At 39.4% G+C, this 144,179-nt stretch overlaps 5 protein-coding genes and 1 long non-coding RNA gene across 10 annotated transcripts in view; 3 read left to right on the forward strand and 3 right to left on the reverse strand.

Moving 5' to 3' along the window:
- Positions 1-6,321: 6,321 nt before the first annotated feature.
- On the forward strand, positions 6,322-34,378 carry gpm6aa (glycoprotein M6Aa). Its single transcript, XM_047353617.1, has 7 exons — positions 6,322-6,650; positions 21,566-21,758; positions 21,921-22,077; positions 27,133-27,286; positions 27,689-27,765; positions 29,773-29,838; positions 32,451-34,378. The coding sequence occupies exons 1-7, from the start codon at positions 6,614-6,616 to the stop codon at positions 32,601-32,603; spliced, it is 837 nt and encodes a 278-aa protein (XP_047209573.1). The 5' UTR covers positions 6,322-6,613; the 3' UTR covers positions 32,604-34,378.
- Positions 34,379-34,515: 137 nt separating this feature from the next.
- Positions 34,516-43,970, forward strand: lrit3a (info leucine-rich repeat, immunoglobulin-like and transmembrane domains 3a). Of its 2 annotated transcripts, XM_047353616.1 has the most exons (5): positions 36,557-36,681; positions 38,164-38,261; positions 38,429-38,895; positions 42,018-42,323; positions 42,479-43,970. In XM_047353616.1, the coding sequence occupies exons 3-5, from the start codon at positions 38,454-38,456 to the stop codon at positions 43,498-43,500; spliced, it is 1,770 nt and encodes a 589-aa protein (XP_047209572.1). In that variant the 5' UTR covers positions 36,557-36,681; positions 38,164-38,261; positions 38,429-38,453; the 3' UTR covers positions 43,501-43,970. The 2 variants fall into 2 exon arrangements, with proteins under 2 accessions (XP_047209571.1, XP_047209572.1); XM_047353615.1 differs by lacking the exon at positions 38,164-38,261 and having other exon boundaries at positions 34,516-36,681.
- A 3,045-nt stretch (positions 43,971-47,015) lies between these two features.
- On the forward strand, positions 47,016-74,648 carry egf (epidermal growth factor). The gene is made up of 23 exons (XM_047353982.1): positions 47,016-47,422; positions 49,962-50,161; positions 51,219-51,400; positions 52,028-52,255; positions 52,404-52,606; positions 52,698-52,811; positions 53,827-53,949; positions 60,097-60,219; positions 62,488-62,613; positions 62,775-62,911; positions 63,146-63,294; positions 63,545-63,649; positions 64,022-64,245; positions 65,502-65,669; positions 65,916-66,065; positions 66,163-66,276; positions 66,410-66,526; positions 67,120-67,242; positions 67,447-67,612; positions 69,688-69,852; positions 71,076-71,178; positions 72,139-72,229; positions 72,544-74,648. The coding sequence occupies exons 1-23, from the start codon at positions 47,296-47,298 to the stop codon at positions 72,753-72,755; spliced, it is 3,450 nt and encodes a 1,149-aa protein (XP_047209938.1). The 5' UTR covers positions 47,016-47,295; the 3' UTR covers positions 72,756-74,648.
- A 5,382-nt stretch (positions 74,649-80,030) lies between these two features.
- elovl6 (ELOVL fatty acid elongase 6) lies at positions 80,031-108,705 on the reverse strand. The gene is made up of 4 exons (XM_047354530.1): positions 108,416-108,705; positions 85,490-85,621; positions 83,930-84,081; positions 80,031-81,708 (listed from the first exon to the last, which is right to left on the reverse strand). The coding sequence occupies exons 1-4, from the start codon at positions 108,496-108,498 to the stop codon at positions 81,266-81,268; spliced, it is 810 nt and encodes a 269-aa protein (XP_047210486.1). The 5' UTR covers positions 108,499-108,705; the 3' UTR covers positions 80,031-81,265.
- Positions 108,706-128,020: 19,315 nt separating this feature from the next.
- Positions 128,021-134,036, reverse strand: LOC124860043. Its single transcript, XR_007036263.1, has 3 exons — positions 133,964-134,036; positions 129,426-129,500; positions 128,021-128,071 (listed from the first exon to the last, which is right to left on the reverse strand). It is a non-coding gene; the product is annotated as an uncharacterized LOC124860043 (long non-coding RNA).
- A 1,223-nt stretch (positions 134,037-135,259) lies between these two features.
- Positions 135,260-144,179, reverse strand: part of pitx2 (paired-like homeodomain 2) — an 11,385-nt gene continuing 2,465 nt past the window's right edge. For 3 of the 4 annotated variants that reach the window (XM_047352653.1, XM_047352654.1, XM_047352652.1), the window contains exons 2-4: positions 142,460-142,528; positions 137,564-137,763; positions 135,260-136,818 (exon numbers count right to left, since the gene is read on the reverse strand). In XM_047352653.1, coding sequence (XP_047208609.1) covers positions 136,261-136,818; positions 137,564-137,763; positions 142,460-142,505 — 804 coding nt within the window. In that variant the 5' untranslated portion in view covers positions 142,506-142,528 and the 3' untranslated portion in view covers positions 135,260-136,260. Of the gene's footprint in view, positions 136,819-137,563; positions 137,764-138,142; positions 138,662-142,459; positions 142,529-144,179 lie in introns of those variants that run through there. The other variant, XM_047352651.1, reaches the window with a different exon arrangement.

A 144,179-nucleotide genomic window follows, 5' to 3' on the forward strand; every position in this document is an offset into this window, starting at 1 on the left:
GCAAGTCAGGTTGGATATTTTCTGTCCAGAGTCAATATCGCATCAGTCTATTTCTATTAATTCACACTAAAAACATGCTTTAGATTCTGGTGAATGTTAAAACACAAAAAAAAAACCTTCTCCCCCTTGACCTAAGGTGGTCTGCACACGTAGCATTCGAAAGAACGCCCAGCAGAGACTGAACTTCCTACACCAACTCAGTAGGTAGAATCTTCCACAGGAGCTGCTGGTCATCTTCTACACTGCCATAAGTCAGGATCATCAGGGCTGATCTTCCCTCCATGCAGGCCTCGTACAGATCTAGGGTCAGGAAAGAGGCAGCTAACATCTCTGCAGACCCCACACATCCTGGCCACAGGTCGACGCTACAGAGTTCTATTTGCAAAAATCAGCTACCATAGAGACAATTTCTTCCCCCAGGCTGTGTCTCTGATAAACACAATGAACACCTCACAGCCTGATGACATATGTTTGCATATTTCCTTTTATAATAAAATGGTTGTACATACACATATATGTATGTATTGCACTTTTTATCTCTTATTTTATTTTCTCTCGTTTATTATTAATATTTGTGTTGTTTGTGCACACAAACCTGGTCAATGAAGCTGGCTCTGATTCTGAGCTTGTGTACCTTGCCTGCATGTTTCTAGTGATACAGCTGTTCTGAGATCTGAAGATCTGAATGCATATATAGTCCTGACCCAGATGTACATATATTATACATACAAGCATTTATTGTAATATTCTGACTTTAACAATGTGTTTCAGACACATCCACTGCACATAGAACTAGAAGAACACAAAACCTTACTGCTTTGCTGCTGGATAATTGATCTAAATCCCAGGCTTCAAGTCTTCTTCTAACAAGATCTTTTCATAAAACCATGTTCCTATTTACAGTTAAAAAAGAAACTTTGGGAAAAGCACAGTTTTTGAGTTTGGAAAACTAAAGGCAACATTTTAAATGTAACTGCATTTTGAAATTTAACTGACCTAACAATCTATCCATCCATCATTTCCTCCATAGTGAATTTGGGTTCTCCTTCCACACTGAAACACCTCAACTGACCCAGAGTTCCACCCAGAACTCTGACAGAACTCTGCATCTGTCTCTAAAGCTGAGTCTGACCACTTTTCATATTTCATAACTTTTATTGTAATCTGTGGATCTAGGCACATGGTTGTTTAATTTTTGGTTTTGCTTGAATTTCATCAGGAATTTAACGAGGCAGATAGTATATACTGGGTCACCTGCCTCAGTATCTTATGCAAATTAGTTGTTAATATGAGCAATTTTATTATTCTTGTTGATTTTAAGTGCAGCTAAGTATTCCCTCCCTGTTAAAACATATGTTTCTTATTTTTAAATGTAACACAATCCACCACTGTCACCATCTCACAGTTTGAAACATTTTTTTTTGCATGTTTTACTCAAGATCTGTTTTTTTTTTACTATTTCTGGATAACATTTGCATCACAATCAAATGTTTAGCAGAAACTCAGAGGAAAAAAGTATCAACACTGTGTCCATTACTTCATACAAACTTTATATCTTATCTGCACATGCTTTACCTGCATCACCTCATGTTAACGCTGTTGAAAGTAATTTCTCAAAACTTTATTCCCACAAACTGGACCTTCTTGTTGACTGTGCAGCCAACCTCTTTACATTTAGCTCTTGTGCTTATTTAGTTGTTTAAAAAAAAGTGTTGACTCAGCAGAAACACTCTGTGGTACAAATCACAATTGCACAACAGAACAAACATCTAAAAGACTGAGAAAGAAAAGACATTGCAATAAATCCAAATAATGCTACTCACTTGGAAAGACAGTTATATAACACCCTACCAACCATTAGAAACACAAACTGTTGCCAGTGTTTTCTACCCTGCTTTAAGGTTCTCTAAATGCTAATGTCAATGATAAAAATTGCGTTCTTTCAGTTCTAATAATTTCATAAGCTTTTAAACACACAACATTGTAACAAATACAACATATTTCTTTTGCAATTCCACATTTTACACAAATGGTGAAAAGCCTAATTTGACTATCAGTGCCTGTGTTTTTTTGACATTGATTAGTTTTCATAAGGATTCTACATCATCAACATGTTTGAACTGCATTATTATTCAATTACAGGTGTCTAACACTTCACTACTACATTTGACACCAACAACAAGAACATCTTGTAGCATTCAGGAACACACAATCTGACCTTTGACCCCTAAAAAGTGCTTTTTTCCAAGGCTTAACATTTCCTTGACGGAGCTCTTAGATTAGCCAAAACAACTTCCTGTCCCAATCCAATGGCTTCCCGAATCTTTTTTAGTCCTTGAATGTTTTTATTTCCCCTGACGTTTTATGATCAGAAATCTTTGCTAAATATATCTGGATAGCTGTCAAGGTATCTCCTGAATAATCTTATGTTTGCTCATTTAGAAATTCAAAAAAAGAGCAGAAAATAATTTAGAATTATTTAGTTTCAAATGATGTGTCTGTTTTATCTTCTTTGTTTTAGTTTTGTATTTTTACTTAAATAAATTAATGACAAATATACATTACTGTGATTTATAATAAAACAAATCTTTTACTTTACGTAATTAATTTAGTTGGTGAATAATTCTTGATTTTGAAACAAATCTTAACTTCGTTCTCATAAAATATTCAGACATATAAAAAAAATGCCCTTTTTTATGTCATCTTTAGTTGTACAAATTCCAGAGTTGAATTTCCAGGGGTTCTAGGTAATGGCCAATTATGTTCTACGCCTGCTTCTTTAAGGCCAATTGAATTAGATTTCTGCTGATTAAACCCAACTCTACTTACATTAAAGGTAAAAACAATATTGTTATTAAAATAATCAGCTTTTAAGGACCTGGACGCCTTCCTCGGGAGGTGTTCCAGGCACGTCCCACTGGGAGGAGGCCCAGGGGACGGCCCAGGGGAAGCTGGAGGGACTATGTCTCTCGGCTGGCCTGGAAACGCCTTGGGCTCCACCCGGAGGAGCTGGAGGAGGTGTCTGGGGAGAGGGACGTCTGGGTGTCTCTGCCGAGTCTGCTGCCCCTGCGACCCGGTCCCGGATAAGCGGAAGATGACGAGTACGAGTATGAGCTTTTAAGGATTAGGTGAAATGGGACCCTGAGAGGTATTTACCAGGAGTTTGTATCTTACTAGCAGAGGACTGAAGTTAAGAAGGGCTGTAATGTTCTTGTAGTAGAATGGGTAACTGTCTGTAAGACTGAGGACCCTGAATGGTTTGAGTTTATAAAAAAAAATATCATATGTTGTCCACTGCTCTTCCAGCCATGGTCCAGGACGGAAAGCAGACATCTTTCTCCCCTGCAACACTTTTCGGTACGCCCTCCAGCATGTTCTGGAACTCCTCTGGGGTCCCCTTCCCAATGGGATTTGTCAGGAAAACTTCCAGTCAGAGGCCACCAAAAGGTATCCTAATCAGATATCTAAAGGACCTCAACTGATTCCTTTCAATGCTGAGGAGCTCCACTCTGAGATCACCTTGAGATCCTGTCCATTAACTCCAATCCAGGATCGGAAACAAGAGGCAGCCCCAGTGGTATTTATCCTTGCAATTGCAACAAGTTGGGCTTTGTACCAAGAATCTTGACATGACTCTGGGTATACAAATGGTAAATGGACTGAACTTCTTTACTGCATTTCCAGTCATACCGACCACTCAAAGCGCTTTACACGTAAGCAACGTCAGGTCATTGGTCTGTGGAACAAAATACATGGGCTAGCGTTAGCTGGGTATTTATATTTAAGATGACCCTCCATTTTGGGTCAAGTATAACTTGTTAACTGCCTCATTGCTGGTATTAGATGTTTTTCATTGTTTTACTAACCTAATTCTGACTGTAGTGAGGTGCTGGGCTGAGTGTTGGAGTGGGAGAAAGAGGCTGCGAAGGCAGGCTGGTGTAACACCACCGAACCTGTCAAAGACGGTGCACTCTGTTACTGCTAGACCATGGATCTGAAAGTGTTTTTTCATGTAGGCTGTGCACCCTCCTTTGTATGATATAATCTTATTGCAAGTGTTGCATTGAGCTGACTGGTCATTTCTTTTAAACCACAGTTTCGGTCGCTGCCACACACATCCTGCAGATTCTTCTTCATTGGTGTTTGGCAGCATCTTCATCCAGTTGGTAGACAAGGTATCGAAACTGAAATTGAAATAAAAAAACCTGAACGGTTCTGGGAGAATTGGAATGTTAGTCCTGGTTTCAGTCAATTCTCAACCCTAATGTGAGCTAACAGTTTCTTCTTTCAACTACTCAGAAGAGGTTGCTTCTCACAGTGTCAGACTCCTCCAGAGGCGTTTTAATAAATTCCAAGTTAAATGCATTGCACAGTTGGCCTATTATAGAAATACAAGGTTGTGCATTTAACAGACGACAACAAAGGCTATACAAAGGAAGAAAAGCAAGGAAAGAGCTCTTTCCAAATGTTTCTACCCCATGGTTATGTTTGCAAATAGTTAGTTGTATGATCTAGTTGTTTTCTTAATACATCTGACCAAAAGTACTAAAACTGTGCTTAAATAATGTCACATAATTAAATAAGGTATGTTTCTGTCTCAAAGGACTTACAGGTGGTTTCTCTTGTAGTCATTTAAGGCATGACAAATGTCTGAAAAGGCTACTAATTACTTTAAAAGCCAAATAAAAATACTCTGATGAAAGACAAATGATGTAGAAATCCCTAATTCTTGTGACACATGCACACATGTATATTATGCTCCAGCAAGCTCAGATTATGGTTTATTACAACATATCTTACTAATACTGATAACACACAACTTTCTGTCATTCTATTACAGTGACTGAATCTCTGTTTCCATGATATCATTCAGTGGATGGCTCGGAGTATCCTTGAACCTCAGGAAGAAAAAACTGTTTTTGGTCCAAAAAATTTAAAGCCACACTGAACCACAATGGATGCAAGTGCAAGTGGTGAGAGGGTTTAGAGCTGCACAATAAATAGATGCAATATTTGGTAGGATACTACATTTCAGGTTTCAGGCATTCAGGCTCTGCATATCGACAGTGCAGTTGATCAGTAGAATAGACTCTAACTAAATTAAAACAACCAAGTAAATTATGAGTAAATCAACCTACACCTATCTACAACACATTGCCACAATGAGGGACTTTCTCTCAAATTAGAACACTGGAAAAGTAGATCATGCTTTCACTTTGTAGGTATGTCAGATTACTGTAATAGTGCCTATGCAAATCTGTAAAAATACAAGGCAAAAGCAGGCAGCTGCAGCTCATCCAAAATGCTGCTGCATGAGTCCTGACCAACAACAGGAAAATGAAGATCACACCAGTCATTAAATCATTGCACTGACTCCCTCTTTGTATAAGTTTAGACTTTTAAAGTCTGCTTATTGGTCTATAAAGCAGTAAATGTTATTGCGTCTGAATGCATTTTGGGGTTTGTTTTTAACCATTAATCATGCAGACCTCTCAGGTCATTGGATCACTGTGGAAACCTGAGATATGCAGCTGTGTTGGCTCCGTTGAATCAGGACTGAAAACATTACTGTAAACTACAGCTTTAACATAGAAGTCAGATTAGATTAAAATTATTATTATCGGTTTATTGTTATCTGGTTTTTGCTATTTGCCTGTTGTAAAGTTGTGTATTACTGTTGTGTTCTCTTTATGTGGGGCTAACATTTTACTATGATTAAGGTTATTGTTGTAAATGTTTTTTTTTTTGTTTTTTTTACCTCTGTTTCTTTTTCTATTCCTGTAAACAACTTGGAATTACCTTGTGAATAAATGCTGCTATACAAACAAAGTATAATTGTCTCATTTTCAAATCACTAACTGTGTAAATAAAGTATGCCTCTTTGAATATGAACGATATAACACACAGTACACCTACTTGGTGATTGTGTAATTGAATCAGTATGACTAACGAGATTAGAAAAATCCTATTTGGAAATCAGATGCCCCCTCCCTGGTTTAGGGTGGGAATGAGTTCATGCAGTAGAGCTACAGTTTCTGTGAGGGCGGAGATGGTTGATAATGGGTGTAACCATTCTGTCTGGAAGTAAGGGGTGTTTAAAACAAGTGATGTTCAAACAAACTCAACATGACTGTGTACATGACACAGGCTGAGGGTCTCAACTGACCCCAGTCTAAACCTTCGGCATGGTTCAATGTTTTAATTCCACATTTTCCTGAAACGTGTCTGTTTTTCAGAAATAGGCTTTTGTTACACATTGTCTTTGCTGCCTCCATAAAGACCACCCTCTGCTCAGTGCAAGCCCCTTCCTCCTCCTCCTCCTTCTCCTTCTCTCCCTCCAGCAGGGACCAAAGAGATTTTCAGCTCTTGCCACAGCAGCTCACAATGGACAGCGCCACAAAGAGTCTGTGATTCCTTTGCATCTCCCAGACACTTGACAGAAACCACAGCTGACAGCCAATCTCAGCGTTCACTAGAGTCACCGAGACAGTGGGAAAGTGCTGCAAGAAAAGGAAAGAGGAAGTCTCCTTTGGATTATTTCTAATATATTTAAGATTTTCAGCCTTTAATCCAAGCAGGCTTTTTCTGTAGTGTCTAAAACAGAATCAGAACCATGGAAGAAGACTTGGATGAGGGGCAGACACAAAAAGGTATGCATCCTTTGCATATTTGGTTTGTTGTTTTAAATAAATGCAATAATTGTTTTGCCGGTGGGTCAGCTGTGTCTCCACAGACATTAGTTGTGCAATTGTGAAGAGGCGGGCAGCTGTTTGAGGTAAAGTCTATGTTTAGCACCAGCTATTCACTGAAAGGTGCAGGTCTGTGTGAGCTGCTTGGGTAGTCTGAGGGGTGTGAATGGCTCCAGCCATGGCTGGTCTGTCTTTGTGTGCTCCATGAGGATTTTATGCTTGTCGTGACGGCTCAGAGAGAGACATGCAGAGACGAGAACCAAAACGAGCTTCTGCTCTTATGATCTATCAGCTGCAAGGTTCTGTTCTTTGTGTCCAAATAATGGGTCTTGCAGCAATGCTCTGCATCACTCACTGTGGATTTCATGGAGGAGCTTGCTCTTTCATTTAGTTAAAATAGGAGCAGTGTTGGCTTTACATGAAAGTGGAATTGCTATTTATACCTCACACCCCCCACCGCTTGTTCCTGCATGAATGATTTAGTATATTGTCAGAACACTTTAAGGCAGGGAAGGGAGAAGATGATTTATTTGTTTGTGGGGTGGAACATCTTAAATTATATCGGTATTATAAAAGAAATCTTGAGAAGTCTCATGAACAACAGGCAGCAGTATGCTGCTGTCAAGTCAAAAGCATCTTTCTTTCTGCTTTCCCTCTTCTCGTGAAATTTGCTTCATGGAACATGCATGGCTTCATATGTTTGTGTTTTTCTCCCCTCCTCTCCCTCCCCCCTGCATCTTAACATTCACTCGCACACGAGCTGCAGCAGCTGCCATTGGACCTGTAGTTATATCTGCTTTCTATCTGCTTTCACTCCTGCTGATTACAGTTCAGTAATGCAGAAATAGTTCACTGTAAGAATGAGAGAGGTGGGCAAACCTAAAGGGTTGGCATACTCAAACCAACATACAGCAAATAGAAGGATAACATATGTGTGTGTATGTGGGTGTGTGAACACACTAACAACACAAATGATGAACATATAACAGAGAGAAACACAGGCCTGAGAAATTATTGGACACATAACTGGCAAAAACATTGAGACAGAGGAATTCTTGAGTGTTTTTGTGCAGGGAGTAAAGACTGGGTGTGGACTTAGCATCTATCACCCAAACACAAAAATAAAGTGAGTGGATTATGTGGCAGAGTTCATGTTGCATTTCTTTACCTTTATGTTCTGTGCATTCATGGCTGGCACAAGTAAAGCCTCATTGTGTGCATCTATACTTTATAAACTAAAAAAGAAAAAGCTAAAAATGTCTTTTAAGACCTGGTCACTAAGGTAGTAAAAGAAAATTAAACTGTTACAGTTCTGTTCTTCCCAGGATGGTATTTAAACCTTTTGATATTTATTTATTTGTGTAGAAGTCTCACTGAAATTAAAATGTATTTTTTAATAAAGACCTGTTCACTAAGGTGGTAAAATAAAGACAAACAAATAAACAACCTGTTGGATGACACCATGACCCAAATGAACCCAAATAGTAAAACAAACATATAAATGATTAGATTTCTTCCAATGATGTTTATTTTCTTTTTTAACCATTTTAAAGGCTTTGTTGTGGTTCACAGCAAAGATCTGTTTCTTCAGCTACATCAGGCCGACTTCTTTGATTTACAATGTGTGGAACCAGTAATAACAAAACAAAGTGACACATAATCAATAGTTAAGAACTGTTCAATAATTATTTACATGCTATAAATCACCAGATAATTTAGATTAAAGTTAGGTCGAGCAAAGTTTAATGAAAAAGGTATTTAAAAGCCAAAGCTTTTAAGATGCTGTTGTCACATTAACTACGATAATGACTTAAAGCAGATGCAGACTCCAAACATAAACCAAATCTCTAAGCATCTGCTTTATAAAGCATTACTTTGTACTGTAAAACAGATATCAGATAGACAGACTTTGTCTTCATGGTGCATAATATGAAAGGAGTGACTGAACAGAACCTCTGGTTGTTGAAGATGCCACATGATTAGAATGAGTTCACAGAAGAGACCAGATAAAGACTGAAGCCGTCCTCTCAGATTTTCTTCCTCCCCACTTTAATCTTACACCCATCTTTCTGTAAAATCCTCTAATCCACAGTTAGAATCATTGCTCACTTTCAGGCATAAGCCACGTTCAAGCATATGTTGCTGAGATAAAGGCCCAATACAAGCTAGGCTCACATGGTCCCGAGTTGTCACACAAGATTTTTAACTACAAGAGAAACTCTGTTTCTAAAACAAAATTAAAATTTGCTTGCTGCTCCCATTTTTGATGAGTTGCAGCTGTCACTGAACACACTAATACCCTTCTGTCTTCCTGTTCTGAGGCTGCAGATCTTAAATTATGAGTCAGATAAACCAGGTGGGCTCTGCTTACTTCAGCTGCTGGCCAAATGTACGAGTGCACTCCACACAGAAACGTGACCAGGAAAAACAGCGATCAAACCAACACCCTATGGCTGAAGCACACATTTTCCTCTAATTTGAATATGAGAAGATGATTAGTTTTCCAAGGAACCCCTTAAACTGAGCGCACGAGGAGTAAAACTGTCAGTCTTGGAAATATTTCACACTCTGTGTGCTGATTGCTGCTCAATGGAAAAACAGAGAAAAGCCCACCTGTTAGCTCTGCCTGAGCCAAGAATCTGCTCCACAAGGTGCAGCTTGTCCTTCTGCTTGATAGGTTTGATGAGGCTTCTCACTTGGCAAGCAGATGGATATTGACCACCTCATTGATATTTTTATAAGTCTAAATTATTAACTTTCTGTCAGACATCATTACAAATCCAACTAACACAACATGTCACTTTGGTCTAGAGTTTAATTTAAATTTTTTGTGAATTTGAAGAATGTTGCATATTTGCATATATACAATAAATGTTAACTTTGCATCAGACTCAAGGGATTCTGATGTGGAGGCTGTTTTCTATAGATGCTGTGGTCAGAAGGCTGGTTTTCCAACACAACAGCAATCAGGGAATAAAGGGATAAGTAATGAAACCTTGTGCTGCATCCATGGATATATTCCTCTATTATAACCAAGGGGTTTTATTGCTGTTCTTAATTACAGGTCTTTTTAATTAAATGAGCTTCAAACTTTCTGTGAGTTAAATGAGCAATGATCAGGATTACAGTTCATTATCCAGATCTGAATATGTATAGCGGGGTGTTGCAACTTCATTCATGTTTAGTACCTTACTTGATAACCTGCTGTATCAAATTCTCTACATGCCTTTTACCCTCTGGTGGAGGATCTAAGTGCTACAGGTCCTAGTTGCCTGTTCGATTTAAGACTATGCATGCACTTACACATGCAATGTTTCCTTTACTGTATTTTTTCATATGTAATTTGTACTTCAAATATAAAAAGCAAAACTGCAGTTCATCTTTAAATTTACTTAGGCTTGAATATTCTAGAAGAACTATGTAATATATGTATGGCTATTTTAGTTTCTTCATATAAAATTTATCAATGTATCACTGTAACCATAATGAGTTTTAGTAAGGCGTCTTGCCAAACTCATCTAATATAGTTTGATTTTTTATGTATTTTTCATATCAGGCTTTAGAGGGTTAAACTGATGTCAAACAGAACAAATTTTAATACCCACAAACTTTGCTGTAAAGGATTCATCCTGATTTGTGAGTTCTAAGCATTCTAGATGTTTGAATGGAACGGATCCCAGTTAGTTTAGATTTCAATGAGGTGGCGGCAGAGACCTTAACCAGACTTCACCGTTATCCCAGGATCTGTGGAACATACAAACTGTATAATAAAGCTTGATTACTGTACACATAATTTTAGGGTTAATGTTATACTGTCGAATGCTCAGAATATTATAAAGACTGTGTGGAACAGTGAGGAATGTAGCAGCTCTGATAGGTTTCAGTTTTGTTCAATAACAACCCATCTGTGCAAGTCAAACTGAGGTCAGGTTAGGAAACAGCAGCAGTATTTAGCAATTTCTGGCCATGGTAGAAAATGTCAATATTCTGTCCTTGTGTCCGCTAATCCCTCTGTCTCATTGTTTTGAGTCCTAACCTGTCCGATCATGAAGACGTAAAGAGAGTTCCTCCAATTGTTCCTTTGACATTTTTATGGGATTTTTAGCTGAAAATATCACAGCGATTTCTTGTTGTGCCAAAAGAACGGATTGTACTGTAAATTCATAACTCCTAATTTCTGCTTAATGCTGTCAATGAACATAAAGGTAATATGGCTTTAGTATTATAACCAGACACTAATATTCTTCAGTTTTAAACAAAGATGTTTAGGTCACTCATTTAAAACTCCCATAAAGATACACTTAAAGGCATTAAATAGCAAAAACAGGCTCTCTCATTGAAATACAGCATTCGTTTGTGTTTGCTTTTTATTATGTTAGCAAAAAAGATAGTAAAGCTCATTTCATGCAAGAAAAGGAGAATGAGTTGAGACATTGTACTTCACAAACAAAAAAATGCAACTGCAAATCTTTATTTTTGGGTTTTTGACACTTGGCCCTTAGTCCCTGGAGTGAACTGAAACAAAAGAACATCCGAGCTTATCAGGCACGCAGTCTCACTCAAACTCCTGCATCTCTGAGAAGAAAAAGAAAGCAAGGAAATCAGTGGCTGGGCCTTTGGACCTGGCCTGGCCTTGCCCCAGAGGGCTTGTGTGTGTAATGCGTCTCATTCACTATTGTCCCTCTGAATTTGTTGACATACAGTAAAGTGGGCCACGGCTCACTTTATTCTCAGATTTCGCGCTGGGGTTGACATGGCAACCATACTGGTTGATTAAACATGCGCAGAGGAGATGGGGGAGCAGGAAAAAAACACTGCTTGCCACTACAGGAGAGGTGGTGTGTAACGGGATGGGGATGGGGGGGTGCATTAAAAGGAGTAAGCAAAGCAACGAGACAAGCATGTTATACCCTCATACTGACACAGACCCACCCCTCCCAACTCTCTCTTCCCTTTAACTCACTGCCTCCCTGCGCTCTCATGCACAACCCTTCTGATAATAAACACTAACAACTTCCAGAAGATCATGTCTGATTGGATGCATTCTGGTGCAAGCTAATCAAAATGAAACAAACACGATTAGATTTTCTCCTCCAATGAATTTTGTGCATTTTTTCCCTCTGTTATGGACATCGTTCCAGTATAACCAGATTTAGATTTTTAAACTGAAACATTTAGAATCAGCTTACTGAGATTTTACCGTCCAAAATTTTAACGTCTAATATCTAATGCTTATTTGAGAGGGGAATGGAAAAAATGTAAAGTTTCGGAAATGGCTATTTTTCTGTCAGCTCTCAGACCAGAAACGTCACAATAGAAGAGAACAGGGGTGTGTCTACTGCGGGTCAGACACGGCTATTTACTTTCTTACTGTACGTCTTGTGTTTCGGCTCGAGGAATCTGACGCCTCCATTTCCCTTTTGACTAGAGGGAAGTCGGTTTGTCCGCTGCAGCAGCAGCTCTATGTGCCTACAGGTCACTCAGATGTCAGGCGGTACTGAGCTCTGCCGGTACTGACTTTTGGATGCCCACTAATTCCACTCTTTGAATTTGGAAATGGATGTCAAACTTTAAAAAAAGAACCTGAAGGATGCTGAACAGTAGAAATTTTACAAAAATTAGATGAATGTAGCTTACGATAAAAACTAAAACGTTTATTGCAACCAATTCTGACAATGTGATCAGTTCTGGTTCTTACTCAACCTGGCTGGGTTTAGTTCTTTTATTGTGTTGAGTGTTAGTTGGTTCTGGAGCCTGCAGCTTCCCTAAGAGGAGACATCACGAGAGCCTCATCAACCAATCAGAACATGTTGTCGTTCAGTTGAATAAAAACTTAACCTAGAGACCAAGCTGACATCTTGACAGACATTCAGAAAGCATTTTTATTACACTTTGAGATAATAAAAACATTAATATTTAGAAGGTTTTGGGTTTCCATCTGTGTGGTACAGGTGGCTGCTTTGACTAGAGCTATGGCCCATCAGCGATATTTTCAAGGGACTTGGTGAAAAGCAGTTAAATGGGGTGAAATTGTACATCTCAGGTGTTTGGTCAAAAGAACATCTCACCCTGATCTATTATTAGGAAAGAGGTTCTCCTTTTTTACATTCTTTCAATGAGATAGAACGGAAATAAAAACATCTACACATTTTTCATCTTTTTATCTGCATGGTTTTGAAATTAAATATTGAATGGTGCTTTCCCTTTTCTTAGGGTGTATTCACATTTGCCACTTTTGGTCCACTTTAAATGGACCAGAGTTCATTTTCCCCCCTTGATCCGGACCTTTTGCGCAGGTGTGAATACACTCAAGCGAACCCTGGTCCGGACCAAACAACCAGACTGAGACCCACTTTTTGAGGTGGTCTCGATCCGCTTCCAAACGGACTCTGGTGCGGTTCGCTTATGGTCTGAATACAAACCAGTCCCGATCCGAACCAACTACAAAAAGCGTACGTCTCTTTGGACATAAAAAGCCACCGTAGCCGGTAGCAAAGGTGTGTGTTGTAAGGTAATCATACCTGATAAGCTGTGTGTTGCTTAGCAACGCTACTGGTTTGTTGTGGGACAAGGCACAGAACGTCGGCGTTCAGCACGCATTCTCCGACGGGGATCCAAAATTATAAATAGAAGGTCTCAAAGTCTGTGTTGAATGAGCTGCTCTTCAGCCTCACAATAATATTGCAGCTGTAATAACGACACAAATATGCAGAACAGAAGTGCTGCATGTCTGTTCTAGGATCAATGATCGTCACCCGCGTGGCTTGTTTACAAGTAATAGTTCACTTACAAAAAGTACAATGTGAAAACAAACCGCACCAAATGAAAAAAATAAAGTTTTGCTTTTGGTCCGGACCAAATAAGTGAACCAAAGGACTTTCCTGGTGTGAATACACCCAAAGTATTGTGCGAATGTAAGACTAAAGGTATTTACCCAAAATATGTTAAAATGTGAATAAGATGTCTTCAGTGTTTAGTCTCAAATCAAGACACCTTCATGAGGACTACTAAATCGAGGCACGTGACGTACGGCGGAGCCGGGGTCCCAACCTGGAGCCAGGCCTGGGGTCGGGACTTGTCGGAGAGCGCCTGGTGGTCGGGTTGCTCCTCGCAGGACCCAGCCGGGCCATACCCGAACGAGAAACGCGAGGCCATCCCCCAGTGGCCCCACCACCTGCAGGGGGACCGTGAGGGACTGGTGCAAAGAGGATTGGGCAGCGGATGAAGGTGGAGACCTCGGCGGCAGATCCCCTGGTGCTTCGGTTGGCTCTAGGGACGTAAAATGTCACCTCGCTGGGGGGGAAGGAGTCTGAGCTTGTGTGGGAGGTCGAGAGGTATCGACTAGAAATAGTCGGGCTCGTGTCCATGTACAGCATGGGCTCTGGAACCCATCTCCTCGAGAGGGGCTGGACTCTCTTCTACTCTGGAGTGGCCCACGGGGAGGGTGTGTTTCAACTACAGGGGATCACACTCCTCAGCCTCCCTGGTAAGGCCTACACCAGGGTATTGGAGAGGAGAGTCTGGCCGATAGTTGAACCTCGGTGGAGCAGTGTGGTTTTCGTCCCGGCCGTGGAACACTGGACCAGCTCTATACCCTCTACAGGGTACTCGAGGGTTCATGGGAGTTTGCCCAACCCGTCCACATGTGTTTTGTGGACCTGGAGAAAGCATTCGACTGTGTTCCAGGCACGTCCCACCGGGAGGATACCCAGGGGATGGCCAGGACACGCTGGAGGGACTATGTCTCTCGGCTGGCCTGGGAACACCTTGGGCTCCCCCCGGAGGAGCTGGAGGAGGTGTCTCGGGAGAGGGACTTCTGGGTGTCTCTGCTGAGTCTGCGGCCCCCGTGACCCGGTCCCGGATAAAGCGGAAGATGAGTACGAGTATGTTAGCAAACAAGATAGTGAAGCTCATTTCATGCAAGAAAAGGAGAATGAGTTGAGACATTGTACTTCACAAGCAAAAAAATGCAACTGCAAATCTTTATTGTTGAGTTTTTTGACACTTGGCCCTTAGTCCCTGGAGTGAACTGAAACAAAAAACATCCGAGCTTATCAGGCACGCAGTCTCACTCAAACCCCTGCATCTCTGAGAAGAAAAAGAAAGCAAGGAAATCGGTGGCTGGGCCTTTGGACCTGGCCTTGCCCCAGACGGCTCATTCACTATTGTCCCTCTGAATTTGTTGACATACGGTAAAGTGGGTCACGGCTCTGAAGTACTCGGTCTATTCTCAGATTTTGCGCTGGGGTTGACATGGCAACCATACTGGTTGATTAAACATGCGCAGAGAAGATGGGGGAGCAGGAAAAAAACACCGCTTGCCGCTACAGGAGAGGAGGTTTCGTCTCAAATCCACGATTAAGCAGCCTGGTCTCATGACACAGTAAAAGAATAATACCCTACTTCATGTGTTGCTTTTCACATGTCATCTCACATGCAGTCTGGATGAAGAACACCACACTGTGAACTTTAGCCCTGACCCTGATCATTCTTTGTGTCACTTGATGCTGCACAACTACATGCTAAACGCCTAAAATCTGCTTAAAACCATGACACACAAAAATGTGCCTGAACATTTCCAAAACGGCTTCAACAAATTATGGGAAGGCAACACAGATGTGCCTTCAGTCAGTTTAACGAATTTAACAAATGTGAAATGACATTAACATTACAACAGAAAATTACCTTGAACAATATTTTCATAGAAATAATCAGTCAGTCAGTTATTTTCTACTGCTTATTCGATTGTTGGACGCGGGGGAGCTGGTGCCCATCTCCAGCAGTCTATGGGCGAGAGGGGGGGTACACCCTGGACAGGTCCTGCTCCATCGCCAGTCCATCACAGAAATAATCAGTAAATGAAATAAAATGTAGCCGTCTGTGAATAAACTTTGAATGTTTTATTTATACTGTCGTGAATTTCCAGTTATATCTCATAAACACTACAACTAATTGATATACGTAAATTCACTTATGATAAAAAACATAAATGAAAGTGAACATTCAATTAGAAACACATGAATGTGGTTAATAATTAGCAGAACTATTGTAAAAATTTATTTGCTATCCTCAATTTGAACAAACACATTTAAATGCACTGGTACCAGAAAGGAGCTGTAAATCCTTCATTGAGGAAGCGCACCATTCTCCTGAGCCATCTTCCCTCTGATAGACATTATTTAGCACTAAGTATATTTAAGCATGTAAAAGTTGACTGGGTCACTGAGGATCTGAGTGTGTGTGTTTCTTTTGCCTGCTGGATATGACACTGACAGATGGAGCAGAGATGGGAGGTGCGAGGGGCCAAGGGAGGGGGTCATGCTTTCTCTTTGTATTAGAGAGACATCTTCTGCTGATTGGACCATGGTGTTAGGGATCAGATTAGCTTCACTTTTTACACCCTTTTGTTTTTAGAGGCATTATTGTGTGAACATGCAATATATAAATCCCACAGTGATGTAAAACCCTGTCAGTCTTTGTTTAAAACATTTAAATTGATCAAATGCTTTTTGTTTTGCTCAGTGAAATGCATTTAAATGTATCCTATTACTGTCCAAGTTGTAGTGCAGGGTAGATGTAATCTGCAAAATCAATTTCAATCTTAATCTAAGTGTATGAGTACAGAAATGCAAACAGCCCAGAAAAAAAAATTAATGCCACCATGCAAGAACAAATCCTTAGCTTAAAGCTCACAGAAAAAGGTAAAAAAAAAAACAAAAAAAACTGTTATTACAGCTTTTTAGACTGTAACACTCTTGACCCCTAATATAGCATGGGATATTTGAGTTTTACCTTAGCTTGCATGCTGTTGTATTGTGCCATTCCTAAATAATGGATCAAGCAGCCAGCTCACCAAGCACCACTTGCCATCCTTCAACAGTCTGAGACTTGGGTCAGTTAAGCTTAATAAAATGTTATGCATAATTTATTCACTTCAACATATATGTTTTTATTGGGATATCAAATGATCATTCTGTCTTCAGTATTTAGTGAGACTGAGGTGTTTCCCTTCCACAAAATTAAGAGCAGACAATCAATAAAATATCACTCATGTTACATCCACTCACTAATGCACACATCAAACTCGTCCAACCCAGTAAGTCTACTATACTGTTTCCATAGAAACATTTCCTCCCAGTAATGCAGAACAGGGAATTTTTATTATAGTCTAATGAGCAAAATAAGACTTCTGTTTTTCCTCAGTATGAATAATTGATAATTTATTTGATTTTGCTACAAATGTAAATGATCTACATTGAACCAGAAGGAGAGAAAGATTTTGACTTGGTGTAAGATGTGTGCAGGAATGTAAATAATGCAAAAGTAATAAACTTCAGTTGAGGCCGAGGCATAAATCTTTCATACAGCCACTCTTTCCCCATCATGTTAAAATCATCTCCGCATGGCTGCAGCAGCACACTTCACTGGTATGTCTTTAAAGTGCATAAAGGCAAGCAGTCTTAGTTTGTTTAATTGATGTTTACCTAAAAGACAAAAATAACAGCTATTATTTAACGAGATGAAAACCAAAGGTCTAAAATAACCACAAAACTAAAAGAAAATATTACCAGAAAACATATTTTTGCTCCATCTGTAAGGCATGTATAATTAATGGTCTGCTTTGGTGAACACCTTTTATGACTGGACAGCAGATGTGACATGGCCTCCTCTATCACGCTCATCTTGTGGGCAAACACCACTGAGTCAATAAATCCTGTCAATGCCTCCAGAAATGATAAGGAAACTCCAGATAATGAGTCTGAGCAAAGAATATTGGCAAACTTGCTATCTGTCCTAGAGGATATTCAAACAAAATACATAATGCCATTGACAGGAACCAGAGATTAAAAACAGATTCATGATTTTAAGGGCATACCAGCCAACACAAAACTTGAAAATAGTTGATAATATAACTGGAAACTGATAAATAATGTAGTTCCAGTCATATGTAGCAATCTCCCTGACTGTAGGTCTATTAACAGGACAAGGAATCAGTCAGCAACTAAAGCAGCACCCTTTATAACTCTCCATCCATCCATCCATCCATCCATCCCTCCATCCATCATCTTATTTGAAATTTTGTTATGAGGTAAAAAGTCCAAGAGGGAATGCCTCTCTTACTGCAACATTCTCCAGCTCATTCTGGAGGATCCCAAGCTGTTTCATAACTTACAGGGATATAAAGCTCCGCAAGTGGGTTCTGTGTCAGGATTAGGGTTTGCTCCCAGTTGCCTCCAAAACCTCCAAAAGCATCCAGAAGAAATCCTGATCAGGATAGAAGGAGGAAGCACATTTCAGCTACCTTTACCTTTACCTGAGATCACTTTCTTTCAGTCATGATCCATATCTCTTGACTGTAGGTGAGGGCTGGAAAGTAGAGGGACCAGTAATATGAGAGCTTTGGATTTTGGATCAGCTCTTTCTTTGCCGGAGCAGTGCCTACTTTACTCCAGTAACAGGTCCACTTTTTTTCTGTTGAGAAATCTGGCCCCAGACTTAAAAGAATCGACTGTCATCTCAGCTGTTTTACACTTAGCTGGGAACTGATCCAGTGCATGCTGAAGGCCATGGCTTGTAAAGGCCAATAGAACCACATCATCTGCAAAAAGCAAGATGATTCCCTGAGGTCCCAAAACCAGAAACCCTCCTCTCTACGTCTGTGCCTTAGGAGTCTGTCAATGAACACCACAAGCAGAATCAGTGACAAGAGGCAGCCCTGGCAGAAAAAAGCCAGACACAGCTCTTACTTGTGTTTACAAGGACCAGATAGTCCTTAGAAACAACACAGGCTCCCACACAAAATATCTCAAGGGACACAGTCATGAGTCCTCTTTAGATCTACACAACACATGTAGACCAGACAACCCTACTCTTTTCAACAGCCAGAAATGTCAAATGTCTATGCTGTGGTGTTGGGAGGTGTTTATTTTCCTCAACTAAAACATTTTGAGCAAACATTGAAGCATCAACTTTTAAGTAAAAGTCCTGCAGTTTTTCTGAATGATGTCCAAAACACCAAAAAACAAAAAAACAAACAAAATAAACAGCAGAAAAGTCAAGTGCAGCATGAAATCAGGCGGGACACAGTGGACTTTCTGGTATCAGATATATAGTAGTGAGGTGGTATTCCTATATCTACATCATGTTGGTGAAAACTGGCACAGGCTGATTCTGGAAGTGAAAACCTGCAAGGCATTGGGAAAAGCAAACATTCTTCGTACACCCAGATAACATGGTTAAAAATTAAAAAAAGAGTGGCTGAAAAAACATTCCACAGCACAGCGGTGGGTTACATCCATGAAGATACAGATAATCAAGGCTCTGAGAGGGTTGGAGATCTACCCGGCATCTGAATGCTCAGCACAGCCTGGCAGGCAGATCAGCTGCTCAGTATTCCACTCAGGTCTACAATGAGAATCAAAAGCAGAGAGTTGAAGAGGAGGGACATTATTCTTACTCTTAATTTGCAGCACAAGATGGTGCCCTACCTGTTAATATCTGGTGCTACAAACAACATGAATTTGTTCCTTTTAAATTTACAATAAATTTACAATAAAACAAGCTGACTCACACTGTCACAACAGATAAAGTAGTGTGAATGTATGTACATTTAACCATTGATCATTATGCTAATGAGCATGCAGCTGCATTTGTACATGTCACATACATGTACTGGTTTATTATGTTAATGGAGAATTACTAAATGATGTGTTTTTATTATAAAAAATATCTCTGTTGCTTCATTTGTTGCAGTGCCCTGCAAGGTTTCTGCTGCTGCACAAGAATTAGGCTTAGTTTCTGCAGTTGTCTGTCTGAAAAATGACTGAATCAGACACACAAGCACAGAAAGACAAGGTGATGACTCATAAATCTAATCAACTGCATACATCAGCATTTACAGACCCAGCTTCTTATGGAGCAAGCTGGACACTTCCATGCCAGAACTAGAGCCAAACTGGCACTGGTCAGTTCCCCCTTTAGGGATAAGCTTGGCTAAAGAAACAGGGTTATAGGTCACGATCTCTATGTAAATCTCAGTATGTGACTTCATGCAAAATAAAATGTCAGCATTGCCCACAGGGGTGAACAACTCACAGTACAAATATAGTGCTGGAATATTTAAGCTACAAATCTTACATTTTCATTCCACGTTTAAGGGTAAAACATATACCTAATTACCATATTATCTATATGCTCCACAAATCATGAAACAACACAAACCTCTGATTTCCAATTCCAGTGTGGTTAAAGGACTGATGTAAGTATTTATTTAAAAATGTTTTGTTTTGCATCAGCGCCAACATAGATCAGCTTGATTTGAAAATGTATAATCCAGGCTGGATTATGGATAATCAAGCACTTAGCTGATTCTTGAAATCAATTTTTTGGAATGGTGAACTTTTATTTTGTTTGTGGAGTTTTTGTCAATGCTTTATTTGATGTGTAAACTAGACCCAGTTCAACAACTACAGTTCTAAATGTAAAATACTGATCCACTAGGGTCTAAAAAACAAAAAACAAAAGCAGCAAAACTGCTCTTTTCTGATTACTGAATGACTGGGTATCCATCTGTGGTTTCTATCAGTCACTCAAATTCAAAAACGATTAATGAGTTGGAAAAAAATGTAAGCATTGATTAGGCAAATTAAAGATCAAACACATTATCTCACTTAGGGCTGCATGGTGGCTAAGTGGGTAGCACTGTTGCCTTGCAGCAAGAAGGTTCTGGGTTTGACTCCCAGCCGAGGGTCTTTCTGCATGAAGTTTGCATGTTCTCCCCGTGCATGTGTGGGTTCTCTCCAGGTACTCCAAAGACATGCCTGTTAGGTTAATTGGTCTCTCTAGATTGCCCTTAGGTGTGTACATGGTTGTTTGTGTGTGGCCCTGCGTTTGATTGGCAGCCTGTCCATGGTGTACCCTGTCTCTTGCCCATAGACTGCTGGAGATAGGCACCAGCTCCCCACCACCCACTATGGATGAAGTGTATTGAAAATGACTGACTAATAGAACTTAAGATTTTTATATTTTAGATAACGAAATAAGAAAGATTCAGTCACTCGGTTTATTCTTTCCATATTTTTCCAAAATTGAAAAGCGATTGAAAGATGTTAAATTTGATCTGTTGAATTTACTTGAGAATAATGTTGAGTAAATAACAAACTGGACATAAAATGAACATATAAGTCATGTTGTCATATGGACAATTAGCCTGATGTGGACTGATATGCTGTACAGAGAGATTTTAGCTAATCTAATTTTCATCTATTCTTTTTAGTGGACTTGAACCTAATCAGCACAATAGTTTAGATGACCAACAATCTAAAACTATACAGTTCAATAATTACACAGTGAGCGCAACAAGCTTAAAGTAATAGACATAGTAAAACTACACACATTTAAAAAAAGAAACATGAAAAAACTTTTTAGAACAAAATCTTGTCAAATGTAACCCACATTATGAAACAATGAGTTAATAGGTACAGGTTTGTCTTTCTACAAACCAACACTGAACTGTTAATGGAAACAGTTTATTTTCTGTAAGTTATTCTGGATTGAGTCAGTAATGCATTTCAAAGGAGAAAACTGTCATTCAGAAAGCAGACTGTCTAAAATTAGTTCTCCAATGTGGTATTTTAGAATTGTTCCAGGTTACCCTGAGAAAATTCAGTTTTTATAAACCATAGAGAACATTTTTCAAATTTACCTCGACTGGGTTACAGGAGCTTATTTGACCATGCATGCATAGCTGCCTTTCAATGGTCTTCTGACTGTAGATTCTCAAACAGTAAATGGAAATACAGTGTACAGCATCCTGATGGACTTTCCTCATTTGTGATAGTTAGTTAACCAACTCAGAAACCTCGCTGTGTTTGCAGGATGCCTGGAATGTTGCATCAAATGCCTGGGTGGCATCCCGTACCCATCCCTCGTAGCTACCATCCTGCTGTATGCGGGCGTGGCCCTGTTCTGCGGCTGTGGGCATGAAGCCTTGTCGGGCACCGTCACAATCCTCCAGAACTACTTTGAGGTGGTGAGGAGCCCTGTGGACGCACTGGATGTCTTCACCATGTGAGTGAGAAACAACACTGTTTGATTTATTATTGCTTTGCACAGTTTGCAGAGAGATTCACAGTAAAAACTGCTTTATGTCCAAAGTATGTGTAAGGAGCAAAAGTAACTGATCTATTGTCACATGTCCTCTTTGTGTGGTATTCTATATTTATTCTGTAGGATTGATATAATCAAATATGTGATCTACGGCATTGCTTCGGCTTTCTTCGTCTACGGCATCCTGCTGATGGTGGAGGGATTCTTCACCAGTGGAGCCATTAAAGATCTGTATGGAGACTTTAAGATCACCACCTGTGGGCGCTGTGTCAGCGCTTGGGTATGGCTGAAACTATTTGCCCACATTAACTGTAAAATGCAGCTCAGAGGTGTGTCACCTTACATTTACTTCTATGAAGGCAATTTCCATTGCTCCTTTTAGGATGCATGTAGTTTAAATGTCAGAATGAATCCAGCTTCTTCTGAAGGCCCAGAGGTTGGTTAGAGAACATTAGTGAACAAACAACATCATGATGATTAAGGAACACAGCTAACAGATTCTGCACAACCATTTTTAGGAACACAGGCTGGCATGACAACCACCTGGCACCAAAATGTAATAAATGCGTTTTACTCATTTTCATGCATTTTTTTTAACGTTGATTATCTTGGTTGTAATTTCTTCATACCATACCATCATGACTTAAAACACAAAAACTAAGAAATTATTTTAGCATACTGCTATCTAAAGGGATTAAAAAGTAAATAATGTGTTGGACCACTTGTTTGCTGAGTATTGGACTATCTGCACGTTGTTGGACGTCACTGTGCCTCTCCAATGGCATCGGCCATTTTGTATCAAGGACAGCCCGCTACTACATATCCCGTCAAGCACTGCGACAGATATGACGAGCGTCCCAAGTCTGATGTCACAAGACGCTATATAGGAAGGCCTCCGTTTTGAACACCCCGCCTTCTGCTGGAGACCGGACTAGCAACTGAAGCGCACCATTCAAGAGAAGAGTTCCTTGCGTAATTCATTGATTCTCTCTCGTTGGACAACGAACAATTCCTAACCGAGGTTTCTGGACTAGGAAGGCCAGAAATTTCACTTTGCCAATCGAAGACGTGAGCTTAACACGTAACTAAGAACACGGAGTTTCGAGGAGTCGAACCGCTACCGTGCTTCATCCCAAGTCGACTTTGATGGTCAAATCATATTTTCCCTTTTCGCTAAGAAAGCCAGAAGACGAAGACTGACCGTTTTTCCTGTGTCAGAGGTTGTAGTGCGATGAGAATCGCTAGCTAGAATCTAATGTGTTCTGAATGATATGTGCATGTAACCTTGCTTATTGAACTTTGATGTGCTGTGATGATGTCTGAAGCTGCTGCACTCCCAGTTCTGTGCGCGTTTTACCACCTGAGAGCAAGCGCAGGTGTGCAGTGAGACTGGACTGCTGAAATAACCTCATGGTGAAATTCCCCATTTTCTTTGTCTCCAATCACACTGCTGGCTAGCTGCTGCCAAAAGTTTTATAACGCTTTGTCTGCTCAGGAGTTGGGGGAGGTTTTATGAGTCAGAATAACTGAGTTACAGTTGGAGCTGCACCCCCCCACTCTCCACTCACCACCACACCCCTTCGTCATATTCTCATTCCTTCTTTTTGCCATAACTGCTGGTTGATTCAATTCACACCCACTGCTGTTAGCTTTATTTTTGCTTAGTTAGATGTGTTACCCTTGTTATGTAGAATTTTGCATGTTGAGTAGGTGAAGATTAATAAATATTCACATAGATAAAAAGAGAGCGTTTTGTGTTCATTGTGTGCAAAAGTGATTTGTTAGTCAAGATAATGTTAAAGGTTCCACACGTTTCGGCAGAAATGGTCGATTAAACAGTGACATCTCCGGCAATAGTTATTAATTATTACGGAGTATTTAACAGTTGTAATTGTCAAAGGCGTTGAGCCACAATTACAACACCAGAAACATCTCTGCTCTCGATTCATAAATGAGGATTTTGGTTAAGAAATTGATTTTGTCAGATTATGATTTTTAATTATAATTATTGATCAAGATTAATCAATCAATAATCATAACACACAACAGATGAAAAGCATAAAAACGATGCTGCAGCTTTCCTATTAAGATAATCTTAGAAATACGGTATAAAAGCTTTAAAAAATTATAATTAAACAAAGAAAATGAACCACAGTTGAAATAATGTTGACAACATCATCAAATAGATATTTGACCGACATAGCAAAGCGGATGGAGTAGTGCTGGTTCAAGGCATAAGCAAACTGAAGTGCCGCTTGAGCCTCTTATGGTCAACAGAGAGCACCAAAGGGTCTTGAATTATAAGCTAAATTAATAAATTTAACAAGATTTGAAAAGTATAAATTTTCTTCAAGTCCTTTAAAGTTTTTGTTGAAAAAAAAACTTTTTTAAAGTGAAAAACAATATTTCTGCAAGTGGCATTCAAGGATCTCCAGCATCTGAGAAGCATATGACCTTGTTATGCCTACAATTTTCTGAATGCCCATCAGTACAGTACAAACCAAATGTTTGGACACACCTTCTCATTCAAAGAGTTTTCTTTATTTTCATAACTATGAATATTGTAGCTTCACATTGAAGGCATCAAAACTATGAATTAACACATGTGGAATTATATACTGAACAAAAAAGTGTGAACTAACTGAAAATATGTCTTATATTCTAGGTTCTTCAAAGTAGCCACCTTTTGCTTTGATTACTGCTCCACACACTCTTGGCATTCTGTTGATGAGCTTCAAGAGGTAGTCACCTGAAATGGTTTTCCAACAGTCTTGAAGGAGTTCCCAGAGATGTTTAGCACTTGTTGGCCCTTTTGCCTTCACTCTGTGGTCCAGCTCACCCCAAACCATCTCAATTTGGTTCAGGTCCGGTGATTATGGAGGCCAGGTCATCTGGCGCAGCACCCCATCACTCTCCTTCTTGGTCAAATGGCCCTTACACAGCCTGGAGGTGTGTTTGGGGTCATTGTCCTGTTGAACAATAAATGATGGTCCAACTAAACGCAAACCGGATGGAATAGCATGCCGCTGCAAGATGCTGTGGTAGCCATGCTGGGTCAGTATGCCTTCAATTTTGAATAAATTCCCACCAGTGTCACCAGCAAAGCACCCCCACACCATCACACCTCCTCCTCCATGCTTTACGGTGGGAACCAGGCATGTAGAGTCCATCTGTTCATCTCTTCTGCGCCGCACAAAGACACGGTGGTTGGAACCAAAGATCTCAAACTTGGACTCATCAGACCAAAGCACTGGTCCACTGGTCTAATGTCCATTCCTTGTGTTCTTTAGCCCAAACAAGTATCTTCTGCTTGTTGCCTGTCCTCAGCAGTGGTTTCATAGCAGCTATTTTACCATGAAGGCCTGATTCACACAGTCTCCTCTTAACAATTGTTCTAGAGATGTGTCTGCTGCTAGAACTCTGTGTGGCATTGACTTGTTCTCTAATCTGAGCTGCTGTTAACCTGTGATTTCTGAGGCTGGTGACTCGGATGAACTTATCGTCCGCAGCAGAGGTGACTCTTGGTCTTCCTTTCCTGGGGCGGTCCTCATGTGAGCCAATTTCTTTGTAGCGCTTGATGGTTTTTGCGACTGCACTTGGGAACACTTTCAAAGTTTTCCCAATTGTTCGGACTGACTGACCTTCATTTCTTAAAGTAATGATGGCCACTCGTTTTTCTTTACTTAGCTGCTTTCTTATTGCCATAGTACAAATTCTAACAGTCTATTCAGTAGGACTATCAGCTGTGTACTGTATCCACCTACTGCACAACACAACTGATGGTCCCAACCCCATTTATAAGACTTTAAATCCCACTTATTAAACCTGACAGGGGACACCTGTGAAGTGAAAACCATTTCAGGTGACGACCTCTTGAAGCTCATCAACAGAATACCAAGAGTGTGCAGAGCAGTAATCAAAGCAAAAGGTGGCTACTTTGAAGAACCTAGAATATAAGACTTATTTTCAGTTGTTTCACACTTTTTTGTTCAGTATATAATTCCACATGTGTTAATTCATAGTTTTGATGCCTTCAGTGTGAAGCTACAATATTCATAGTCATGAAAATAATGAAAACTCTTTGAATGAGAAGGTGTGTCCAAACATTTGGTCTGTACTGTACATGCCAATTTTTTTTTTCATATTAACATTCTTTGTAAATTTAGAAAGCTTTAAAATAACCCACAATTATTTGTGCATTTTAGCATAGATTGGTTAAGTGCTCTTACATTAACCCATGTCTGCTTCTGATTGGTTCATCAGTCCCTCATGAAGACCCCCTCAGTGGAAGAGGAGCACTAATATTAGAGACTCAGAAGAAAGTTTATTAAGAAGGCTTGCCCAACCGGGTTAGAAAGGAGTGACCAATATTTCCTGAGACTACTTTTTGTTTGCATCATGACCTATGTTTTTGTCTTCTACTGTCTATTTGGGTCAAGTTGTGCAACACTTCAGTTCAGAACCTAAAGGAACTAGTACCCCCTGTTAGTGTTAGAGTGACCGGCAGAGCTGTAGGTTGAAGCAGAACCCATCTATCTCTCAAGCCAAGAAAGACAGAGGAGGGAACTGCATGAGAAGATACGCAAGTTGTTTTTGTGAAAGTAACACGACCAACATCTGACCCACTAAAGCATTACTTTTGGCTCTAATGTGGTGGTTCTGGTGCTGAAAGCTGATGGACCAAGGCTGGTTCTAAGTCCTGGTTTCACGTTTTTTACATCTACCCTTATATTAAAGTAGGTAGAACTCTGAATTACATCACTAAAACATCTTTCTTTAGGCTTCTGGGAAACTGATAAACTCCTCATGTGAATGACAACTGTTGACATCATACAAAGAAAAAACAGTCAGGGTGACAGTCATAACATAAAACTACCACTGTGCTTTAATAATTTTATATAGATTAGAATCAAATAAAATTAGACAGAATCAAACAAGTTTAAATAAAACCTAATTTATGTTCAGTTTTAAGTTCAACAAATCATCAACTATGATCAACTAGAATCAACTATGGAGAATTTAAAATAGGTGTTTGTGATGCTGTGACAATCTGTAATTGTGCCCTTAAATCCATCTGTGCTTTGGGCCCCATAAAACTTTGGGCCGGTTCCGATGAAAAGGACAGCAAAATGTATTTTTGTGGACAAATATGTCCTTCCCCATAGTCCCTGAAAAAATAATTAACTAGTTCAACTAAAGAAAACTTTCACATGAAATCCGCATGAAAATGAAAAGCAATATTAGTTTTCCTACATGAAAACTTCTGTAATTTTGACTGAAGCTTAACTTTTCTTTTTCAACACAGTTTGCCTGTTTTCTTGTGTTTACTTTTCAGTTCATCATGCTGACTTACATTTTTATGCTGGCCTGGCTCGGAGTGACAGCTTTCACTTCCATACCTGTCTTTATATATTTCAACATCTGGAATATTTGCCAAAATGCTACTGGACTGGAGGGGGCCTCGCTGTGCCTTGACCCTCGCCAATACGGTAACCCTCTTTTTTTTACACTTTCATTGTCTCTCAGATCTATTCATAACTTCTGAAGCTCAGATTGTACACCCAGAACTGCTGCTTCTCTAGATTTGCAAAATCTATAGCTAACTAGTGGCTGCACTTATAGATTAGGAAGTCTACACATGTAGTCCATTTGTTGTTCCGAGTAAAATTATGCATCTGATTGTGGCGTTAGTGCCATATCCTCCAGCCCATTAGCCACCAGCAGCCACTGACACAGCCTGTGTGTCAACAACAATTTGCCACCACAGAGACATTAAACCTTTATGTGCACAACAGAGCAGCTTTATGGAAGCTGTTGCTGCTTTTTGCAGATTGTTTCTGTGCTCTGATACAAAAAAGGCTCACCTGACATTAATCACCTGTTTATTTCAGGCATTGTCCCGCTTGCTGAAGCAAAAACCATGTGTGCTGGATCGGAGAAATTCTACAAAATGTGTGAATCTACTGAGGTATGTTTAAAGACAGAAACTGTTGTTTATTACAATCTTATAACACAAGCCAATAAATCCGGCATGCAGGGACAAACCTAGCCATAAATAACACACCCCATGCATGCTTGAATAATCCTGTTATTCATCTTCCCTGGTGAAGATGTTTCAAGAAAAGTTTGATTTTTAATTGTGTGATTGTAAATATTTTCTGCTACAAAATGTAGAAATGTGACTACAACATTTATTTCTAGTGATGACTTCAACTGTGATAGAAAACGTTTCCTGTAAAATGGATGAAAAACATTTTCTGACTGTTATATACACTACCTGTGCAAAACTGTGCAGAAATAGGTAAGAACGTGACGTTGGATATTTATTGCATGGATGCTTATGTTTTCAGCTGGCGGCACCACGCCTGTGGTGGAAATGTTATGACCTGGGGTTGCTGCTGTAAGTCAGGTCTTTGTTCAATGTAAAGGATTCAAAGAGTGGGATCTGCTTTCTACTAAATGAACAGAATGACCAGGTTACACCAGCAATGAATTTCTTTCTCCCTGGTGATATTCAAAGTCGACAATGCCGAGATTCATCAGGCTCAAATTGTGCCAGATTGGTTCAAGGAGCACGAGACTTCCTTTTCACAAATGATTGGCCACCAGAGTCCAGACCTTAACCGCAACAAGAATCTTTGGGATGTTCTAGACAAGCATTTGAACAAAAACTTCCATCATCTCTACAAGATGATGATGCAAAAAGCAGATGGAAATAAATGTTGTGATATTGGAGAAACTTCTGGAAACAATGTCACAGCGAAAGCTAGAGGCGGTTCAATGGAAAAGCAGAGTCTGTGATTTTTCTTTGGACAGGCAGTGTATTAATGTATGTTTCTGCTAAAGGACTGAAATGTTTAACAGTTCCTTGCAAAAGTATTCATACCTCTTTCACATTTTGCCACATTACAACAGAAAACCTCAATGTAAATTTATAATTAATACATTAGGACATTCATTCCAATGAGGCTCGTTTGTCAGATTAAAACTATCTTTTGAGAATAAACTTTAAGCAGGTATTAAACATATTTTTTATTAAATCCACATTTATGTATTGATATAATAATAATAATAAATATTCCAATCTTAAATGTTGTGTTTTCATTTCAGCAGATAATCTTCATAATTTACTGAAATAAAGGCTTGATTATGTATTGATATAATAATAATAATAAATATTCTAATCTTAAATGTTGTGTTTTCATTTCAGCAGATAATCTTCATAATTTCCTGAAATAAAGGCTTGAAAACATCAGTCTGTGTGGAAGTAATCCATATAAATTGGTCTCTCTAAATTGCCCTTAGGTGTGAATGAGTGTGTGCATGGTTTTTTGTCCTGTGTGTGTCTGCGTTGCCCTGCGATGGACTGGCGACCTGTCCAGGGTGAACCCCATATCCCACCCATAGACTGCTGGAGATAGGCACCAGCTCCCCACTGTGGAAGAAGCGGTATTGAAAATGACTGACTGACTATTTCAATAAGTGAACTGAGTTACTGAAATAAATTAAATGTTCAGTAATATTCAAATTTATTGAACGGGTTTGTATTTTAATGGGATTTTATGTTAAAGACTTACATAAATAGTGCATAATAGCAAATTGAGCAGACAGCATCATGATGAACAAGGACTACAGCGGACGGGTGAGGAATGAATTGTGGAGAAGTTTAAAGAAGGGTATTATACAAATCTAACAAGACATGGTCCACTGCAGAGACATAACCCTAAAGAGTTGCGCCTGTAAATGCATTATTTGGTCTTGGTCAATCAGTAAAATATATTGGAATTTATGTTGTAATGTAACCAAAAAAAGTTCAAGGGGTATGAATACTTGTACATGCAGGCAGTTAACCATACTGGTTCATGGAAAATTTCAGAATTTAGTTCCTGATTTCCCTCTAATTCCACATCTAAATTTGACTGTAAAACCACCCAGTATAAGATGATTGCATGGTACAATGTGTTTTTCCATACAGCTGGACATGACGTTCCACCTTTTCATCTGTGCCCTCGCTGGAGCAGGAGCTGCTGTTATTGCAATGGTGAGCCACCATCAGCACAATGAAATCATCATTCAAAATGTAACTCAAAATCTTGCAAATGTAGAACCCTAAAGACACCACAGAATACATCACTTCTGGCTTGAGCAGGATCTTATTTGCTTTAAAAAGAAGGAGCATTCCTTTGGCTAGTCGTAGGAAACTGAGGACAAAACGCTGGGAAACTAGTGGCATTTTGTTGTTTCTGCTTGGGATTTCCTGGGAGATAAAGGAGGTAGACAGAGGAAAGAAAGCATTTTGGTGCAGTGAAAGAGACGGGGATCGTCTCCCTCCCCCTTTTGGAGGCGACGGGCATGTCATGCTGTTGTCATGGAAACAGTAAGAAGAAAGGCTCAGAATGTTGGAAACATCATTCAGTAATTTGTGTGAAGCCATTTTCTGAGAGGGAGAAGGTAGTTGCTAGACAGAAATTGATGGCGTAAACTGTGTCTGGACTTATTGTTTCCTTTCCAAGAAGAAGCCACAACAAATCCTCCAACCAATCCTGGTAATGTTCTAAAAACCCACAAAAAGGGCCAAAAGTCTTTGACGGGAACACAGACAACACAGGAACTTAAAACCAAATAGTTTTCTGTGATTAAAGAGGTGAAGGTGCTGCATTGAAGAACTGAGATCCTTTGTAAAACAAGAAGCTGTCTTACAAGCTCAGGTATTAAAGCACAAAACATTCATTATCTTAGCTACCATGGTAACGCCATGGTTCAAAGCATCATGCTGCCACCTGGTGGACTACTAAATTAGTAATCCTAAACTTTACAATAAGACCAAGTGGCCACGTGGTGAATGTTTTCTAATACTTCAGAGGAATGATAAAATGAACTTATTCCTAACCTCTTCTGTCCGTGTGCTCCTGTCTCATCCCTCCGTCTTTTAGTTCTTCATGTTGACTGTTACTGCTTTCCCTTGTTGAACTGAAATACAACAAAACATGTTCTTGGCACTACTAAACAAAGAAGAAGTACTGAGATAACTATCTATCAGTACTACAAAAGGACACAATACAAGAGCCCTACACTAAAATGGGTTCCTTTGGATCTTCCAGATGTGTGATATTTGATTTATTTTGTCTTGAGCTCCGTCAGGAAGCTAATCCTCAGCTTCCTTAGTACTTTCAGCTACTACAGCGTCCTTAGTTCCCTCGGCATCCTCTACTCCACTGTCACTACAAATGTCCCAATGATTCATTTTTTGAGAGAAATCAAGGTCTGCTAACTCTCATCATCCTGACTTAGATGTTACCTCTAACAAACTGAACAAACTGACTTCTTGTTCATTTTCAGATCCAGTTAAATATTTTATTAGTTCTTTATAAAATTCAGAACCTTTACACAATCACTCTCTGGCTAGAGCTCTAACAACCACACTGTAGCTGCTGTTGAGCATTTCCAGATCAGGACTGAAAACCTAAGGACACAGGGCCTGTTTTGGTTGTGGCCCCCAATCTGTGAAATAGCTGCTCAAACTATGGATCATTTTAAATCCCAGCGTAAAACCCATATTATTTTATTTTGCTTTTGATCCCAGCTGAGCAGGACAATCTTGCTTTTCAATGGACTTCTTTAAATTATGTCGGTGATATTAGGGATGCATGATATATGGACATTAACATCAGTATTGGCTGATGTTAGTCAGTTTCTAGCATATCGCTATCGGCCTCATAAACAAAACTGGGCCAATATTAATAACCTATGTTAATTTCGAACTTGTTAACGTTTGTGTGTGTTTTTCGGGAGGGGAAGGGTAGGGGGTTGGCCATGTGGTATTTGTTTGGTCATGTGAGGTGATATTGATGCAGCGCAGGATTGTGGGGCGTTAAACTGAAGCAGAGAAGCAATGTAGAAATCATATAATGCAAGAAATATTGATAAATATCGGTTATTGTCTGTAACAGCAATATTAATGTCGGTTATCAATATTGGCCCAAATTTTCATATCGGTGCATCCCTAATTTTTATTTCTTTTTACCAATGTTTTATGGCATACTGCTATTAAAGCACTGTGGTCGCTAATCTTTAAATTTTTATTTTGATTAGTTGATTGATATGTCTGCCTGATAAAATAAATGATAGTTATTAAACACAAAATGAAACCAAACTGCAGAAAATAATGTTTTGTCTAGTACAAGTTATGTTGTAAGTTATAGTCAAATATCAAATATAAGACATTTACTGCAAAAATATTTACTGCTGTTAAAGTATTTTCTAAACAATTTAGTTACAAGAATGGTCAAAATTGCAGGTAAATATTTCCAGTGAAGCATAATGTCCACTTCAGTGGACCAAGGTTTATTTATATGAATATAAAATCTAAACCTTTTTAACAATTGTAATATAATTTTGTAGTCAACTGATGTTGCCTTGTGAGTCAGGGACTGAAAAGACATTCCAAATGTCTGCCCTTTGGATTTAGCTGATTTTTGTGAGCTTGCGCTGGCTTCCCAGAAGGTGGCGCTGTATAGAGTGATATGCCAGAGTTCAGTGAAGTTGTGAAGTGTAAATGTATCATCAGTACTCACACACATTCATGAAAATAGCTTTTACACAGCAGTGTTCAACTCCTGTTTTTTATGTTGCATTCCTCCATTTATCTCTCAGATCCACTACTTGATGGTTCTGTCTGCCAACTGGGCCTATGTGAAGGACGCCTGCCGCATGCAGAAATACGAGGACATCAAGTCCAAAGAGGAGCAGGAGCTTCACGACATCCACTCCACTCGCTCCAAGGAGCGTCTAAATGCGTACACATAAAGTCCAGTGCGAGGCCTGGCCCTGCCACTCCGGCCTCTGTCCCCCCTGTCTCTCCTCTTGCTTTCTATCTGTCTCTCTCTACCATCCCCTCCCGAGGGGGGGGCGGATGGCGCCTAGGGCCCTCGGCACTGCTGATGTAACTGGTGCGTCATGTGACAATGTGGTCTGGGGGGGGGTGCTTCACACAAAGCTCCTTCTTCACAAGCAGCATTTTAAATGAAAAAAGCCCCTTTACCTCTCTCATGGATGGGTTTTTATAATTATCATTATGGCAGTTGTATTATTCTTGAATACGTTGAATACGTTCTGAATTGTTTAGTGCCGATTTAGTGGTAGTTTTAGTGTAGTTAGTAGAATCAGAGGTAGCAGTAATATTTCAGCCCCTTTAAGTTTTATTATAATTTGTGTATTAATCTTTTTTTTATTCTGTAATGATTACCATTTTGCTCTAATTCATAATTTATTTCTTTTTTATTGATTTCGGAAGAGGTCAACAGGGGCTTTATAGGGTTTTCAAGCACATTTCTCATGTTGAGTGCGTGGAGACTTCATGTGTAGGAGCTGTGTATTTTAAATGAATGAGTGCTTAGTTTTTCAAAAATATTTTGCATCTCACAGCTATGAAAAATTGTAATCTTTTGCCAGTTTTCCCAGGGTTTAAGACACTTTCACAACAAGAAAAACAACTATTCAGTTTGTTTTTTCCTGTAAAGTAGCAAAACAACTAAATATTAAATACCAAAACAATGTACAAAATATGTGCTAAACAGAAATTTTTGAATTATTATAAATTTCAAAGGAGGAATTAGCCACTTTAATTTTAATTGAGGGTTATAAACATGTCATTTAAATGTATTTTAAGAAAACAGAACTTTATAAATACTAATCTACTGTTTAAGCAAAACTCTGCATTGTACATATGGTTAAATCAAAGCTCATCTTTATGTTTTTGCACTAATGTTTAAAGATAATTCTCATTGGGATAAAACGAGATATGTCCAGTCTCCACACTTTAATCTAAAATACAAAGAATAAAGTTTCTGAGAAGTTTCTGCTGTAAGTCGCTCCTTGGAGGAATTTTAAGACGTGTGTCACAGATTTTATTTTTTGTGTTTATGACACTAACTGTGTTGCCTACACATTTCGCCATGCGGCTGCAGAGATGGCCCGTCACTTCATTGCCTGCTCATTGTGATCAGCATCTCTCAAACCCCTGTTTCATGCACTGATCTGACTTTCTGTGCTCTCTAGATGTAACCGCTTTGGTGTTCAACTGAAAGTTGGATAACTGTTCTGTTAGTAAAGACTGTGAATTTACTATAGATGTTCTTTGTGGCATGGAGATTCATTGGTATAGTCCTATTGACTCAAAAGTTAATTTACTTCTTTATTTTTGTAATTTAGACTGTCTTGCTGGGTCAGCCCTATGTTTATATGTGCAGTGATGAACCTCCCAATCTCACTACGTTTTATTACTCTGATATTAGACTGTAGACTTTGAGTTGTGTCTATTTGGTTTGTGATGAGCTTTCAACCATGTCTTAAAGCTGATTCTTGCACCTACATGATTTACTCTGTAATGATGAGAAAAAAATGCTTTCAGCTTCCTTCTCGTATTAGTCTTTTGTACTTTCACTACAGATGCGTAATTTGGGGCTTTAAAGGAAATTTGTTTTGTACATTCATGTGCCAACAGCTTCAAGTGGCTTATTTGACCTGTATGATCAAATTTGCTTGCATAAATAAAATTCACTTGTGTACTTGTTAATAATTGCTACAAGTCTACTGTGCATTTTATTGTGACAGTAAATGAGAAGATTTTATCATCAGGCAGATGAATTTGCATTTTGAGAACTTATAAAATGGGGTTAAGCAGATTGTTTTATTTCATTGTTTAGATCAACCACATAAATTCACCACTAGATGGCTCGCACTTGTCAGTTGCTACACATAAAAACCAGAAAATAATTTTAAGAACAATGGTTTTAGCAATTACTGACACCTCTGGTAAGTATGTGATGCTTAATATCACACTGAGTAAAGTTTATTTAATAAAGTGGGTAAAAGAATCCAATGATATGATTTGTTTTTAACCAAATCTCTAATTACACAATTAGTGGCACCACTACCAATCCCTTATTGTAACTGAAGCAGGTTCAGGATTTATACTTTACTTTTTTAAACTCATCAGGGTGTTTTTTAATTTCTCTTCATTGGTCTTCAAAATGGGAAAGACAGAGGAACATGCCATTGAAGTCAGGCAAACGTGTGTAGATTGTTGTCAGTCCAGAAATTACACCAAAACAACTTAGTGTACAGTCAAATCAATAATAAAACATTTCCACCATGCACACCGAGGAGGACGGTACTAGAGGTAACACAGAACCAAGGCAAACTTTTTGGTATGGGATTATTCTACTGCAACAAAGGATTAACTTAATTTAGGGTTGCCACACATCTTTACCAAGGGTACCAGAAACTGTGGAGGGTGTTATGGCATGTCCACATGGTGCAGTGAGCTTTTAAAAAAAAGTTAATAAGAAGATGAAATAAAAAGAAAAAGGTAACACTTGCATCATTCATTAGCTGCTCAGTATGTTCTTCTACTTAGACATGAAGGAATGCACATGATTTGTTTTCTCATAAACAGGAGGCTCCAAATGAGTAAATACTACTTATCCTTTACCCAGAAAGTTGATAAAAACCAGAAGTCATAAAAAGGAATTTATATAAACGTTTTAAATAAAGAAAACTGTATTTCAATTTTGTGATATTTTTAAAGCATCCTTGCTAAGTAGCTCCAAAATGTCTTTACTGCTAATTAAATTAATATAAATGCATTAACAAATCAAGTTTTTGATAGAGAATGTTTGCTTTTGAGAAAGAAACCCAAAACAACAACAAATCTAATCTACCAATTATACATAGTAAGCCTGAATTAACCCTGAACAGCGACATATTTGTAGTCTCTTTGACCATCTTCCAGAATGCATCTTCAAAACCAAACACATAAAGAAGATAGAGTATATATTGTAAATAATAAATAAAACAGTAACTGCAACAGATCCTACAGCTTTTACCTGGAATAAGCCCCTTATGTACGGCAAATGAGTCAACAATGAGACAGTAAATGAAGACCAGTGCCAAATAATGTGCTGCATACATGAAAGGGTTTGCACCACTCTGAACCCTTCAGCGATGGGCAGGTTGAGTTTGGCTTTTCGCCTGAAACCACTGAGCCACTTCGCCAAGGTAATAAATCATTTCCCAGATTACAGTTTGCACTTTGGTGCCAGACCGAACTCCCCGCTCACTTCTTTCATATACATTCCACTTAAACAATACATCTTCATGCAAGACATTCTTGAAAAAGAGAAATGTCTAATAGATTTGAAGAACAAAATATCTTTTTTTCAGAAACAATCTTTTTGGCACTAAGAAATGTGAGGAATAGGTCTTAGTTCAAAAACAGTTTTTGTGAGCATTCAGAAGAAAAATTTCAGTAGCTAGTCTAAAAACCAGAAACACAAACTAAGAGGTTGTTAACGAAGTGGATTAAGAAAAGAGTGGCTGGCTCACGTGAAAGAAAACCTCATTAAAGAGATGTTTAAAGACAAGATGGGACGGGATGAACCACAGTGGAAAGCAGATGTAAGAATAAAGCGCCATTTTGAGAAGAGCAGTGTCTCCTGTCGCTGAGCCTGAGTGACCCTGTCACACCTACCAAATCCTTCACTAATCCCCCTCCCACCCCCACCCTGTGGTCACTCTCACAGGTCACCTGTACTGAGCCTAGATGCTCAGCCTGGGTGCCTCTGTCTCTTATGGACTTTGAAAGGTCTTTATTGTATTTTCCTTTTCCATACCTTTTCTAGTTAATTCTTCTGGCTTTTAGTGAATCCGGATGTCTTTTTTCCTGAGATCTCCTCAATGTGAGCTTTTTGGGAGCATTGGGTGACACCATGCATCGACTGCTCTGTCTGCATGTATTCCTATGCTGTCTCAGTATGGCTCTGCCCTTTTGTCCCTCGCAGTGTACCTGTGTCTTTCATGGACGCATTGACGGAACAGGAACCAGGTAATGTGTGCTTTATTGTGCATACACTATAATGCACCTTTCTTTGTATGTGAGGGTGCAGAAATGTTCAACCATCTACAGAGTGTCACCTCAGTGAACTCTTAAACTCTAATAAACGTTAGAAAATATAAATTTTGAAGCTCTCTGTTTAGTTTAATTAAGGCAGTCAGGGTCAGTCTGAATCAGCACATGGACTGACTGGACAGTAGGATTCCAGTAAGTTACCAGAAAGTAAATAGTAATGACTCTACATGTAAGGTTTGAATTGCTGACAGATGAGCTCTTAGATAGATCCCTGCTAGTGTATGTAGGATAATTTGGTGTATGACTCAGACAGGATGAGTGATGAGTGAGGAAGCCTTACATTCAGCCTGCTTACTTGTATTAGTCCTAAACGCTGTTCTGTGAAACATCTGAAGGCAACAGTTCAATCTGTGCAGGGAAGGGAAAATGTAGCATTAACAATCCTTTTGTTAGCATTGTGTACACATTCTGCTGCATTACTATATTTACTATCAGGCATGCAGATTTCCACTTTGTCCTCCATATGCAGCAATGGTCATTATCACGAAACACTTAAATCTGTGTTTTATCAGACCACACAACATGTCTCCAAAATCAGGGTCTTTTTCCATGAGTGAATTTATAAACTGTAATCTGGCATCAATGTATCTTATAAAGTAAAGGCATTGTTGAGTGGCCTTTCAGCCTGTGTCTCCACAGACCTAATTTCACTGTGGATACTGATACTTTCTTACAGCTTCAGCAGCATCTTCTCAAGGTCTGTAGGTTTTGTTCTTGGGTTAATTTTCCCATTTGATGTCAAAATAACACCTGGGACACCTGAACAGTGAAATGGCTGTACATCCCCATGATCTTTATACCTGCAGATATTTCTTTGAACTCATGAATGTGGCTTTTTCATACATTTGGGAATTTTACCCAAGAATTACACCCACTTGTAGAGCGCCGTAATTTTCTTTCTGATACCTTGCCTGATTTCCTTTGATATTCCTATGATGTGTTTGAGGTGTTGCTTTAAATTAAAACCACAGAGCAGAAGCTTAGAAAGTCATGACCTTTTCATTTGGGCTTTTCCATATTGTTTAATGCTGGGTAGTCCAAGTCCAGTCCTGGAGGGCTACTATCCTGCAACTTTAAGATGCATCAAATGAATGTGAGAAGGAATGCATCTAAAAGTTGCAGGTTAGTAGCTCTGCAGGACGGGGGTTGGGCATTCCTGGTTTAATGGCATAGTAATCTTATTGTATCTAAACTTTTGAATTTGAAGAAATTAATAAACAATTCTTTAAAGAAAATCTCCCAGTGTCATTATTCAGTCATAATCTGGAAGGTAACAGAAACAATTCTGATAAATGGAAGAAAAAAAGTTATGTATGTCTTTATTAAACCATGAATATAAAGATCTGGTTTGAACTGCAGTCCCCATGATGATTTTCTGTTTATGCTCTGGGCATCCAGAATCTGACCCTTTAGGCTGGTCCAGTGTCATGTTAGACAAAGCACCACACCCAGACAGACAATCTGAATCAGAGGACTGATGTCCATACGGATAAAAGGTTAACGCATTTCTTTTATACCTCTTTGGCAAATTACTATTTTTTCCAACGGCTCAGAGAACAGTTCTTTTCTCAATGAAAAATTATTGACTTCTAATACACCTTAACCAATACATATATATATATATATATATATATATATATATATATATATATTTATCTTTCAGATCCGTACTCTGTAATGACCCGGACATGTCGGACATCCCTGTCAATGTCCCTGTGGATACTGTCAAACTCCGTGTAGAGAAAACCACAGTACGGCGAATCCCAACCGAAGCTTTTTACTATCTGGTGGAGCTGCGATACCTCTGGATTACCTACAATTCCATCACGTCAGTAGATACAGGCAGTTTTTACAACCTGAAAGTGCTACACGAATTGAGGCTGGATGGAAATATGATTTCAGTTTTCCCTTGGGAGTCCCTTAAGGAGATGCCAAGGCTGAGGACTCTGGATCTTCACAACAACAGACTTACTAGTGTTGCCCCTGAGGCCATCCCTTACCTCCTCAACATCACCTATTTGGATTTATCCAGCAACAAACTAACTACCTTACCCTCTGACCTCATGGATATCTGGCCACCTTTGAATGGTGTGCCCATCTCTTCTAATGCCTCACAAAAAGTCGTGTTAGGTAAGTGGAAACAGGTAACTCCAGCTTGGTTTTACAGGATAATAGGGCCAAGTCAGGACACTTTTGGGGTTGCTGGTCATTACCTCAGGAACTTGTGTCGGAGGGGTGGTGAATGTCAGGTCACTCTCCAATTAGCTTAGCCTGAGTAGTTCCAAACTTGACACTTGATGTACTTCACTTTATTGCTCTAGTTTATTGCGGAATAATCTCCTAAAAGAAGTTTTGAATGTTATAATAAAACCTGAAAAAATAAAATCTGTTCTATCAAATTCAGAGATTAGAATGCTGGAATGGCCAAGCATCGAATCCTTCACCATTAATTTTGTTTATATATTTACAGAAAAGTGTCAAACTTCACTTGCACTTCTATTGCAGCCACACATAGACAAACATGTTTTACACAGAGCAAATTATGGCCATGCATGGAGAACTTTAACAAAGTTAATTCAATTCAATTCAATTCAGCTTTATTTATTTAGCGCCAATTTACAACACATGTTGTCTCAAGACACTTTATAAAGTCAGTTCAAATGAATCATACAGATTTCAGGTCAGGGACATACATTCCAATTGATCCTAACTAATAAAGTTTACAGTTGCATAACAGTTTTTGGCTGCAAAATTTAGAAGAAAAATGAAAAGAAGAAGAGAAAGAAGCAGATGTGGACAGTTTGAATTATCACAGCTTTAACGCTGCACATCCACAGCCAAAGAGGGGAATAGATGGGATCCACGTGCACAAATATTTTATGGGAAAATAATGGGTGCTGGTTGTTTCAACCTTTTGACAGCTGATGATTTAAATAAATTTCTAGATTTTGGCCTAATGTGAGGAAATGCAGGGACACGACTTCAGTAAATAATATCTACCTGCAGGAGGTCACTCAGTTATTTTGCTTTGAGTCCTGGGTCACAATATTTTATGAGTCAACAGGCCCAAACAGGGATCAGAACAACAATAAATATCAATAGAATGTTAATATTTTTCAGATACAAAATGCAAATGACCTAAATTACCTGTAAGCATTTTTATGACCGTTTATCTGCAATTAACATTCGCATCGCATCTATGCAATCCAGTGCCACCTTTATCTTTAGATAAACTAGGTCACAACTACAAGTATTAAGTAAGTAATGGTAGCGACTGATCCGGCTCGCCCTCTCAATGGTGATTAATGTAAATACATTCAGGTCATCCAGTCCAATTATATTGTTAAAACACGATGAATACATGGAAATGAATGAATATCAACAGTACAGCAACGTGGAAGCATGGACAAGATCTATAAAACCTTTACCTCAAACGATGGATCAATCACTAGGATCTCTGTGACAGTGAAGACTAAACCTTTCATATAGCTGATTTGGTCCTAAACTGTATTTTGGTTGTAGCTATGAGCAAACCAGTTATTGAGGACAACTAAACGATGCTATGGATATCTTGTGATATAAAATCCTGGATGTTCTAACCTTGCATTAAACACTGGTTCAGACTAGATGCCCCATGACAGAGTAAAAACCACATTAGGCTCGAGAGTTTCAGGCTAGTGGATCTACATTCAGAACTCTACTTTGGTGGGCCTGAAGAAGACGATGAAAAAGGCACAAACAAGCAAACAGAACTGCAAAAACAAAAGTGTTTCAGTTAAAGATGTACTGTTTAGAGGTTTGTGGCTGATTTCTAATATCCAGGTGGCTTTTAAGTTTGACCTGCTGATTTGGATTTAAGCCAATTCTGATTCTTTTTAAAAAGTATAAAATAAGACAAGAAGAACATTGAAAATATTTTTTTTCTGCCATGAGTCCTTTATTATTTAAATTAGGAGCAGAAACAGCATCACTTTGTGTGTAGGAGCGGGCAGATGCTGTAAAGCTTTACTATTTTAAAGAAAAAATTAATAAAGAGAGAAATGTCTGATATCAGCAAATGATAGACTGAAGACAATGGAGACTGTAACCACAGTCTTTATATTTGTTTTCTATATGCAAGCCTTCATCTTAACTCTAAGATTTCCAACTGTCAACAGTCCTGTATTCTGCCTTCCTGTTATTTTCTTTAAGTGTTGCTCTTTGTCCCAACCTGAAAAAAGCCACAGGAAAGTCTCAACATGATGAGCAAAATACTGTTTCCATTAAAAATATCTTCAAGCTTCCTGTGATTTCCTCCATAAAATACTTCACCAATGCTGTAAACAGCAAAGTTTGAGTCTTCCTCACTCAGCAAATGCATCAACACCAGAGACTGTTATCAGAACAGTGTTGTTGAGCCTATTTATGGCTGGGTCGATCAAGCTGAAAATAATATGATTCTGGTCATCAGCCGAGTTGTATATCTAGTTTCAGCATGTCTTATATGACCTTCTTTTGTCATTTTTAAACGTTTTAAATCATTTCACGGCTGACTCACTGTAAAATATAAATAACACAAAGTTTTAAAGAATAAACTAGAATTTTGTTTGGAGCAATCAGAATTTTGTCCAGTAACTTTTAATTTTGTTTGTGATATTAGCAAAGAACCCCAATAGGTATAAAATATTTTCATGCACAAAATTTCATTTTGAACTTGTTACATGTTTACTGTAAGTTTATTCTGACAGCAAAGTCAATGGAAACTGTGTTCCCGCAAACTGCAGGAAGGCCTGTGGCAGCTTAGGTGCTTTGCGACTCTTAAGTCAAATTAATCTGTTGACGGGCTTAGCGTGCGCAGGAACATGGGCTTGTGTGCATCACGTGTTTACTGCCATACTTATGCAGGTTCTTTAATTAAACTCTCTGACTAATGTAAATGTAGTTTTTCAAACTGTGCTACAGTGAAGAAAATAAGTATTTGAACACCCTGCGACTTTACTAGTTCTCCCACTTAGAACTTGCAAAGTCGCAGGGTGTTCAAATACTTATTTCCCTCCTTACATCTTGTTGCACAGCGCAGCCTAATGTTATCCACCACTTGCTCTCAAAATGCTAATTATTTAAGGGTTGGCATTGATTTCAAGCCTTTGTGTATTATTGCCTCTACACTGTGAAAATGCCATATTAGCATTAGTAATCATACATAAAGTAATACCATAACACTTCTTATGTAAAATGCAAATCATTTAAATCTCTTTTGTTTTCATTCTCAGGCCTTCAAGACAATCCCTGGTTCTGTGACTGTAAAATCTCCAAGCTGATGGAAATTTCCAAAATGGCTGACACACCAGTGATTTTGATGGATTTATTTTTGACCTGTGCTGCGCCAGAGAATCTTGCAGGCGTCCTTTTTCAGCGTGCAGAGCTTGAGAATTGCGTAAAACCATCAGTGATGACATCTGCAACCAAGATAACTTCAACTTTAGGCAGTAATGTCCTCTTGCGATGTGATGCCTCAGGTTCTCCAACACCAGATCTTTATTGGACCAGGTCAGATGGCTCTTCAGTCAACAACACAGGTAAAATAAAATATGTTTTTCTTTTTCAAGAACACATTTTTAATTGCATTTACGTTTATTGAGATGTGTACTTTCACATTGATCAAATATTTGAAGTAATGGATGGAAACTTGAAAAACCTTTAATGACTCCTGTGTTTTTGCTCCACTATTCAGTCCAGGAGTCACCCGGCGAAGGCATTAATTGGTCCATCATGAGCTTGCATGGAGTAGAGTATAAAGATGCTGGGAACTACAGTTGCAAAGCAAAGAATGTTGCTGGCACTGCAAAAGCCACCATTTCTTTAACAGTGGCTGGTACCATGAGCACCACCACACCTCCACTACGACCCAGCGCTGGAACTGGACCAATCAGCCAAGGCACAGCACTCACTCCCCCAAATGACATTTCTAAATCACAAGTCACTGCGCCAACTGTCCTTCCAGGATCGCTTACAACACTTTCTGCTGGACAAAAGCCACCCAAACTAATCTCTAGCAATGGTTCTCAGAAAGGTCTGCTCAAGGAAACCAAACAGCAGCAGGAAAGTAATGGGAAAAAATTTGCAGCAGATGAGAAGAGCAAGAAACGTGATGACTCAAGAGCTGTGAAAGACCTGGAGATTGTAGAGCAGACAGCTGACAGTGCAGTGTTGCTCTGGACTGCAGGTGGATTACTAAATGATGCCCCACTTACTGTTGTGTATTCACCATATGGGGAGGATGACAGTAAAAGGACGATGGAGTCCAAAGCTGGAAGTGGAAAAGTGCTCCTTGATGGACTGTCACCTGGAATGAGGTACTCAGTTTGTCTTGTAGCTAAAGTTAGTGCTGCTGGAAAAGATCCTTGTATTGACTTTTACACAGAAGACAGTGAGCAGAGCAAACTTTTCTTTATCATAAGTGGTATCGCCTGCGTTCTGGTTTTGCCTCTAATTGCTCTGCTCGTCTATAAGATTCTTGCTCTTTACTGCAACGGACGCAACGCACATTCAGATGAAAATGAGCTAGAAAATGAGAGCTATGTCAAATTTGAGACAATCTCAATGAAACAAAGAATTTTGACCTCACATCCAACTGAACTCTGGGCAAGAAGACCAACGAATGAATCTGAGCGACTGTTGCTGTGCTCCCGGTCAAGTATTGACTCTCAGATGACCTACAAGAGTGATGGTTCTCGGTCTGAGTATCTCTGTTGAGGTCCAAATCCATTGCCAATGCACTAATACCATGCTAATACATATGCCTTTCATAACTCTGAGGAAAAATTATGAAATCAAATATAAGTGTTTATGACTGTGTTTTATGTTTTATTAATGGGCTATAAAAAAATGAAGGTGATATACTGAGAGAATTACTCCTTTCTATGATGATTTAAAAGAAAAGTGTTAACGGGTAAAGCTCTGTGGATGGACCTCTCTTGTCCTGTTTCTGAGCCTTATACTTTATGCAGAATTAATTCATTTATCAGGGAATGGTGTTTGATGTTGTCCTTAATGCCAAAACTGTTAAGTCTGAATATGACGGTGATCTCAGGGAAGACCCATAATATTCTCCACTTCAACCTAAACATCATAGTTGCTGTAAGAATCCAGCTAATTGTTGCCTTACTAAACACAAAGTACAATACTGTTTGTCTGTTTGCGTTTGATAGAATAAAACATGAGAATCATTTGATCAATGTTGCCACATCATATTTTCATTTGTAAATAAATGTTTACTTTGCTTTGTGCTGAACTATTATATGAGTTATTTGCATGGTATACCCATATAAAACTAGTCTCAAATAAATGTGAAATAGCATTTAAAGAACATCAAACAAACCTTTCAGTTGCTGTTCTAAAACATGGACATTTGTGGAAAATGATGGTGAACATACTGGTAAAATACAAAACAGTAATGGTTTTGTTTCTCTGTCCATCAGATAAATCTGTCCCACCTAAAAGACTGTAACTGTACAATCTTTAGACAAAACTCAGTTTAACACATATCATGTAAACATGATTCACCTTTTGGTTCTTTAGGAATTTTCATCTCTCACCGAGCAGGTTTTTCAGCAGGAAAAAATGTTACAGTAGTCAAGGCAAAGTCGGCTAGCAGGGCCTACAACACACTCAAGACAATCCAGACTGTTTATGTGTTGTTCCAGGATGTTGGACTGACCTACCAACTGCCACCGGAACAGGGCCATCCAGGTCCTAATTCAAGAAACCCTTGAAGGGGTGGCTCTTCAGCGAGCATCTCCTACTCTGGCACCTACTCTGTACATCTTAAAACAATAAAAGGCTTAAAACAATAAAACAAAAAAAGTAACTTTTCTGTACACAGCTTTCCTGTTATCTGGTCTCTCTGTCATGCTCTTGCAGCCTGAATGAACAACAGACATAACTTGACATGCAGAAAATAGTTTTCTTTTAAATACTCTTTTATATCTCTGCATTACATCTGCTGGAATGAATCTGTAAGGAGCCAGTAAAAACAGTAAAGCACAATCATTTCTTCAGTGTCTCAAATGTAAATCAGTTTGTCTCCGCATCTGTCCAGGCTGCAGGATTTGGGAAATATACTCAAAAAAGGGTGCTGAACCATATCTAATACTTTTATTATCAAACCTAACCAGCAAACACATTGAAATACAAGGTCAGTCACATTTCAGTTGCTATACTGCATCCTAGTGTTTCACATGCCACAACTCTTAAAATAGTTGCTTTGCAAATAATTATTTAAAAGCTCTTTATGCGTAATATGAATTTTAGTATCCTGGTTTACTGATTACAGCTTCTTTCTCTAAATGGATACAGAGCAAGCAAAGAGTATTAGCAAACAGGTAAGACTTTTGGTCATGTCTTATGTCTGTTGTGGAGACAGATGATCCATCCAACCTGCAGAATTCATCACAGGGGAACATAAAGAACAAATGTTCATGCATACACACACCAACACCTAACTGCAATTTAAAGAGGCTGTGACAGCTGCTTTTCAACAAGACCTGTTTTTGTCTTGCTGTGTCAGGCTGACTGGGAGCACCGGGCCAGATCTCCCAGGATCTTACAGCTGACTGAAGACACTCACAGTGGGCTTTCTCCCACAGAGAGACAGATGGAGGCTAATCAACCTTGGTTCCTGCTGGCATACTAATACAACTGAAGACACATGTCATAATGTTAACTTAATTTAGTGAATCATTTATCTGGATTATTTTCTTAAAATCTATGACTCAGTGGGTTTTTGGACCATAAGAGTTCCCACACCATGCAGATAGGCCATGCCCAGATTTGAACCCAGCACCTTCATGTTGCAAGGCAACAGTGCATCGTGCAACCAGAGAAAGAAAGTATTAAATGCATTGCATTCTTAACAAAAAACAGCACAATCAGGTTTTCCATCACTTCTGATATGGGAACAAATTCCGGTTTATTCAGTAAATAATAAACTAAACTTGTCTCTATCTCAGTAGTTGGGGTCAGGACCCCACTGTGCGTGATGAGTCCACAAAGGCAGGGTTTGGGGAACATCTTCAGAAATCAAACTAAAACCAAAACTGACAATGCCAAAGAAAATTGAAATATAAGTAAAATATAAATATGACATATAAAAAACTGTTATTACAAATACATAAAATCAATATATTTGTGTTAATGTTGTGATAATACCTTTGGGAACTCCTGTATTTTTTAGTCCATTACAGTGAACACAGCTAAGTGGACGAGTGAGTGAATAGCAAGAACATTTTGAACACAGCTTTAGTGTGTAAAGCACCGTGTAACTGATTTAGTCAGCGCTCAGAAGATTCATGAAGAAAATAAATAGCTTGCAGTTAAAATAATCTCTAAAGTTCTAAAACAACCATAGAGAAAGCCCAGATAAAATGATAAGGGTAGACATCAACTATACATCAGTTAGGAACCTCTTTATTTCTTGTGTTGACGTTCCCAGCTTTTTACCTTGTGTTGTTCTGATGACTTGCTGATTAAAACTAATGTGTGACTCTGACTCGACCCATGAGTCATTTGGTGTCTGATTATCAGCATTTACATTTTTATTATCTGTCTCGGGTGAAATGGTGAGCAAAGTTCAGCGACCTTCAGACCGAAGACAAGACAACTTTCTCAGCTGCGTACATTTTCTGCTCCTCTACAAGGTTACCAGTGGTGACGCTGGTCCTAACAATATCCCAGTCATGGAGAGCATGAATAGATCTGTGGTCTCTGGCCTGTGACAAACAATTTAGGGATAATCAGTTCAATTCGGACGGCGTTCTCTAGAAATTAGTCATTCTGTCAATTCTTCCTGGGAGCCAAATGAACCTCGGCAGGAGACAGTCTGACATGCTGACACACCAAGCCCAAAACAAAGTGTTTTCTGTGTTTTTAGCTTGTGTAAAATGTCAAATCCACATTTACTGTAAGGTGGCTTCACACACAAAAAAAAAACATTAATTTTGCTCTAAGATTTGTTAATTTTCTTAGGATTCCCACAGTGCATTAGGTCCATTTCCCTGTTTTTGCTCAGGCACAAAAACATTCATCTCCATTTAACAAGGACACAGATCCGTGGGTGGAGAGTGAGAGTAATATGTTGTTGGGACCTTTTTTTCAGATCAGTTTAGAGCAAATCCTGCTACAATGCTAGACTAGCATGTGCAAAATTTACCACTACAGTGTCAGGAATTTCAAGCTTTGCTTCCAAAAGAGACTGGCAGTCAGAAGTGGAGCCCACACTCTTCTTTTTTGTAAATGGGAAGCTGAAGGGAGAGTTTTGCTCTCCTTACTGAGAGACCCACAGTCTTCTCAGAGGGATTTTGTATCCTCCCCAGCATCTCATCTGCTGGTATGTGAAGCTGCCCCATCTCTCTCTGTTTCAGCCTCGGACAAGGATGCCAAGAACACAGAAGAAAACGTTGCTCAAGTTTTGGGAATTCTTGTGTGCTACTGATGACAGCGGAAATGCCTGAAACAAAGTGAACACGTGCAGCAGGGACAGAACACAGGATTATGCTGGATGCAATGATTAAAACAGCGCTGGTCTGTTTTTTGGTGCAAAGTACTGGAAGCTTGGCACTTGGTGCAGCATGTTGGGATGAGCGCCTTACAGGAGCAGGAAGAAACAACACCTGTACGGGTGAGTTTCAGACATATTGCTCCAGTTTTAAAGGAACTCCTGGCTGCCTCTAAGCATGGTCGTTCTTCTTTTACCTGGATCAGGATGAAAGAAATAAAATAGTTTGAACTTGTTCGAGACAAGTTCAAACTATTTTATTTCCTTCATCATTCTTGAAAAGCAAATACATTTTAACTGTACAAAAAATCTTGTTCGCACTTTAAATTAATGATATAGAGAAATAGTTATTATTAGAAATAATTATTGAAGAAATCACTGTCATATAAACCAAAGCATAAACTACAACAGCAGACTGCATCGTGTGGATGGATTTCAGCCTGACTTACTGGGGGGACGCCACATTTTTACAGATGCTGAAACACATATGGTTGGCTTTATTTAACACGCTATAACATTTATCACAAAATTTCACATCAAGATTTTTATATATATGCTTTACAAAGGGCATGGGATAATTTTTCCACATATGTACCCTTTGATCCATGCCCAACCCATCTGGTTTGTGTTGCCAAGAAGCTCAATCATGTCTTATGTGACCAAAGCATACTGGTCCAGTTAATCTACCAGTTGAGTTTATGTTTGTGATGGTCGGACAGAAAACGGCTTGTTTTTTTGACATGTCTCCCAGTCCACCAGTATGTGGATAGTGTCTAATACTTGAGGAAGTTCAGTGAATTTTGAAAATGATTTTTTTTATCTTCCTTAAGATGCTGCTAATGCATGATGGCCAGATACATATGGTTCCTGGTCCAGTTTAGCAGCCAGTAAAAAAAATTGACTTCTTTATCATATTTATATACATAGAAATAGGGAGACATGGATTAATAATAAGAAATTTATTAAAATTTGGGTTAAACAAAACAAAATAAATATTATTTTAATGAAATGTTTGTGTCACTAGTGATGTCATTGCGGACACGTATTTTTTAATTGTGTTTTTTGCCTTTGCTAAGTAAATTCACTGAAACTAAAGGTCAGGTTTTTCATCTAGGGGATGATGTTCCAGCAATGAAAGATGAATATTTTTAACTCTTTTAACATGTCTTGACATATAAGGCTAAATACCTTATGAGCATCTGTACAGTGCTGTAAGCAAATTATATGTATCAATTTATTTGACATGGGTGATTGGCTGACATATACTTGAAGTGTTAATAATTATTAAAAGTTCCAAAATATAACTTATTTTACAGTCCTAAGCGTTCATTGATTGATTAAAAGAACAGATAAATCTGAATGCATGTTTCTTGTTTCGACTGATGAATATGTCTGTGAACTGAATAATCAGTTGAAAACATTGCAATGTATCCAAATAGCGTGGTGTTGTTTCAATAATCACTGCGGTACTGTCATTTTGAAAAATCTAATAATTCATCAGTAAATCACTGAACATACAGCTGAATGTGATCATTGCTAGATTACCTTTTTTAAACCATCCAGCATATTCATAAAAGTGTGAATGTGAAAAACAATCGTGCCTCCAGCATCGGCATAATCCGACAAAATCTCTCAACGTTTACTTTACTCCTCATTGGCAACACTGCATAACCCAATCAGTGTCTCAGGTAAGTGTCACCCTGTTTCAGAGCTTAGTCAAGGATCCTGATGAGCATCTTGTGAACGCCTGAATCAGTTATTCATCAAGACGCTTTTGTAACTTGGGTCCAATAAACACTGGGGCCAGACTTGCTATTACGTTGTTTGTCTGGTGTTACTCATTGTTGTCATCATTCCACTGAGTTAGCAGCAGTGTCTGTGGATGCACGTGACAGTGTTACAAAAGAAGACTCTCTGCCAGTAGTTATTCGCATAAAGACCACAGAGTTTTAGGTCCAGTTTATGGAGATCTGCAACACTCAGGAAAGCAGCTGCTTAGCAGAATCAACGATCCAGTGATCTGTTGTTAACCAAAGCTGAAACATGCCTGACATAAAGTGTAACTGCCCTTCAGTTCATTCATGGCTCAGAGAAAGAGCAGCAGAAGAGCTGTACGTTGCTAAGAGATGATGTTTTATCTGGAGGCATCTGAGCCAACCCAAGATTTGACCCCATTGCTCCAGGGAAAAGATGCTTAAATAATCCAACCAGTTAACAGCAGAGTAAAAGGGAGAATGGCTAGATTAATGGCTAGATTTATTTATTTAAACTGAGAACATGTGGACAAGAACGCAGCTTTAGGAATAAATTCAAAATTTTGCCTTTTTTTTTCTCCAGAGCTAGGATGCTAAATCTTGACACAATGCAAAGATAAGCAGTCATTCTGTCGGTGCTAAGAGATACTGGATATTATATATATATATTAATAATAATTTATCATCATTTTGCCCACTGTGGTTTGTAAATTGTTCTCAAAATAAGCAGTAAAATGCATTTTGTATTTTAATATGTGACAGGTCTTGGTGATCTGATAACTAGTTGCACATTAAGTAACAGTTTTGCATCTGAATGTAAGTGTTTTCCTACTTGCATCACTCCATAGCTTTAAGACCTTAAAAAAGCAATTTTAAAAAGAAATATTTGTCTCTTTGATTTCTTTAAGCTTTACAGCCTTTTTTCATGTTTGGCCATGGTAAATCAATCCATCGGATGGGCCTCGATGGAAAGAACCACAGACGACTTGCTGCTGGTATGGGAAGCTCCATCCTGCTAGACTTTCATTTCAGAGAAGAGAGACTTTATTGGGCTGACAGGCGTACAGGGGTCATCTACAAAGCATCAGTACAAGGAGCACACAGACAGGTGATTATGCAAAGATGCTCTAAAAATTAAATCTCAAGATTTGACCACATTATAAGCACAGGTAAGTGTGTGTAAGTTAAAATGTGTGCACTTTTAAGCACAGTGCACACATTTTCAACAGTGCTGCAGTGTTGGAACCTCCAACTGTGTCCGAGTTTCAGTGATCTGCTGATTTGATGTGAATTTGAAGAATTTGGAGGTCATTCTTCTTTTTACTAGTCCATTCACTTTGTGAAATGCACCAGTGCACCTTGCAGTGAAACAGCCCTCAGCATAATGCCACTGCCACCATGCTTGACAGTTGGTACACTGTTCTTTTGAAAATGTGAAAGCCTCAACTTAAATGTTCTAAACACACCTTTTGGAAACTTACTTTTTGTCTCATCTGACCACAAAACCTTTCTCCAGAAGACATTTGGTTTTTCTATGTGGGCAGCTACAATTGTCATGCCAGCTGGAAGATCTAGATCAGGAGTGCACAAGTCCAGTCCTCCAGAGCTACTATTCTGCAACTTTTAGATGCATCCCTTCTCTAACACAACTCAATCAAATAGCTGAATTCCCTCATCTGCCTCTCATTCAGGTCTGCAAAGGCTTGGTAATGAGCTATTTATTTGATTCAGGTGTTTTGGAGAAGGAATGTCTCTAAAAGTAGCAGGATGGTAGCTGTCGAGGACTTGGTGTTAAACTCGAGGACCAGTATCCTGCAGCTTTTAGTTGTGTCCCCTGCCCAGAACACCTGAATCAAAAGGCTGATGTGTCTCTTCAGCATGTAGTCAAGTTCTACAGATCTCTGCTAATTAGATGTGCTTCAACAGAGACACATCTAAAAGATGCAGGACACTGACTCTCAAGGACTTGAGTTTGACAACTTTGCTGTATGATCACTCAACTCTGGATAAAACCTCATCATTAAAAGTCCCACAATAATACAACATTCCTGACAGCAATGAGTAGATGTGAACATCTGACCAGAAGACTTGCATGTACTGTTCTAAGTGGGGTTTTTTTTTAGAACTATTGATTAAATATATTTAAATGAATGTTTATTCTGCAGAAACTGTATTCATCCGACAAACACATCTCAGGCCTGGCAGTGGACTGGATGGGGAACAGCATATACTGGACAAGCAGCAGAAAGGGCGAAATAAAGAAAATGGACATAAATGGAAAAACTGAGAGGACAATTTCAAGAAACTTGTCTCAACCAAGTTTTATAAATGTTGATCCCTCTCACAGGTATTTTATCCAGTTACACAGAAATCATGGATCTTTTTGGTTAGACAGATTACATCAAGTTGGATAGAAAAACCTTTTATCCAATTTGAGTAAATAACTGAATCTGACTGCACTGTTCAGTGATTAGGATTATTTGAATGTATGTACCTGACTTTTGTCAAGTGCCTTGAGACAACATGTGTTGTGAATTGGCGCTATATGAAAACTGAATTGAATGGAATCAAATAATTAGGTAATATTGTTCAGTTTTCAATTCTAAAATTTAAAGATGGAGGAATATTGATTGGAGTCCTGCTGCTTTCAGATTTCTCTACTATGATTTGTGTGATGCTACTGTATAAATGTTTCTCTTTTTTTTAAAGGAGGGTAAATCTCCTTCCATTGAGTGTGATTGGCACACATCACAGGTTTCTCTAAAAGACTTCCTGCTTTGTTATCTGGAACTCTACAGTTCTTAAAATGCCAAATTAATATTTTAAGGCTTTTCATTTGACTCTTCAGGTAAATGAAAATAACTAAAATATGGCTTAAGAGAAAAACATTTTTCTTGTTGGTAAGAAAAAGGCCCTATAAAAGAAGATTGATAAATGTCTGATCTATTCCAACAAATTCCAAAATGTTTTGCAGGTATTTGTTTTGGGTGTCTGGCGGGACAGGTTCAGAAATCCATCGATCTGATCTGGCAGGACAGAGGAAAATGACTGTGGTTAAGACAGCAGAGCCACCTAAAGCTCTGTCGATTGACCGAGAAGACAGGAGGTTGTTCTGGGTTCAGTTTGGTCTCCGAGGAGAGAGTTCCATTGCTTCCTGTGATTACAGCGGGAATTCCCTGCACATCATGGACCTGCCACTTCAGTAATAACCAAGCATCCTAGTCTGACTTGTTCATTATGTTACTCTTTGTCTCTTCTCTTGGTATTTTTCAAATAAATCTACAATGTTTCTCTAACGTAGAAAGATTCTAACCTTTGACAATGTCATTGATATTAAAATATTTTTTTAGGTCTCAGTCACTTGGAATATCTGTTTTTTTGGAGAACGTTTATTACACTGATGCTGCAGCTCGAGGTATAAAGAAAATAAACAAATACACTGGAGGACAACCAGTGGATGTTAATAATAAACCGATGGTCAAATCTCCGGTTGATATAAAGGTAGTACATGCCCTCATGCAGCCAACGGCAGATATTTCATCACCATTTCCAGGTCACTTTGTTTATTTCATCTTCTCTTTAAGTTTCTCATTTTACTGACAGAAATTCATTAACATGAAAAAAATCACTTTCCTTTCAAACAGGCTGTAATGACCAAAGTGGGAACTGCGTGAACGTGTGTTCCCGTTTAGAGGACCAAGGGGTATGCCAGTGCTCTGAAGGCTTTGCTCTCAGTAACCATGGTTCTCATTGTGAAGGTAGGTAGATGATCAATATCTTAATGTTCAATCAATAAACAATTAAAATAACATTATTGCTCCTTGAGTTTAGAGCTAATGTTCTATCTAGTATAAATGTTCTACCTAGATCCACAGCACTAACTGGGTGTGACCAGACAGGGTGAACATACGGTATATAATATAGGTTGGAAATATAATATTGAACACATCAGCCTTTGGTGTGAATATATTTCTAATCAGGCTATTGTATTTAAACTCTCACCAGATGTTGATAACAATCCAAGTAATCCAAAAGAAATTAGCACATGACGTTTTTGGCTTAATTTGTTTTGATTATTTTTGGTTTTGTTTGTGTGGATTACTTGGATTTATACCACAGAGGCTGGAGCTTATCTCATTGGGCAAGAGGTAGGGTATAATCTGGACAGGCTGCCTGTCCATCATAGGGCATCAATATTCCTATTAGAAATATATTTCCTGAAGAAAAACGTTGACACCAGCAATGTTATTGTTTTTCTACTGTATGTACTTCAACAAACCACAAATTAATGTACAAAAGTCTTGAGTTATGCATTTTAACTTTATATGTTGCTTCTGAGCAGCCAGACCTTCTAGTTATTTTTTCAAGTGGTCTTGATCAACAGTTCTCCAGGCGATCTGATCCTTTATGTTGCAAGTACTGTGTTACCTGCAGCAAGGATACTTCAGTTTGACAGAGAAGCTATGGTATTTTAGAACCAATAGTGTGGTTCTAAAAGTGTTATTGGTTATAATCACTGCATATGATAAGTAACTAAATCTTGGCCTTTCAGGTGTTGTTTAAGGCATTTGCATTTTGTGTACATTTCAGCTCCTGTAGACATATTTTTTAAACCTAACGGTTACTCTTTTACAAAAATGACCGAAAACATCTGCAATGTTTTCAACCAATGTATAAAGCAATCTACCAATTCTGTATGTTTGAAAAATGCTTGCAAATAAATGAGATTATTCAGCTAATCACAACAAGTTATCATGACTTTCTGTGGCACAGATGTGAATGAATGCGCCCATTGGAACCATGGCTGCTCTCTTGGGTGTAAAAACATCCCAGGCTCCTATTTCTGTACCTGCCCCAAGGGATACACCCTCCTGCCAGACAGGAAGACATGCCAAGGTACATAACATAGATAAACTTATTATTTTATATTTACTGTTTCATTAGAAACAGGAGTACAAAAGATCTGTATGTAAATAAGGGTATGTATGAACCGTGCTGTGAAAAGGTATTTTCCATCTTACAAATTGCTTTAACTTCTGCATTTTTCTCACTTAAATCTTTCAGATTGTCAAACAAATTCTGATAAGAAAAACCTGAGTAAACACAAGGAGCATAAATAGGTGAAACAGATATAAAACAGTCTTTGTCAAACTACCAGAGGACCCAACAGTGCTTAGTTTGAGGCAGGTGTGGCAGGGATATCACATTGTTTCTCTGCCTTAGACTGAAACATTTCTACTGCTGTCTTATGGGAATAAATATAAAATGTTGGTGAGATAAACTGTTAAAACTTCTCATTCTTTCTCGTACTCTTTATTGCATGTTTTTACTGTCAATCATCTGTGGTGACTATGAATCTGAATATATTATTTAATATGTAATATTAATACTTCAATATTTTATCAAATAATATTTCGGTCCTGTGAATACCAGCCCAGTAAGGCGATGGTATTAGGACAAAATAGAAAGGTGTGAGATGAGCTCTGACATTATTGAACAGCATAAACTCTGCACATATATGGAACGAATTCACACAATTTCTTAAAATACAAGAATTTATTAACAAAAATAAGTCAACTCAAGTCAAACATATTTCAATCAACAAACTCTTTACTATGCTAAAACAATCCAACTAAACTACCAAGCAGAATTAAAGAATAATGAAGACTAATGGACTATGTACAATATAAACAAGTTGATTAAAGATGATTGAAAATCATGACCAAAAGAGTGATGCAACATTACCATGCAATGTTAATGTTTGAGAACCAAGGATTATCTTGAAGAATCTGGAAGTTAAGTTAAGTTAGTCTTGGAACCAACTTAGACAATACTCAGCAAACGTTTAGACAACCATTCACAATGTAAGATCAGATAAAATATTATTTTAATAAAATAATATTTTAAAGAATGATTTGCTGAATAAAACAAACCTTCTGGATGACTAATTCTCAACGGTGTCTCATTAGCTGCCTTTATTTATTAAAATAATATTTAAAGAAATATTATTAAGGAAATGGTAAAACATTTAAGGAAATATTTTGGAAAATAACCAAATCTTTCTGGAGAAATGGGACTTAATGGTGTTTACTTAGTTATCATGTTTAGTAAAATAATGTTTAGGGAAATATTATTTACTGGATTGAAAACTAACAACCTTTTTGGGTAAATGAACTTTAGCTGCAAGCACGTGTTCTTAGCTGTTAGCAGTTAAAGCTAACAAAAAAAGCAGATAGCTTAGCACCAGAATCAAACACATACCTTTAAAATATCGTCAATAAAAGGGTTAAAATGCATAAGCGCGGACGACCCGTTATGATCAATCTTCTATGTTTAAAATCACTCTTTAAATAAAGTTTGTCTTAACTTTCAAAGCACACAAACACAGAGCACAAAATTGAACACGTGTGCTGCAAATAGCCTGCTAGCACTAAGATAGTAGAGTTTCACAAACAAAACCAAACTTCATAAAATGAAAACGTTTAGATTGTTTCATTCTAAATCACTTCTATCACTCTGCCCAGATCCTAACCTCGTATGTGAACCTTGCTGAGGAAAAGTTGTCCGGGCGACAACAAAGTTTGACGAAAGCTCTGTGAGCAAAGGGTTAGCTTCAGCTAACCTCAGCGGCTGTGTGTGAAGGACGGCTCGTTCTGTCGGCTGGCCAACTGCACAGTTACTGTAACCACGGTGATGCGGTCCCTGTTGTCCTCCTTTCAGACCGGAAAACTGCTTCACTCGGCGTTATAGAGACAAGGTCTCTGCTGGGAACTCTCTATAACACAGTTTGATCTGTAGACCTATGAGAGAAAAGTTGAGCCACGCTTGTACCTTAATTATCCCCTTTTATGAATGAATACCAGATTCTTCCAACAGTAATTCATTCGTACGTAATTTAGTGCATATGATCGATGATCGTATGACACTCTTGGATCCAGTTTGAAGAGTTTATGTCTGTTTGCCTGCAAAGAGACATTAGCGCGCTGTGCCTCTCTGTCCAGACCCTTTAGAGGAAGCCGCGTAGAAGAGATTGATTCCTTGGAAAGGGGTTGCTTTTATACAGACAGTGGCATCATGGGAAGTACCCCTTTCCCTGGCTGTGCCGGAAGTAGGTTAATGCAATTTATTTTGAAAGTTCCAGAAAAGTCTGTACCGGACTTCATGTTTTAACCATGGCTGTGGTCCCAACACATCTCTGCATTCATAGAAACATTTAAAACATACTAAAACCCATCACATAATCGAACATTTCAACTAAATAATTAGGTGTAATGGATCAAAATTTATTTAACTGTTTATTTAATTATCAAGATGCCTAATTTACTAACTACGTAAAAACCCACACACATTACATCTTTAGTGAAGATGTATAAACAGCCTTAAATTATATGAATCTATTATTACAGAAGGATAATATTACGCTGAAAGTTTTAGACAGATCCAGTCTTTTGGTATATTTATTCTCCCTTCACATCAGCCCACTGCTGTCATGTGTTGTGAGTTTAAAGCAGGACCAAACTGGAGAAAAGAGCTAGGAAGCAGCTTGGTAGGAGGTTTAACTGTAAAAATAACAGAAAACTTGCAGGCTGTGCAAGAGGAGAACAGGCACCATAACAGAAGGAACCAACAATGAACAATGAAATCCTGTGAGCTTCTATACTGAAGAGATGTGATCAATGACATGGGGACCAGATGAGTCTAAAAAGGGGAATGTAGAACAGCTGTGAGAGCAGAGCGCTCAGCCGGGGAACTGAGAAGAGGGGGCTAATTAACACAGAGGAATTCCAAGACTAACACTAACATAAGAGAATAACCTAAAAGCACGAACAGAACTTCAGAAATAAGTAAGAAGATAAGCACAAAGAAATGAAAAAAGATGACAAGACCCAAAAACCAATAAGGACCACAAAAATGATCTGGAAAAAGGAAAGCTCTAAACAACAATAACTCAGACATGATGGTACAGTCCAATTAGGGTTGGGTGAATTCCACATGTTTATATTTATGATGAGAGGACAGAAAAGGCTTTTTCCTGGAATTCCTCCCAACAACTGGTTGGCATGTACAGGGGTTGGACAATGAAAGTGAAACACCTGTCATTTTAGTGTTGGAGGTTTCATGGCTAAATTGGACCAGCCTGGTAGCCAGTCTTCATTGATTGCACATTGCACCAGTAAGAGCAGAGTGTGAAGGTTCAATTAGCAGGGTAAGAGCACAGTTTCGCTCAAAATATTGAAATGCACACATTATGGGTGACATACCAGAGTTCAAAAGAGGACAAATTGTTGGTGCACGTCTTGCTGGTGCATCTGTGACCAAGACAACAAGTCTGTGTGATGTATCAAGAGCCACGGTATCCAGGGTAATGTCAGCATACCACCAAGAAGGACGAACCACATCCAACAGGATTAACTGTGGACGCAAGAGGAAGCTGTCTGAAAGGGATGTTCGGGTGCTAACCCGGATTCTATCCAAAAAACATAAAACCACGGCTGCCCAAATCATGGCAGAATTAAATGTGCACCTCAACTCTCCTGTTTCCACCAGAACTGTCTGTCAGGAGCTCCACAGGGTCAATATACACGGCCGGGCTGCTATAGCCAAACCTTTGGTCACTCATGCCAATGCCAAACGTCGGTTTCAATGGTGCAAGGAGCGCAAATCTTGGGCTGTGGACAATGTGAAACATGTATTGTTCTCTGATGAGTCCACCTTTACTGTTTTCCCCACATCCGGGAGAGTTACGGTGTGGAGAAGCCCCAAAGAAGCGTACCACCCAGACTGTTGCATGCCCAGAGTGAAGCATGGGGGTGGATCAGTGATGGTTTGGGCTGCCATATCATGGTATTCCCTTAGCCCAATACTTGTGCTAGATGGGCGCGTCACTGCCAAGGACTACCGAACCATTCTTGAGGACCATGTGCATCCAATGGTTCAAACATTGTATCCTGAAGGCGGTGCCGTGTATCAGGATGACAATGCACCAATACACACAGCAAGACTGGTGAAAGATTGGTTTGATGAACATGAAAGTGAAGTTGAACATCTCCCATGGCCTGCACAGTCACCAGATCTAAATATTATTGAGCCACTTTGGGGTGTTTTGGAGGAGCGAGTCAGGAAACGTTTTCCTCCACCAGTATCAGGTAGTGACCTGTCCACTATCCTGCAAGAAGAATGGCTTAAAATCCCTCTGACCACTGTGCAGGACTTGTATATTTCATTCCCAAGACGAATTGACGCTGTATTGGTCGCAAAAGGAGGCCCTACACCATACTAATAAATTATTGTGGTCTAAAACCAGGTGTTTCAGTTTCATTGTCCAACCCCTGTAGATGGTAGCTGCTGACCCCGAGGCATCACTCTGCGATGCAGTTTACTAACAGTGAGGAATTGTTTTCATCTGCCTGCCATCTACAACCACTGTGTGTAGTGGCAACATGAAACTGGGTCCCCATCCAGCCTTGTTTGTCACTGTTCCAGGTGTCTTCAACTTAATTATTATTCCTATAATGTAAATATGGGCAAATTTAATTCAATTGCTATGTTTTTGCAGCTGTTTGCTGCACTGGGATGGCATATTGTTTTGCCTTTCTCATTTGGAAGAGTGGATATGAGAAATTGGCATCTCTCTCAATGGTTTCTAATTAAAAGTTCCTGTTGACTGATGAACTTAAAAGATAAACTGTAAATAAATAAAGATATTTCAGTAATAGTTATTTTATAAGAATTGTTATGAGTATCAATGATGTTATTTGTTTTAAAGGTACTTATAATTTTTTCAGTGTGAGATTCTGCTGCTATAAAAAATAATTTATTTAAAGCTTTTAAACATTATTACGAGGGGAGCCATTATAATGCCATCATGAACACGCTGGTTTATCACAATGGCATTGCATCCGATGCTGCATGTGCTGCAGATGGAGCTGAGACTTAACCATACCTAGATTTACAAATTTAAGCAAAGCAAACAACAAATAACAGGTAGTGGTAAATGTGTGGTTGGGCAAGATTACCTGATAAAACTATCTGTGCGCTATATCGGTCCGATGGTACTCCTAATCTCTTCTTCTCTAATCTTACTGCTTAGAAGACAACACTATAGGAGAGGTTCCCAGGAACAATGGGATTAGACGGTGAGGTGGCATTTCCAACAAGGAACATATCTTGTCAGCAGCTTTGTCTGTTGAAGGTATTTAGTAAACAACCTTTGCGAAGGTCCAGTGGAGAAGCAACACATTAGACAATAGAGATGAGAGCAGAAATTACCAGCAGGGTTTTCCTGGGCTGCAGAAATTCTGGTTTTGTTTTAATGAAAAACAAAATAAAAATGAAAAAAAAAAAAACATTTTACAAAATGCTGTGATAAATATGCAACTTCATCATGTTGGTGTCATGCAAACTTCAAACTTTTTCCAAAACAATGAAAGTGTATTCTGACTATGTTATCACTGCATAATTTCTAATGTCCTTCTTTACACAAATTAAAAAATACAGTAGTTTTTGCAGCAGTTTGTTTGCTACATTTCCCCATCTGACCCTGTAAATATGTCAAGAAAACTGGCCAAAAAGCAACACTTTTCATAGAAACACTTTTAGGCAGAAGGAATTTCGCTTTCCATATCAGAATCACAGCCTGCCTCCATATATCTCACCCAAATTACTTCATACTGGAGTTATCGTTGTGCTGTGAGCTAACATTACATCACCCTTAGTGTCTGAGCTTCTCACCACACTTTCTGCTATTTCATTGGGATTAGGCCTGATTTCATAAAGGGATTTCACCAGAGCAAGGCCTAAGAAGCTTGATGTCCATCCAGCTCATCCACCGCCAGCGAGGCTCTAAAATAGGTTGTAAAGCCTTAAACATGCAGCACCACTTTCACTGTGTTAATACCACATTTCCAAACAACAGTTTGTTGTGCAGTTCCTTCAATCATCCATCAAGCTCTTTATTTTTAATATATATTTTTAATATATTTCATCTAAACTTGTTCTGATGCTGAATTAAATTGTTCATTTATTGTTATTTTCCTTTAACAGAAATTACACCATGTGAAGGCAACATAACAAAGTGTGGCCATGGATGCATAGCAACAGAACATGGTGTCATGTGTGTTTGTCCTGAGGGATCTGTTCTACTGGAGGATGGACATGCTTGCTCTGGTACTGACAATATGACCAACCAGGTCCAGTTTAGAAACTTTACATCTAAGAGTCTATGACTAGTATTTATTGAAAAATGTACACAGCAGGTAATGTTTTGGGCCAGGCTTCTTGTTTTCAGAAAAGCTCCCAGTGTGAAAAGGGCAAGTGGCCAAAGAAATTTTAAAGGTGACCTATCCATTAACTGAAAACATTATTTTAGACCATAGTTTGATTAAAAGTCAATATTAAGCAGGCTTGGACTTTATCAGGATGAACACCTGCAGTGGGAAACACTGCTGTTCAGTTTTACTGAACAAGCTGATTGAACAAACAACCCCAACCAATCAGTAAGCTCCCATGTCATCATGTTTTAAAATAAACTCAGAAAAAATGCAGGAAAAAAAAAAATTTTGATCATCAGATTACATGTAACAACAAAATATAACATTTATCATAAACCATGACCATCATAACGTATACAAAAGGGAAATGATGTTTCAAGTAGATTGTCTTAGAAGTAGTAGAACCAGACATCGAGGAGGAGGTCTTCTTAAAAGGGAGGTCATTCCCTCAACTCTATGATTCAATTCAATTCAGTTTATTTATATAGCGCCAATTCACAACACATGTTGTCTCAAGGCTCTTCACAAAGTCAGGTTCATACATTCCAATTAATCGTAACCATTGAACAGTGCAGTCAGATTCAATTATTTATTATGCTCATCCTCCTGGATGAGCATGTAGAGACAGTGGACAGTCACTGGTGTTGACTTTGCAGCAATCCCTCATACTGAGCCTGCATGTAGCGACAGTGGAGAGGAAAAACTCCCTTTTAACAGGAAGAAACCTCCAGCAGAACCAGAACCAGGCTCAGTGTGAGCGGCCATCTGCCACGACCGACTGGGGGTTTGAGAGAACAGAGCAGAGACACAAAGAGAACAAAGAAGCACTGATCCAGGAGTACTTTCTATGGGAAGGAAAAGTAAATGTTAATGGATGTAGCTCCTTTAGTCGTTTCATCTAGAAAGAAAGAACAGATAAACTCTGAGCCAGTTTTCAAGGTTAGAGTCTGAAAGAGAGCACATAGAGTTAGTTACAGTAGAAGCTCAGTCAATTGCCATGTCTAGGAGAGAGAAAGGGTTAAACACTAAAAGACAGGGTTATGTGGATCATCGGTAGAGGGTGAGCATTAAGTTGTTGCCAGCAGAAGCTTGGGCGATGCCCCTCTCCAGAAAGGTATCACAGGTAGACACAGAGTCAGGCCAGGTGTAGCTTCTAGGAAGAGAAAAAAAGAGAGAGAACATAAAGTTAGAAGCTGAAATAACAGCAAATAATGCAAAATTATTATTTCCTGAAAGGCTGCCAATATTTGTAAATCCAGCATGTTCTATGAATGAATGTGATTGAAAGCTCAAAAAGATTAATTAAAGCACTGTTGTTGTACTTCAGTCAGACTTACTGTCATCTACTTTAAGTCACATGAAGCACTGTCTCAAAATCTTGTAGAACACAGTTTCCTTGTAAATCCTTTTTACATGTGTGATTTCTCTGACTTTAGGGCAACTGAAAATACTTATCTTTGAGTCTTCTTCCCTCAGTAATAACCTCCACACCAAAGAGTGTTGTTCTTAGTGGAAGCTGGTAGTGCTTAGTACTAGTTGCAATTACTCATTGAAAAATAAATATCTGAGTTTTTAGGTTCCGATTGGAGAGTCATAGGTCAGGGCTGATCAAGCTAAAAATCAGCAAATTCAGACTAAAACTGTACAGTAAGCTGCTATAGAAAACCAACATTAGTGAAATCCAAGGGATGCTAAAACCCTGAAGTAGATAAACAGACAGACCAACCCCGGTAGGCTGACTTCTTTTGCAAGTAATGTTATACACCTGTATGGAATCAGAAAACCGTTACATTTCCAAGGCTTTCAGGTTACAAATTCACAATAATTTAGATATTTTTGAGCTATCTATCCAATTAAACTGTGGCAGAATGCACAACGGTATAAGACTCAAAAAATGCTGCAAACAAAAGATTAGCCTTTCAGTTTATAAATGTATCTTTCTATACTACACCAAAAGAAAGACTAGGACTATAACATGGTGTCCAACAAGGCTGAGTTTTCTCTAAGTGTCTATCAATGATGAAACAGAGAAAAATTGATGCATATTTAAACAGAATAAATTAAGTAAATGCAAAGATTTTGTTAGGAACTTGTTAGTACAATGCAATATATTACAATATATTGTTAATATAATACGATATAAACTGCTAATATTGATTTTCAGGTTGCTCTTCAGCAGACAGAGGTGGCTGCAGTCAGCTCTGCACCCCCATCACCCCGAACCGCTGGAAGTGCGGATGTCTTCCTGGTTACAGGCTCCACCAAGATGGCAAAAGCTGCATTGCATCTGGTGAGTCACACTACAGCAAACCAGGCAGCAGAGTCAGATAAGCCCAGAAGGAGCTCTCTTCTTACATGCTTGAATCTAACTACCTACATTTCAATCGTTAGTAAAATTTACTGTGGTGCATCTAATTGTGCATCTAATTTGTGCTATATTATTTTCTTTAGGACCTGCTGCCTTTCTAATTGTAGCCAACCTAATGGATGTGAGAAGAATGAACCCTGATGGGACTGAGGAACAAACCCTGGTGAAGGAACCCAGAGGAACAATCTTAGCTCTGGACTATGACCCTGTCCACCATCATGTAAAACTTATCTTCATCTGTACACACTGTTTTCCTTCATACCTTTTGTTTTTTTATTCATCATAGCGTGTATGTCCTGCTGCTATGTTGAGAGATGAGAACAGTGCTTTGGCATATACACGCAGTGCCACCTAGTGGTCATTTGTGGTTTGCTTTGTTTTTTCATTGATCTATTTTTCTCATCTCAATACCATGACATTTTTCTGTGTTTTATAAATTTCTGGCATATTTCAGGTCTATTTTGCCAGCACAAGCCAGAAGACAATTGAGCGAGTTGATTTGAATGTTGGGTCAAGAGACATTCTTGTCTCAGATGGTTTAGACTCTCCAGAAGGACTGGCAATTGACTGGGTCCACCACATGATGTACTGGACTGATAAAAGGTGAGCACCAGTCGGTGGTATGCCCTCTAATAGAACTTTATAAATCTAATAAAACTGTATGAATTTTATTGAGAAAATGAATTGGTGCTGTCAGAAACCTGGTTGTCTGAAACTTCACAGTTTTTTGTTTTTTTTCATGTTAATGTTTTAGCTTTAAGAAAGAAATAACGAGGAGACATTTTACAAGAATTTATGAGTTACTACTGCGAAGCTTTTCATGCCTCTAAGCATTTATATGTTTGCTATCCAGCAAGTCAGCTGTTGACTGCAGTACTCTGGATGGACTGAACAGAAGAACAGTTGTGAGAGAAGGTCTGGAAAAACCAAGAGGAATTGCAGTTCATCCTCAAATAAAGTAAGTTGAGTTGATTTTTTTTCCCATCAATAAAAACATAAAAACTAATTTCCTGCACTTAGATTTTAACCCTTAACACAGATCAACATGTTTATCTCAAAAGAAACAATCCCTATTGTCCATTGTTCAAGGTGTGTGAATTTGTTTCTAAGGCGCTGTCAGTTTTGTCCATATTGCCCCTCTTATTTATCAAATTAAGACTTTCACCATCTTTCCTTTTTAACTAATTTGATCAAAGAAAATTTACAGCAACAAAACATGTTAATGCATGTAATGCAAAGAAATATGATGCACTCACTGTGTATATCCTTAATTAAATACCATCAAAACTAAAATTTGTTTTGTTTTTCATTGTATTATCTACTTCTGGAGGAAGTTATTCTGGACTGACACAGGTGCTCAGCCTATGGTAGAAAGTGCCACCCTGGAGGGAAGTGACCGTGTTATCATCGCCAGCACCGACCTCGTGTCGCCCACTGGTCTGACCATTGATTTCACCGACAATCGGCTGTTCTGGTGCGACCAAAAGACGGGCCTGATAGAAACGGCTGCTTTGGATGGTTCCGATCGACGGATCCTAATAGAGAACCAAGTGGGTGAGGTTTCTTTGAAGCATATGCAACAAATTAAGACATCTGCAATGACGTCAATCAAATACCAAACAAGTAATGCATATTTTGCAGATGTGCAGATATGTTATGGAAAATTACAGTGAAATGTATCGGTGAAAGTGAATACAACTGCAATTGTCTACCATGGATGTTGAACAAAAACAAATAAAGTATAACTTAGCATGCAAGGACGAATCAAAATTTATTTATATGGCACATTTTATCAATAGAGCAACAAAAGGTGCTTTTCTCAAAGAAAATATATAAAAGACTTTATACACAATTTGTGCCTTCCATAAATCATTGTAATAAAATTGGCAAATACAGATATGCAGATCCATACATATATATTATAAGAGCATAATCCATCCATCCATCCATCCATCGTCTATACCTGCTTGTCCATGCAGGGTCACAGGGAAACTGGTGCCTATCTCCAGCAGTGAGCACAATTATAGAAAATTGATATATATTTGAAAGTATATAAAGTTTTCTTTTCTCTTACATTTACCACTGCAAGGGGATGTGGGTGATCTTGCAAGTAAATACCAAGTTATCATATCTGTTATATTCTGTTTAGTGCTTTGTACAAAAGTAATTTCATTGGGTAACTAGTGCAGAAATTATAGAAACAGAGTAATATATACTGATTTGTTTAGTACCATTGAGAAACTACCGATAGTAAAAAATACTCCAGCGTCCTCTGTTAAACCTCAATATTTGTTTTTCAGAATCATTCTTTCTTAAGAAATCTTTAACTTTTGCTAAATTCTTGAAATGATAAATTGCTCAATTCACATTGTAGCGTTTATGTGACTTTTAAATTTATATCATTTATTACCATGCTCTGTTTTCACATTTACAAGAAAGTGAACTGAGATAGGTGACAAATTAGTGTGAGGATGAGTATTTCCATTTGAATTTTATAAATTTGTTGTTGTTGTCTGACATTGATGTGTAAATAATGTAAAGCTGTAAGTTGTCTGCATAAATATGAGAATTACATGTCCAAGGAGAAGCACATAAAGACTGAACAATAATGGTTCGAGAAATGAGCCTTGAGGTACTTCATATACAAAACTCACTTTGATAGATTTTCAGACTACCCAGTTAACCATGTCTTTCCAATCATTAAACGTTAAAATGTATAAAAATCCTTAGCCAGATTTATTGCTTAAGCACCTGCTCTAACTTGGATTTTCTTAGTTACATCATCTTTCCTTCTGTTTGGATTGTCTTAGGACGTCCTTTTGACCTTGCAGTCTTTGAAGACAAGCTGTGGGTCTCTGAGTGGGAACATCAACAGATAAGGAGCATAAACAAGCGCACAGGGAAGAAGCTGCAATACATCCATGGCAGCTTGGTTCAGCCAGCATCAGTTGTGGTGGTACATCCACTTGCTAAACCAGGTAGAAAAAAGAAACATATTCTAAGAAGGCAGCAAATGTAAAGCAAACTCAGAGGTGAACATTTCCATAGCAGATGATAAGAAAGTAAGAGCACAGTTATTTAAGTGCAAATTCATGACTCTAGTACGCTATATACTATATAAAAAGCATGTTATATTTCTAGCTGTATCAAAGTTGAAACAAGAACAAGTAAGAACCACGAATCTTCAAGGAAACAGGGCTAATGTTTGAAAAACTTCTCCTCAGGGGCAGATGCCTGTCTTCACTTAAATGGAGGATGTTCTCAGGAGTGTGAAAGCAACCTGGGATTTTCACACTGCTCCTGTTTGCCACACTTCATCCTGTCAGCTGATGGAAAAAGCTGCTTGTCTGCCAACGCTTCAAATGTACCTGCAGGTAAAGGAGTCAACTTCATACTCAGATATGTTTGTAAATGTCTAGTTTAAATTGTAGTTTCAGAAATGTTCATGTTTCTTATGTCATTATTGTATAGAATCTGGAGAGAGTGAAACCTCTGATTTAACATCTCTCAGAAATGGAACATTATATGAGGAGAGCTTGCCGCCGACAGGTGATAACAGGAAGGCTGACTTCCAGTCAGATGGAGGTAGTGAACCAGTTTTGTTTACAGAAAAAAATGATTGCAGATAATGGTGCTCCTTAAGCATCATTTCTTATTTTCTTATACTTCAGCAACTTTTTCACAATCATTTTGCACCATCCGTCTCCTTCTTTCTCAGGCCGTGGTAACTGCTCCTCGCTCCACTGTGCTGTGAATGCCAAGTGTCTGCTGGAAGCTGGAAAGCCCCACTGTTTGTGTAAGGAAGGTTTTACAGGTGATGGACAGCAATGTCTGGGTAAGGATTCCTTTTGGGGTGAAATTAATATTCTTAAATATATTATCTAGCACAGGTGGCAGTTGCTTATGGTTTTCTATTTGATCCAGAGGACCATCTTCGGCATTCTAGCAGGGGTTAAAACACTCTGCTCAGAAACTGTCCATGTTAATTATCATTGAACTAGAAATAGAATGAAATGTGCTCCACTTCTGGAACAGATATTTCTAAAGGAAATCTGATACCATCTCTTTGCTAGACTTGTTATGATGTAGCAATTTTATTTCTAGTAGATTAAAGTTCATTGTATTTTTTATTTCACTTTAGTCCAGTGCTAAGGATAAGGAGATTTGCTGTGTAGATTTACAGAGTATTGCTCAAAACAAAAGTGATTTTAAACATTAACGTCTAAAACAGCAGCTAATCTTATTTTTAATTTGTTTGCAGACCTGTAAGTGTTTGCTGGATTTCCCTGCTTAGAATCCAGCACTGGTAGTTGAAGCAGATATGCTTTAGCTACTGTAGCTAACCTGAACGTTCTTGTTTGAAACATAAACAAATAAAATATCATTTCAGTTTTAAAAAACCTTAATTCATTTTCTCTCTTCTCCTAGATATTGATGAGTGTAAACTGGGATTGCACAGCTGTGACAAACATGCTGAATGTCAGAACAGTGCAGGGACGTACCTGTGCAGGTGTCAGACTGGATACTATGGCAATGGACAGAAATGTTATGGTACTTCTTGTTTTTCAGTTTTTTTAAACTCACCAACTTTTTAATGACTAACAATGCTACAAAAGTGCGTGAACGATAGATGGATCATACACGTTTCGCCTGCATAGCCTAAAATAATGTTTATGTCAAACAGAACTATGATTATAGCTTTTGTAATATTAGCATGCTGTTAATTGTTTAAATTACTACAATTACTGTCTTTAGCTTTGGAGACTACTTCTTTGAAGGTAACATCTCAAACCCCCATTGATGTGACCACCCGGCAGCACAGCAGCAACTCAGCAGAGAGGTGCCCCCCCAGCCATGATGCCTTCTGTCTGTATCATGGAGTCTGCGTCTACTTTCCTCAGATGGACTCCTACGCCTGCAAGTAAATATATCTCCTCATGTGTGATCTCACCATTCATTCCACAAGCTTAAACTCTGAGTTTATTGACAACTTTATGCTGTGCATGTCAGAATGTACAATAAATTAAACTATTAAGGGGATAATATTTGGTTGAAAATCACATTTGCAACCTGAGCTGTTGTTTGAGCTAACAAGCACCAGGTGTCACTGTTATTCCACCATCAAGAACTTTGACACCTGATTGTGTGGCTGGAACACCAGAGTATTATCTGTCCTTATTAGCAAAGGCAATCGCACACATTTTAAACATAATAAATACTAAAAACACATCAGACAGTTTTGGAACACTAAGAATCACCCTGACATGCTCGATAGTTTTAGGTTGGCTTGGTTGATTCCTTCAGTTGCACATGGAGATTTGAGGGTTTAGCTTTAAAAAATAGATTTGCTTAATTTTTTGTGATATGTTCAAGTGAAGGGAAAATGTGAGCCATTCCTGAAGCTTTCAGTGTCTTCGTGCTGAAGATGACCATCTGTCATTTTATCATTTACATCCAGGATGTAAAGAAGCTACACTCCCCATACATACACTATACTCCCAGGTCCAGCTACTGATACCCCAGAGTGGCCCAGACCCAGCAGGTGGTCCCCTTTCTTCCATGGTGGAGAAACGCAGCCCAGACTAGTGCCGGCACTGCCCGAACCTGAACAACCCCAGCCCAGACCCCGACTCCTCGCCCCGACCCCAGCCCCCAACGACCCCTTTCCCTATCTGGAGGGGGGTCATGAACAAAAAAAGGGCCTACCTGGTCCAAACAAGCCCACCGACCACACATTGTCAACTTCTATATATTTTTGTGGGATTTTGTGCAACACAAATTAGCATGTGGACTTGAAGGGAAAGGATATATGTTTTATCTCAACCTATCCTCATAGAGATTCAATCCAGGAGCCTTTTTCAGAGAAGCTGTATGGGTGCCCATAGAGGAGCTACAGAGGTTCAAAACCCAGGTATAGAGAACCTGTTGACAGATCATGCAGGTCCCCAATCTGACTTCTATGAAAGACTGGTGAAGACAGCTTTTGTTGTAAGAAAATCACAGGAACTTCTGTCCTTACAGCTGTTCTTTGTTCTACGATGGGAGGGACACCTCGAACATATGGAAGAAAGTGTTCTGATCTGAAAACTAACACCCTGAACACATCATTACCACGAGAAAACATGGTGATAAAAGCATCATGCTGTGGGGTTGTTTTTCTTCCCCATGGACAGTTATGCTGGTCAGAATTGATCAGAAGATGGATGGAGCTACATACCAGTAAACCTGGGAAGACAACCTGTTAGAGGCTGCAGAAGATTTGAGACTGGGGTGGAGGTTCACCTTGCAACAGGACAACCACCCTAAACAAACAGCCAGAGGTAGAGCTGCACTGAAATTATATAGATCAAAGCATAGTCCTGTGTTAGAATGGCCCATTCAAAGTGCAGACCTAAATCAGAATGAGAATCTGTGGAAGGACTTGAATATTGTTGCTCTCTATCCAATTCATCTGAACTATTTTATATAGGAGAATGTGCAAAAATATCGGAAAATGTCTCTATAAATGTCTAGATGTGCAAAGCCCGAAGTTCATTTGGAAGTATATAAAAAGGTGGTTCTGCAAAGAATCGACTCAAGGGGAATAAAATAAATTGCACACCACATTTAAAGAAAATGATAATTATAATTTTCCCTTTGCAATTCTACACTGATTTGTGTTCATCTATCATACAAAATTCCAATAAAATGCTTTAAAGTTTGTGGTTGCAATGTGTTAACAGGGGTGTGAACACTTTTGTTTAATCTACTTGTGAAATATTGCCATGCTACTTTTTGAGATGTGTAAAAGACGGCTTTATTCTTCTTTTGCATATGAAAAACTCCCTGATTTGCTCAAAGATTGATACTGAAGAGACTGCTTATCTTTTCTCACATAACTCGAGTATTTCATCTTAGTATGAACATCAGATGAAACCTTCCCTCTTGTTTGAATCTTCTCCAAGTTTTGAATTTTAATTAATTGAACAAATGTATTTTTTCTCTACCATTCTGCAGTTGTGTACCAGGCTACATGGGCGAAAGATGTCAGTTCAGTGACCTGGAATGGTTGGAGCTTCAGCAGGCTGAGAGGGAGAAGGAAAGGAATCTGGTCATTTCAAGTTGCATGGTGGTGCTTATTTCCCTTATTTCCATCACAGCCTGTATCACCTACTGTTTCCGGTGAGTCCGGTGAGCAAGCCATGTGGAAATAGATCAGGAATGTGATGAGTACAGAGATGATCATGGGAGGAAGCTGATTTTGTTTCCGCCTAACCCTTTTTTGTGCTATTTGGTCTTTAATGTTTTTTCTCATTGAAAGACCCAATGATGGCCCATGTTTTATTTGAAAATGTTCTGGTAATTTAAGGGTCCATGATGCCATGCAAACTATCAAGACTATCAAGAGCTTTTGGAACAGAAACAGTCCCACAGCATAATACATCCTCGACTGTACCTAACAGTGCGCATGAGGTACTTTTCCCTATAGTCATCCTTTGTTTAATGCTAGAGCCACATGGAGTGTCTAGAATTGAAACCATGACCAAAGCCCATGGTTGCAGGTAAAGTCCTGTTGGAGTTTAGCAAACTTTGCCTGTATATCTTTATGACGGCATGACACAATCAACTTTTTCCTACTCCGTTTTCCCAACAACTGCTTGCATGTATATAACATCTTATGATGGTTATGGGTACTATGGCCCGTGTAATGTAGGTGTCTGTAGTCTAAGACAGCAGGGGGGGGGGGGGGGGGTGTAAGGCTCTGGGGAGCGAATCAAATATGGACAACTGACATGCAACCCTGATTGGCTGAGTGAAGACTAACTCTTCTGCTTTATTTACACCTGAGATGTTTTTAAGTAGCTGACTTGTTTTATTGTTGTTTTGGTGCTGGCTCTCTCCCTTTATTTTGCTTCACAAGGCACACCCCTTCCCACATTCTACAACATCCTAGTATTTACACTCCTGCTTCCCCAGTGGAGATAGCACGCTTTCAATTACATGGTTGGTTTAGCTTGTTCTACAGCAATTACACACAAAAATAGGTCATTCCTCAGCTACTAAATGGAGCCGGCGAGGTATAACCCCCGTGGAAACGCTACATGGTCGCCAATAGCGCTGCCTCAAATTGCCTTCTGCACTTGACTGAAAGCTTACTTGTGCAGCTGGATTTGTTTCACCTGCAACCCACAAACAGTGAAGAGAGGTGATATTTTAGAAGCAAAGAAATCAAAATGTCTGTATCATCATCTCTGGTTATTTTTATAAATGAAATGTCGGCATATATTATAGATGAATGTAATTTAAAAAATCTACATTGCCTCGGAAAATGTACAGATGTGACCTTCTGTGTTATTTAAAACTGGTATAAACTGGATGGTTTTAATTTATCCTTTATTCTGAAGAACTAGGAGACTCTTCCTCAAACAGTCTTCAGTGGATAATGTGAGTGAGATCAGCATGACTGATGAGAGCATGTCTGAGACTACCACTACCAGTGTTCCTCGGGTAAGAGCACCATAACTTAGTCACTGTTCAGAAGACAACTAAACAGCACATAAATCAGAAATGCATCTAAACACTAGTGCCAGTCAGAAGTTTACATCCACTCATCACCTCTGTGAATATCCCATTAAATTAGACCTCTGGAGAAGCATTTGAACCATTTTCTTTCTTGATGATGCAACAAACTTTTTCTTGAATTAAAAAACAATTGAATGCATAAGTTTAAATTGTACTTGAATTTTCTCTTATACTCATTCAATCAAAGTTATACTTACAAGTTTAACTTTAAAACTACATCCCCATTTATATTTGCATAAATGTTCCTCTGAAAGTTGCAGAGAAAGTAGTACATGACTTTTTGCAGCCATCAACAAGGCTCTGGCATAATTCTACCTGGATGTATGACCACTTTTATTATCAGAACAGGTAGAGTTTAATAAAATTGTTTGGTATCCTGGCATGGATCTGGCATTTAAACATAGTTCATACATTTTAACAGTTAGTCTGCTTTATTCATTCCAGTACCAGCGTGGGTGTGTGTTTGGAATCATTGCTCTGTTGCAAAATCCACTTAACAAGTTACAAGAAACATGTTTGATGGGGTGAAGCTGAGGCTTTTTAACCCTAGAATGTTGAGGTACCAGAATAACCCGGCTAACCCTACTGAAAATCTGTAGACTATTCATAAAAGCCAAGTCTATGCCAGGAAACCAACTGTTTAAAATAGAACATTGTTGATAGCTATGAATATAGTCACACTTCTGACAAGCACTGCAGTAGTAGAATAAGCAGTTTAATTCAAATCAGCACATTGAATGACGAACTGAATGTAAGAGGTAAGAGATGTCTTATTAGCCATAATGTCAGTTCTATTCATTAATTTACTGGCATTTTAAGCAAACTTTAGAAAAATATCAAAGTAAAAACTGTTATTGGAAACTCCTCTGCTACATAAATCCACAGTTCTTCATGGTAACAGAAAATTGTGTGGACAACGAAACCATCCAGCCACATCCAAGGAGAGCTGACTGCCTATTGTGCTCTACAGAAACAGGTACCAGAAAAATTCATTTTCTTTCCCCATAAATTTGTTTTCATACTTTTCCTCCCACAGTCTCAGAACATGACTGTTAGGTTAATTGGTCTCTACAATGCCCTTAGGTGAGAATGTGTGCATGGTTGTTTGTCCTGTGTGTGTCTGTGTTGCCCTGCGATGGACTGGTGACCTGTCCAGGGTTTTCCCTGCCTCGCACTCATTGACTGCTGGAGATAGGCACCAGCTTCCCCACAACCCACTATGGAAGAAGCAGTATGACTGACTGACTTTTTAAACTACCAGTAAAATTTGAAATATATTGTTTCTTTCAGGAAGCAACCCTCTATCTGAAGAGTTAGCAGCAATGTTTAAACATGGCGAAGAACACGAGAGATCCATACTTTCAGTTGCAACCACAGAGACTATCCAACCAACTGCCCATCACTCCAGACCATCACTATCAAGCTCGAGTAATGAGAATTCCTCATCTGTCAAACCAGCAGCACATATTAATACTCCCAGCCCAGAGTCATGTCCTTCCTAGCTCAACAGGCACTGAAACACAGCCCTGTAACATGCTATTATAAACGCAAAACCTTTGCTTTTGATTAACTGTTACTGTGATAAGTATAGTTCTTGTGAAGGGTCAAGTTAAGTGTGTAAAGTAAAGTTTTTGTTTTACTCCCCAGTTTTGCACGAGGGAGCAAAAACTGTTTTAGAAGTATTGTTTTCTTTCACCTTATTACTCTTGAATGGGGTAATAAGTGAGTTTAATGGTACACCACTGTCAGAGATGATGGTCTGGTTTGCATACAGTGAAAAAACACCATGACTATTGTAAAAAGCAAATGACTATTGTATTTGTGAGGATTCAAGAAGTGTATGTTTAACTGATTTATAAAAAAGCGGCTGAGACAGACACATGCAGCATTTATTAGCCATGTATACTGGAGTGCTCAAAAATAGGTGTTACATAGGTCAAACCATGATGAAAACAATGAGATCTTGTGAAACTGCTATTCCTGTTAAGTCTTTGAGGTATGCTGTTAATAGATTGCGGTTCTGAATAGTGCATGTGTTTTGGGATCAAGGTTTTGAATTCAGTTATCTGGAGACTTAAGACAGCATAGTTACTATTGCCAAATGTCACCGTCTCATTTTTTTATATTAGAGGATCCACTGAGCATCTCTGAATTGCATTCAGTGCTTTGTGAGTGTCCCCAAGCGGTCATGTAATTATTAGCCACATTTATCAATAAGTAGGTCATGCCAACAGTCTCACTTTCAGTTTCAAGCTCAGAGTGTACTGAGGAGACAGCATAATGTGTTATTGGGTCACTGATGCAATATTTGGGCTTCAGCTGCATCCGTTCTGTAACAGTAGTGCAAATTTTTAGTTTACATGCCATGCAGCTGAATTTCCGATAAAGCTGTTTCCTATAAAACTGAATGTGTAGTAAGATGATGTCGGAGCATCATTTTTCTTGGAACAGTTGACACACAATAATGTGACAAAATGTTTTGTGCAAAATTAATATAGAAACACTTTAATGAGAGTAGTGCAGTTTCTGCATCACAGCTGCATCTATGAACACTGGGAATAAATCCGTCATGTATGACTAATAATTATAATTTTTTATTTTAATGGTAATTCTGTCATTTGTACAAGGTCAGACCACAACTGGTGTGCTTAATGTATAAGTTTCATTCAGATGTTGAAGTATGCGAGTAGGCTGTATGAGTTCTGTCATCCTTCCATCAGAATCAGGAAGCTGGCATCTTATCTTGGTTAAAATCTCCCGTTCCATTTGGTTTGGTAGCAGTTCAGACAACAGATGCATGATGCAGAATGTTTCCTGCAAACGTCTGGAGTAGATGTATATGATATTATTAAACTTTGTAGTTGCTTAAATGCACAAAGTAAGTAACTGGACTCTTGCTACAAGATTTATGTCCATTAGCATTCGCAAGAAATTAGGCTACTTATAAAAAACATCATTTGGTTTTTAGTTATTTTTTCTTTTTTTTTTTTATGACATTCAACAAAAGTTAGATGAAAAAATCCCAAATAACAAATTTAACATCAACATCATTAAAACAAAAATAATTACAAGAGTGAGCTTTATTATGAGAAGTTGCTCTTTCCTGTCACGGTTTACTTGATATAGGACCCCAGAATGCAGACGAGCAGGCAGCGTGATGGTAAGTGAAAAAAACAAAAGGTTTAATTACGAAAACTCACTCACAGCAGGAGGCAGGAACAAAACAAACGGGCAGGCAAGACAGACATGGCATGATCAAACAGACAACACTTGGTTAGAGAGCTAGACATGAGCATGAGAGATGTTTCCACGACGACTAACAGAACAGGTGTGAATATATAGTGTGAAAACCAGGTGGAGTAAGGAGACAGATTAACTTGAAGCAGGTGAACTGAATAAACTTAATTAACAGAACAAAACGTGACTGGAGCAAAACAGAGACTCTTGAACACAAACTAGAAAAACATGAAGCAAAAGCATAACCAGATCAGAAAACCAAATTTGACAAAACATGAACAAGACGACAAAACAAAAGCATGACCAGGAAAATAAACAGAAACATGATTTAAAACTTGAACTGTGAAAAACATAAGGAAAAACCCCGAAACCAAAAACCAAACAACCCTACATCATGACACTTTCCATTATTTTTCTTTCAGACCTTCGTAGTGGAACATTGCCTGAACTTCTTACAAGTAAAACTTCATTATACAAAATCTGCTTCAGTTTAGGATCACACAAAATGTTTCCGCAGGTTGATAAAGTCATCAACTATAGCCCACTTAATATGCTGGTAAGATTTTGACACAATTAACAGTTGCCATGTCTGTACAAACCTAAATAATATAACATTTAATCTAATATGAAAGTATAAAGTTTATTTTTCTATATGGCTCAATGGACTGTCAGTTCTACAGAGGTGTATGTTTTGAAAACTAGGATTTAAAATAACTGAAATAACTTCTGAATTATAGACTGTTTGGTTAGAAAGGGAAGATTGTTGCTTCTCATTTCTATCCAACCACATTAGTAAAGGTTTTTATAAAGAGAAGTAATAGAAATGTAAAACTATCCATTTTTATTTACATTGTGCTCTATGATAAATGCAGCATGTTTTGTTTAGATGCCAATAAACTATAACTGGAATCCATTTCTTTATTTCATCAATAAATCCAGAGTGACAAAAAACAAATCATGCCTGATTCATTTGAGTCAGTAGAAACTGATTCCCTAAAAAATCTGATTTACTGCAATGTTCTTGAAGTGTACAGGACACTTTTTTAACCATCTATTTTTTTATATATCTGAAAGAATATCTGTACCATTTATGAACCCTTTTGCTTTGCTACACCCAATCAGACTCTTCTTAAAACTCAGCTGTGCTCCATTGATGATGCTTTTCCATCTCCTAGCAAATCCACCGCTCTATTGGTGCTGGTACCAGTAGTGCCACCCTTCACTGCCGCTCCACCTTTCCATTTCTACCTCCATCTCTCTGACTCTTTCTCAAGGTTGACTGGGAATCGTTATTAGAGGGAACCTCAGCCTCTTTGTTTCGGGGTGATGGCAGCAAACAAAGCACTTTAACTCAAAAACCATCAGTGGCCACATTGATATTGATTTTTGTGGCAAGACTCACTTATCTATATATTGGGCTTCATTAGTGCTAACAGGTAGGTTAGAGCACCAATCCAAAGAGAAGCAGATCAGCCGGCGCGTATATATGAAATCGGGCCTAGAGTCAATTTATCTTGTATTACTGCTCAATTGGGGCAACAGGGGCAAAGAGTTGCTGACACTGTAAGTAACTGGGGTCTCACTGGGCCTCAGTTTGCTCCATTTTAAATGTACTACTGTTAAAATATAATTAAACAGAATGATTATTACATCCCTCTATATATATATGCAGTATCACTTCAACATTTTGTCTAGTTATTTCACAGGGATTTGTTCACTCTAACTTGTTTTACACAGAATGAGGCAATTTTTAGAAGCTGTCAGCAAAACTCACAAACTGTAAAGCCTTCAGAAAAGAGACAAAGTGTCTAGGTGAGAAGTTAAATCCATTTTTCATGGGCATTAATATCATATTACGTTTTGGCTTTTAAAAACCAATTTGAACAGTTTGGGTTGTTTTTTTCAGGGTGGAATCAGTTTACAAACAGCTTTAATGATTTTTTTGAAACAAGAATTTGGTGCACGAGTTTGGATTCAACCTAGATTGTCCCTAATCCACACAAACTGAAAATTATACAATAGGAATATGAATGTAAGCACAACGAAACTGGTTTTGGAATGGATAAGGAGCGGGCTGACATTAAGTTTCCGGTCCAAGTCCTCAACTCTATTGCAAACTGGTCTTTGTCAGGAAACTAACCAGTTTAAATGAGTTGAAACTTGCCAAAAAACATTTACCCAAATATTAGTGGAAATGTAGGCATAAATTCTAGCCTGCATGTATACTTTAGATCCCGCGTGAGAAAATATACACTAAATTCAAGCAGCTGCAAAAAAACGGTTTGCTGTGTTTTCCATCCTGAAAAAATATTTTTTGTTTTATGTGTTTTTGCAGTTTGACTGAAAATAATCCTATTCTACCATTAATAAGAAATAAAATAACAAAAAGGACCAGCGTTCTTTTCACTTATTCATCTCCATCTGATTTGAAATATTTCTGCCAGATGGGTGTAATTTTGAGTTGTCGTTCATGTTTTCAGCATGACATGGGGGAAAGCTGATGAGGGCTAAAGAAGGAATTAGCTACCCACTCAAAGGCTTTGCTCTGATCCTTCAGGTCACTATTTGGTCCCTCCAGCTGTCGAGCAGGACAGAGTAACACTGATTTGTGTGGATTTGTGTAGATTTACAATCCATGGGGGAGGGGGATGTATCTTTTAGACGCCTGATTTATGGTCTATAGAAGCAATAGAAAGAACAGAAAGCAAACGAGTGAAGCCCCCATCAGTACTTTCATCTTCCAGGGGACAAGAGATGAAATCTGGACTATTTTAAGTGTCAGTCAATCTGGAATCTAAACACATAACACCTACCATAATGTGGGACAAGAACTGCATTAATATGGAATAATGTCATGGTGGATATTCACAGATTATGATGTAAAATATCTCCCTCATTTCTCTTATTATTTTCAGATATATATAGATATCCCCAGAAATGTTATTTAAAATGTGCAATTTAAACTTTTTTGGAGTATTTTTTAGCACAACCACAAAATGTAATGTCTTTCTTCACACATTAGCCACTAGATGGCGACAGCGTGTAGAGAAAACCACTTTGTAATGGTCCAAACTGAGAGTTATAGTATTTAAACACAAACGTCTACTAAGCAACTTTAAGGTAAATACATATCAATATTATAAGACATATATTTTAAATAAAACTGTGTCTACTGCTGTAACAAATCCAATAGCTCATGACATTGCCCTGACAGAACTGAACCAGACTGACGAAGCTGGCTGGATCATTTCAGTCTGTTCACATTTACTTATCTCAGTCCAGAATATGATAATGCATATTTTGGCAGTACCACATACAGTATGTGAGCATTATAAATTAGAGCAGGACTGTTTGTGTTATTTGCCAACTCCTTTAACCCATTTCTAGTCACAATTGTAAATCATCAACCAAACAGTAAAAAGTCAGCTGCAAAGTGAATCCAGATAACTAATCACTAGATCACCAAATATTATCAGACTGACATCCTAAATCTAGGTTGTTCATGTAATTGAACAACCTAGATTGCTTATCAGTAATAATCCTGTATCTAGTGATAATCCCCTGAGCAGACACAACTGAGTGGGATGCAGTTGAATCCCAACATGTCTCCTTCATTGTTCCTTCTTAGAATATACACATTAATTATATGGCAGCATTCCCACTCATTCCACTGAGAAATGTATATATACAGTGGAAAACATGATTAAGAAATATAAGTTAATAAGTAAATAAAGGGACCTAAATGCTCTGTTTCAATGTGAAATTCTTATTCAATCTAAATATTTCTAAAAGCCTCTTACTTGGCGTCCAGCTGTAGACAGAGCTGCCATGGTGGGATGTGGTCTCTGTCTCTCCATACTATGGTGGGCCTACTTTCCATCCAGATTCATTTGTAATTGAACCAAACCTTACATTTGGAGCTGCATAGTCCAGTACAGATAGGACTGAATCTGTAGCATTTTCACCTCCTACGGGTCTCTGACGTTCATCCACACTTGTTCAGCAGCTCTTAGCAGTAGGTGGAGGTGTTGTCCAGAAGACCTTCCATGTCTCTTCGCTCTTCATCCATCCCTAGTCTGCAGGACTGTTTCTGGTTGGCGCAGGGTTGATCGGAAGACCATGTTTTTCTCCAAGCCTACTGAGTGTCACAAGTCACGTAAAGGAAATCGTTTCATGTTTCATCTGTGGCCAAAGACCACCCACAACTGCAGCAGACCAATCTCTTGAAGAAGAGGTAAAAAACTGATTGCTAAGATGAGGACATCTGTGTCACTGACCTTCTCCATCAGGACCTTGTACAAGGATGGCATGTATTTCAATCATCTGGTTGCTGGCAACATCTTCTGTGTAGACATCTGGGTTATCTTTTCAGCCAGGAACCTAAATAGCTCCGTTTTGTTGTCACTTTCTCACAGGAGGTTCCTCCAGTTTGAGGGGACTTTACTCTATTTACAGTATCTGGTTCTTTACTTCACTGAAATATTATCTACTAAACTCTTTGAAGAGTTCATCCAAAATGCCGCTGTCAGAAACACCTGGAAAATGAATCGCATTACACCAGTCCTTAAATGACTGCAATCACTCCCTGTTTGTAAAAAGATGGATTTGAACATCTTCTCCTTGGTCTAAAAAGCATGAAATGGTCTCAGTCCTAAGTAGGTTTGTGGTGACAGGTATGGACCATGTAGCCCTCTCAGGTTACTCATGATCACAACTGGAATATGATGAAACAGCATTTGTTTCTATTCTGCACACCTCTGGAAACAACTCACCAACTGAGATGCTCAGAAATTGCTGGCTACTTTACATCAGGACTGAAAACATTTTGTTCACTGCAGATTTCGTGTTAAGTCAATAAGTTTTTGATCAGTTCCTTTTACTTCATGCTTGACTACTTCAGTACTTGATGCATTTCTTATAAGGTAATGTTTTCTTTGTATTGCTTTACTTCTACCTGACGTCCTTCTATTTTTGCAGAGCACTTAGAATCACCTGGTGTTCTGGGAACTTTTCTTCCCCAGCTCCAGTTGCAGCTTCAACACACATTTTCCAAAATTACTGTTATTTTTCTTTAAACAAATTGTTTAAGGTTTGTTCTCTTTTTAGACTTGTCACTTAAAATGTATTGATGAGATTCTAATGCAGAGAAAAACATTCCAAGGTAACATTGGGTGCACCTACTTTTAGCCAGTGACATGACCCATAGTTCATCAGTTTTGGTGACATTCTTTTATCCAGACAGGATGATATGTCAAAGTGTGCCACACAATTATGAGAGAAGATTCCTCAGGTCACAAAGATGGCAATCAAAACAAGGTTCTGTAGCTCAACAAACTAAATGTTTAAGAATTAAAGAAACTTTCAGGTTTGGTCAATTTAATATGAAATTTAGGATGTTGATGTCAATGTGTATTCAATGTTCAAACTATGATTTGCTACAGGTTTCCAAGTTATATTCTCCATTTTTGCAGAAACGTGAAAAATCGAACTCCCCTCTGGTCTTTTGAAATATTCTGGTAAGAGAAACTGGACAGACAGCATTTAAAGTCATCATGTTTTACTTTCAGCACCAAGAAACGAGTTATGCACGCGTGACGCCATGACGGCACAGACAAAAGAAAACACCACGAGCATGTCACATTTCTGCACACTTTGTTCATACATTGTTTTTTTTCTTTTTAGCAACAATTGTCTTCTGACATTGATAGAGTTCAAATGCACAGTAGCTCAACAGACACCATAAGGATACATACCTTTTTTTTAATACCGCAGATTTTTGACAATTTGCATGTTGGTTTATATATATTTTTTTTTTTTGCCAAACATAAAAATGTTTGTACTCCATTGAAGGTATCAGTGTCCAACAGACTGGTATTCCTCACTGGTAAGGACCCTGTAATACAGAGAAGAGTCTGGAAATCAGTGCATTTCCAAATAAGAGGTAAAGCAGGGCAGATCAGCAGCTGTTTCCCAGCCCCGCCAGGCGCACCATGTCAGCTTCTGTCTGTAAGACCGGCTTCATTCTGTCATTTCTACTTAGCTTTTTCTTCATTACCAAATGTTGTGGAAGCAAATCAGCCAAACTGTAAACTGGAGCAGATGTTAAACATTTCTACGTTATCTTGATATGCACATTATATAAACAAGTTCGCCTGAGAAAATCCTCAGTGCCTCTCACCAAATCCCTTCACATCAACTGCTAAAAACTTCAGCTTCATTTGCTCACTGGTGTCCCAAACGTTTTCGTATTCAGATTAAAGCGAAACAACAAACACAGAACAAGGAACGGACAGAAACTCTTGATGGCTCCAGTAGTGCATCTATCTTTATGTGGACCTTTTTTAGTCAATAATAAATAAAACGCTTCTGGGAGATGTAGTCGATTACTCTGATGATTTTATTATCGTAAAGTTTTAGACTTTTTTTTTTTTTCTGGGGTTTTAAAAGTATGAAATCCGAATTCATCGAGGCACATTTTAGAGCTCAGGTGAATGACTCATGATGGCTTTTGATCATGGTGGTGCTACTTCCTCAGTGTCCCTCAAGGGAGACATCATCCCTTTTTCAGGTCTTCACATGAGTAGTAACCCTCACGCACAAACACCAATCATTTCAAGAAACCCCTCCCACCCCCAACCCATCAATAATCCCAGACTCCATGACACATTTCTCTCATCCCAAACCAATCCTCTCTCATGTCACAGGTCCCTGTTCTTCATTTTTAAATTCCTTTTATTAAATGATTTCCCTGCAACCCAAACTTTTGGCATTTCCTCTACTTGCTCTTCTTAACATCTGTCTTGGCCGATGATTTGGACGTGCCAATATAGGCTTCAACAAAGAACTGGACAAAGAGCACAAAATAGCTGAGGTACATCAGTGAGGACCAAACAATGTTCTGCATGTGGGATGGACACTCCTGGCCCTGCTGCATCCATTCGTACACCAGGTAGTTGACCACGCAGCCCATCAGCATCTGGGTGATCTGTGTTAGCGTGATGAACATGGCGAACTTGCGTGAAAGCTTGAAGCCGGCTGCACGCAGGGCGTAGTACGAGTACATGACCGCATGGACCAAGTAATTCATGGTCATGAACCACCCGCCGCCTGCTACCATGTCCTTGTATGAGTACCAGGAGTAGAGGAGCACGGTGATGTGGTGGTACCAGTGAAGGAAGATGAGCTTCTGTTTCCTCAGGACGATGAAGAGGGTGTCACCTGCAGATAGAGCGGAACTTTCAATAACATTCGTCATATATAGGTATGCAAAATATTCAGGGAGGGATACAGCGTCTTGCAAAAGTATTCACACCTCCTGAACTTGTCAAATGTCTTCCACTTTACAACAGGGGTGTCCAAACTGTGGCCTGGGGCCCATTTAACACTAGAACTCCCAGAATTCTAACTCTACTAGAACTACCAAGCCCGTCAATTTGACGGCGAGCATTCTGAATGCGAGGCGGTGATGACGTCATCGGATTAACGCTATAAAATGATGGTTTTGCCAATAATTAATAATAGTATTTGATCAAAACCAATTATATTTTATTGTTATTTATAAATAGTAATGAAAAATAATACAGAGTAGTGGGTACATTTAAAGCATTTCGGCATCCACCAAGCAGAGGATCGTGGTCTGAGCATCTTGGATCTGGTTCTGACACCTCCCTCTACTTTCTTCCTCCCCTACCACTGTCCACACAGCACCATCCTTTCCTATCTCCTCCTCCTTCCCAGGAGTGCGCTCGTCTTGCGATGAAAACGCTGTAAAGCGCAGAATTGATTGTTCTTACTGGGTTAATATATCTGACCTAACTTATTGTTTATTTCTTTTTCCATTATCAGTACCTTGATTTGTAGTTTCTCTGCTGCCATTGAGCTGGATTGCTGGGTTTATAGCTGGGCACTGATCACCAGGCTCGTCTTCCTGTCTCTGAACCTGCTCTGATTCTGGCACTGTTGATATAGTTTATATATTATTAGTTCACTAATCTATAAACTATAGCCTAAAATGATAAAATATTTTACTACCTTGAAATAATGCACCACAACCTCCTGCTAACAGGACGACTTGTGTTTTTTAGCCGGGGGGAGGCTCACTCTCTGACCCGCTGTCACTGGAACCGAATGTTGACCAAGAACCGTCAGAATCCCTCTCGACCCCAGAATCACAATCATCTCATTTTTGAAGCATTTCTAATGTCTCTTGAGCAGAAAATATCTTTCTAGAAGCCATTTGTAGGACGCCAACAATCTCCTTCTCAGACTGCATTCTAGAGTGAGGGTTGCTAGGCAACGCTCGCATGTATAGTCAGCCGCGGGAAAGAAATATCAATGTAAATAATAGGGCCGTCAAAATAAGTTAGAGGTAGAAATACTTAGATCTTTTATTTACTTTGCTATTTTTTTTTTTAAATAGAGACATAGGAACACACAAGACACAGGTTCAGAAAAAGTCAGGATGCCAGGAAGACAAGAGTTTGAATAAACCAGAGTTATGAGATGTCAAACTTTCAAAACCGTCAAATTGACGGCCCTGGGAGTTCTAGTGTTAAGGCCGTTGGATTGATGCTGTGTGGCCCCTGACTGCAGTTCAAAAATGATACAAAACTGGCTCGCCAGCACAGGTGTTTGATGCAGACGGACACCTTTTACATTTTTTAGGGCAAAATTCATTAAAATCTCCTTAAAATGGAACATTTTAGGTAAAACACAAAGTACTTTTCTTTTAATAACGCAACATTTTGCCTCTAAGTTCTCAGAACTTATTATTTCAGAGATGAGAGAAAGGTTTTTCTGATGTTTCGGGTTAATCTTAATTTTCACCAGAAAAGATATTAGCTTGTCCAGCAAAACATTCCTGACTTGGAATACCAAATCAAATCTATTTAAGTACCAAAGCCTTGCAGCTTCTGCAAGAGCTGAACAAGTTTTTGTGAATTGGTTTGGACCAGACTTTAGACATTTGTCAATATTAGGTCTCTGTTGTCTCTGACCAATGATTCAGTGGGACGCATATGTGTAGAAAACTGAGATCAGAGCTGCCTGGTAAAGTTTGGCAGGCATATTTAAAAGCTCCTGCTGTTTTCCAGGTAAAAACCAAAAGAATTGAAGTTACTTAAAAGGTGAACATCTGAGGTGTGATTTTTGTTATCAGGTGATTCATAACTTCAACAACAGAAATGAAGGAACCCACCAGAGAACGTTATGAGCAGGTTATCTCAGGTGTTCCTCAGCCAAAATTAGACGAGATTAACTTATGTGGTTGATCCAGCTCCAGATTTGGATCAAGAATCTTTCTCATCCAGTCTTGGGTTAGGTGTGCAGTCTAAGAGGGTTCTGGTAAAGCCGTCTGTCATCTTTGACTGTTTCAGTTTGCTATTCAGAACATTTGTCCTGTGGAGCCCACCCATCAAACAGCAGACATGTCTCGACTCACCCAGTTCAGGTGCTTTACTGAGCACAAAGGCGTAAGCCCAGAACTTGCTGACTGGCCCGTTGTAGAAACTCTGGTCACAAACTGACTGTTTAAGTCCTTTGGTCATCAGGATGAAGGTCATGTAGCTCCCAGTACGGATGGCACCAAAGATACTGGGAGAACAGAGATGATGAAGAGTGAATAAGTCAGAGTGATGTGAAGACTGATGAAGCTCCGCCCACTATATCAGGATTCATACATGTGCATAATATAGTGGTTGTACAGTTTCATATATTACTGTGAAGTAAATATAAGTACACTGTTTATACAGATGAAGTATACATTGTCTTGTAAAAGTATTGACTTCGAATGTTGAATGAAAAAGATACAGTTGTTTTAACAAATAATCTGAAAAGTGTGGTGTGCATTTGAATTAAGCTCTCCAAGAGTCGTCATTTTCTAGGACCATCTTTAGCTGTGTTTTGGGAAAAGCTTCTACCAGTTTCTGACCCACAGTGAGGACCAAAGAGCAGAACGTCCTATAGGAAAAGGGTTCTGGTTGTGTTTCAGCGTGTTCCAGGGAACCTGATAGGAGGCTTTGTTGTAATTCATGTTTCTGTAGTATTTTCAGCCTTGCTTGTTCTAATCATCCAAAATGAAATCCTCCAATAAGAAAATCCAACAGTTTAGAAGTGTTGATCTTTGACCAATAAGAAATCTTTGCTCATTCGTTCTTGCAAAGCAGCTCAGGCTTTGGATTGGATTGGTTTTCTTCCAGGAGTGTCCTGTATTTACTTCCATCCATCTTCCTGTCTGTTCCTACCAGCTTCTCTGATAAGAAAATGTCAAATTTGTGAAGTGAACAAAAAATTGTTTTCCTGTCAACTAATTTTCCCACCTGAGCTGTGGATCTCTTGCAGGTCCTCCAGAGTTACCATGGAGCTCTTGGCTGCTTTATCAGGGGTGACGGTGGCGGTAGTAGGGGTTCGTTCTGTAACAGGTGGGTTGTGTCCTTAGGCAAGAAACTTCAGCTGCCTTTTCTGCTGATGGTGGCCCGAGGGCCCGGTTTTATGGCAGCCTCACTTCTGTCGGTCTGCCCCAGGGCAGTTGTGGCTACAATGTAGCTTACCACTGTCAGTGTTAGAATGTGTGTATGAGTGGGTGGATAACTGATTGTAGTGTAAAGGACTTGGAGTCCTCAGACACTTTAGGTGGAGGTCCATGTCTTGGTACGTCTGCAGGCGGTCCATCCTCTGTCCATCTCCAGATGGTAGATGGAACAGTTGTAGGAGATGTTCAAAGCTTGGATATTGTTGTAGAACCTAACCCTGCTTTAAACATCTCCCCAACTTTCTCCCTGACCTGTCTGCTGTGTTCCTTGGTCTTCATGATGCAGTTTGGTCTCTAATGTACCCCAAAGAACCTCTGAGTTCCTTTTACTTCACAATTATTTAGTGCTATGTGTTAATTAATTGCATAAAATCCAAATCCAAATGAAAAACACTGAAATGTGTGGTTGTAATGTGTAGAAACACTTGTTAAATATTTTTACAAGGCATTGCCTCTGCTTCGACATCTTACCTGAACACAGCAAGCGTGAGAGACCACAGCACCAGAGGTTTCCTCAACTCAAACTTTTCCCTTTGTTTCATGACATGGCGGCCACCCAGGATACAAGCAGCGTAGAGCGCAGAGAACAGGAAAGACTTCTTCCTGTCAAAATAAGAGACGTCACTGGTGAAACGTTTTACTTTGGTTTGTTATTGTCCCAAAATGCTGTTAAACCTCATGTTTGGCCCTAATGTTCATTGTAAATACAAGGAGGAGGAGCTACAGATGACAGAAATATGACAAATATAAAAAACAAAATGAAAAGCAGCTATTCATCTTTAATAATCAGTGTCATTATTTTTCTAGTGGGTTGATATACAGCTGTTTATTTTAAACTAAACATAGAACACACACTGAATGCTTTGCTTCTAGTGTGCAGCAGCTGCTGCTGAGATCAGTGCTGTGGCCAGGAAGTCCACCTGGAATCAGGAAAGACAGAACAGAGCTTTTCCCAACACTCAGCAAACATCCACAGCACAGGTAGGCTGACCTGACAGCAAAGAAAACACAAACTAGATCAGCTCTGTCCAGAAATAATATTAGGTGCAAACAGGGAAGCTAAGAACTTTGGATCTGATGGTTTATGTCATTGATGTAGACATGTGTTATGAATTGGCGCTACATAAATAAACTGAATTAAATTGAATCAATGTTGCAGTTTATTGTTTCCTTAATCCAACAAATGTGTCAAATTTATTTTGACTGTATAATATTTCTGAGATGTTACTGAGGAATTATGCTGTGAAAATCAACATTTTACAAAAAAGAAATTACAATAGCTTTCAAAATAAATCTTCTCAACTGAGTTTTTGAAATGTTTCATATTTTGTATTTAAAATAAACCAAATAAAGAAAAACTAAGGAGGAAAATAAACTATTGAAAAGTTATTTTTGATGCGTTTGTCTTTGTGGTAATGTGACAAATATTGCATGATTACATGAGGAGTCAACATATGTAAAAGATCCTACAGTAAATTTTTCTATTATTGCAGCAACATGATGTCACTCTGAAAAATTATGAAAATCCAAACTTTAATTTGAGAACATTAATTCAGCCATTGTGGAATCCTTCAAGAAAATAAAAACGTCAAGAAAATCATTGTTGGCACAATTACTGGCACCTGGAAAATGTGTTTTCATTTGCATTAGTTGTTTATGTGCTGTTTAATACCAGAAGTCAAAAGACCAGGAATATTTGTGTCAATCCAAAGACGGAGAGTGATTGTTTCACTTTACTGGGACCAACTGATTCAATGAAAATTTGGTCAGTTCATTTCTTTTAGAAAAACATTCAAACACAGTCCCTTTGACTCACTTCCCAAGACCATCAGGTTCCAACAGGATAGCCAAGGAGACCTTACTGGGTTTAGTTGAACGAGTATGAACGACGCTTGCAGGAGTGTTCCTGCAGGAAGCCCATAAACTGATGTGGGCTCCTTCTGCAGAACGGAGGACAAAGCTGCACGGTCAAAGTCAAAAGGAACTGCTTTCACAGAATGACAACAGGACTGCAGAACGACATCACCGTTCCTGAACCAACCACACAGGGAGGGGGAAGAACAGATCAGCACACAACACAGTGGCCTACATACTGTCCTGATGCTGCAGACAGCAGAGGAGGAACAATCTCAGTATTCTCCTTCACGGATGTGCCATCCAAGGCCAAAGGTCAAAGGTAAGAGTGGTTATGTAGCCTCAGCTTTAATTCTTCAGTACGCTGGGTACCTTCTAGATATAGTCAGATCCTGGACACGAAGCAACCCGTTTAGCATCTGCCTTTAATGAATTTATTGAACTTGGCAGAATACAGCAAACAGATTCAAAGGAAGAGTGACCCAGATCCTGTTCTTATTGCTCAGGATGGACTCTGTTTATCTATTTTCTCAATCGAGTCTAAAGAAAATAGGAACCTGGTTCCCTTTCTGTTAATAAGACTAAACCCTTTCTTAGTTTTGATTCTAAAATGACTACCACATCTGTTTCCTACAAAAAAAATGGACTGCTTTGTTTCATTAAAATATTACATGCTTAGTTTATTGTTGAGCAGGTATAAAACAATCACAGTATACTTTTTTTATTGTATTTTCTTGGCCCGTGACAACTATTGGCTTGACAGTTTTGGCCTAAAGGGTTTATTCCCACAGTTCGGACTGCAGGTTCCTCTCCCTGAAGGAGGTGTCAATTAGGTTAAACCTCAGTTTGGTCCAGACTAAACATCAATGACTAAATATCTAAACTTCTGTTTAAAAGTGCAGCAAATAGCTGTGGGTCTTCAGGAGGTGAAGGCTTGTGTTAATATGTGGTTTTTCTTTCTGTCTTGCCGTTTAATGTTTGATATGAACGCAGGCTGAGCCAAAGTATTTGATATTCACACTCTACTGTGGTATATTTAGAAGATGGATTATCCTAACTAAAAATGTAAGCCATAGGCAAAGTCAACGCTGACAAGCTGGTTGAGATGGTCAGGGAGAAGATAATCCCTGAAGCACCAGCTACAGTCTGCACAGGTCACAGGAATCTGTGACCTGCTGTTTTCACAAGTATCGTATGAGTAACCACCTTTCTGAGGACATAATCTTCCTGATTTTAGAAAGGTTTATACCTTTTGTTCAACTTGAATGACAGCATGTCTTTATAGACCTTCTACCACTGGAAGAAAAACCAGAGAAGTGGTGTTGATTGTCTCTAAATAAGTTTGAACATCAACCAGCCTGCAGTGAGAACGTTGTTCCTCCTTCTCTCAGATCTGAGCTTTGTCTGTCAGCTCGATGCCCTGGAGAAGGCAACAAATATCGCACCAGTACGCAGCTTTTTCTGTAAATGCTCCGTCACTTCTGAATAAAGCAACAGTGAGCGCCTAACGCATGCAGAGCGCTGGTCACGATGCAGACGGATCCTGAAAATAAGACGGGTGTGACTGAATTTTACACGTCACTCTGTGACATTTCCTGGTTCAGAGCAATAAAAACTAGAAATATTGAATGTATGAAACATAAATGTATTCTTAGGGGTCTAAGCAATTTAAAAAAAAACTTTTTAAAGACATGCATCTTTTTAAACCTACCAGTACCATATATGGATGATGATATGTGTACTTGGCACTGCAGATCTATCAGAATGGGTCTCCAAGATAGATCCGAATAGGGATGTACCGATATGGAACCTTTGGGTTGATATCAATAATCGATATTATTATTGCTGTTGTGGCTGATAACCAATATTTACCGACATTATATACACTGCTCAAAAATAAAGGGAACACTCAAATAACACATCCTAGATCTGAATGAATGAAATATTCTCATTGAATACTTTGTTCTGCACAAAGTTGAATGTTCTGACAACAAAATCCCACAAAAATCATCAATGGAAATCAAATTTATTCAAACAAGTCAAAATGAGGCTCAGTATTGTGTGTGGCCTCCACGTGCCTGTATGACCTCCCTACAACGTCTGGGCATGCTCCTGATGAGACGGTGGATGATCTCCTGAGGGATCTCCTCCCCGACCTGGACTAAAGCATCCACCAACTCCTGGACAGTCTGTGGTGCAACGTGATGTTGGTGGATGGAGCGAGACATGATGTCCCAGATGTGCTCAATTGGATTCAGGTCTGGGGAACGGGCGGGCCAGTCCATAGCTTCAATGTCTTCATCTTGCAGGAACTGCTGACACACTCTAGCCACATGAGGTCTAGCATTGTCCTGTATTAGGAGGGAACCCAGGGCCAACCGCACCAGCATATGGTCTCACAAGGGGTCTGAGGATCTCATCTCGGTACCTAATGGCAGTCAAGCTACCTCTGGTGAGCACATGGAGGACCATGCGGCCTTCCAAAGAAATGCCACCCCACACCATTACTGACCCACTGCCAAACCGGTCTGAAGGATGTTGCAGGCAGCAGATCACTCTCCACGGTGTCTCCAGACTCTGTCATGTCTGTCACATGTGTTCAGTGTGAACCTGCTTTCATCTGTGAAGAGCACAGGGCGCCAGTGGTGAATTTGCCAATCCTGGTGTTCTCTGGCAAATGCTAAGCATCCTGCACGGTGTTGGGCTGTGAGCACAACCAACATTTGTGGACGTCAGGCCCTCATACCATCCTCATGGAGTCGGTTTCTAACCGTTTGTGCAGACACATGCACATTTGTGGCCTGCTGGAGGTCATTTTGCAGGGCTCTGGCAGTGCTCCTCCTGTTCCTCCTTGCACAAAGGTGGAGGTAGTGGTCCTGCTGCTGGGTTGTTGCCCTCCTACGGCCTCCTCCACGTCTCCTGGTGTACTGGCTTGTCTCCTGGTAGCGTCTCCAGGCTCTGGACACTACGCTGACAGACACAGCAAACCTTCTTGCCACAGCTCGCATTGATGTGCCATCCTGGATGAGCTGCACTACCTGAGCCACTTGTGTGGGTTGTAGAGTCCGTCTCATGCTACCACGAGTGTGAAAGCACCACCAACATTCAAAAGTGACAAAAACATCAGCCAGAAAGCATCGGTACTGAGAAGTGGTCTGTGGTCCCCACCTGCAGAACCACTCCTTTATTGAGTGTCTTGCTAATCACCAAAGATTTCCCCCTGTTGTCTTTTCCATTTGAACAACAACAGCTGTGAAATTGATTGCCAATCAGTGTTGCTTCCTAAGTGGACAGTTTGATTTCACAGAAGTTTGATTCACTTGGAGTTATATTGTGTTGTTTAAGTGTTCCCTTTATTTTTTTGAGCTGTGTATATATTGCATATATTTCTCTACCTTTTCGACACCGTAAAAAACAACCATATCGCTGACTTTGCTTCTCTGCTTCAGTTAAAAACTCCTGCGTTGCATCACAATCACTGTCACCTGACCAGACAATTACCACATGACCAACCCCTTGCCCCTCCCCCTCCAGAAACACAAACTGCAACGAGACAGAATAAAAACATCGGTTATTAAAATCAGCCCAGTTTTTTCTATGGAGTAGAAAAAAGATGACTAATATTGGCCGATACCGATGTTAATACCGATATATCGAGCATCCCTGGAGACAGAGACTTTTCTTGATGAAAAACACATTTTCAAATGTAAAATGTTAAAGGGTTCTGTAGCCGCGTTCTGGTGACAGGAAAATTATTTTTACATAATTTATCGATGCAGGAAACATGGCTGAGCTCCATGGAAGTAAATAGGTAAAGAAAATGTATTTCTGTCTTTCTGAACTCTATAACTATACTTTTTTGTTACAAACTGTTTTTTACAGCTATGGTGACTTACAGACAAACTGGGCTCAGTACAGTATGTCCCTCTGTAGAGTTCCGGTTTGTTAGGTCTCTTAGGCCCTGCTCTTAGACATAATTTCTCCTGACTTCCTGCTCCATACTGGATAAATCACCATACCCTGTATGAACTCAAATTTGTGCTGCTGTCAATACTTCTGTCTCAAGTGGACATTTTGTTACGCACTGATGCCAAAGCACGGTGTTCAAACTAAAATCATCACTCTCTGGCATCTTTCTGCTCCGTTCTCAGCTGCCTTCAGCTACTTTTGCCCATATTTCTAAAGAGAAATGAAAACAGGAATTGTGAGCTAAGGGCCTGAACACATTTGAAAAGGAAACGTTCTAGAAATTATAATTAAATGCCGTTTTTGCTTAAGGAATCAAGATTTACTACGAATATTTTGTAACAGAAAAATAAGAGCACTATGTTTATATAAAGAACTCTTTAAAATCAGTGTTTCATTTTTCTCTGAGTTTTGTCTTATTTCTGTCTGTTATCCTTCAAAATAAAGGAAGCTGATTATTTTAACAGAAAAACACACACATTGCAAGCTTTGTTTCTCCAGTTTAAATGCTGACTACAGGGGTGAATATTTGTGAATTAGAGGGTTGTGGCAATAAGCTTGAATCGGCGGTTTGTCAAAGTTGCTCGAGGCAGCACAATCAAAAAACTACGCAGTCCAGCTCTTTAGGAGGGATCAGCATGGAGGAGGAACAGAATCAGCAGAGTTGTGTTTTGCTTACTGTATGTTGGAAACCTTGCAGAGGTTGAAGGGTTGGGCAGCAGCACTACAATACAAGTACTGGAACAAACAAAAACTACAGTTTTCAAGCACAAAATCAATTAATCTGCACTGTAGAGGTCATAAATCAGGCACTCTAATTTTGTCAAAATGTGCTACAGCGGAAAATAAAACACTTTTTTCAGGCATGTCTTTGACACAGGTGGCATGGTTATCAGAGAGGGAGATCAGGACTGTGGAGTGTTTCATTTGAAACTGCATCAGCAGAAGATGTTAAATAACCAAAATCCAACAAATCAAAACTCTGCAAGACATCAGAGATATTACAGCTCAATGAGAAATGAAACAGAGTTCTGATGAAGGTTATTACGTCTATCTTGAAACAAATCTTGCACTGTTATCACATTATTAGCAAACCTAAACATCAGATGTGCTGTACAGGGCTATACGAGTAAATGGAAACTTTGTGATTGTTTTTATACTTCCGTTTGGGTCTCTAATGCTTCTTTACATCGCTTTACAATGGCTGCCCTTTAGAGGCAGATGTTCTGTTGTTGGCTGCAAAGACCCACACGTGTCCATGCACATTCTCCCGCTGTCGGATAACAGAGATTCGTGGCTTCATTTTATTTTTGAGGGTAATGTTCCAGTCACATTGCCGAAGGCAGTACTAGTTTGCACAGATCACTTCACCACGGACTGCTTTGAGAACACGTCAGGATTTACAGAAAGACCTAGACTGAAGAAAAGTTCGGTCCCTGCTGTTGGTGGCAAATCTGCAGATGACAAAAATTTAAGTACTTGTGTCTTATAAATTTTGTTTTCACATATGAAGTGCTGGCTGGGGGCGTGGCCAGACACAGCTAATTTGCATAAATGTGACAGAGCCCTAAAACAGCTCATTCTGAAAGGAGCTCAAAAAAGGGGGAACTGAGGAGGTGAAATCTCATTATTTGAGAATGATTTTGTGCGAATAATGTAATTACCATTTTTTGGATAGCCCACAGACCTATCCCAAATGTTTAAAAGGAAGTATAATAGGTCACCTTTAACTCTTGCAGTTTATAAAGCTGCAAATGTAAAACATAAGAAGGTTGGTGCTTCAGATACTCCCCTCCCCCACTGACAGAGTTGTTTAAAGCTGCTGGTAAACCTGCTGGGCAACTTGAATCTGTATAAGCTGGCCGAGAAGATTTGAGCTATTATGTCATTGTGTTTTTCAGCCTGAGGATAAAGCTGCAAGGCCTGGGTCATGTGAGCTGTCTCACCACTGCGTGTTTTTACAGCGTACGTTATGGATATGCTACAGCCTACAAATGTATGTAAATTCAGCTCAGTCTTAAAGATCCCTGTAACTTCAGCCTTCAGTCACTGAACAGAAAATAACAACACAGAGAGGTAGATAAGATGCTGCATTTCAACAATCACCTGTTATCCAGCATTCATATACAGTAAACATGTCCAAAAATCCTGGTCACTATAGGGAACTTCATGAAGGACCTTTAACTCGTCATGTCAGCATCCTGCTACAGATAAACAACCCACCTATCATCTCTAATCTTCTCTTCCCTGCCCTGCATCCTGAATAAATACACATAAATACTAATTCCATCATTCTCTCTCTCCCTGTACTTAAATCAAAGCATTTCATTGCCAGCCTAATAAAATGTGACAGTGACAACAGAATATAGCAATACTTCAGGCAGACCTTAATTCCTGAGTCCCACTTCTCTATTTCTGGCCTCAGCAACAAGGAGAAGAGAGCAACAGAGCTAAAGCCGAGCCTGAGGCAGATTCTGGGTTGACATGGTCAACACTCATCAACATCACCATGTGCTGCTCTACTGAAGCAAAACTGTGTAGAAAAAATTTTCTTTACCTATAAGACTATTACCATAAGAAACACCATCTAAAACATACTGCACAAGTATGAATTTAGTTCTTCACATTACAAGCATGAGCTTCAATGTATCATACATGCATTTTATCTGACAGAGCAACATGGAGTTGTACATAATTGTTAGCTGATACAAGGTTAACTAATTACCTCACCATTAAAAGTGTGTTGTTCATCTGTATTCAGTCCATTCTACCTCTAATAGTCCCAGGTAAAATCTTTGACAACCAACTGGCTTCATAAGTCCAAAAAAATCTGAATAACCAGCATTCTTAAAATGTCTTGGAGTTGTGCGCACTGTTTACTTTCTTTTGCCTTCATAGGTTATCTAATTAATAAACAGACTCAACCTGCGTCTGATCTCATTATAAAAAGTCTCTGGTGCTTTGCTAAAATAAAACCAAAATTATTCTTTTTCAACAGCTACTTTGTAAAGAAGAATGGGCAAAAACATCACCCTCAAGATGTACAAAGCTGGTAGAGAAAAAAACCAAAACATTTGCAGCGAAATGTGGTTCTATACAGTATGACTGAGGTTGAATACAAATGCACGCCACACTTTTTAAGCAAGCAAAGCACACTGCTTCAGGAGGAGCAGTGTGGTTTTTGTCCTGGCCCTGGAACACTGGACCAGCTCTATACCCTCTACACCAGTGGTGATTGCTCTAAGGCTGCAAGGGAAGCTCAGCTTCCCCTAAAATGTCAAAAAATAAGTGATGAAATATATACTGTTGTGTGTTCATGTCATTGACTAAATATGCGCTACAACGCACTCAAACTTTGTTCAGAATCAGCTTCTTATCACCGGTAACGACGCGGCTTTCCTCTCACTCATTCCCGCAGCTTCACAGTGCTTTAAACAGTGAGTTCAATAGCGAAGAAAAATGCTGGGCTTTGTCCCGCCCATCGGACGCTCAGCGTCTCTGGGGGTCTATGGGCTGGCCTCGGCTGGCCCGGACGCTCAGCTTCTGCATGATGATTGGATGATCTGTCTGAGGCTGAATCTCTTTTTGATTGACAGCGAAATGAGCAAATCAGCAATCTTGAAATTGAGCTTCCCCTCCTTGCAAGACCAGCAGATGAAATGGTCCTGCTGGGCCCCTCTAGCCAAGACCTACAGCATGCACTGGGGCAGTTCGCAGTCGAGTGTGAAGCGGCTGGGATGAAGATCAACTCCTCCAAGTCCGAGGCCATGGCTCTCGACCGGAAAAGGATGGCTTGTGTTCTTCAGGTTGGAGAGAAGTTCCTGCCTCAAGTGGAGGAGTTTAAGTATCTCGGGGTCTTGTTCACGAGTGAGGGAAGAATGGAGCGGGAGATCGACAGACGGATCGGTGCGGCTGCCGCAGTAATGGGGCCGCTGTGCCGGTCCGTTGTGGTGAAAAGCGGGCTGAGCCGAAAAGCAAAGCTCTCGATTTACCAGTCGGTTTTCGTTCCTACCCTCACCTATGGCCATGAACCTTGGGTCATGACCGAAAGAAAGAGAACCCGGATACAAGCGGCTGAAATAAGCTTCCTCTGTAGGGTGGCCGGGTACTCCCTTAGAGGTGTGGTGAGGAGAGGGACGTCCGGGAAGAGGCCCAGGGGACGGCCCAGGACACGTTGGAGGGACTATATCTCTCGGCTGGCCTGGGAGCGCCTTGGCCTCCCCCTGGAGGAGCTGGAGGAGGTGTCTGGGGAGAGGGACATCTGGGTGTCTCTGCTAAGTCTGCTGCCCCCGTAACCCGGTCCTGGATAAAGCGGAAGATGACGAGTACGAGCCACACTTTTCAGATTTTAACAAAGAAAAAAACATTTAAAACCAGGTATCATTTTCCTTTCCTTTCACTTCACAAACATACACCACTTTGTGTTGATGTATCAAATAAAATCTCATTGAAATAAAGTTTGGATTGTGGTTGAAAGATGACAGAATGTGGTCATGGTAAAGGGTGTGAATACATTTGCAAGACTTAAACTATGTTAGGTAACGTGACTCGGTGGTGGAAACTAAAAACCTGTAGATCTATGAGAACAGCCAATTACATGAAAACATGTCTGAATGGATGTTTCTAGAGAAACTAATTGTATCAAACTCTGTACCATCTGAATAATAATAAATAAAGGCCAGTCTGGGGTCCTGTTGATGAATGAGTAACATGAAGCTTGGAGCAAAGACAGTTATGTCCTCAACCATCTAGTCCAAGAAACCTGGCCCCACCCTTAGGCCCACACCCCCAAAGTGAATCAGGGAGCTATAATACATCAGAAGCCAGATAATAATGATAGTGTAGGGCAAGCCTCCTGAATCTGTCGAGTAAATGTTCTACTCTTCCAGTCACATTGTGACAATGAGCTGAGGAGCTGTATCCTAAACAGTGAAAATAAACATTCAGACCATAACAACGCTTGTTCTTCCTCGTCTGATGTTATCAGTCAGCAGGCAGCGGCCACCAGGGATTCATCAAAAGTGCAAAGACTTGAAGGAAACAGTCAGGACCATGAGTATCTTTTCATAAACCAGATTTTAACCAACCTGCATACTAATGAGGGATGGTAACGTCTGTGGGAGAGCAGAGTGAGTCAGCAGGATGCAGATGTGTGCTTCACAGATGGAAAATCTGCCTCTTTCATTGAAAACTGCAAATGTAACAGATCTGAGGTATTGGATGAGGCCAATCTGCCTCATTTCATCACACATTAATGCAGACATTACTGGTTACTGTAACCCAGAACTGCTGGGGGCTGCTGGTGGAAACAAGACAAGACAATTTCAGACTGAAGGAGTTTTGAATTCCAGCTAAAGTAAAGCAATCTATCATCACCATCTTACATCAAGCCAGAAGCAAAAACTAAAGATTTTCATTTTAGTTTTAGCACACCAAAAGACTATTAGCAGTGCCTTCTTTTAAAGGTTTGCAACGCAAGTGTTTCTGTATATCTTGAGTAGAAATACCATTTAAAGCAGCAGAAAATACAGCTGTGTTCAAATAATCACAGCCCAACACCACTAAACAGATCAAACACTGTTTCTGGTAGATATAATAGCAAACAACGTACTAGTAAACTGTTGAATTTGATTGTTGATGTTCTTGTTGACTTCCTGTTGTGGGCGGAGATGTACACAGGTGGGCACAATTGTCAATAAAAGGCCACAGGTTGCTCGAGGGAGCGCTTCACCCCGGCCAAAAGAAAATTGAAGGCTGTATTTGTTCTTCCTCCGTTTGTTACCAACGTAACAAACGTTGGTAACAAACGTTTGTTACGTTGACGTTTAAAGATAAAAATGTCAACACGTTATGGGCCCAGGAAGGAGTTTGGAAGCCAATGGAATTGTTTATGCTTTGACGGAGATGAAAAGAACTATAAGCTGTGGTAAACTAAGTTTTTGGCCCACTTACGTTTGCTTGATTTGAAGAGCACTATATTATTGAAAGATGAACCTGAAGACACCACCAAAAATGAAGAGGCATATGCTGAACTAATTTAAGTCTTGGATGATAAGAGTCTTTCCTTTGTCATGAGAGATGCTGCGGATGATGGCAGAAAAGCCCTTAAGATTCTTAGAGATCACTATGCTGGTACATGGAAGCCACGAGTGATTAGTCTGTACACAGAGTTGATGTCTCTTCAGAAAGGTGTCAATGAGAGCGTCACGGACTACATTATCCGTGCAGAGACTGCTATCACAGTGTTACGTAATGCAGGAGAAGTTTAAAGTGATGGCCTGCTGACTGCATTGATTTTAAAAGGCCTCCCTGAAGTGTTTAAACCATTTTCTGTGCATGTTACACAGAGTGATGAGGAGTTACCTTTTGCCCAATTTAAAACAAAACTGAGGAGCTATGAGAGCACGGAGAAGTTGTGTGCTGCTGGCTCATCTAACGATAGTGTGATGAAAGTTAAGGGAAGAGAAAATTGGAGCACAAAACTCACCTGCTATAACTGGGGCCAGAGAGGGCATAAAGCCCTGGAGTGTCCATCAGCGCCGGGCGAGCAAAGAGGGTCGAAACAGTGGTGTAGTTTTTGCAAGAGCTCCACGCACAGGATTCTAATTGCCGACGGAAAAGGCGAGATAAGGTGAAGCAAGCAGTGGATGAGGAGGACCAAACGTTCGCTTTCAAGGTGAAGCAAGTGGACGATGCTCAGATCTATGGCCTCATGGTTGACTCTGGTGCAACAAAGCACTTGTAATGGACGCTGCAAAATTCAAAGACTTCGACTTGAGTTTTAAGCCTCAGAGTCATGTTTTGGAGTTGGCTGACAGAGTGAGGGCGAGTGGCGTCGCGCTGAAGAAGAGCACCGCCAGAGTTAGTTTGAGAGACTGCATGGGCCGAATTGTGGAGATGATGTTGATGGACACCGTATATCACTTTCACAAGACATTTTTTCGGTCAAGGCTGCAATTGCCCAAGGAGCGACAGCCATCTTCAAAGAAGGACAGAACCAGCTCATTCACAAAAATGGTACAGTTTTTGACATTAATGTTTATGACAGGTTGTTCTATTTAAATACTGTTACAGACGCAGTTGATGAATGCAATGCCTGCTATGACATTCAAAAGTGGCATGAAATTTTAGGTCACTGTAATCATGATGATGTGTTAAAGTTGGAGAATGTTGTAGATGGAATGAAAATCAGAGGTAAAAATGAGAAGTCTGATCTGAAATGCGAAGTTTGCATTAAGGGTAAATTTATTCAGAGCAGGAGTAGAGACCCTGATGAAAAAGCTAAAGCTGTATTTGATCTGGTACATACGGATCTGGCTGGACCTGTAGAACCAGCAGCTAAAGATGGGTTTAGATATACTTTAGCTTTTACAGATGATTATTTGGGTGCTATTTTTCCCTATTTCCTGAAGGCTAAGAGTGATACTGTTAAAGCTACAGAGAAGTTAATTGCAGATGTGGCACCTTATGGAAAAATCAAATGTATAAGATCAGATAATGGAACTGAGTTTACTTCTAAAGAGTTTCAGTCATTACTCAGTAAAAATGCCATTAAACATGAAACTTCAGCCCCTCATTCGCCCCATCAGAATGGTACAGCTGAACAAACCTGGAGAACTGTGTTTGAAATGGCAAGATGCATGTTAATTAAGAGTAATCTGCCTAAAGATTTATGGACATATGCCGTTCAGACTGCTGCTATAATCCGAAATAGATGTTACAACAGACGTGTAGAGCAGACTCCATATTACATGTTAACTGGAAAGAAGCCTGACCTTTCAAAAATGAGAACTTTTGGATGTGAATGTTATTCATACAAATATGACAAGAAGAAGTTAGATCCACGTTGTGAAAAGGGAATATTTGTTGGCTACGACAAAAATAGTCCTGCATATCTTGTCTTTCATCAAGACACTGGTAAAGTACTTAAGAGTAGGCTAGTAAAGTTCACCACTAAAAGTACTTGTGAATGCGACACACAGACAAATGAAGTTATAAATGAGAACTTTTTGCTCAAGAGAGCTGAAATTCAGCGACTAAAACCAGATTTGATGACAGTAACCTCACAGGATGTAAAAATTGAGACTTGTGAAACAGAAGACAACTTGGATCAAAATGAAGGTAATCTTAGTGCACGTTATCCTAAGAGAGAAAGGAGACCGCCTAAGTATTACACTGACCATAATTATGAAATGAAATGTGACGATGATCAAGCGCTAATGAACATTGACTATTGTTATATGTGATGTACCCAAGACACTGAAAGAGGCTATGAGCTCACCAAAATCAGAGCTGTAGGCTAAGGCTATGAAGGAAGAAATGGATTCTTTGATAGAAAATAATACTTTTACCCTAACAGTATTGCCTGACGGTAAACAAATAGTGGGGGGTAGATGGGTATTTACTATCAAAGAAAATCCTGTTGAGACACTCTATGAGGCTAAATATGTAGCCAAAGGCTGTAGTCAGGTTGCTGGTATTGATTATAATGAGACATTTTCTCCGACTGCTGATATATTTTCGCGTATTCTGATGCAACTTGCTGCCCAATATGATTTGGAATTCCACCAAATGGATGTCAAAACTGCATATTTACATGCTCCTATCGATGGTGAGGTATTTTTAGAAAAACCTGAAGGATTTGAGGTGGTAACAAAGACAGGGGAGAAATTAGTCTGTAAGCTTAATAAATCACTTTTTGGTCTGAAACAGTCAGGATGAAATTGGAATAAACTGCTGCAGGATTTCCTTATTGAGAACAGTTTTGTGCAGAACCCAGCTGACTATTGTGTTTACAGTAAACAAAATGGAAATGAGAGGGTGATCTTTATTATTTGGGTTGATGACCTTATTATTGCAGCAAGTAATGGTCAAATACTCAAAAGTGTGAAGGCGATGTTGGCAGCTAAGTTCAAAATTAAAGATCTTGGAAGACTCAAACATTTCCTAGGCATTGATATTACACAGAAACACGGTGAAGTAAAAATTTATCAAAAGAGATGTATCATAAAAATCATTAATATGACTAACTGCAAACCAAGATCAATCCCATGTGATGATAAAAGGAAATTTGACAATGAAGTTCCATCTGCGGATCCCAAAAGATACCGTGAAGTAGTGGGTAGTTTGATCTATGTAATGAGTACCAGGCCTGATGTGAGTTTTATCATCAGTAAGTTGTCACAATATTTATCTGAACCAAAGGAACAACATTGGGTTGCAGCAAAGCATGTGTAGAGGTATTTGAAAAGCACAGTGGACCAGGAATTGTGCGTCAAGAAAAATGCTTTAGATCTTAAACTTGTGGCATACTGTGATGCAGACTGGGCAGGAGACCAGAATGACAGAAGAAGTGTGACTGGTTATTGTTTTTGTTTATCTGAGACTGGACCCATTATTTCCTGGAAGTCTAAGAAACAGTCTGCAGTTGCTTTATCTACATGTGAAGCTGAATATATTGCTTTGGCTGCTGCTATACAAGAAAGTCATTATATTGTGAATTTAACAAATGGAATGGACTTTGGATGTGAATATGGATCTGTAACTATTTTTGAGGACAATCAAGGTGCAATTGCTCTTTCTAAAAATCCAGTTTATCGCCAAAGGTGTCAACACATTGACATTCGATTTCATTTCATTTGATCAGCAATTGGTGATGGAATAATAATTTTCCGTTATTGTCCAACAACAGAAATGGTGGCCGATATTTTAACAACGCCTATAACTAAGATGAGAATGGACAAATTTATGTGTTTTGTTTTTGGTATGTAAGAAAAAAAAAAAGTAAGTGATAAATAAAAGTGTATTTTTATGTCAACATAAGAACAAGTGGGGGTGTTGAATTTTATTGTTGATGTTCTTGTTGACTTCCTGTTGTGGGCGGAGATGTACACAGGTGGGCAAAAAAAGGCCACAGGTTGCTCGAGGGAGCGCTTCACCCAGGCCAAAAGAAAATTGAAGGCTGTATTTGTTCCTCCTCTATTTGTTACCGGCGTTTCCAGCCCTTTAATGATAAAAATGTCAACATAAACCAACCATCAGCTGCAGGGTGATCAGAGTAGGTCTACAATTATCTGTCAGTATTGTTATAATTATAGGACACTTATCTAAAGCCAAGCGACCGGCAAGAAGCTCCCTCAAAGTCCCACTGCTGAAATAAAAAAACATGTGCAGCCGCAGCTACAATTTGCCAAAGAACCCACTGGCTGGCCTAAAGAGAAACCGCAACATTTGGTGGGCTGAAGAAAACAAGATTGTTCCAAGATAGTCTAAAGTTTGTCAGACCAAGCACGGTGGCACAAGCATCATGGTATGGGTATGTCTCTCTCATAGTATAGTATTGAGACTATTTATCACACATCAGGAATCATGGATCGGTTTGAAATCAGCATATACAGGGGTTGGACAATGAAACTGAAACACCTATTTTAGTGTGGGAGGTTTCATGGCTAAATTGGACCAGCCTGGTAGCCAGTCTTCATTGATTGCACATTGCACCAGTAAGAGCAGAGTGTGAAGGTTCAATTAGCAGGGTAAGAGCACAGTTTTGCTCAAAATATTGAAATGCACGCAACATTATGGGTGACATACCAGAGTTCAAAAGAGGACAAATTGTTGGTGCACATCTTGCTGGCACATCTGTGACCAAGACAGCAAGTCTTTGTGATGTATCAAGAGCCACGGTATCCAGGGTAATGTCAGCATACCACCAAGAAGGACGAACCACATCCAACAGGATTAACTGTGGACGCAAGAGGAAGCTGTCTGAAAGGGATGTTCGGGTGCTAACCCGGATTCTATCCAAAAAACATAAAACCACAGCTGCCCAAATCACGGCAGAATTAAATGTGCACCTCAACTCTCCTGTTTCCACCAGAACTGTCCGTCGGGAGCTCCACAGGGTCAATATACACGGCCGGGCTGCTATAGCCAAACCTTTGGTCACTCATGCCAATGCCAAACGTCGGTTTCAATGATGCAAGGAGCGCAAATCTTGGGCTGTGGACAATGTGAAACATGTATTGTTCTCTGATGAGTCCACCTTTACTGTTTTCCCCACATCCGGGAGAGTTACGGTGTGGAGAAGCCCCAAAGAAGCGTACCACCCAGACTGTTGCATGCCCAGAGTGAAGCATGGGGGTAGATCATTGATGGTTTGGGCTGCCATATCATCAGAATCCGAATCATGGCATTACCTTGGCCCAATACTGATGGGTGCGTCACTGCAAAGGACTACCGAATAATTCTTGAGGACCATGTGCATCCAATGGTTCAAAATTGTATCCTGAAGGCGGTGCCGTGTATTAGGATGACAATGCACCAATACACACAGCAAGACTGGTGAAAGATTGGTTTGATGAACACGAAAGTGAAGTTGAACATCTCCCATGGCCTGCACAGTCACCAGATCTAAATATTATTGAGCCACTTTGGGGTGTTTTGGAGGTGCGAGTCAGGAAACGTTTTCCTCCACCAGTATCACGTAGTGACCTGGCCACTATCCTGCAAGAAGAATGGCTTACAATCCCTCTGACCACTGTGCAGGACTTGTATATGTCATTCCCAAGACGAATTGACGCTGTATTGGCTGCAAAAGGAGGCCCTACACCATACTAATAAATTATTGTGGTCTAAAACCAGGTGTTTCAGTTTCATTGTCCAACCCCTGTACTTGAACACTCATGCTGCCTCATTCTGAAGAGGTAATGCTCTTAAAATGGGTGCTTCAACATCACAACAACTCCAAACTCACCAGTAAGCGAGCGGCATCTTGGTTCTAGACCAATAAGAATAACATTATGGAGTGTCTGGCCCGATCCCCAGACCTTGGGCCAAGAGAGAATTTGTGGGGTGACATCAAACATGCTGTTCCTGAGGCAAAACCCAGAAATGCAGAGGAACTTTTGAATGTAGTCCAATCATTTTGGACTGGAATACCTGTTCTCAGGTGCTAGAAGTTGGTAGACTCCATGATGTAAAGCAGTTCTCACAAACAACCTATAAAACTAAACATTAGTTCAGTGATTGACTGAAAAACTCAACTTTTGAACATTTTTCAGTTTATACAGTAAATCTTTGAGTTTGTAAAGAGAAAAGCTGTTGGTAATACTTTTTGAACAGCCAAAGATGATTTTTTTTACTTTACTTTCTGCAGAAACAGAACATTTGGTTCATTTGTCTTTGTGTTTTGGTTACAGATTGAAATGAGCAGTGCTCTCAGTGTATTTTCATGTATGGAAAAAAAAAAGCTATTATGTTTGAGCTTCACTCACTAGTATTTTCAACACACGTTTATATGATTAAAACCATAAGTACTTCCTAGTTCTGTACCACCCGGGAAATGTAGTTTTGAATTACATGAATCAGGAGTTGATGAAGTTGATGTAACACTGCTGAAGGTTTCGGTGTGTAGTGCCTGTATGGGTTCACCAGTCGCTCCTAACTGATGTGTACCAGATAATGGTTATGCAATGGTTTTGATGACCAAGGTACAATGTGATGCTGGAACTTCTAAAATAAGAGGGAAACAAAGCTAACAGCAAATATTGAGAAACAGTAAATATTTATGGAGGGTTTTATATAGCAATGTAACATCTTATCAGGTCATTCACTTACTGCCATCTGTTGCACTTATTGATCAATTTCGATCTAATGACCCTGAGTTCATTAGCAGCATCAAACCTCTACAAGCAGCTGCTGCAGGGAGGGGAATAACGTTGCTGTCAAACATCAGGGCGACCCATTAGTTCTGCTTCCACCTCCCTAACAGCCTACTTCCCAACGCTGGGCCGTCTGCAGCCAGTCTCCTGGGAACAGAGCCCCCCAGTCAGCCCTGCATCATCCAACTCTACAGATGTCTAGAAGTTTGATGTCTTTATATGAGGCTTATTTAAAGAAGAGGGCATTGGAATGGTTAGAAAACATTAAACTAAATTCAACATGATAAAATGAGAACATATCATTAAATTAAATGTGAAGAAAGTCTAAGCTTTTTTATTTTAACAATAAAAACATGCAATTTAAATGTATACCGTACGCATTTCCTGTTTTCTCTGTAAGCTGACCTACAGTGGTTGGACAATGAAACTGAAACACCTGTCATTTTAGTGTGGGAGGTTTCATGGCTAAATTGGACCAGCCTGGTAGCCAGTCTTCATTGATTGCACATTGCACCAGTAAGAGCAGAGTGTGAAGGTTCAATTAGCTGGGTAAGAGCACAGTTTTGCTCAAAATATTGAAATGCACACAACATTATGGGTGACATACCAGAATTCAAAAGAGGACAAATTGTTGTTGCACGTCTTGCTGGCGCATCTGTGACCAAGACAGCAAGTCTTTGTGATGTATCAAGAGCCACGGTATCCAGGGTAATGTCAGCATACCACCAAGAAGGACGAACCACATCCAACAGGATGTGGTTCGTCGGTTTCAATGGTGCAAGGAGTGCAAATGTTGGGCTGTGGACAATGTGAAACATGTATTGTTCTCTGATGAGTCCACCTTTACTGTTTTCCCCACATCCGGGAGAGTTACAGTGTGGAGAAGCCCCAAAGAAGCGTACCACCCAGACTGTTGCATGCCCAGAGTGAAGCATGGGGGTGGATCAGTGATGGTTTGGGCTGCCATATCATGGTATTCCCTTGGCCCAATACTTGTGCTAGATGGGCGCATCACTGCCAAGGACTACCGAACCATTCTTGAGGACCATGTGCATCCAATGGTTCAAACATTGTATCCTGAAGGTGGTGCCGTGTATCAGGATGACAATGCACCAATACACACAGCAAGACTGGTGAAAGATTGGTTTGATGAATATGAAAGTGAAGTTGAACATCTCCCATGGCCTGCACAGTCACCAGATCTAAATATTATTGAGCCACTTTGGGGTGTTTTGGAGGAGCGAGTCAGGAAACGTTTTCCACCACCAGTATCACGTAGTAACCTGGCCACTATCCTGCAAGAAGAATGGCTTAAAATCCCTCTGATCACTGTGCAGAACTTGTATATGTCATTCCCAAGACGAATTGACGCTGTATTGGCCGCAAAAGGAGGCCCTACACCATACTAATAAATTATTGTGGTCTAAAACCAGGTGTTTCAGTTTCATTATCCAACCCCTGTAAATCCCAATAAGGAAATTTAGTTTATTTTTATGTTTTTTGTTATTTTCTTTAGAGTTGCACCAGTCAGTAACTTACAGAACTATAATGATTTCTGATTTTCTCTGTGGTTGACTATCTAATAAAGAACTATAACATTCTCAAACTTACTGTAAACATTTTAATTTCATTTAAATTAACAAGAGGCTGTATAATACTCAACAGAGGAAGTAGTTTATTTGTTGATCAAAGCTGTGTTAAGGGAGCAGTTTATTACTTTATGTTGGTCAATACAATCTTAATAATTAACTTTGGCCTTTGTTGTAACAGTAAAAATGTACGAAGGTTTAAATGGTATAAATTTGCCAGCTGTTATATATCTCACCTGGTATTTCTGTTATATTTATTTGCATCTTTAAACTTGTGATTAACATTTACCATCTCAATATGAAACAATGTCATTTACAACATAATATCAAAAGTGCACATGTAGGTTTTATTCAGTTAGGTTGAAATGTTCTCAAATAGCTGGGATGACTTTAAATGACTGTTTGCGTTGCGTATTATCTATCAGTGCCTCCAAACCTAGTGTTATTATAAAATATTACCATTTTCATGTTTAATAAAAGTCTGTGTAGAGATTAAGAGCTTCAAACACTGACTGTGTGTTCTTTGAAATCACAAAAAAACCAAAAAGAATATTTCCGTTTGACCAAAACCAAATGCAGGGTTCTCAGTCCAACTAGATGCACAAACAAATGTGCAGATTTGCAAAAAACTGTTAAACAGGCAAATATAATTAGATGCACCACAAAGGGAAACTGTCTGGTGTCTTTTTGCAGAAATTTTAATCACTGATTTGCATCAGACTTAAACTAGTGTTTCTAAAAGGGTTCTAGATATAAATCAGAACACCTTTGAGGGTTTGTTTAATGTGTTTAATCCAGATGAAGTAAATACAACAATTATTGTCATTGAAAGTCCTGGAAGAGTGAAAATAAGGACTGTTTTAAAGTATTTTGCTAAATGGAACCTTTAACAACAGCTTTACTCACTTATTTTTGGACAATTTGTGCTTTTACATGTTTTTCATAAACCTCAGCCTTCAGTGATGAAAATATGTCACAATCAGTCTCTGTATGAACATCCTAGATGTAACAAACAAGCTATCCAATCTCATTTTCTGCAGTTGCTGCCTCCGGGGGCCATGTGCTCGGCCACTCTGACAGCCTGCTTCCTACTACAGAATATATCAGATGCACAGATCAGCTGCGATGTGATTGGTCAATGCTCTGTCAGCAGACATTAGAAGATGATTGTGATTGGTCAGCTGTTAGTGTCAGGGCATGGGCAGCTCCAACACACTGCTACCACGTTGCCTCCCCCTGTCTCTCTCTTAGGCGCGCGCGCGCACACACACACACACACACACACACACACACACACACACACACACACACACACACACACACACTTCAATGAATAAGGACAGAACTGTCTAAACCGAGGTTTCAGGAGCTCTGATAGGTAGAATTTGTTTGAAATGTGACCATTTTCTGCAGTCACCTCTGAGTAATATCAGACAAACCCTAAATGAACAACTTCTGACCCTCCAGTGAATCCAGGCAGATGGTTGGATGGACCTGCACATGACCTACATTAGAAAATCACACAGTTGCGCAGCAATGCTTGCTTAAAAGCTAAAGTGACAGATGAACATCAGTTCTTATTAATGTTGTAGACTGGGCAAACCCTGAATGTAGTTTAATGTTGCCTTCCTTTTTCTCTTAAGAACTTGAAATTTCCATGTTTGAAGTAGTAAAAATGAGCAGAAAGTTCCTCTATCCATGTGGAAAGTCGGACATCATTCCCAACCCGTCTCAAAATCCAATATGGCTGCCCGTCCTCTAAGTGTGTAACGTCGGGCCCCCAGTAGTGTGTTTGCACTTCTGCTTGTAACACTATTAATATAAGAATAAGGAAAAGGGTCCCTTATGTAAAATTAAACCCCTTCAGATATGAACCTAAATTTTATGCTGTCTTGTCTCTGTAGTAAAAGGATGACATCACTGATGTGCCTGTAAGCAGCTTAGATCGAATCTCAACTCATGTAGCTTTATCATTTATTAATTACAATTTCATTTTAAAGGACTGGGCAGAAACTGCTCCTTCAGTAAATGTGAATCTTTTTTCTGCTGATGCTAAATAACAACCATCACTGCTCCCAACAGACTCATTAAATTGTTTACACCCCTGCTGTTATTTGCAGTTATCCATTTTCTTGTTACTAGTCAGGTATTTTTAAGCAAATTTAACAAGTTTGTAATTTTTCTACATTTATTTTACTGTGTTGCACATTTCTTAGAACCTTAGTATGCTACTTTTAATACCTGTCCCTCTTTAGTTGTAAATCTGACCTTAGTAAACAGTCTTTTATTTTGTATTTTTGTTATTATTGCTACCTTTATGTGTTTTTGCTTCCTTCACTTTGCTGCCGATACACATAATTTTGGATAGTTCTATTCTATTCTAAAACCCGTAACGGTTAAACCAAATCCTCGTATTCTACAATGTTCTGCATCATATGCTGAATTCCATTTTTATTGTGAAATTATGCATTTCTGTCTGCATTCACTGCATTATATGTGGGGTTTGATGTCATTACCAGATCTTTTAATGCCCATCTAATCATCTAATAAATCAGTTTGTACCAACGCTGTGACTAATTAACACACATTTGATCTGAGTACCACTAAAAGGAGATCCAAGTACCACCGGAGGTATTTGCACCACAGTTTAAGAACCAAAGCTTTTTCTATTTGTTTTATCCAGTGGTGCACCAGAGATCTGTTGTGTTCTGAATCGCCACTTCCAGGACAAACCTCAGCATGTTTTCTCCAGGATGATAATGATCTTTGTTAATAAAAATGAAGAAGGGATCAGGTTTTGTTAAAATGCTGCAATGATTTGGATGTAAACAATCATTGATGCTCTGATGTCCTGCAGTAAAACCGTATAAATGTGGTGTTTGGTTCAGATTCAGAGTGGTGTGTCAGCATATGGCCAGGCTTGGCTTAATTAACTACTGGCCCAGTGACTGAGTGGACGAGGCAGCTGGGGGGGTGGATGACCTTAACTATATACCATGAGGATGTTGATGAGGATGATGGGAGGACGTCAAGGACAAATCTTCCCTGTGAAGGATGCACAGACAGCAGCAGCAGCAGCGGGATTTTAGCTGGTTTTAGACTGAAGGCCTGACTGATTATTTGCCTCCTTTCCTTTTAGATGCTGACAGGAAGTATGACATAACAGGACACAGTGAGCTTTAATCCCGGTGAGTAAAGCTGATGCTGCTACACGGTTCAAATTTAGCAGCAGGTCACCGAGCTGAATCCACAATCCAACGCCGGATACAGTGACTGAAAGGCGGGATTAAAAACGAGGCGCTGACGTTAAGGGAGGGAGCTAGCCTTACCAGTTCTCCTGCATCCATCGGATGGCTTCCTCCTCGTTGAACTGCCTCTCAAATTCATATTCTTGCAGAGCTAAAACCGACATGGTTCGCCTCGCCCGGGTCCTCTCAGGTTCTGGAACAAGACAACACTGGACTGGATGTGTTCTGTTGGGTCTGCTCCTGTTCTCTGTGCTCAGTCGTTGCTTCGCATCGCTCACGCCGCCGTCAGCAGCACCACGGCAGTCCCTCCCCGCTCTCTCCTCCTCCGCCACCGGCTGACGGAGCCAACACCCTCTTCCTGAAGGAAGGAGGACTGCGGGTCCTAGCGCCGACTGCTCACATGCTGCTGTCCAGTACAGTTCAACTTTTGAACAGTACTACCAGTTCTCCCAGGCCCAAGGCATAAGCAAACCCAGCTGCTGCTGAGGGTCCTCCTGGCCAACAGGGGCCCTAAGAGAGCTCGGCTCCTCACATAGAACATCGATCTAACAACCTCATGTGTGCAGTTGCATTCATCCATACTGGGTAGTGGAGAAGCTGGTGCCTATCTCCAGTGGTCTACGGGCAAGAGGCGGGATACGCCCCGGCCAGGCGACAAACCAAGGACCTTCTTGCTGCAAGGCAACACTGCTACCAACGGCACCACCACACAACCCTCTGATGATTACTGAATATCAAATTTGAAGGTATCTCTCTTTGACATTTGGAATTTGGATTATAATTTAAAAGAACTGACAGTGTGAAGAAAAAAATATTTGGCTCCTTAAAGATTTCTTCTGTTTTTGTATTTTTGACACACTTAAATGTTTCAGATCATCAAACACATTTTAATACCTGACGAACGGATACAAGAAGAAGAGGCATTTTTTTACTGATGATTTCATCTATTAGAGGAAAAAAAGCTGTCCAAACCAACCTGGACTAGTTTGAATTACTAATTGCCCCCTAAACCCTGATAACTAATTTTGTCTTTTGGCAACAGGAACTGCCATCAAGCATTTGCAATAACTGGAAATGCTCTTTCACTTAGCTATGGAAGAATTTTGACCCACTCTTCTTTGTGGGATTGTTTTAATTTAGCCACATGTGAAGTTTTCAAAAATGAATGAACTGTTTATGGTCAGTCTGCAGCATCTCAATCAAATTTAAGTCTGGCCTTTGACTAGGCCAACCTTCATTTTTATTTAGTTCTTTTTTTGGGTACTTCAGAGGTATAAATCCTGGTATGTTTGCAACATTGTCCTGCTGGATTACCAAAGTACACTTCAGCTTTAGGTCCCAAACTGATTTCTGGACATTCAGGATTTTTAAGTAGAGAGCAGAATTCACATTCCACTGATTCCATTAATGCAAAGGAGATCCAAATAATCACCTGCTGTTATCGTTTTTGACTGTAGGTGCAATGCAATGGAACACAAACCTTCCAAAAAGTTTATTTTTTGTCTTTAGTCCACAGAATATTTTTCACAACATTTTAGGTATCATCAAGATGTTTTTGCAAATGTGAGTCAGAAGTAATTTTGGCCTTGGAACTCTCCCATGATGCCATTTTTGCCCAGTCTCTTTCTTATTGTTGAATTATGAACTCTGACTTTATCTTATTTTTACATAGAGTCAGCTTGGCAAAGGGCCATGCGACTTTTCTCCAGAGAGTCTTACATTTCAGCTTAAGTTATTTGTAGGTTTTTCTTTGCACCCGGAACAATTTTCCTGGCAGTTGCTGCTGAAATCTTTGGTGGTCTACATGACCGTGGTTTGGTTTCAACAGATTCCCTCTTTTTCCACTTCTTAATTAGAGTTTGAATACTACTGATTGGCATTCTCAGTTCCTTGGATATCTTTTTATATCTCTTTCCTGTTTTATACAGATCAATTACCTTTTCCCACAGACCCTTTGACAACTCTTTTACCTTCCTCATGAACGTCAGTGGAGCACTGAATAAAAAGTTCTGTCAAGAGCCCAGAAACTCTCTGACCTTTATTGCACACACACTGACTACAAGCAAAGAGATCACATATGTGGATAGTTACCTGTAGTAGCCATTTAGACCCACATGTGTCAAATTGTGTGCGTGTCATTAGATCCAAATTGCCAGGGTATGTAAACTTTTGATCAGGGTCATTTAGGTAGTTTCTGTTGTCATTATGATTTAAAAACAGTAAACATAGTCGTTTGAAAATGAATGGCTTCACACAACCACTAACTATGAATCAAGCAAACGTTTTTGTGTTATCAGTCATATTGTTTGAAAAATGGCCAAAAATCCACCAGGGTATGTAAACTTATGAGCACAACTGTATGCTCCTTTCCATTCATCAGGATGTCTTCCCCTAAATTCTGCTCTCTACCAGAAAATGCTGAAGGAGAATGACCATCAGTTCATGACCTTAGGCTTTGGAGTGGTCTAGTTGATACCTGGATGTAAATGCAATTTATATGCTGTGGTATGACAGTCTGTTTGTGCTCAAAAATCCTCCGGTGTTGCTGAATTAAAACAATTCTGCAAACAAGAGTGGGTCAAAATTCATCTATGATGATGTAAAACATTTATTGGTAGTAATCACAAATGCTTGATTGAAGGGTTGCAAAACCTGTTATCATGTTTAGGGGCAAAGATTTTTTCACATCAGGCCAGGTTGGTTTGCACATGCCTCAATAAATAAAATCATCATCTGACAACAACAATTTGCATTTGCTGTGCTTATCTTTATCAGTTATTAAAATTTGTCTGATCACCTGAAACATGTAAGTGTTTCAGATTAAACAAGTTATTAAATATCAGAAAATATCTCACATCATTTGTTTATTTATTTAGTAACATGTTAGCAAGGATGTGTCGCTAAGAAAAAGTCAAGCAAACTCAAAGTGTTACATTTTAAAAAGATTCTACAAGCCCTAAAACTCTGTCAGGTGCTAGTTGTAACCCCTAGTTTGTCAGATGTCAATTTTTAATGTGATAGAAAGAGCATTTCTCTACAAAATAAACTACGCAGCAAGAAGGTTGCCGATTTGAATCCTGGCCAAATTAATTTGGATGTTTTCCATTTGCATGTGTGTATGTGTGTTCTCCAGGCAGCTTGTCTTCCTCCTAAAGAACAAACATGACATGTTAGCTGCTGATTTTTAACAACATTTTAGTGTTAGTGTATTCATAGGAGACTGTAGCTAGTCACCTTATTATCACTACTGCTCACATCAGTTCATTACTGAACATAATCTGATAATACATTAAATGATTACATAAACCTTTTAATCTGGCATCTATCTGCTACAGTAACCATGGCTTAGGCCAGTTTGTTATTATCTGTTTCCACAGCCCTGATTCTACCAAACCCCTGTACTGATATAGTAGAGAAGAGTGCTAAACTTATCAAAGAAAAAATATAAACCAAAATATTACAAAGAAGTGCTCCAAATACAAATGAGCAAAATAAGATGAGGGCATTCATGCAAAACTGCTGAACCTAATAACTTAGCAAAGTCATGTGTCTGAAGAAGACTATCTTCACAGCAACCGCTTATCTTACCCGTTAGAACAGTAAGAAAACTTGACGAGATATGCTAGTCGGAAAAACATGTAAATGTAACAGATCTTTGAAAATACATATAGTCAGTCAGTCAGTCAGTCATTTTCTACCGCTTCTTCCATTGTGGGTCTTGGGGAAGCTGGTGCCTATCTCCAGCAGTATATGGATGGGGGCAGGGTACACCCTGGACAGGTCACCAGTCCATGGCAACACAGACACACACAGGACAAACAACCATGCACACACCCATTCACACCTAAGGGCAATTTAGAGAGATCAATTCACCTAATGGTCATGTTTTTAGACTGTGAGAGGAAGCCGGAGTACCCGGAGAGAACTCATGCATGCACAGGGAACTGTAACAGATCTCAAAAATACATATAATTGTTGATAGATGTTAAGTATTCAAAGTACAACTGTCAATAAAAAGTAAGCTTGTCTGTGATGTTTCATATGTTTACATGTTTATTTTGTATTTGTTGCAAATTCATTAACTTTTTGAGGAAGTCCATATAGTTTATTGTCTCATGTTGCAAAGCCAATCATTTGGGCAAAAGCTGCATTTGACATCTCAGGTTTACTGTTCAAAAGGTTTGTGTTTGACCTCTTTTTAAATTAAGTATGGAAGTAAAATTTATTTTTAAAGCTGCTTTCCCAAAATCACAAAGCATTGTATAACACAGGTACAATTTTAAGTTGTTGTGTTGTAAAAGAGGCTTTTATAATATGCAGCCATATATGACTCAGCAGGTACTTCACATGTTTTACTGCTTTACTACTGAAATGTTTCATTGTCATATTCCTTACTACAGTCTTTATTTTACTGCTGAATAAACTCAGATAAATAATTCCGCAGTTTTTTCAAGGTGTTGTTGTACTTTAAATCCAGGCTAAAGAACTTCTTACTTCCTCAGCTCCAATTCAACCCTTCAAACGACTCCTGATTTCATCAACATGTCAAGGTGAAAGACTGGTAATAGGTGGTGTGAGCCACTGTGGCACCACCCAATCTACCTCTCACCTACATACGGATACTAGTGCTGCATACGAACAGGCTCACTACAACGTGCCTTATAACCTGCTTTTGATTTTATCTTTACTTGGAACAGCAATTATTGAACTGACTGATGAATCTTCATCATCAATACTCCAACATAAAAACAATCGGGATAAACATTAGAGCAGACTTGAGTAGTACACCTTTTGGACTTTTCATCTTCAATTTTAGCAGTGCTGAAAGAATGTGTCAATTTGAAAAGCTTGGGCTATCCAAGAAACAATAGATCACAGTTTCCAGTTTCTCCTCCAAGATCCTAGAAGCTGAACATCATCAAAAAAATGGGAATAATTTAGATTTATACGCCGCACCACAACTGGAAAAAGCCCAACATTAGGTCCCGAATCCCGGATCTTTTTTTTAAGAGGCAGCATTACACAGAGACATCAATGTGAAAAACTGTTCTGGTTTTCCTCCTAAAGGAATAGACATATGTATACCAATCACAGGCAATATCTTAGATAAAGGAAACTAGAAGAAAAGGAGCTGGAGGAACCATCATGGGAGGGTGAGCCCATCCATGGGATTTACCTATGACAGATAACTGAAGTGTCTGATATCCTACCAGTGGCTAGAGAGGTCAGGTCTGAAGGACAGCAGAGAAGCACTGATCGTGGCAGTGCAGGAGCAGACCTTGAGCACCAGAGCAATAGAAGCCCAGATCTACCACACCAAGTAATATCCCAGGTGGAAGTTGTGAAAGAGGCCCCAGCATCTCACAAAAGGGTATAAAACACTGGAATCAAAGGAAGCCAGGCTTTACTGCAAACGTTTTTTGGGTGATGTTATAAATGGACCAGAAGCAACAACCGTGTTTAGTTTTTACTGACAGAACTAATAGCCAGAGAAACAGAAGTCCATCCATCCATCCATCCATCCATCCATCCAAGATTAATACATACATATAACACGTATTAATCTTATAATATTAATCTTATAAACTCCCCAAATATAGACAGTTTATAAAATGTCCGACCAGAGAGGACAACATTCTGGATCACTGTTACACCACCATCAGAGACGCTTATCACGCCGTCCCACGTGCTGCACTGGGCCAATCCGACCACATCATGGTCCACCTGATTCCTGCATACAGGCAGAAACTAAAGCTCTGCAAACCTGTTGTGAGGACGTCAAGGAAGTGGAGCAGTGAGGCTGTGGAGAATCTCCAGGCGTGTTTAGACTGTACAGACTGGGATGTGTTCAGGACTACTACCAACAGTCTGGACGAGTACACAGAGGCTGTGACTTCCTACATCAGCTTCTGTAAGGACAGCTGTGTACCATCATGCACCAGGGTGAGTTACAACAATGACAAACCCTGGTTCACAGCTAAACTCAGAGGGTTAAGACTGGATAAGGAAGAGGCCTTCAGGAGTGGGCACAAAGACATATACAGAGAGGCAAAGTACAAGTTTGGCAAGGCAGTGAAAGAGGCCAAACGACTGTACTCTGAGAAGCTCCAAAACCAGTTATCAGCCAACGACTCTGCATCTGTCTGGAAAGGGCTCAAGCAAATCACCAACTACAAGCCGAAAGCCCCCCACTCCATCAACGACTGACGCCTCGCCAACAACCTGAATGAGTTCTACTGCTGCTTTGAAAGACAAAGGGACAGTCCTGCAACCATCCCCCACGACGCCCCCCGACAGCTGCAGCCACAATCCACCACCCCCACCTCCCCAACCTCAAGAGGGGCCTCGGCACCTCCAACCCCCACCCTGAAGTTCCCCCCACCAGCCCCCTACCCACGCCTAGGACGGCTCTTTCCATCCAGGAGAGGGACGTAAACAAACTCTTCAGGAGACAGAACCCCCGGAAAGCTGCTGGTCCGGATTCTGTTTCACTAGCCTGAAGCACTGCGCTGATCAGTTGTCTCCAGTCTTCACAGACATTTTTAACACCTCACTGGAGACATGTCATGTGCCAGCCTGCTTCAAGTCCTCCACCATCGTCCCTGTTCCCAAGAAGCCAAGGACCACAGGGCTTAATGACTTCAGACCCGTCGCCCTGACCTCTGTGGTGATGAAGTCCTTTGAGCGCCTTGTGCTCTCACACCTAAAAGACATCACCGACCCCCTCCTGGACCCCCTGCAGTTTGCCTACAGAGCCAACAGGTCTGTGGATGATGCAGTCAACCTAGCCCTTCACTTCATCCTCCGGCAACTGGACTCCACAGGAACCTACGCCAGGATCCTGTTTGTGGATTTCAGCTCTGCCTTCAACACCATCGTCCCAGTTCTGCTACAGGAGAAACTCTCCCAGCTGAGTGTGCCCGGCTCCACCTGCAGGTGGATCACTGACTTCCTGTCTGACAGGAAGCAGCGCGTGAGGCTGGGGAAGCACGTCTCTGACTCCCTGACCATCAGCACCGGTTCCCCCCAAGGCTGTGTTCTCTCTCCTCTGCTCTTCTCCTTGTACACCAACAGCTGCACCTCCAGTCACAAGTCTGTCAAGCTTCTGAAGTTTGCGGACGACACCACCCTGATCGGACTCATCTCTGATGGTGACGAGTCTGCGTACAGATGGGAGGTGGACCATCTGTTGGACTGGTGCAGCCAGAACCACCTTGAGTTCAACGCTCTAAAGACAGTGGAGATGGTTGTGGACTTCAGGCAGAACCCAGCACCACCTGCCCCCATCACCCTCTGTGACTCCACAATTGACACTGTGGAATCTTTCCGCTTCCTGGGAACCATCATCTCCCAGGATCTCAAGTGGGAGCCAAACATCAGCTCCCTCATCAAGAAAGCCCAGCAGAGGATGTTCTTCCTGCGGCAGCTGAAGAAATTCAACCTGCCAAAGACTATGATGGTGCACTTCTACACAGCCATCATTGAGTCCATCCTCACCTCCTCCATCACCATCTGGTACGCCGCTGCTACAGCCAAGGATAAGGGCAGGCTGCAGCGTGTCATTCGGTCTGCTGAGAAGGTGATTGGCTGCAGTCTACTGTCGCTCCAGGAACTGTACACCTCCAGGACCCTGAAGCGGGCAGGGAAGATTCTGGCTGATCCCTCCCACCCCGGTAACAGACTCTTTGAGACTCTCCCCTCTGGCAGGAGGCTGCGGTCCATCCGGACCAAAACCTCACGCCACAAGAACAGTTTTTTCCCATCTGCCACCAACCTTGTTAACAAAGCCCAGAAACCACCCTGACACTCTCCCTTTCCCCCATGCCCCCCCTTTTTTGCTGACAGGACACCTGTAACCTGCAACTCTATGTGTTACATTAACGCTCAGCTTGGACTCCTGCCATACTTGCACAATGATCACCTGCACTGTTGTATTGCTCTTGCATCTTATACTGCTCTATATTTACTCTCACTCACTTAAAACTGTGCACATATATTTATATTATATTGTAGAGATGTTTATACTGTTTAATTTGTACTGTATTGCACCAACTACGCCAAAACAAATTCCTTGTATGTCCAAAAACGTACTTGGCAATAAAGCTTTTCTGATTCTGATTCTGATAATACTTTGGCTGGGCCAGATGATACAATCACTGTGAACAGCCAGTAACATCAGCTAATATAAGATGTGCTAGCACCACACTTTGAATATAACCTATGTTTCTTCTGTGCAAGATTGAAAATCCTAGTTTAAGCTCTTTGGGAGTGATGGTGCAAAATGCCAGGAATATCACTCCATATTAATTAATCTCTACCCTGAGCCAGCTGACTAAACCTATCTTCCTCCACCTTTTTAATCTTTGCCTCATCACATCAGCATGAGCCTAAAAAACATCCACCATTTAAATTTCATCATTATTTCTGGTTACTGCAGAAGAGGAAGATGTGACCCCTCACCTTTCTGTCTAAACATCTCACTGTAGGTCATCTGCTGCTGGCGGTGGTTTTGTATGTTGGCAGCTTTTAGCAATTAATTATGTCTGGATCAAACAAATCACATTTTGCCAAGTGAACTATTATTTGGCTTAATTTCTTCCACTGCAAACATCAACTCAATTCTTGTTATATATCATCATATAATTTTAACTGATAAGAGATATTATCTTGTTACACATTTAGGCTTTTCCAACATTAAACCTTAAGCATTTTTATTTAAATGTATTTATTCGCTCTCTGTGTTGCAGGAGACAGGAGCCCATCCTAAAGGCAAGGTACAGCATTGAGAAACATGAGGTAGAGGTGGAGATAACATGCAAACTCCCATTAGATCACATCTGTGATTCAAACTGGGAGTCTTCTTGCTCTGGTCTGACCATACTTGCTTGTATTCCACCCAAGACTATTTCTCTGACAGTCAGAATCGCATGGTGCAGCTGCTGTGATAATTTATTAGAAGAAGACCAAGCCTTGTAAACCACCCACCTTGCGATGACAGGGGAAGCACAAGTCCCAAAGAGATTCCAAGTAGGATTTTCATTTGAATCCACATTTTCAGTTCCCTGATGCATTGCTCCTGCTTTTGAGCATTGGCAGCCAACTTTAAATAAAACAATCATCATTGCAGCTCTGATTCTTCTCCTTCATTAACTTTGACTCTCATCATACAATCTAAAACATAGCATCACTTTGGGAAACTAATAAAACAGTGTCGCTACCAGAAACTGCTGTAGGGCTAATTAACCAGTGGTTTCATATAATTGTAACAGTGAATTTCGTGATCAAAATAATGTGAATGTTGGTCACATCTGGCAACATACAGAAAAACAAAGCTCAGAATTGTTCTTAAATATTAAGCAGAATCTACTACAGCAGCAAGAAAGCTGGATTCTCTGGAGGTTTTCCATTCAAATCCACGTAACCCTCATGCACCAACAGATACTGAAACAGTTACTCAAAGGCCAGTGACAGGAAAGATAGTTGGTTGGTCAACTGTGAAGGTAAACTGATCTTTGTTTGTTCCGTCATCCTAGCAGAACTCAAAGAAGGTAGTGGTTTGAAAATCTGATCCAGCCTTCTGTTGGGTGCCTCCCTTTGGGGGATTTCTGGGCTTCTTCCACTGACTCAGAACTCCTGCGAGGGACTTTTTATCTGTTCTGGCCTGGAAACCCTTGGGATCCCCCAGAATAAGCTCTGGTTTCTCTCTTGGACCTGTTACCCCAACGACCCAATCTCAGCTAAGCAGATGGATGGATTGATGGATGGATGAAAGCATTTCTGTGGCAGAAAACCACCGAATTTAAATGAATTCTACCAAGAGGAGTGGTCTCATATCCAGTGAGAATAAAGCCACAGGGTTACTGGTGGCTACAAAAAGTGTGATTGAGGTGCGACTTGCTAAGGGTCATTGAACCAAATCTTACTGGGAGTGTATGTATACATTTGAGCCTGTATGCATCAGTTTGGACCTGTATTACTTTTAGAAACTCCACAATAAACCCAACAAAGACTTCATCCAAAGAAAGTGATGTTTGTTTAGCTAAACGTCATATAACTAAACCAGTCAGTCAGTCATTTTCTACCACTTATTCCATAGTGGGTCACGGGGGAGCTGGTGCCTATCTCCAGTTGTCTATGGGCGAGAGGCGGGGTTCACCCTGGACAGATAACTAAACCGACGTATTTTTAAAAGATCTTCTTCGTCATTTTTAAAAACTGGATACTTATATTTAGACTGCATGTATATAGTTATGTTTCAGTAAATACTGTTAATAAAAAATTGCCTTGGGGAATTTATTTTCACATAAAATATTTTGGAATCAAACAATAATTATAGAATCAAAATCTTATTCTTCTGTGAGAATTTGGTTCATTCCAGCGTTTCTTTATCACATTGCCTAAAGCTGTAGCTCTATGATTCATATGCCAGTCATTATATCATTTCCCATAAAACATGTTCCTTATAAAATGATGAATGTTGGTGTTAGTCTAAGGCTGAACAGAAATATTTTTCTGATTGTGACCTACATTTTTTTTTTCAAAGCTGAAGGTTTAATCAGTTTTTAAATAAAAATATGATGTTGTTGTCTTTACATATATTAAAAGCATGTTTTGACTGACCTTTATGTGAGCTTTAACTTGACCTGCTTGGGACACCCAGTCATGGGGAAAACATTTTTTTTGTGAATAAAAACCTTTTGGGAAAACACACAAGGTGTAGGAGCCATTTTTGTGTTTTATTTATTACCCTATGTGTGCCACTCGATGTCACTTTTTGTGTCAGCTGTGCTTTAGTGATTTCTGTTGGATGATGTTGGATGTGAAGATGAACTGTGGACCAGCTAAATGCAATCAATGTGCCACCAACCCGTTGGGCACCTCAGTGGCTTCCAGCGTACGCTTCGCCTCTACACTACAGCTAAAAACGCTAAAAGTACTTATATGTTTGGTGAAGCATGTTCTGTAAGAAAGTCATGAAGACAAAACCTCTTTAAGATTCTTGACTGATTACTTTCTTTAAGACTATTTTGTGCCATTGCCTTCTCCAATAAAATGAACGGCAGAAACAAATAGAAATGTTAACTGCCACTGAACAAATAAAGATAAAGCATGAATCACAGAATAAGCACAGAAATACATGCCCACTCATGGACAGTTGTTCAACTCGGATGATGCAAAAAGCTTTTAGTTTTACAAGGTTTATTCAAGCATAAGGAAAGCTTGAACTTTGGCCGAGCGAGGTGGAAGTTGAACAATGAGTTTGGTTTCGGTCTCAAAGTATTTTAAAAGGCTGTTATAATGTTAGCGGCCTATCCAAATCCCAGAGAGTCAGCGTTATCTGTCTCGATCTATCTAATTATAAATTTCCCATGATAACCTGTGATGATGAAATGTCCTGCTGACGTAATACGAAGGAAATTGCTGTTGTTTATCTGCAGAGAAGACCTGGAATTTCCTCTTGTCTACTCCTCTTTGTAAAATAGTCCATGTAGAGGACAGCCAGTCTTCCCATGACTCTTAGCAAGCATCGTAACATTCATCAAGATGACCTGTTCTCCTTCCATGTTTCATCTATCCAAGTCTTTGTAGATTCAGCATGTTCTGAACATGCCCTGCAGTTCTCCTTGGTGTGTTTAAAAAGACTGACCCTGAAAAAACAGTTATTTACTAGATCCAGAGGCCACCTGGATACTCTGCAGCACTAAAACAATGATATAACAGCTTTCAGTTGTGCAACACAAATATGCAGCCTTTAATAATGGTTGTATTATAATAAATGTCTCATTAGTTCATTAATGGCTTTTTCAGAGTTGTTCCAGTTTTCTTTGCTAATAATGGTTTGTTAATATTTTTTATTACAATTGTTTTCCACGTCTCTGTTTAAAATAAATGTCATTTGGCATGTTTTGATCCCTTGCTTTGGTATTGTCAAGTTATTGCTAATCTGCTGTTAAAGCTAAAAAAAAAAACTTGTTTCATCTGTCAGAAAAAGAGACAAATTTTATAGTAGGCCAACATAAAGTTGGGCTTACCTGATATTCTAGTGTCACAACTTAAGCAGATGCGAAGCAGTTCGTGGAATATTTATAAAAGATGATTACATCACATTTCTTTTTATCTCTGGAAAAGAAAGTGATTCATTTGCTGTTAATGTTAAGACCACAAAAAGAACTCAAATGGCATCGTTAGGTGACATGTCTGGATCTTCCAAAGATAGCACCTTTAACGCTAAACCAGATGGTGGGGCCTGCAACTTAACTACCACTGGTGACCTTCATAGCCCTTTCAAAATAAAGGTTCTGACTACATCTTATGTTCCATGTTCAGACCTAAAGAAGCCATTTGGATGAGAGGTGAAATGTCTTCAAAAAACAAGAGAAGAAGTCCTTTTCTACACTTAGGATAATCAGAGATTCAAACCTCATTCAAAATGTCGTACTTGATCTGATATTCTTACTTTTAATTGTAACTATGTTAAACAGGAATAAATATGGGGGTGTCCTAACTTATTCCTCAACAGAAAATGCTGGGGTTTTTTTCAGATTTTACAGAAAATGTCTTTATTTATTTTTTAGCGTAAATATGTATAAGTCCAAACATGGACAATCAGGCTGTCATGGGGTCTCTTACGTTTTCTCAGGACTGCAGAGTAGAACAGTATTTTCCAGAACTTCCCGCATTTTTCCCAAGAAACCAAACATTCTTTCAAAATGCTCTTGATCCATAATTCTTCAGGCTTTGAAGGTCTGAACAACATCTCTTTGTTACATTGCCTGTGATGTGTAGATTCAAACATAGTTTTTCTTATGAGAATATGGGTCCTTTAATGTGGAAAACAATAAAATAAAGTTTACACAGTTCCCTGTAAAAGGTCAAATATTGAACTGATGATGAATAATGAGTATAAAAAGCAGCTAATTAAAAAAACCCCAAAACAATAGAAAGACTGAAAACTTTTATTCAAGACCATTAGAACATTTGCTCTCTGGGGGCAAGATTTAAGCAAGATGAAGTTTAGCTATAAGTATGTTTTTACAGCCATAGAAGAAATGTTCTGCACATTTATTAGCAAAGATAATCACAATCTATTATAATTATTATTTGACCTTTTTGTCAATGAGTGTATTTTTTGTGAAAATAGCCAGTTTATCTAAAATGAAGGTAAGTGTCCGTATTTACAAGCATACTGCCATCTAGTGGTAACTGTGTAGATTTAACTTTACACCTCAAATACTTGATCTCACCAAACAAATTGGATTCATAATGTATGGCTTACATTACAACCTGTTTATATCATGTCTGCGGCTGAGAAAAAGCCCTGGCAGTAAATCTATTCTGCTGGATATCCCAGTCCTCTGAGTGACATTGGCAATAAGATGGAAAATTGGTGATATGATGTATGAGTGAGTGTGGTATATGTATTGTTTTAACCAAAAGGGCAGCAGGTGCAGTCACAGAGCTGGGGCCTGAAAAGTGGGAATCTGACCTATTGGTTTAGAACGGATAAAAACACATTCCCGCTGACCTTTCCGCTTCATTACCCGCCATGATACCTGAGAAATTCAGGAACATATAGGGTTGCTGACACGTCCAGAAGGACTTCCTTTCCTTTGTGAAATTCAGTCAGATTTACTTCATTTTTGATATTATTGCACATACTGAAATATTAATTGTTTGTGTTAAACTCCAACTTCAAGTGAGTCAATGATGAGTGTAATTACATTTTTAATATCTGATAAAGTAGTTCAAACTGCGAAATGAAGAGAAAAAAATCAATTATTTTGTTGTTATCGTCATTATGAGAATAATTTTCATTGGAAACTGATACAATCTGATAAAAGATTTATTATTTTGTGTGATATTAGCAAAAGGAAATTTGTCACCCTACATCACAGTAATAAAAATGCTTTCAGTTTCAGGAACTGCTGTTCTAAATAAACACATTTTCTCTACTGACCTCTGGTGGTTGTTTTAGACTAAACTTCACAAATACACTGCCAATATTTTGTTGTACTATTTACTGAGGATAAATATTGAGCTTTAGAAAACCAGAAATGTAATTTTCATTATTTACGCTTGATAAAAAGAGAATTTTTAAATATTAAAGTATTCCTACCGCAATTTTAAAGAGCAACATGTTTAACATTCTAAAATATAACAAAACGTTGTCATGTTTATGCAGGATTAAATTAGTCTTTGGGCAGCCATGATTATTTTACACTCTACCTAGATTAGAAAAAATCAGTTGGAAGGAAAAAACACACAAACAATGATGGTTTTATTTTGTGGGCATGTCTTCATGTGTATATTTTTCTTATGCAAAACAGTCACTTATTCTGACTTTCTGTTTTTATATGTTTTATCTTTGTGTGAATCTGCACGCTTCGACTTGTCTGTCACTTTGCTGTTGGTACACCTGAATTTCCCCACTGAGGGATAATATTATTTCTGTTCTATTCTATATATAAAAAACATTTGCTAAAACGACCTTCAGAAAGTTGTACTTTGAAAACAGGATTTTTGTTGCCATCAACAAGCTTCTGACATAAGTCTGCCAAGACATTTGACCACTCTTCTGCTTCCAGAAATGTTTTTTTTTTTTGTTTTTTGTCATGGTTCCAGCCTTTGAGAATAGTTGGCATATTTTGAACAGTTAGGGCTTTGAGGAGTCCAATCACAAAGCTTCATGTGAGTCTTTCAGAAGAAGCATTGATGTGTATTTTGGATCATTGTTCTGTTGGAACACCCAATTTTATCTCAAACATCTGAGTTAACATCTCCACTGCTGGTAAATGAACCCTTACCTAATGGTTGTTTGGGGACCATCGCAGGGACCATCATAGCTAAAGCTGATCATAAACTGGAAGAGGTTGGATCACCTGTGTCGCTGTCCTCAATGAAGAGACTGCCACATCAACATGGATCGAGAGGGTGCTTCTGAGCTTTAAAGAAGCCACCTCTCCTAAATACACACCTTGAAGCATAACTGGAATTTGACAGGCCAAATGGTTATTGGAGAAATGTTATATAATCAGATGTTGCATGTGTCAAGCACAGTGGTGGTAGCATCATGCTAAGGGCTTATTTTGGTACTAGTGGTATTGGTGCATTGATGGATGGAATAGTGAAGGTAGAGGATTGTCTCCACATTCTTCATCTTCTCAATCAACAGCTAGGTGGCTGAAATGTCCGATTTTCCATCAGAAAAATGTTCCCAGAAACACCTAAACCTGATTTTGATAGTCAAAATGAAACATCTGAAAAACTATAATTTCAATCTTAATGATTATCTATGGATGATATTTAAAAACTGTGTCTGAGCAGCCATTTTAAAAGACCAATCCATATGACAAGAGTGGTGAAATCAGAATTATGCTAGAACCTTTTTGATGGCTAAAAAAAGAGTAATTCCTCAGCAACTTCTTGAAGGACATTCATTCAAATAAAACCAGTGAAGTTGGATGTTGTATTACCATTCCACCACCCCAATAGAGAATATTCAAATGTCTCACTAAATGGATCAAATTAAAATGACCTTCATGCTGATGATGCGTGTATGTAAGCTTCTCATCAGAACTTATAAATGCAGATTCTGCAAACAGCGTTAAACTTCACAGCAGTGTGCTACATTTCATATCTCACAGCATGTGACAACAACAAAAACAAATAGAACAAATCATGCCTCTGATTCACTACGGAGGATAAATCGGCACCTGCATAACATGTCCTGTGGAGAATATAATTCTTGCTATAGTCTACGTGCAGCTACTACAGCCCTTCATCTGTGTGCATGTTGGTGTTAGGAGTGGCATCCGTTTCAGTAATGACAGTATGGCGGCTTCTCCAGCAGGGATTACCGCACCGTGTGCTTGGGCTCACCCACTGTGCGCCGCAATGAAGCAAGGCTGTGGAGACTGGAGGCGCAGGCTGGAGGTTGCTCTTCTTTCACCAGAGTTTAGCAGCAGATAACAGTTCTGAATGTGACTGAATCACAGGAGATTAAAGGTGTCTGAGACAAAGAAGGGAAGGCTGTTGGCAGAGTTTTACGCACTTGTTCCGTTGACTTGGCTGTCCAGTTAAAGAGCAGCTTACAAAACAACAGTTCACAAAGTGGAGTCAAAGGTGGCTGTTTAATTGGTTGTACTCCAGTCTGAGGACCTCACAGCAGCTATTACAGAATGGATTGTGACCCCATCCTGGGTCATAAGCAGAATTCAGGAGATGCTGTCTATAAAGGCTAGGATTCCTAAAGCCGGTGGTCATGAGGCACTTAGCTGAACATGTTGAGTTGATCACATGTTAAAATACAGTACTGTGCAAAAGTTGTAGGCAGGTGTGAAAAACTGCTGTAAACAAAGAATGCTTTTAAAAATGGAAGTCTTAATCATTTATTTTCATCAATCAACAAAATGCAGTGAATGAACAAAAGAGAAATCTAAATCAAATCAATATTTGGTGTGACCACCCTTCTAGACAGCATCAATTCTTCTAGCTACACATGCACAGTTTTTGAAGGAACTCGGCTGGTAGGTTGTTCCAAACATCTTGGAGAACTAACCACAGATCTTCTGTGGATGGAGGCTTTCTCACATCCTTCTGTGTCTTCATGTAATCCCAGACACACTCCATGATGTTGAGATCAGGGCTCTGTGGGGCCATACCATCACTTCCAGTAAGTCTTGTTGTTCTTCACACTGAAGATAGTTCTTAATGACTTTGGCTGTGTGTTTGGGTTCGCTCACTTAGTATTTTATAAATTGATAAAAATCATCATTAATATTTCTGGAGTGTTCATTTACATCATTTTTTTCACACCTGCCTAAAACGTTTGCGCAGTACTATACATTTAAAAATAACAGTGTCATTAAGTAATATTAGTTGTCATAAATGTGAAGAACATCTGAATGTGTGGAAGCTGATGGGCCCATACCTGAGCTGTGTTGATGTTCACCGTATTGTGCACCGGAAAGGTGTGTGATGTTACGTTGCAGAAGCCTGACCGTTATTTTAATACTGGCATATCTCCACATCAAATCAGAGCTTATGTTTATGTTTGATGGCGACCAGGTGACATTTTATGGCCGGAGATCTCCTGACTCTTCACAAAGACATTTCTGTTGGGTCAGCCACTGAAGTTCATCTTCAAGCAATCATTCTGTGGATTATTGTACTTTGTGTTGGAGAAATCTTTGAGGTAAACTCATCACTCTTGCTGTGGTTTGAACCTAATCTACCTGAAGAGGAGTCTGCAAGCAAACATTGAGTCAACAAGGAGTTTACTTCAATTTTCTGTTGACAGTTTGAGCTAATTTAGATGCAAAAACGGATTTTATGAATTCCTTTGAAACAGTAAAAAAAAAAGCATCTTGTTCTCCATCTGTATGCAACAGGTTCACAACTGCTCGCTTAATCGAACTACTGCAAAATGTGACAGTGTTTGAGGGCATAAAATAATTTTTTACCTGAATATTTGAACAGAAACACCTCTGTTTTAGCTTTTAAGGTTAGAGCAAGATTCCAGTGGCTCCTCTCCCCTCAAGGTCTCCATGGATGTTCAGATCCTGAAAGATCAGGAAGAGAGAGCAGATCTTAGAGAGATCAATACTCCTTAGTGGATTTCCTATATCATCCACACAGAAATCCTACCATCTGTGACATATAGGTTGAGCCTATAAGTCACTCCTGGATGGGATCCAATCCAATAAGTTGCTTTCCACACCGTCTGTTCTTGCTGGGTTGAAAATGCTGTATGGGCTCAAAGAGGGGCATGAGCAGAGACACCAGGTAGCGGCACCAGGTGGAGTGTTCACATTTTTTTCTGTTTTCACAGCAGTTCCAATTTTTTTTCACTTTTCAGCTCTGTTTACCTCCATTAATAATTTATTCCTGCTGTTTTCCAAGAAATGTGCCCTGAAAGACATAAAGAAAAAAATCAGGAATGAATGATCATGCAGTCAGGAACGGAATCAGGAAGGTTTCAATTATGTGTCATTTGGTTTCAAGTCTTTTTCATCTTCATGAGACCAAGAGCCAACCAGACCCAGGAGGCCACGAGGTTGATTTCACTGTTTAAATACATTTCGATAGGCCCTTTTCTGGAGTGAAGCACCATGAAGAAGACCAAATTAACAGACAATTAAATAGAATAATTCAAATGTTATAGAAATGAAAAGACATGAAAGCAAAAGTAGTCTTACCTATTTCACATTTTGTCACATTACAACCACTTTTAATGGATTTTACTGAGATTTTATTTTGGGTTTTTGTGCTTTTGTATTTAGCGCCTCTGAGTCCATACTCTGAGACCATACTGTAAAAAAAAAGACCCTTATATTACAGCTGCAGCTAGAAATCTTTGTGGGAATGTCTCTACCACCTTTAGACATTTAGAAGGTGAAATTGTGGCCCTTTCTTTGCTGTAAAATATCTGAATATCAGTCAGTTTGGATGAACAGAATATGTGAACATTACTTTTCATGTCTAGCTCTGGTTGGATGATCAGGGTGGTTGTCCTGCTGGAAGGTGAACCTCTACCTCAGTCTCAGGTCTTCTGGAGCCTCTAACAGGTTTTCTTCAGGGATTGTCATGGATTTTGCTCCACCCATCTATCAACTCTGACCAGCCTTTTCCAGCCTTCCTGTTCCTGTTTAAGAACCCCCCTCCCACCACCACCTCAGCATAATACTGCCACCACCATGTTACAGGTTGGAGATGGTGTGTTCCTGGTGATGATTTTACACATTGGACAAAGTGTTTAATTTTGGTCTCATGTGACCTGAGCACCTTCTTCCATTCATTTGCAATGTCTTCTACATGGCTTGAAGCAAACTTTAATTGGATTTCTTTTGGGTTTCTTTAACTAAAGACTTTCTTCTTGCAACTCTCCCATAAAGGTCAGATTTTAAAACGGAAAAATTAGTAGTAGTCCTGTAAACAGACTCTCCCACTTGAGCTGTGGATCTTTGCACCTTCTCAAGAGTTACCATGGAACTTCTCTGATTAATGCTCTCCTTGTCCAGACTGGGATAAGAGAACTTTTTTAGCCATTGGATGTTGTCTTGTTTGTCTTGAAGTTGCAAAGCTGAAGCTTCCTGACGTGTCAGCACAAAAACTAGGATCTTAATGTTAGTTTAGGAAAATCAGAGCAAAACTGTCCAAATTCCTCCAGGTTTCAGCTGTTCTGTTTACTTTTAAGTCTTGTTCTCTTCACACAACTACAGCAAACCAGAGCCGGGCCGTACTGAGGTGCAATAACTGATAACATAATTTTAAATACCTGCTAATCATCCTTTTCCCGAAATAAACAATTATAGAGCAAATTAAATGTTTTAGAAAGAAATGTTAATGAATCATTGGAATGGCACTTAATGATAAAGTATGAAAGTACAAGTAAAAGTAATACTATACTGTAACCAGCAGGCAATATTTTACATAATGCACATACAAAAGACACTGCATTGTCTATGTTTTCACATATCTACTAAAAACTGTTCAATGGGGGAATAAACCTTAACAAAAAAGAATGTAAATGTCAGAGACAGAAAAAATGTCCTTAATGATAAAAGTGGGAAAAAAAAGTTATTTTGGGCAAACCGGGAATTACAACATCTGGATTCTATAAAAGTGGCAGCCAAGAAATATTTTTACGAGGTGAAAACAGTGAATACGTACGGTGATTTCCTCTGTCAGCCGATGAACTGCCTGTGGTTCTTCCCTATATGAGCGATCCGTGTTGATCTCCATGTGCAATCCAACAAAACATAACAAATCAGTTAAAACAGTGATAAATCGATGATTTCACTCCCGTAAGAAGCAAAGCCAGACATGGTTTATGATCCAACTCTGTGTGGAGTCAGAGATGGATTTTCAATACGGAGCAAGAAACTCTCATAGAGTTAATTGTAGGAACCACTGAATGCCGCAATGAGGAAATGTTACAGTACCAACGCAGCACCATGACAGATGTTAAGTTTCAGAGGAGGTTTTACTATTTAATTTTACTTAATTTCTTTTTTAATTGTTTTTCATGAGCCAATAAGGCTTTGTCAATTTAGAAAATATCCAAAATGAAAGAATTGTGATGAGACACTGAGCTGAAATCCTTTGAAGGACAAGTTTGAATAGAACCTGTGCCTCTGGAGCTTCATCATCCTCAGCTGCTCTTAATAATTTTGGTCATAAATAAAAATAAATTCAGCAGTTTCTTTAAATACAAAGACAGTAAAAACACTCCTTGTATCTGTTGACATGCAATTTGCATAGATTTTCCACAACATAATGACATCAGTGATATAAGAAATATTAGCTTTTTTTGTTGCAAACTGGTGCTGATGCTTTTTTTCTTATTTCACCATAAAGCTTTTTTATTTCTTTAGCAGGTATTTCTAAACCCTGTTCAGAAGTTATGTTTTCTTTCTAAGGGACATAAAGTTCTGACTCCACCCAGGTATTTCATTTGTTAATGAATGCTCAATATATGAATGCTTAGTAAAAAACATGCACATTTAAAATAAAAGAAAGATGTCACCTCTATAGTATTTCTACAAATTATTTGCATTAGTTGGCGTCACACTACTCTTTTAAAAATTAAAGAGAAAAGTTTAATCTTGTATAAAAAAATTCCTACAGAGTTATTAAAAATGTGTTGAAGTTTTTGCTGCTATAAACCTAACTTTAAATATACCAGTTCTGCATTTATTTATTAATTCTCCAGTGTTTCAGAGTGTTTGAGCTTTGTCTCTGAACAGAGCAGCCAGATAACATTTTATCTGCAGTGTTCTCAGAAATGCTGCTTATATCCAAGTTATTTCCTTGAAGTTATGAAAAATGTGGCAGCAATTGCTAGTGCTGACTCCGCCAAAAATGGGTTTAGTTACAGAGTTTGAAAATTGCCAGTGTAATTATTACACTGGTGCCTTTTGCATCCATAAAAATAAATACACACTGAGTAATGTACAGTCCAGAAATATTCATACCCTTAACATTTTCCTCTTTTGTGACATTACAACCGCAAACTTCAATGTATTTTAGACAACAAAAAGTAACAAATAATCATGGAGAGGAAAGAAGAGGATAAGCCGTGCATACTTACATGTATTGCTACTGCAGGTCTGTGGGGAACCATCTACAGACTGAAATCTCTGCCCACTGTTCTGTGTTCTGAGGCCTTCACAGAACAGCTGAATTAATGCTTAGATTGTGTAACACACATGTGGACTTTATTAGGTGACTTAGAATAGCCATGTTTCATTTTCATTTCATTTCACAACTAAGCACTAATTTGGTCTATCACATAAAATCTGAATAAAACACATGTTTTGAGGTTTATAAAGTTACAAAAAGTGAAAAATGTTCAGGAAGTGAGAATACTTTTTAAGGCTCTGTAAATCACAGCCAAGCACATTTTCAGCCAGCTGCATTCTTCTGAAATCATGTTAACTACTCAAAGCGCTTTACACTAGAGCCTCATTCATCCAACTCCACTAACAAACACACTCACACATTCATTCAGTGATATGCAGATCGGTGGGCAAATTGGGGTCAAGTGCCTTGCCTGGGGACACATAGGCATGTGACAATAAGAGGCTGGAATCAAACCCAAAACTTTCAGATTACAAGACAACTACCCCACCCGCTGATCCACAGTCACCCAATTACACCTTGAATGCCAAACAGGATCAAACCTAAATACAATTAAGAAAAATTCTTAGCATCCCACAAATGTTCCTGTTTGGACCCACCTGTTTGGTAAGCACTTCTGCATACAGTTTAAATCAAGTTGCTGAATAGAAAGGCCATTCACCAAACAAGGACAAGAAAATAAAGAGACAAGAATTTACTCAGTATAACTAAAATCATGTGGGGGTCCATATTTCGACAGTTTTTGTCCCATAACCACAAAACACGAAAGCGCAGACTTTACCTGGAAAACATTTCTGTTTGGACTCTGGAACTGAACTGAAGTTGGAATTAGGAGAATAAATTGTGATATTGTGTTTTTCTTTACTTGGCTTCTCTGTAATATTGCTCATTTTATGCTCAAAGATGTGATGTTTGTACAGCTGGAACGTTGACCCGGTCCATAAAGTGGGACATTAACTCTGCAGGCCTTGCAGCCTTTGTTCCTGTCCTCATATCAAGCTACGTTGCAGAAATATTGCAGGTTTGGATATTTTGCATGACTGAACATGATCTTCAGAGAGAAACTGTAGAAATGCCAAGGCTGAAATGTTCAGACTTAGGTTAGTAGTTTAAGGGCAGATCCATGAAGAGAAGCTGAAATTTTGTTAAAGAACTTCTTGTACTTGGATTCTGTCATTCTGACTTTCTTTGTTCTTCCTTATTTCACTGTGGCTAAAAAAAACTAAATGGTGTTAAAATGAGGGCAGATGATATTCTCTGCCTTTTCTGACTCACCTTGGGTTGCGAAGATTGTGGGACGGGAAATTAAAGACACACTAAAGCAAACACAAGTGCTCAGGTGTAATTTTCTACCCAACCTGGAGCCTGGGAAGCGGTCGTGTCGAGCTGCTCTTCAGACTCAGACTCTGGGTGGCTGACAGCCGCAAAATGAGGTAAACGTCAATTAAGCTGTTACGGTAGATGACAGGCCCAAAGACAACAGAAAACGGTGCAGAGGGACACCCTGTGTTACCTGCAGATGCCTCAGACAAGGCTAAAATGTTAGCAGCTTTGGACTTGCCAGATTAACATGACGGGGCACGAGGAAGACTTCAGAGAGCCACGGTACCTGCAAGAAACCGATTTGTCCCTGCAGATCTTTTAGTTATTTTCATTTCCATCAAAAATGCAACAATTACCTGCTACATGTATGAAATGAGTTGCATATGTCCAGCATAGGACATAGGCCCGTGGTGGGTCATGTCTGAAAGTTTTAAGAAAGATCTGTAATCAGAAAAAATGTTTGACTTGTTTCTATATTGTGGGTTTCATGTTTGTCTCTATCTAAGGTGGCCAGAAAAGTACTGAACATTAATAAACAGAATAAAGCTGTTTGTCATCAATGCAGTCCTTAAATGTAATCAGATACCCACTTCAGCCTCCTCCATTGCATGGCTGTGAGGTGTGGGGTGGCATTGACTGGATGTTTAAGTAACCGATAGAAAACTCTTTTAGCTCCTTATATGACATCATCTTTTTATTTGTTGAGTACATGTGCTTCCCTCAGAGAGAATGGCGCCCAGGCCGGTGAGCCACATTGCCCATTTAAAAAACCCCTGGCACAAGTTGTTACGCATATTGCAAAAAAACGTCACACTTGGCACAAGTTGTGTTAAAAGAGTCATAATTTAAAGCTAACCGAATCATTCCTTCTGTTTGTCTGAGCTGGGAAATCATTTGCATGCATAGTTAAGGTGTCAGGTGTCCCCAAGCAGTTCATCAAAAGTCTAATTTATTTTTAATAAATCATTTAAAGTGACATGGGGGGAAACACTGTTTTTCCAAAATAAAATTCTGCTGAGGCCTCCTCCACACATAAGTCGACCCTGATAATCTGTAAAAGCTGCTAAAATAGAGGGGTCCATCTGATTAGCTTGCAAGCTTAATGCCACTGTGAGCTTTTTTTTTACAGACTCACCCGACATGAGGGAACTTTTACTGATATTTTCACAGAACCTCACTCATCCTTTTAATGGAAACGCCTCCTCAATGAAACCTGAAGATTTTTGCTTTTCATTGAAAGAGATGCAGCTTCTAATCTTTGCATCTGTGCTGAAAATAACAGATGATGTTCACCCTTGAAGATTTTAAACATCAACCGAACCATATAAATTCTAAGATCTCTCATGATGGAGTCTTCTTTTCATTCAAGCTCTATGAGAAGTGCCCCACTGATCTTTTCAGCATGTTCAATGTGCAGAAATTGATCTAGAGAGAAACCAACTCAGATCTGTGTGTGTTGTGTGTTTTGTTTTCATCCCTCTTTAATAGAACTTCAGAGAGCAGGAAGTGTGTGCGTCATGAAATCCGTCCTGGTTATCTGCTTTCACACGCTCTAGCCTGCTGCCTGGCCTCAAACTGCTCCAAGCTTCTACAGTGAGAGGGGCTTCTACACGGCTGCACGAATGCCACTTGTATACTGAACAAACATGCAGCAGACACCAGCATTGAGCAGGGCTTGAACTCCCCACAGCACACCTACTCTCAGCCAAGCTCACAAAAATAAAACGCTTTCACTCAGTTTTAAATCTAAGCTTTTATGAAAAAAAGCATTTATATTTTTTCATTTAAGCTGAGTAAACAGACACAAATGTTGCAATAAATTGAGGCATCTTCTTCAATTTATTTTCAAAGTTTGCTAGAGAAGAGCTGTTTTTTTTTCTTCTAGAATGTTAGTTTGAATGGATTGTAATGAATCTTGTGGGAAATTTTTCTTCAGGCCTTAGGTGAGGGTGAGAATGTGTGAGGTCACACCATGTGACCTTTAGCTGAAGCTGCTGGGCCACCATTGGTTAAGAGCCAAACACTCCACCTCCCCCCGACACAGGAGTCATTTCTACTGCAGAGCTCATGTATGTTAGTACAATTCTTCCCAAACTGTCTTACTACAAACTACACCTGCATACAAACACATGTGGAACATGCTGGTGTATGTGTGTGTTTTCTGGTTTCCCATCTTATCTCACCTACAGACAGGTCTGACCTTACCAAGCTGGGTATTGCTGTCCCTTCCAAGTCCTGCTGTGATTTAATTTGGCTCTGTTGCTTCACTGCCTCCTTCAAATAATAAACTATTGATCCGAGCCACCCTGCCTGCTCTGAAACATCCGGAATCTGTGTTCATTATCTTAATCCATATCCCTCCAACTCCCACATTTCCTGTTTGTTACATCAACACAGAGTGACTACACAACTAGACCCATAAGAACAGATGACATGTGGAAAGGAGAAAAAAGTTGATCTTAATGTGCATATTAATATGCAAAAATAAAAATAATCCCAATCCAATTGTACACATCCATTATACACCCACAATGGTTTCCAAACATTAAATGTAATTGTAATATTTCTAAATGCAATACCACTAAGCTGCTTTGAAAAGCGCAATCATTACCAAACAGCATCATATTTAATCTGCATGAGTCTTTAGAAGTTGTAATTATTTTTACACTGAAGGTGTAGCGATACATGATTGGATATTTGCAGTTTTGGCTTTTTAACTTAAATTCTGCTCAGAGCTGCGGATCTTTACATTTTACTTTCTTCTCAAATCTGCAAGTGGAACAAATTTCACATCAGGATGTACTGCAGTGTTTTAGGTAAAAATGAGGCTGGAGATGAGAATGAAAATCCAATCTTTGTTTGTGCATTAAATCAATACAATGTTATACTATTATACTATACTGTTACTAATCTGTTAGAACTGAGTTTTCTTTGCCCATTAAGGGACTCTCAAGTAAGGATAATTATTTCAAATGAGACGTAATCAGAGTAGGCCTATATTCGTGTGAATTCAAGCAATTTCTTGGTCAGTTCAAGCATCCAGATTGTTCAAGGAGAAAATATAAATACATGTGATTTTGATAAATGCAGATCTAACTTGCTTATGCAATAATTACATTTTCACGACAGAACTATTCTTTTCATTAAATATAAATTGATTCTTACCTTCAAGCAGAGGCCTATGAAGCAGAGAGCCACAGAAGTGTGCAGTCCTGATCACCGCGTCAGCCAAATGAACAATTCCCCACTGATGCCTCCTGAGGGCTCATGTTGATTGTGTCGATGTGTATTCAGACTGCAGACTTGTGTATTCGCCTGAGTTTATCCCCTGAACCCCACCCCTGCAGGATGATTATTTCTGCCCCTTACCAACTCTATCAAAAGGTGACACGTATGGAAAATCTTAAAGGGTTTGCAGCAGCGCACAGGAGCTCCGGTGTATATGGAAACAGATGAACGCTTCGCTTGTATTTGTTATTTGGCAGTTTTGTAAAAACAACACTCGGGACTTACTGAGATTTATTTCTGCTCATAATAAAGTCCCATGAGAGGCGACCTCAGGCGAGTCTCACACTGGATCTTTGAATCAGACCAAGAGATCACCTTTGTGCTGAAAACTGTGCAAATGCTGCACTTTTACTAGAAGCGTTAAGGCAGAGATAAACAAATAAAATATGAATTAGACCATTTGAAGCTTCCACATTGCACACATTTTCTTTCTTTCTGTTGGAAGTGTGATGGTGTTTCCTCCGATGTGTTTGGTGAACGCTGCACTCATTCCCCGCTTCCTCCTGCAGGCATCCCGGCCCTCGTACCTCTGCGACTGTGCCTGTTTGCTTAAGCTTGCGGATCATAGTTTGTTTGGCTTTGCGACAATTGTGCACATTCGAAGCATGACCAGAAAAATCAGGAGCACCAGTGGAAACAATGGAAATGCAAACAGATGAAGTAAGGTTGGTTGCGTGTCTACAAAGGAGATCTTGTTGGAAACAAAACAAAAAGGAGCAAGTTTTAAGGTGTGCACATAAGCGTTCAACAAAGGAGGGTTGATTTGATGCATGGTTGCGTTTAAATTGCGTTATTTCTTTTTAAGCATATTTTTTTTTTACTTTATTCTAAGGTTGCATTGACTCTAAAAACCCACTTCAGAGCACTGAACTTAATGGATTGCTCTCTTTGTTGTGTGCACCGCAGTGCACCTTTTTGTTGATTCTCGTGTTATTTCAAGCCCCAGCGAGCAGCCTCGGCTCTTGGCTGGAGCAGGCAGACAGACACGCATTCAGCGGCTAATCTGCCGGGGCATCCCGGTGCCATGTGTATTGGAGCGGCCCATTGTTTTCCTCTATAGATTAGCCGCACAAGCACCTCAAACAATCGAAAGGCTATAGACAGACTGTCACTGCTTTGCACTCCACTAACAGACTTCTTGCACAAAGATTCAATAAAAGTCGCCCAGCAGAATCTTTTTGGAACAATATATTTACTTCCATTAAATAAAACACAATATTTTTTTGGGATGTTGGGGAAAAAACAACATAATTCCGTACCAAATAGTATACACAGAGCAAAAAACCAAATCATTTGTCGCAGGAACATTTGTGGATGCTTATTATTTTTTTTTTAAATCCAGAATTGCTATTCTAACTCGATATTCACACAGACATTAATAATAAATTTATAATATGTTCGAAACACACAACTGGTGCGTTTTAGTATGTACATTCCCTTTTTGTTTGCAAGCAAAACATGATTCCCTTTTTTAGGAATTGTATTTATTTTTTTATCCACATGCGTTGATAAGTTGGAACCTGGAGAGAAGTTGAAGTGTTGGAGCGCAGCCGCTTCAACGAACAGGAGATGATCATTCAAATATATTTACACGAACCTTTTCAGTCAACAGTTAACGTCCAGAATCCATCAGAAAAGAAAGCTCTCATAACGAGCATGAGAAGTGAAGCAGGCCTTTATTGTTATTGTTTTACTCAGTGAATAAGGCCAGCGCTCATCAGAGAGGAAGAAACTTCAAAAACTCCCGGTTCGGTTTGACTCCGAGGAGCAGCAGAGTTTGTTTCAGTGGTTCAGTCTTTTAGTGCCCTTTTTAAAAAAAATGAGAAAGGTATCTGTAGTAGTCTCTTGTTTCTGTGGACGGCTGCTTTTAATTACCCGTACACTGCAAAAAATAACCACCGTCACAAACATAACCTTCTGATTCAGATTCCCTACATAAAATGAATAAAAGTCAACCTGCCAATAGAATGGAATTTAATCACATTTTTTCTTATTTGATGGAAAAAGTGGCTCAAATGGCAGAGTATTGGGGAAGAGGGTTAACTGGCGAGCAATAAATTTCCTTTTACACTTCAAACTGTTCAAAATGATGTTTTGGATTAAAAATACTTCGAGCCTCGCTTTCTCATCTAATAGCTCAGCTCGGTGGGAATTTTTTGCAGTGCAGGTAGAAATTAGACCGGCCTGTCCACCGCGTATTGGCAAGCGCTCATATTGGTGGCTGGATTCTGCACCCCGGCGTATCCAAAACTCGAGTGCTGCTTGGCTTTCAGTCTCAGGCTGGCCAGGCTGGAGTTACAAGTGTCTCTGTATACGTAGGGAGGGGTCGGCGGCGCGTAGGGACACGCCGGCGTGGGCACCCCCGAGTTGAGGGAAGGGTTGCTGAGGTTGTTCAAGTTATTGAGGCTGTTCAGGCTGGATCCCGGCACGCCGGTCACCGCAGATGGCACCATGCTGGAGGTCATGGAGGAAATGGAGTTCGGCGGCGAGAACATGGTCTGCGAGGATAAAGGGTTGACGTTCATGGAGTTGAAGAAGGGGAAACTTTTGGTGGATAAGGAGGCGGACGTGAGGCCCTTGGCGGCCCAGTTGTTGTACGTGTAGCTGGGATACATGTCTTCGTAGGGCTGCATGAGTCCATTGAACTGCGGGCCGAAGCCGTTCTTGCACAGCTCGGCTTGCTGGTTTCTCTCCCGTTTCCTCCACTTGGCTCGTCGGTTCTTGAACCAAACCTGGAGCACAAAAGACGGAAAATTTAGAGAATAAATTCTGATTTGCTCACATATATATATATATATTTTTATAATTCATGCATTTTTTTTTTAATTGGATTAAACTCAATGTGGCATCATATTGCATTTTATTTTTTTCTATAAAAATATGTAAATAACTACAATGAAATTCTACTCTCTTCCCATTCATGCGCAAAGAATTCTCGATTAAAGCCGCCTCTATCTGCGCAGAATACACACTGCATTCTCAGTGGAGCATAACGTGGAGGGGATGTGTATTCCCCCGCATGCTTCCACAAACACGTTAATCACACAACGTCAGGGCGACAATCGCAAAATACAAGCTTTGCACCTCTTTTACACGGAGAGAAGAACACGAGTGGCATGTCAACAGCCTCGACTGTTTACAGCATTATCAGAGCCTAATTACACCTAATAGGTAAATAATAAAATGGCTAATTTATTATATGTTTTTAATAATTACACGATGTAGATCGTTTCCAGATGAACGCGATTTGTTCTAAGTTAAACATTTATGCACTGTGTCTTAATAAATCAAGTTTTTGGAATAAGGTCAAATTAAATGTAGTTTTATCCAGCAGTAATTATTTTTCTTTTAATTATTTATCAATTTCACATTTTTTGCTATATTTCAGCAACGCATACAGTTATATTTAAATAGACGCGTCTAAAAATAAATGTTCATGCAGAGATAATCAGAAATCCTGTGTGTTGTTTTACTCACCCTAACTCTGGCCTCTGTGAGGTTGGTCCACACGGCTATCTCCTCCCTGGTGCTCATGTCCGGGTAGCGATTCCGTTGGAAGGTGGCTTCCAGCTCCTGCAGCTGCTGGCTGGTGAAATGAGTCCGCTGCCGTCGCTGCCTTTTCTTCTTGGACGGGTCATCCGAGGAGTCGTCGTTTTTATTTTGTATCTTTTCTTTTTCTAGAAGAAGAAAACTGGATTTTTAGATTCATATTAGGATGGTGGTATTTTGAAAAATAATAAAATCCTGATTTTTAGTCTCTGGTGAGGATATTTTAGAGATAAAATTAAATTTGATTGATGAAATAAATCTAATTGTTTTCTTTTAAATTGTATTCTACCTTTAATAACAATAATACTAACAACACAGGGAACAGTTTGTTTTAGTTCAAAACAAGCTAACAGTTTTTTTATTGTCAAACCATAGAGATAAATGAGCCACTAAGAGAATAACAGCTACAGTTTGCATGCATATGAAGCTCCCTTCATGTATTGTTTTATAACGAGATGATATCTGGGGTGCCTCGCAAGGAGCATCTAAAGCACGGCTGGTTCTTACCCACAGACTCTGGGCTTGATGTGTCCGACACAGTGTGCACCTCTAACCGGTGCTTAGAGTCCACGGAGCGCTGCAGCGGCTGCAAACTAGAAGCCATTGCCAAAGCAGAGTGGTGCGTGGAGGCGAGTTTATTCCCTGTGAGGTGGTGGTCTATATTTAATGGATCCCGCATAGAGCTCATCGGTGAAAGATCTCCCAAGCTTCTAGTACAGGAAGGCTGAGCGGAAAGTCCGACTCCGGAATACGTTCAGCTGTCCAAGAAGCGCACAGCAGCACAGTTCCTCTTGCTGAGATGACGCCCTCTTTCTATATAAACTGAAGAACGCTTTAAAACAGGCCATTGAGTTTTGTCACAGCATCGGTGGAAACTGTGGCTACCTTGGGTGACTATCGGAGTGACAAGGACAGGTAGGTGATATTAGATCCAGAGGCTTACACACACTCCAGCGCTCTCTGCTCATTTCAGCTGTTGCCTGTGCTCTGCCTATCCAACTGCGCCTCTCTCCACACCTCCACGTCACCGCATTGCGCCCGCCCTAATTCTCTCTGACAGGCGCGTCCATGTGGATGTGCCCAACCAACCGGAGCTCGCAGAAACGAGATATGTCTGCCAGTGTATTTATGCCGGGGCTGGCGCTTATTTTTCCTCTTCCAAATAAAAGCATGTAAAGAGAGATGAGACGCACGGTGTACCCAGCGGCGCTCCGAGCTGCCGCTGCGCGGCAGCCCAAGACCAAATAAAATGAAAATAACAGAGTTTGGCCTCATTTTATGAGACGGGTCCAGTGGCCCAGTAAAGTGATATAGTGCCGCTGATACACAGGCTGAGCTGCGCGCTCTCAGGCTCTGTTACTGCAGTTTACCCAGTGGATAAAGCGGCTTTTATTGAAATGCGCAAAGAAAATAGATGCGCACTGAATATCAAAGACAAACACCTCCTGCACCACAGAGGTCTCGTGAAAGGACAAACAAATGTTAAGTTCAAAGAAAGGCTGTGCTGGCGCCAGCACGCTCCAAAACTATCTGCGCACACTTGTCAACTGACGCTAACTGCCAGACACGCATGCTATGTGAAAAAAGCGCACACGTGCTGCCTGTGCTGTTCGCACAGAAGTGCTGAACGGAGGCGCAGAAAGAAAAGAGTCAAAGTACACCGTTAAATGCATTTTAGGGACTAATCATCAAGCACATTAGGTAGTAATTGTTATTTTTTATGATAAATATGATAAATAATATATATATATATATATATATATATATATATATATATATATATTCCCATCAAGCTTTCCTATCTCTGTTGAAGTAAAGCATCCCCACAGCATGATGCTTCCGCCACCATGTTTCCCAATGTTAACTGTTGTTTAAATGCTAACAGTTAGTTTAGTAGTCTGCTTTTGTTATTGACGTGTTCTGCACCCAGAATAAGATGGATTGCACATGGAAACAGACAGAAGAGAACAACCCTGGTGAAAAAGAGAACCATTGCTACCTCCTTACCATACTTTGTGGTCTAAATCACTGGCTTTAGGCCTTCTTTCATACGACATGATAATTTATTAAATCTAACTCCCATTTAGAGCTGAAACACTTTTGCTAAGTTATGACTTCCACTTGATATACGAGCAACATTTCTTCTGAACTTCCATACAGCGTTTTAAAGCAAAACTGGCTTTACAATGCCATCGCATTTACAAAAACAGTAGGCCACAGTGCATATAAGCCTTTATTTAGTCTTCATAATTTCCTTCCAGCAGTCTGGCTCCCATATACTTTTTTCAAGTAGATCTTTAGGCTAAGTCACAGTGTTTTGTTGAAGTCTGATAGGGAATTATACTGAAACACAGAAGATATATACTGGGACACATGTCCCAGTAAAACCGGTCCGGAACGAGTCTGTGTTGGAGGAAGAAATTAAGCTTGTGTCCATCTTGAACTAGAGTAGAGACAGAGGTAATGTTGAAGTTAAACTTGTTCAAATGCTGAGCTTCACAAATATGAGGTAGACATTGCTGATCGGCACATCTTAACTGGGGTTGTTAGGGGAAAGTTTTACATTGAACTTTCCTAGAATAGATTGGCTTTTATTGCTATTTCAGTAATATGTTATGTCAATCACAAACCAAACCAGACGAGCACAAATACCTTAATTATTAGAACATAATTAATTTGGTTGACTTTCTTTTAGTTGTTAAACTGAAATAATTTGCGTCCAAAGATATTGATTGAAATCTACCCAAATAAAATATATGCAAGTTGTTTAAACAACGTTAATAGGTTTAATTCTACCAGTGTGTTTTCTTCAGCCTAAAAGGTAATAAAAGGAAAACAGCCGCCAGCAAATTTAATCTAAGACACAAAAACCATGACCTCACGGACTTCACATGTGAACTTTCTGATTCATGACATGCAAAAGAGCCACACACTAGCTGTCAATTGAAGTGATCCTCTTGACCTCCCCAGTGTTAAGGTTCTCCTATTCATTAAATGAAGCACGGCAGAGGCACACAAGTCTCCAGCAGCCATTCAGACTCAGTTTGGTGACGACGGATCACTTCATCTGAGTGTTTAAACCAGATCTGATCTCACTTTGCTGCTCGATCCCGGAGTCTGCTGCGTGTGTGACTTATTTCCTTTTCATCTAATTTTCATCTCATTCGTTTAATGAATGTGAGGCAATAAAGGAAACCGAACAAATGCTTCTAGAAAACCAGTGACAGTGATTTGATGGAACACCACGCAGGCCGCGGAAGACCAATTCATTGTTGTGCGAGTTAAATGTGACTTGAAATGCATCATCATCATCACCACCACCATCATCATCATCATCTTCAAAGAAAAAAATGTAAAGGACCCCTCTATCTTCCACGTGGCCGAGCTGACGCGCTTTCATGCAGCACATTTGGACATGGCGCAGTAATCCTGTGAAAACCCCGCTACATATAAATACCAGCAGACCACCGACAAGCACAGAAACACGCATCAGTCATCACTCATACAGGCCGATTACATCACAAATCCACTGGAGCCCAACTATTTGCATTTATCAAGTAGAGAAGAAATGATGAAATATGAGATTTTTACAGGATAATAATAATAATAATAATAATAATAATGCCACACATCAAACAGTCTGCTGCTCCTTTTTTCTTCCAGGCATATTGTAATACTGAACTTAAAGTGGATTATCGGTTTCCTCTTCATTTCTACCTTCTGAATGCTTTATCTCTCTTCTGCGGATTACTGCGTGGAATAGGCCTCCGCCATAGAGGGCCATTAATTAGCAATTCAGTCAATATAGCGGGAGACGACAAGGCTTTTTACCTAGGATTAAGAAGACATCAGATTCCACCATTAGCGTATTCCTGCTCACGAATGGGCTTTCATTATACATTTAGTTTTCCCAGGAGCCAATCCAAGCGCTGCATATATTACAGGGTGGCACAGATGACGCTTGTGTCTCCAGTTCGCCAGTCTGTGATTTTATTAATCATATTCTTCTTCATTTGTGGTGGTTTGGATCGCGAAGCCTGCAGCGTTCGCTAAATTACAAAACCAAGGTTTTTGTTTGTTTGTTCACAGTTTAGCGTGATTCTCAAGTCAAATTAGAGAGGACTGAATTAATCTCACGATTTTATTGAAATAAATCATGCTTTTGGAAATCATCCCTCATGTGACCTGAACAGAACAGATTTGAAAGTTGTAGTTGTAAAAGACCCGTCTTGCTTCAAAGAATGTAAGAAATAAAGGATTTGAAATAAAAGCGGTGAAACATCAGTTATGTGTTCAAATCAGGGATCTTTATCCAACGCCCGGTTTCTTTAAAACACAGAACAGATCTGACCACCAGGTGTCGCACTAAGACAAAGAACACTGTGAATTCCGGCCTGATCAACAGAGGGGGCAACACATCCTCACATTTTTCTATCAAATTGATCAAATTCACAGAGAATATTTAGCCACATCATCTTTAAAATGATCTAAGCTCAGGATCTTAGTTCGACGTGATTCCGACGTAATTAGAGAAGTAAGTTGTTACTCATTCATGAGATTGGATTCAAGTAGACAATTGTTTAAATTTCGATTGACTAAATTTCCTTTTTCAGTTTATAATTATTATTTTAATTGTTAGATTAAAAAAGTTATTTATTGGCTGTAATCAAGAGCATCATGTGTGTCCGGCATATTAGCAAATATCTATTCTAATGACATTGTGCATAACTGAGGTTTTAACACATTATACTTTTCAATGTCAAAGTCCGTTACTTCCGCTTCTCTGATATTTCTAAGTAAATTGGCGCTGATGTTGATACTCACCTATTTGTGCGCATGTGGTGGCCAGTTTGCGGCAGTGGGACTCCATTTTGGCACTTTAAGGTCACTGTTCTGCGATTTGAAAAACACACAAAAACTACAGTTAGTATGATAATGTGTGTGTAGTTGGAAAATCTTTTAGTAGCCTATTAGCCTACGATGTTGTCTTCAGATAAGGAACTAAAACACTTTAAAATGAATCAGAAAACACAAATTAGAGCCTGAACAATCAGGAAATAAAGACAGAGTGCTTTAATTTATGAAGCAAAATTATTAAAAGCACGAATCAGTGATGATTGTCAGCAAAATGTTTCTTCTAATGAGTTTTTGTAGTAAAATGTTTTGTGAAAGGGATGTGATTTTACAGGACTTTCTTTAGACGCGAGTCAGAAATGACAGCTGTAGAAAAACACAATAAGAGGAAATGATTGTGACGCACTCCTTACTTGTCGGACATATTTTAGATTGTTTTACTGCGTTGTCTTATTTTTGTGCAGTGGGTAAAGCGCGTCGTGTTTTTGCTTGAGCCGACTCGCGTGTTTTGCAGCTTTCTGCAGCAGTTGGAAGTGGAGTGATTCCGTGGTAAAATCGCGGGATTAGAGTCTGATTGAGATGTCTGTCGGTGGGATATTACAAAATTCATTATCGCAACCCCTCATACTACCTCGATATGAAGTTACACAGATGGGTTTTTATTAGTCCAGGCTCACACTGTTTGCTTATGATAATTCGAGGCTGGAGGAAATTTGCATGCAGTCATGCTGTTAACCATTTTCCCAGTTCTCCACACTGCTCTACATCTTCGCTGCGTTTTCTTATTCCTTCTTTTTCATTCAAAGGATGCAGATATTGGAGGTTAAGTTTTACACGGTGTGTACCTGCGCGACAATTCTCCAGAAGCCCTTCTCTATATTTCCGCAGCAAAATGAAATAGTGGGGCCAGGCAGGAAGGTGTAAGGTTATTGCATGCTCCTCCGTGTTACCTAATCAGAGAGATTTAATGAGAGCTCCCTCCAGTATTTCACCCGGCCTCTGAAGGAACTCCTGCTTTTATTTCATTTAGGAAGTTTAGACTTTAATACAGCAAAATCACACAAACCCTTCTAAAAAATTAACTGCTTCATAAAATTATAAAATATTTTTCTTTCTTTTTTTCGTTTATTTTTCCCAGCAAGAAAAAAAAAAAACCACCAAAACAAAGACACATTAAAAGTCAGATATGAATTATTTACAATTTCATACATGTAGTTAATTCAAATAAATATCAATGTACTAAATACAAATTCCCATTAATATTAATATTCACAAGTTTTATAATAATTAGAATAGTAGGTTTAAGGGTAATTACGCCTTATCCGCCATAGGCCTTTCTTATTTCAGATAAACTGCCCTATGGGAGCAGTTTAAAGATAGCTGCATCAGCATCATCATCACCACTACTTATTTTCATGTCGTTCATCCATTCATTCTCACCCCACGGAGCCTGTTTGCTCTCACCACCAACAGTTGATGTGAATCAGTGACTCTCGTGGCATCGGGCCCAGTGCAGACAGAAAGCTGGCATCGCCCCACGCAGGCTTTACTCGTGAAATTAGCACAGCATGAGCATGAGGCTGCAGCCGTCACCGGGAGGATGAGTCCACTAACCTCCATCATATGGTCCTGTAATAATTAAAGACGCGGGACTATCTACGTCGTCCTTATTTTTCTCGTTAAGAAAAAA

Source organism: Girardinichthys multiradiatus, chromosome 23 (assembly GCF_021462225.1).
Source record: "Girardinichthys multiradiatus isolate DD_20200921_A chromosome 23, DD_fGirMul_XY1, whole genome shotgun sequence".
NCBI classification, from domain to species: domain Eukaryota; kingdom Metazoa; phylum Chordata; class Actinopteri; order Cyprinodontiformes; family Goodeidae; genus Girardinichthys; species Girardinichthys multiradiatus.

Coding starts and splice junctions, on each gene's coding strand:
- gpm6aa (XM_047353617.1), top strand. CDS start 6,614: ATGGAAGAAGACTTGGATGAGGGGCAGACACAAAAAG. Junction 21,759..21,920: donor GCACTGGATGTCTTCACCAT/GTGAGTGAGAAA, acceptor TTTATTCTGTAG/GATTGATATAATCAAATATG. Junction 27,766..29,772: donor AAATGTGTGAATCTACTGAG/GTATGTTTAAAG, acceptor TTTTCCATACAG/CTGGACATGACGTTCCACCT.
- lrit3a (XM_047353615.1), top strand. CDS start 36,566: ATGCATCGACTGCTCTGTCTGCATGTATTCCTATGCTGTCTCAGTATG. Junction 38,896..42,017: donor CTCACAAAAAGTCGTGTTAG/GTAAGTGGAAAC, acceptor TTTCATTCTCAG/GCCTTCAAGACAATCCCTGG. Junction 42,324..42,478: donor CTCTTCAGTCAACAACACAG/GTAAAATAAAAT, acceptor TCCACTATTCAG/TCCAGGAGTCACCCGGCGAA.
- egf (XM_047353982.1), top strand. CDS start 47,296: ATGCTGGATGCAATGATTAAAACAGCGCTGGTCTGTTTTTTGGTGCAA. Junction 66,066..66,162: donor CGCTTCAAATGTACCTGCAG/GTAAAGGAGTCA, acceptor ATTATTGTATAG/AATCTGGAGAGAGTGAAACC. Junction 67,613..69,687: donor ATGGACTCCTACGCCTGCAA/GTAAATATATCT, acceptor ACCATTCTGCAG/TTGTGTACCAGGCTACATGG.
- elovl6 (XM_047354530.1), bottom strand. CDS start 108,498: ATGTCGGTTTTAGCTCTGCAAGAATATGAATTTGAGAGGCAGTTCAAC. Junction 84,082..85,489: donor CTCACGCTTGCTGTGTTCAG/GTAAGATGTCGA, acceptor CTGTTCTCCCAG/TATCTTTGGTGCCATCCGTA. Junction 81,709..83,929: donor CAGTAAAGCACCTGAACTGG/GTGAGTCGAGAC, acceptor CTCTATCTGCAG/GTGACACCCTCTTCATCGTC.